Below are 143566 nucleotides of genomic sequence, written 5' to 3'. Positions count from 1 at the left end.
CTATTTTTCCTACTTTATCATTTTTATTAATTTTTTAAAGTTCTTTGTATATCAAGGAAATTAATCCTTTTGAAATTTTATTTAGCTCTTGCCTTTTAAAAAACGTTTTATACAAAAATTTTTGCTTCCTATTTGGTTAGCTTAATTTTTTAACATTTTCATTTTGGCCTCTAGATTTTTCTGTGTTGCCTGAAAGATTCCTCCCATTTTAAAGATATTCTTTAAAATATGTTTTCTTCTAGAATGTTCATGATTTCTTTTCCTTTTAATTCACTATTTGACCAATCTGTAATTATTTTGTCAAAAGGGCAAAGACCACCTATAGAGTTAATCAAGGGCTGTTTATTCAAATCTTACTATTGTAAGGGGGTCACTACCATCACTTTCATTCCAGTAGAGATTGGAAGGGGGTTAAAGGAGAGTGAATTTTATAGGCTGAAAGGAGGAAGTCCTACGACAGTCTTTGGCGAGTGTTCTTTTAAGATGGGATTTTCTAATTCTAGCAGGGTGGGATTTTTTGAAAGTGTGGGAAGCTTTCTGATTGGCTTTCAAGTACATTTGGCAGTCTTCAATTGGTCCACTATCTACCTGTACATAAATGGGGGCTTTCCAGGCTGGGTAGGGTCATATGGGTTATTCTGCTTCACCTGAAAGAAAATCTGGTCCCTGGCTTTGGAGTCTTACATTAGCAATTCATGTTTTAAAAAATAAGATAAAATCCATTTTTTTCTGTATTCTTACTGAACCCAGTACCCATTTTAATACATATTTATCTTTTAAATTCTAATTTTAAATGTCTTTTTCATATACTTTTCAAATGCATGGGGGGGCAGTCTATTTCAGGATTCTCTACCCTGTTCATTGTGTGTGTTTATTCCTCATCAGGAGTAAGTATCCTCTTGGCAAACGAAAGCAGCATGATGCAAAGCTCTAAGATATAAGTATTAAAGTCATATCTGAAAGTTTATCCATTTATAAGGCTTGATACAAGAGTAAATATGTAATTGGGAGACTGTATTTAATAAAATTTTCCAACGTCGTACTCTGACATGGAGCCTGGCATACAGGAGGTCTTCATATATGTTGGCTGAGTCCAGAAATGCTAGTGTGGCAATGAGGACTCTGGGCCAGGAGTTGGAAGACCTAGATTCCAGTCTCTGCTTCACTGCAGGCTGGTTGGGTGACCATGCTACACATTAATGGCCTGGTAGCTGGGAAATGGCCTCCAATGTTGGGGACTATAATTCCCATCACTCCTTAAAGCTAGGAGTTACCACATGACAAAGTTTTCACCTATAAAATATGAGAGACTCAGCTATTCCAGGCTGAGTCTTAAAATATTACACATGTGATCTTTCAAGTTCTTCCCTGTGAACAGGAGTGCAGATATGCCTGTGACCCAGTTTTTTGGGGGAAGCGTTTTTCTTTTTAAGAACTTTTTAAGAACATATTACTTTTTTCCCCAAGTTTATTGAGGCATTATTGAAAAACATAATTGTATATATTTAAAGTATACAATGTGCTGATGTGATATATGTATATGTATACATTGTGAAATGATTACCAAGATCAAGATAATTAACACCTCTATCACCAGACATAGTTAACTCTTTGTGTGTGTATGTGTGTGTGTGTGGTGAGAATGTTTAAGATCTACGCTCAGTAACTTCCAAGTACACAATACATATTATTAACTATAGGCCTGTGACCCAGTTTTGATCATACAAAGATGATGTTCCAGAGGACGGTGGAAAAACCAGAGGAAAGAAACCTGGGAGTCCTGAATGGCTGTGTGGAACAGAGTAGTCTTCCAACCTGCCCTGGACTGTTACTTGAGATAGAAATAAGTCTATCAAGTCATTATATTGTTGGGTCTTTGTTGCAACAGCTTACTATTCTACTTGGCACAGGTATCCCACAAAGGAAACAGTTCTGCAAAGAGTCTGGGAAATAAAGGGTGTACTAAAAGTCTGCAGGTTCTCTTCCTATAGGACTTCTCTGCACCTGTATAAGTGTTTCCTTTTCTCATATATGTCACAGCTTGAGGGAGAAAATTGCTGATCTCTTGTATTCTCTTACTGTTTCTGAAAAGCACATCTGGAAAATGCTGATTTAGATGATTTCTATTTTCTCTAAATATTGCATAATGCATGGCCAGTGTTAGTATGCATTCAGAACACCACCAAATTTTACAGAATCAAGGCTGCCTTTAGTCCAACTACTTCAGTCAGAGCATGTTATCTCTAGGCACAACAGGCAATATTATAAAACCATAGAGAATATGAATAATTCTTCCAAAAGTTTTAGGAAAAAATGTTTTAGGAGATTTTGATCTCATTGTTTTGTATTCTTTCTCATCTAATCAAATGGAAAGATGACAAATGTTTTACCCACAGAGGAGTTTGGGTTTTTTTTGTTTTTTTTCTTGGTTTTTTTGGTCTTACTTTCAAAGGGCTTGCAAAAGGTACTGCAACCACAGTTTGTGGCTACTGTGTGTAAGGCCCTGGAAAAGCAGGCACAGTGCCCACGGGGAACAGTGGAAGGACAGAATGGACCTGTCCCAGAACACCTGGGGACAGCATCCTCGAACATCGGCAGTGATGACTGGTATTGAAATGGCTCCTCTGGCAGCCCAGGAGATTTGTGGAGAGGTTCTTCCAGGGAGGCCTCGGAGGTTTGAGCACTTCGCATTCTGCCAGCACCATCAAGTGTGGCCATTTCTGTAGATTCATAAAATGACTGAGGTGCAAAAGATTGAGGAAGTTTGGGGCTATTTCTGTAATGGGCAACTGGCCAGTCAATGATCAAGAGTATTTGAGGGGATCCAAGTGATGTGTTTCCTAAGGCTACTAGTCAGAATCCTGAAGATTCTTCTGTCCAGATGTAGTTCTTACATATTCTCATTGAGAAATGTATTATTGTGATTGATAAGATAACTGGAGAGACCAAAGGAGAGAAGTCCACTGGGAAATCTATACATTCAAGACTGACTATCTGAATGTGTATTATAAAAAGTGTGAAAACATGCCATCCTAGATTATGCAGGACTAACCTTCTTTTGACCTGGTAGATTGACTTAGTAGATTAGACATGTCCAATGCTGTTAATGCAGCAAAGGGCTCTGCGTCCTTAGAAAATCCCAATCTGTTGATCCACAAGCTTGGATTGGATCTAAAACAGGTTCCCCCCTTTGGGAAAGGACTCCACACAACCTTTCAAGGGTTTCTGAATGCAGGTGGAGGATGTTAGGATTGGTTCACCAAGAGTCCACTCCCACCATCTTGGTCTGCAGAACTCCCCTGAGAGATCCCGCTGCAGGTCCCTCTGCTCTGCTCTGCCTCTTCTGCAGCTGCACTTCACAGCTGACTGGTCTCAACCCTCCTCCTTCCCCGCAGATGTTTAAGACGCAGCAACCGAAAGATGGAGGGGGAGGGACTCACCCCCCAAGAGTGAGTGGGAAGGAGTGAATGGACCAAGGAATGAGCTGGAGAATTCCAGACATGGCAAGTCAGAGGGTCTTGTAAACTGTGGTTGGAACAGTAAGGTCAGGAAGAGCACTGGCTGTGGGGTTGCCTCCTAGCCTCTTGCAGACTGGCTATGAGGACCAAAGGAGGCCATATCTGTCAAGCACTGGGGCCAGCCCTTAATGTTAATGCCTTTCTGAACCCCGTGGCCCAGCAGCCTCTGCCAATGCCTCCTCCCTGCTGTGCATCACTTCTCTGTGCCTGTGCACAGGATGTCCTTCTCCTTCCTCTCCACCTGGAGAAAATGCTTGCTCCAGGAGACCGAGCTCAGACATCACCCCTTCCTTGACTACATCAGGAAGATCAGTGGCACGGTGCTATGTCCCTATAGTATATGTCATACCATGTTATCTGATGATCTGTTTCCACATTTGTCTCCCGCAATTGGACTGAGAGCTTCTCACTCATCTTTGTACCTCCCTGGTCTCTCCTGGTGCCAGCACCTTCCTTAAGATGGGGGTGCCCAGGAAATAGATGTTGAATTAAATGAGTGAATACGTATGTAAATAAATAAATATTCTTATGGTCAAAATGGAACAATGTGGATTGGAAAATAATGTGGGTAGAAGGAAATAAAATTTCCCAAAGACTTGGGGAGAACTTTATTTTAGTGTGCAAATAATAAATATTTTATCCTACCAATTTGAAACACTCTACCAAGACAGATACTTTGTTGTTAGGAAAGGGAGCATGAGGGCGTGGAACCACCACATAGCTTAGCTTTCTGAATAATTTCGAAGAAGAACACTCTGCTGGACAGTCGTGCCAAGGAGCCCCTCCCTGACGGTGTGTCCCTCAGTCTCTGCCCTTTTTTGGCCACACAAAGGGCTTCTTTGTGGACACACTATTTTGGTTTTCTTGAATTCTACAATTATGGTCCTGAGTCTCATGGGAGACACTCCCCAGGTGCCTGCTGACCCACTCCATCCCAGGAACGAATCAGGGGACAGAAGACTCAGCCAGATCCCTTGTCCAGTGAAAAGTTAAAATCAAATCATCTTAACAATTCCCAAACTAAGTAAATCCAAAACTACCTCTAAAACTAAACAACTCCAGAGTTCAGGGTGCTGGTTATTAGCCATGATCGCTCAGCTCCCTGCCCACCCTTCTGCTCTCTGCTTTGTGGTTGGGGCCATTCGCCTCCTTTGCCAGCTGCTCCCTGTCAGCCTGGGCCAACAGGGCAGAGGAGCAGAGGTTGGCAGAGGGAGAGGGCTTTGCTCCTCCCTGTGTGCCTGGGTTCCTCTCAGCATTGCCCTAGCAACTGGCCTTCACCTCAAGAGCCCCAGTGGGTTCCAGGAGCTGCAATTTACCATTTTCCCAACACTTTCACAACCAGCCTCATCATGCCCCTTCCTCTAGCACCAGCTGGCAGCGCACCCTCCCCAGAGTTCTGTATCCAGTTCCCGGGCTCGTCTTTGAGTTCCTGGGGCACCTGTCCCATTGGGCAGTGCCACCCACTCAGAGGGCTACCCCCAGCCATATGGGGCCACCAACCTCTTCCCTTTGTTCCCTCAGCCCTTGGGCTGGTAGCTGCTTCTTGCAGTTAAAATTTCCATTATACTCCAATATTTGGGGGTGGGTTTTTTGTGTTTTTTTGCCTTTTTCGTCCTCCAATAGCCAAGTAACAATTCTTTATTTAAAATTTTTTTTCTTTATTATCAGTATTGTGTCTCTATCAGTGTTTGGACCCTGACAGTAACTCTAAAACTAAGCAATTTTAAAAATAAATAAACTTGGGCTTCCCTGGTGGCGCAGTGGTTGAGAGTCCGCCTGCCAATGCAGGGGATGCGGGGTCGTGCCCCGGTCCGGGAAGATCCCACATGCCGCGGAGCGGCTGGGCCCGTGAGCCATGGCCGCTGAGCCTGCGCGTCCGGAGCCTGTGCCCCGCAACGGGAGAGGCCACAACAGTGAGAGGCCCGCGTACCGCAAAAAAAAAATTAAAAAAATAAATAAACCTTAAAACTAATAAGTAAAAATAAAGAACAGAAAAAAATTTCATTAAAAAAGTTAAGAAATTGACAATAAATAGCTCTGAAGATAACTTAAAACTAAATATGACCAAATTTTGAGGAAATAAAAAAACGTAAATAAGTCTGAAAATAATTCAAAAATAACTAAAAACGAAATCATTCAAATCTAAATAAATGTAAAACTATATAGCTAAAATTACAGTAACTAAACAAGTCACACTGAAAACAAATAACAAAATTAAATAAGTCAAAAGTTAAATAACACAAATAGATAAAAACAAAACTAAAAATAAATAACTCAAAATTACAACTGAAGAGTAACTGAAAAACTCACACACCAAGTCTAAAAATAAATAACATTAAGTAAATAATTCTCAAAGCTAATTCGAAAATAACTGAAGATAAATAAAAACAAACTTTGAAAAAAAATAACTTTGAAAATAAACTGAAAAGTCAAATAACTGGAATACTAAACAGCCAAATAGAAATGAAAAAACAGTCCGGCGGGATCGATTGCCTGCTGCCGCCGGGAGCCACTTCGGGCTCCTCCCGGGCGCGGCCTCCGCGGAGTCTGCACCCACGTCGCGTGCCCTGCGCAGGAGCGCGTCAATAGTTCCGGGTTCCGCGCGACGTCTGCGCCGAGTCCCTGCGCTCGCGCTTGCGCAGGTAGGACAGCGCGAGGTTCGCCGCGGGGCTGTACCGGGAGGCGTGGGCTCCGCGGCGGACGTGGACCGAGCCTCAGGCCCCACTAGGACGGCCTAATCGCCCCCGGGCAGGGCAGCGGTTCCCCAGGCTCCAAGGCCCCTTTGCTGCTTCTGCTTAAGGGCGGGCCGGCCTCCGCATGCACAGCAGCGGCTCCCCGGAATGCAGGCGAGTATCAGTTCTCTGCGCAGGGCAGCCTCAGGCCACCTTCCCGCGCCCGCACTGCCGCTCGAAAACCGGTCTCCCCACTGGGGGCGAGCAAGCCAGCGGACATCCCAAGGCTCTCCTCAGTTTTGTTTGTGGCCCTGAAATTCCAAGAAGAAAGAGGAGCAATGGCTAAAAGTTCGCTTACTTTTCTTTCCGCTTCTAACTCACGTGTCTTTCTCTTCACTTCCCTCTTTCTCTCCCTGGATGCTCCCATAGGCCTAGTCTTTATGGGTGAGAATCATGAAAAGGAGGGAGAGGGAAGGAGGAGAGGAGGAGAGGACAGGAGAAGCTGATGAACAGAAATGAGGGAAAATATGAAAAGAGGTAAGAAGGATTCATTGCAGCACTACTTAACAATAGGCAGGACATGGAAGCAACCTAATTGACCATCTATGGATGAATGGATAAAGAAGATGTGGTACATATATGCAAGGACTATTAGCCATAAAAAAGAATGAAATTATGACATTTGCAGCGACATGGATGGACCTAGAGATTGTCACACTGAGTGAAGGAAGTCAGACAAAGACAAATATATGATATTGCTTATATGTGGAATCTAAAAAAAAATGGTAGAAATGAACTTATTTACAAAACAGAAATAGAATCACAGATGTAGAAAACAAACTTATGGTTACCGGGGGGAAAAGGGGGAGGGATAAATTGGGAGATTGGGATTGACATATACACCCTACTATATATAAAATAGATAACTAATAATAACCTACCGTATAGCACAGGGAACTCAGTACTCTGTAATGACCTATATGAGAAAAGAATCTAAGAAAGAGTGTATATATGTGTATGTATAACTGATTCAGTTTGCTGTACAGCAGAAACTAACAGAACATTGTAAATCAACTATACTCCAATAAAAATTAATTTAAAAAAAAGAAGGAAATAAATTTACACTCAGAGCACTGTTCTCCTTTTCCATATCTTCTGCACCTTCACTATCATCAAAGGTTTCCATGGAGATAAACTCCCTACTGGAGCAACCTTAGGGAAAGAAAGGGAAGAATTTGGCCGGCCGTGGGGGAGAGGGTGTGGGAGGACAGGCCACGCAGCCTATGGCAGGACGGAATGGGCAGCACCGGTCTCCAGGAACCCATTCTCGCCATCTCTCCCTCCTCTCCCAGGACTGCACTGCTTCACCTTGGCCGGGAGGAGGGGGCCTGTGATCTCCACGTTCCCTTTTCCAGCTCAAAATTCTGTAACTGTGAGAAGACATGTCCACATGGTGTTCACAGTCCTACCTCCTTGTCCTCCAAGAAAACAGTCATTGTCTTTTTGTGCTTGACGACCTTCCTGCCTTCCCTCCTTCCCGCCCTCCTTTCTTCCTTACCCCCTTCTCTCCCCTGATTACTGCCCATTTCCCATTTCCTTGGCAGCCTCTGCCAAAAGTCACTGCTCTCCCCGTGGGAAAATCAGAGGGATGAATACATCATGCCTCTCTCGCCACTGAACTGATTAATTAACCAGTCAGCCACACCATTGTGCACCTGTCACGTGCCAGGGCTGTTAAAGACACTGGGGCGGGGGGGAACAGCAACGCCCACCAAATTCCGACCCTGCTCTGTGCCTGCTAGGATGTCAGTTATTTGTCAAAAGTTAAGTCTCACACAACTGTGTAAGGACCTTAGCCCCATTTTACAGATGAGAAACTCACATGAGGGAGGATTAATCACTTGGCCAAGTTCCCTTGGCCTGTAAACACCGCAGCTGGAATCTACCCCACACTAAAGGCGTGGTCTCCCAAATCAGGTAAGGGAGGCGAGCATCTGCAGAAAGATTTTGATCTGAGGGAGCCCCAGGTTGAGCGGCAGCTGAGTCCAATCCATCCCGCAGGAATCTGAGCACAGGAGAGTTTCAGTTCCGCTGAGAATTCAGGGGGAGGGGCCTTGTGGGGGCACAGGAGCGGAGCGGAAGTAGCCTGAAGTTGGGGTGGGTGGGGCACAGTATCTCCGGGAGCAGGCATCCAGGAAGAGCGAGCTCCCGACCTGCCGCCCAGAGCCCCCCCACCCCCAGCTGCGTTCGGGGCCCGGGGTCCTCCCCGGAGCAGGGCCGTGAGGGCTGTGCGAGCACGACGGGGAGCAGCCAGGCAGCCGCTTCCTGGAGGCCTCCAGAGACGCCGCGGGACGACGCAGGGGCAACGCCTGGTTTAACTCCTGCTCCTGGGACGTGGTGGGGCGAGTGGAGGGAGCGCGGAGGCGAAAGTGGCTCTGGGAGGCCCCTCCCACCGCCCTCCTCCAGGTGTAACTGCGGGGCACCCGCGGTAACCCCCAGAGACGCCTCTTTAGGGCCGCCATCCCGCGTGGGTCCCCTTGGACCAGGAGCAGACAGTGAGGACGGAGGGATGGCCGTCTTGCTGGAAAGCTCTTAGGGAGGGACAGAGCAGGAGCTGTTGCGCCCTTGACCAGCCCCTGCGTGGATAGAAGAACTGTGTCTCCTGGGGCCGTGGCCTCAGTGCCTCAGGCAATGCCGGGTGCCAGGGGCCCCAGAGCCGCCCGCTGGGAAGAGCCTGGGGTGGTAGCGGGGCTGGGCGGTAACCTGGGAACTGAAAGACGTGAGGACGAGGTCCAGCCATTCCTCGAGGTAAGGGGCTGCTTTCCCCTCTCTCCGGTGGACCCTGCGGGCTGGGGAGTGTGCGGGGGCCTCAGCCGGGCACAGGGCTGGCACAGAGTGGCCCTCGCACACTTGGCCACGCGTTGACTGCATTATTTCAGGGTCATCCAGGCCATCATACCCTGCCTCCAGGTACGGATTTGCCTGGGCTGGCAAGAGGACCAATCCTCCGAGCACAGTCAAGACCCAGACGCCACCTCCCTGCTGGGGCCGGCGGTGCACATGGGCTCCTCACTGGAGAGGCCACAGCTGGGGGTGGGGCCCCCATTTTAGTCTAGAGCAGGGTTTTCCTAATGTGGTAAAATAAGATGTAAAGTTTACATCTTGATACAGTGTACATGCACGCGCAGACACGTTAAAACAAGTTTTATGCACTATTACCCTGTGATTGATACTCTTTAACAGTTTGTATTGTGTCCATTCATTTTTATTAATGCTGGTCCAGACGCACTGAGTTGATTTTATGATCCACTAATGAGTTAAAACCCACAGTGAGAAAAGCACCTTTCTAGGGCAAAGCGGAGGGAGAAAGAAAGAGGAGCAGAAGGGAAATGGAAGGGACAAGGGAAAGGAAGAACAGAGAAAGAAGACAGGACAGAATGAAGAGGGGGGGGTGTGAGAGGTGGTGGGAGGTCACACAGCTGCCTGCCATGATGTCCTTTTGAAGTCATCTGCTCTTACACAACATCCCACTCTGTGTGTGCCCTCAGCGTTTCATTGGACCCTGGGCTGCTTGGTGGCAGGGACAAAATCTTTTCACTTCTGAAAACCCCACAGCTCCTGGCAGAGGAATTCTTTAGAATCAGGCAAAACCTGAGAGAACGCCTCTTAGTCAAATCTTCTCATTTTCCAGGGGAGGAAACTGACCTGGAAGGGTCAGCCAGCCAGTCAGTGATTATTCACTACAGTCAGGCCCTGGGCACAGTCAGGATTTGCTCCTGGTGGGTCACAAGCATCAGTTTTTCATCCAAAGTGAAGATAACAATATTTACTTTAGAGGTTTAGTGGGAGGATTAACATTATGTATATCCATCAAGAATGGTGCCTGACACATCATAGAAGCTTAATAAATAGCACCTGCTATTATTGTTAGTAGTAACAGGAGTGAAAAACTGTCTCGGAACAGCATTGGCCACTTCAGGTATGCTGCTGTCACTAAATTTGGGGGGGCAGTTTGGCTGCCAACGTCTTCATCCCAGACAAAATAGAAATCCTCATAGACACCTAAGGAAATGACTTTAGAAATAAAAACAGGAAATTTGCATACATACACCAGCAAAAAACTAATTCAAACACACGGGCCTTAACAAATATTCATCTTGGTTACACCAACGTTTTATGTTAGTGTACATTTTTTATGTGAATGGAACTATTTTATTTCCCCACTGATTTCACCCAGTATTTTGGGGAAGACATAAACCTCAGAGGCTCTGGGCTACTCCCAGTCTGTGTGCCAAAATAAATGCAGAGTGCTTTGCAGAAATGGGTCTGATAAATGGGAACGGTGGCCAGAAAAATTCACGATGATAAGAACTTGAGAGCATTCTCTTCCTTCCACAGACAATAGTTGAAACTCACACTTTGTAAATATAAACATTTGGGGGAACTTAGTTTTAATTCTTAATGTTTGGAATACTGGGTTGTTGTTTTGCTTTTAAAAAGTTAAATGAATCTATTAATAAGTGAACTCAGATGAGAGTTTAGGGCTTCCCTGATGGTGCAGTGGTTGAGAGTCCGCCTGCCGATGTAGGGGACACGGGTTCGTGCCCCGGTCCGGGAGGATCCCACATGCCGCGGAGCGGCTGGGCCCGTGAGCCATGGCTGCTGAGCCTGCGCGTCCAGAGCCTGTGCTCCACAACGGGAGAGGCCACAACAGTGAGAGGCCCACGTACCGCAAAAAAAAATAATAAAAATTAAAAAAAAAAAAAAGAGTTTAAGTTACACTATTCAGGAAACACTTTTTTATTCTTCCACTTCTTACCTGTATAATATGGGGCAAGTTCCTTCACCTCTCTGTTCCTCTCTTACCTAACTTCCAAAATAGGAATTAAATATGGGACCTATCAATATTTCATGGGGTTAATGTAGTGATAAGGGAAATACCTATAAAGATTTCAGCATGCCTCTGGCAGACTGTACGCCTTTAAAAAATGCTAACTATTATGTTTTATAGTTAAAAAAAGAAGAAAGAAAATACTTTTTTGGTAAATTACGGATGTTGACAACAAAAATCTAAGAGCAATTATTTTGTTTGAAATTTCTCTTTAACCTTCCTGTCCTCTAGATGGCAGAACGAAACCACTCTGGATCCTGCTGGTTGGGAGGCAGCTCTTCCTGCACAGATTTTAAATGGTTAAACTATGTTTTGGTTCCTTCCAGATTTTTCTTTCGTCTAATGGAAAAGAAAGGTAAGCATTGTATATGCAAAATTTAGGACCGTTTCTAGCATATCAACAGAGTCATTTTGACTAGGGGGCTGGAGTTGCCTTAAAGAAGCCTGGGACTTCTTTGCCTTTGGAGAAATATTGGACAGTACCATTGTGATAATGTGAAGGTAAGTCCTACCTGAGCCAGGTGCTGTGCTAAGAGCTCCATCTACCTGAATCTTCATAGGGAGACTACGAGCTGTCACCCCCATTTTGTAAAGTTAAAGATTAAGAATTTAAGGCACATTGAGATTAGTTAACTTGACCAAAGGAACAGGGCTGGCTTGAGCACTTGCACTTAACCCTGTGCTACTGCCACCTAAGTGACTGCTGCCTGGTGGGTGTTAAATCACAGGGCTAATTTCTGCCTAATCTGCCCTAATAGTAACCTAGATCTCAGGAAAGCAGGAGTCTCAGGATTAGTGTAGGTTACTAGGCTAGATTAGGACCTTTTGCAAAGTTTTGCTCTGCAAACCAGAGTTTAAGCTTGTACATTTAGACCAGTATATCTCTGAAGTGTGTATTTCCTTTTCAAACCAGTCTAGAACCAAGAGGAATCAGTTACTAGTAAACACTGAGAGGGCATTGGTATCGTTCTTATAAACATCAAAAATTCCTTGCAGTAAGCTAAGAAAATCAGTAATCAACATGAACTCTCCAAATATCATGCTTCTTTTAAAGATAAAAATAGTATTTACCCAAGCCAGCAATTTTTTGCATGCTTCATACAGAAGCTGATTTTAGGCTGAAAGAAAAAAAAAATCGGCACTCAAATTGAAGCCAGTTTTTGGGTTTTTTTTTTTAACATCTTTATTGGAGTATAATTGCTTTACAATGGTGTGTTAGTTTCTGCTTTATAACAAAGTGAATCAACTATACATATACATATATCCCCATATCTCCTCCCTCTTGCGTCTCCCTCTCACCCCCTCTATCCCACCCCTCTAGGTGGTCACAAAGCACTGAGCTGATCTCCCTGTGCTATGCGGTGAAGCCAGTTTTCATTTATTTTACACACACACACACACACACACACACACACACACACGGGTAAGCAAGTATTAAAGGAACAAGGCCACCACACACAAAAAACATTATAACCACATACTTAAATGTATATGAATGCATGCATTTGATCTTTTCTTCCTCTCATACATTCAGAAGACATTTCTACAGTCCTGGCTCACTTGGTCCTGGCATCCTCTCCCACCTCTCAGCCCATCGTGCTGTGTTCCCTGCACGCCTTGATTCTCGGCCCATCCAAGTTGTGGTAGTTAGTTCTGTTAATAAGGAATAAATAATAGCAGCGCTCCCACCGTTCTCCATTCTTCCCTGTGTGTACCAAAAGAGAATAGAGATGAGCCCAAACTGTATAAGTCGGTGGGGTAAACGTACACATCCCTGGGTCAGTGATCACATTCTCTGTTCAGGTGTTGTCCACCTCAGCCTGATGCTCGAGGCTTACCTCCTTTTCTCTCAACCTCATTTCCTTCCACTCTACCCACGAACCTCTCAAGCCAGGCTCCAAGTCGTCACTGAACATGCTCCCTTGGCGGCAGCTCGGCGATTTCAAAGGTTCATGGGTCCACCTTTATTACCCATGTGACGGCACGAGTTGCCCAGTTGCTAGGATGGGCCTGCGGCCTGGAGCACGATGCCTTGTACCACAAAGGGGCTTTGCCTTGTACCACGCACCGTGCTGCCCCTGCGAAGCCACCTGCTACCAGAGCCCCTGCCCGGTGAGCCTGATCTCCCAGTGTCCCTAGGCCTCCCTGTCACACGGGGTCAGGCCACACGGGAGGAGGTTGTCCCAGGCCCCCCACAGGGCCAGCCGCCCTCCTTGACTTGCACCGCCACGTCCCACGCGTCGGGTTACGCTCTTCTCTTCCCAGCCCAGAGCCTCTCTGACTCTGTAACTCCCTCTGGGCACAGGCCCCTTCTGCCTGGCTGTCTCCAGAGGCCCTATCTCCACACCCTCAGCGGCTCCCAGGGCCCGTCCTGTCGCCTTAGAGGCCCTCGTCGCTGGGGGCCCGGAGGCCTTGCCCAGAGGGCACAGAGTTATCATGCCCAGCAGTCCCGGTGGTTGAAGGTGGGGTCGGGCGGTGTAGGAATGAACTGGGGTGATGATGCATAGGTGTCAGAGCTGTGTGAGTGCTGGGCAGGGGTGAGGTCCTGATGTTCCTGATCTGGCAGCCTCTGAAACCTCCCTCCCCTGTTGCCTGATGCCCCTGAGTCTGTGTTCGGCCCTGGAGTCTCATCTCTCGGGGACCAGCCCAAGGCCCCACTCCTGCTCACTCACCCACAGGGCGCGGAGGCCCCTCTGAATTCCTAGAGCCCTTGCTGGGGGCATCACTCGCAGTGACATTTCATCAGACCCTGCTTGGTAAGCCAGGCTCAGGAGACCTGGTCCTGCTGCAGGAAAGCTGTGTGAAATTGACCCTCAGTTGGCCTGCCTGTGAAAGGAAGGGGCTGGGACCACACCTCTGGGGCTGTCCTCCAGTTCTGAGGCTTTATGTGTGTAGACGTTTTCCTTCTTATCTGAACTTTATGCTCTTCGTTCCCACCACAACCTAGAGCACAGTTCCAGGCTCACAGGGACCCTATAAATGTGTTTCTAAATTGGTGACTGAATAACGGGTTTGTCCTACTAATATGGTGATTTTTCAATTTGACACTCCTAAGTTTGTATTTTCTTTCCCCATCTCATAACAACTGGATTGTTTTCTGGGAGAAATTTAGCTAGGATACTGAATTGTAGTCAAAGGCCACTGACTAAACCCTCCATATTCCACAAATGCAGATTCCCAGGCACCCAATCTAGAGATTCTGTTTCAGTAGGTTGGGTGGGGTCTGGAAATCCACAGTATTGACAAGCCCAAGTAATTCTGAAGCTATGGGCCTGAGAAACATTACTCTAGGGAGAAAGGATCTCTAGGACAATCTAAAGAGTAGAAATTTGTTTCTGTGATGTTTTCTTTCTTTATGAGGAACAGGGTGGTAGGTCTCCTTGAGAGCTGGTGCTTGAGGGGAGAGGAGTGCGCGTTGGTTTCTGTAAACGGCAGGCTGGCCTTTAAGCAGTGCAGAAGCTAGAACAGCCCATGCTGTTGGACTCATGCATAGCCTCCATCTCTGCCACCGTGTCCTCTCTGTTCATGAAATTATTGTGCCAACACTAGGGTGGCCAAGGGCAGAGGCTGGCTCAGGACCCCTGGAAGTCACTCTGTTTGGTTGATTAGTGCCTCTCCCATGGGAGATGCTCCCTGCTGGGTGTTAACATATATTACATAGATGTTCACATTCCAAGCCCACTGCTTTGGTCCGCATGCCACACACCTCTTCCCCAGACACCTTCATCCCCAGTCTTCCCGTCTTTCTCCTTTCAAGTCTCTGGCCAACCAGCCAGCATGACCACTGCCCATGAGTCTCTGGGCATCCTTGCCCCAGGCATCTTCTCTTTCTCCACCAAGTGGATGACCAGATGTACTGCCTGTAGCTGTCGTTAGGAGGAAACTCTCTCCTGCAGGCCAAAGGAGCCACCCCAAGTGAGGCTGCAGAGCAGCTGCGGTCCATTTTTGTCTTGCACCCACATAACAACTGACCCGTCCATGAACCAAGCTTAGCTTTTCCTTCTCTGTCAGCTTGTCTTCAGAACCCTTCACGCAGTCTGAGGCAGGCAGATTCTAGAGCGGCCCCCAGGACCCCTGCCTCCTGGTGTTCACTCTCTTAGGTAATCCCCTCCTCTTCAGTGTGGGAAAGTTCTCGGACTTGCTTCTCATCAGTGGGATATGGCAAAGGTGATGGGATGAGCATTAGAATGTGTACATGATACATGACATAAGATGGTAAGGCCTATCTCACGAGGGCACTCCCCGTGACGTGTTTGCTTTGAAGGAGCAAGTGACTGTGTTATGAGCTGCCATGTGGAAAGGAACCGGGAACCAGGAGCTGAAGGGGGCATCTCTCCAACAGCCAACAAGAAATGAAACCCCTCATTGTGGCCACGGGCAAGGAACTGGATTCCGACTCTAAGCACGTGAGGCTGGGAGTGAATAGCTCCCCAGCCGATCCTCAGATAATATCACAGCCCCAGTCAATGTCTCAATTGCAGCTTTGTGAGAACCTGAAGAAGAGGAGACAACTAAGTCATGCCCGAGTCCTGACCCACAAAAACGGGGAAGTAGTAAATATGTACTAATGTAAGCTGCTAAGTTTATAAAGTTGCTATGCAGCAATAGAAAACCAATACACAATCATAAATACGAGCTGAGAGAGAGGCACTGGTACAAAGTGTAGGTGACACGGGAGCCTGGGTCACCTGCTCATGCAGCCTGCTTGTATCCGGTCCTATGCATGGCTGTTCCCAGGCCTCCACCTCCACCTTATGATGGAATGCTGCAGACTCCTCCCGGGCCCTAAAGCTTGGTGAAGGTGACAGAACCCAGCTCCTGATGGCAAATCTGGACACTCGGTCCCTTCGTGTCCCATGGTTAGGTGCATAATCTCTACCAGGGCCCATCAGCAGAGGAGCATCTCTTTCCTGAATGATTCTCCGCCGCAGGTGGCATAGATTTGCGTCAGGACCCCAGGGCCTTATGCTGTGGTTCTGCTCTCCTCCACATGGCATCTTTTCTCACCCCAGATAACTCTAATCCCGTAGCGTCTACCTGGTTGTGTAGCCCACTGGTTGTATTCCCCAGGAGCAGGGGTGCTTGTACCTCAGCCTAGATCTGCTACACAACCCGTTCCTGTTGGCAGTTTTCCTTGTCACTAAGGAAATAAGTGAGAGCAGTATTTCTAAATATGGAACATGCTGCCTCCAGAATCCAGAAGGCCTGCCAGGCATCGTGCTTTCTTCTTAGTTGTGTGAGATATGAGATAACGATTTGTCCTAATGCAGTGGAGATGGGAGGATATGTTCCAGCTTGCCCCAAACCACTGGATCTCTAAAAACTTCACTGAAGTAGTGACCCCCTGAATCTTCATCTAGTCTTTATTCTGCCCTCCGGAATGCATGTGTCTTATCCAGTCTTCCAATGCCTTTACCACTTCTTACTCATTTGACCGTTTAATATAGTAAACAATGTGATCTTCTGCAGAGTGTCCAGATGGCCCAGGTCCTTAAAACTATATTAGGGCAAAGGGCAGATTTAGCTTCCAGGCAACACTGTGAGTTGATACTGTGTCCTGTCCTATCAGGATGTGAGCTGCTTCGGTCCTCTGATAAGGATGGAAAATAATACATTTTTCAGATTGATGGCCATATGCTATATATATAAGGCCATTTTAACCTGATCTAGCAAAGATACCATATCTAGCTCACAGCTGTAATTGGGAGTCTACTACTTGGTTGAGTTTATGGTAACCCACTGCTGTCCTCCAGGATATATCTAGTTTTTATAGCGGCCATACTGATGAATAGAAAAGGCGTGTGATGAGAACCACCATTCCTGCCGACTCTGGTGTTTAAGTGGGAGTGGGGTGGCGCTTATATTAGCCATATACTTCATATGGTATTGTTTTTGATTTACCATCTTGGCTGGGGAGGGTAAGGGGGTTTCAAAGGCTTCTACTTGGTTTTTGCTACTAGCCCGTACTGCACAGGACAAGGAGCCAATGTGGTTATTGCCAGTACCTAAGTATGGCTAGTCCAGTTATTCCTTTGAGAACCGAGGAAATGATCAGTGAGTGAGTCTGTGGAGCCCGTGACCTACCATGAGCCAGACCTGAGTCCAAACTCCATTTACTACCTGACCCCTTATCCACCCATTCCAACAAGGGAGTTATGAGGATGCTTTGGGTCCCTGGATTCCTCAACTCACACCTTGTATCCAACTGTCCTTGAAAGAATTTTGTATCCTTCTTTCCCCCCAGTGTATAGTCTCATGAATAAATGGCTTTGGGCAAGGACTGAAGAAATCTCTACTCAGGTTGCCGAAATTCGGCCTCCGTACACAAGTGGTGGATCAAATCTTGGAGACAGAGTTTTGGGTGAAGTAGAAAGAAATAGCTTTATTGCTTTGCCAGGCAAAGGGGGCCACAATGGACGAATGCCCTCAGAACTGTGTGTCCCACCCTGGAGGGGATAGTGAGGAGTCTCATAGTGTTCACGAAGCAGGGCGTGATCAGCTCGTGGACATTCTGCTGATTGGTTGGAGGTGAAGTATTTGGGAGTCAGCGTCAACCTCTTTCCAACCGGTCTGGGGTCTACATGCTTGTGGGCAGCAGACAGTTAACTTCTTCCACCTGGTGGGGGTTTCAGTATCTGCAAAACAGCTCCAAGGACATGGCTCAGAATATTATCTGTAGTCCTTAAGGAAGAACTAAAGGTCCTTGACTTTGTTTAATGGCTAAAGTATTATTATTTTGTCTTGCTTGACTGTTTTCCTTTCTGCATTTCCTCACTTCTCTGATTAAATTTATTCTTTAAAGTTTTTCTGCAGGCAAAATGCAGGCGGAGGACACGAGTGGGGGTCTATTCTGGGAAGGCCTCATACGGTCCTGCTCAGTTACATGCATGCCATGATTCATAAGGACCTAGTTTCTCCATCAGTCAGTGGAATTTGGGTCAGAGAACTGGCTCAGGTCTGGAAACTTAGAAAGTGATCATGACTTTTTACTCTTGTGGCTGCGTTCAGCCTCCTTGCTTCGGTTGTATAGACTGAGCAATAGTCTCATTTGCTGCCCATCTGTCATGTCCTTTGGGATGTGGTGCTGTATCAACCACCTCCCGAGTTCTCTGTGAGTCAGACCTCCCTGACTGCCTCTGACCTCGCCACTCATGATGACAATTGCACCTATCTTGTTTTTGAGAGTTAAGCATTGCCATCTGGCCTCTGTTATTTTGGAAGTCTGTTGTCTCCATTGCTATCAGAAAATCCTGCTCTGTCCCAGCATCTGCTACCAGCAGCCTTGGCCTACAGAGGACAGCCCACCACTGAGCTGGAGGCCTCCTCATCAGCACGATCCTTATCGCTTTGGACAAGAACACTGTATCCCAGGAACTGAGTTGGCTAGTGGTTTTTTGGCCTTACATAGTATATCCTACTTCTGTGAGTCTTTTGACTTCTTCTGCCAGTGTTTACCACTGTAGTTCTGGCATTTCTACCTATTTAGTGTGGGCTATTTCTTTTTCCAAGCTTCCAAGGGCCCACCAAATACTATTACCTGGGGTCTTTGCCAAGCTATTAAATCCTGTGTTGTAGGTTTATCTCCCTTTTCCAACTGTGTATTCTGTTCCTCTTCATCCAGCGCAGTCCCATATATGCTCTCCTGCTTTGCCAGTTCACGCTGCAGTCCTGCAGCTCTTCCATATAGTCCTCTTCTACCTTGAGCCATCACAGCATTTCCCCAGGTGGGCTACATTGTGACTTAATCCTGGCTATCATTCTGGTGGTTGTGAGTGGAAAGTGGAATAGATGGTTGGGGGTGAGGGCAGACGTGTACAAGGCAGAAGCCTCTACATCATCAAGCATATACATACATCCCCAAGAGACTAGCATCAACCTCTAACAGGGAAGAATGAGCTACTTCTATAGATCGAAAACATTCAGGGAAATTTAAGATTTTCAAATACATCAACCCAGGTGACTTCATTTCAGGTATCAGCATCCCATTTTTCTCCCAGTCAAGGCCTTGACCTTAGTGTGGCAGACTTGGTGAGGCTGAGAATTTAAACTTCTCTGGAACTCTGATACTCCTAACATTTAGTTTTTTGGTCCAGCCCCAGATTTTTTTGCCCTCTGGCTGCAGGATATGTGAATCATTTTATAAGCTGTCAAATAGATCCTCTGGCTTTCACACTTGGGCTGAAATAGGCAATTAATCACTGTCATTTAATAAATTAATTTAATAATTTATTAAATTATTAGATTAATTTAATAAATTAACGAGCCCCGCCTCCCCCAGTGGCCATCCAACTCCAATGTTCTTATAATCGATTTTCCCTAAAACATCTGGGATTTTGCATCTGTTGGTACATTCCCTTCCACTGGCATCCCATTCCAGTCTTCCACTGGTGAAAATTTTAACAATTGCCATACCATTCCAGGGGCTATCAGTCCCCACTGTCACCGGAGATGGGGTTCTCATTACCAGAAGGCTGGTAGGTAATCCAACTTCAAAATTTCGTCTTAGAATCTTTTTCTAGGACTACTTTTTGTAGCAACCATATGGGTTGAATTCCTTAGGAAAACAGATTCTGAGATTTTGAGATTCGCATGTAGGTTTTTAATTAAGTGGTACTCTAGGGACCAACACCTGAGAGGGGTCAGGGAAGCAGGACTGGGCAGAGGTTGTACTGCAAGTGCACAGAGATCTGGGGCTGGGACAATCCATGAGTTGTGCCACATAAGCCGAAATGGCTTAGCCTTTATAACTCTCCTAGATTTGTCCTTGGAGGTGGACTGCCCCAAGGAAGGAGAGTGACTTTGGGCAAAGTGGCTGTGTTTGGCTGAGGACAGTTGCTAGAGAGGACTCAGCTGAGAGCTATCAGCTGTTGACACTCAAAGCAGCTACGGGAGTGAGTGTCTCAGTCCTGAAAGGTGGCACACCATAGCATCCACTACACCTGCATTTCCTGATTTTAAAAATGACACGGCCATCCACTGTCTAGTTCTTCCCACTCCTGACAGCAATCTTAATTTCCATCCACGTCTTTTCCTTTTCTAATGGACCCATAAATCATAATCCAGGTACAGTACTGTCTTGGCAACATACTAAGTAGAGTTGTACTCAACTTTTGAAAGCCCTCTTTTAACATTGAAAAACGTCACAAATTTCCACATTATAGTACCATAATAGTAACTAAATGAATATCCATTAAAAAATAATAAAAGCTATTATAAATTTAGTAACTGGTTTAATCACATGAGCACCCATGTATAATACAAAAAAATGTTATGTATTTATATAATGACATTTCTTGTTCTGGTGACAGAGACAGTACTTGGTGCACACATAAACTCACGAAATACCTGGATTAGGAGGCTACCTATACTTGTGTTCAAGAATGGAACGGCCAGCTGAATGGAACAGCAGGTGGAGGCCAAAATCCAGCCCAACCTCTAATCACCAAGACTTTCACCCCATCATAGGGCTGACTGTACTGAAGGAACGTGGGACTTTTTCTAAACCAGTTGCCCTAACAGGCTACCATTCAGGTCTCTTTTTTTCTACTTAGGATAAAGGCACCTCTATGCCAGCCTTGGACCTGCCTCGTGACTAAGTACAAGCCTCAACTCCAGAGCCAGACAGTCCTAGATGTGGATTCTGGCTTTGCTGCTTACTTGCTGTTAACCTTATCCATCTAAGGCTGAGTCTCCTTTGTAAAATGGGATTATATCTCCCTCTGTGTGGTTGTGGTGTTCAGGTAGCAAATGAATGCCACCTACCTTCACAGATCTTTGTTTTTATCAACCTTATTTAGGTATAATTTACATAAAATGTACAAACATTAAATGTACGTTGTGATGAGTTTTGACAATGTAAACCAGTGACCAGATAGGTAAACTGTGTGCTTTTTATACTGTCCAGAGATTGTACCAGGCCCTGCCTGTGCGAGTTACAAAGTAAAACAAAGCACCCTTAATCTGGTTAACCCCTGGATTAGGTTAGGCCTGGGATGTATATATTCAGAGCCCCTACTTCCTCTGCATAACAAATCACACTGTCACTCTCCTGAGGGCAAGACCTTCCAGCTTGTTCTCTGCCGTATCCCCAGCACCTCGCAGTGTAGGTATGGGCACTCCATAAGCATTTGTTGAAAGACAAATGAACATGTAAAGTTAACAGTGAGTGTCATGATGAGTATGTGCGAAATAAAAGTCATTCATCCGGAGAAGACCCAGATCAACCCTGTGGGTTAGGGTAATTAGTAAAGGTCTGCAGCGAAGGCAGCATTTCAAAAGGCTCAGATTTCAATAATATTTAGGAAAACTCCAGAGTTAAGACAAGCAGGGGGTAAAGATTAAAAGGGTGGCCTCAAACACTTGCCTAGAGCACACATTGAATGTACCCTGGTGGCGTTAACATTATCAATCTTGTAACCTTTATTGAGCGTCTGCACCACCAGATTTCTGGGCAGGGCCCTGGGATTAGCTGACCATAGCTGCGCGGCAAGGCCCTCCCTCTCACCAACGGGCAGACACTAATAGAGATATAAGCCACATGCACCCAAAAGGGCAAGGAAAGGCATCTTCTTCCGACGTCTCCGCCCTTAAAGCACACACGGTTTACTCCGCGACGACCAAGCCGGAGGGAGAGGGCGGGGATCTTTACGGCGCCCTCTTCTGGCGAAGGATAGACTCCACCCTCCCCAATCCCCGTCCTTCTTTGGGATGAAGCAGGTTGCCCGCCGAATTGTGTCGCCGCAGAAATGTCAGTGACATGTCCATGACTGCCAATGAATTACAGGTTCTGCAGGCTCGTACCTACAAAAGAGAGTGGACCTCCACGATTCGAGGCCCACAAGCCCCTCCTCAACCGCCCTAGCGGGTCAGGGCTCCCGGAGCCCTCCCCGCCCCCGTCCGCTGAGCAGGCGGGTCCTCGGCCCCAGCCTCTCCTGCAGACGGCAGCTGTCAAGTTCCCTTGCCCCGCAGCCTCTAGTTGGAGGGCTACGTCGGGACAGGATGGAGATTTATTTACACCTCTGGACTCATTCCCATCCAGCCCCAGCATCCCCGAGAGTCCGCGTGTCTCAGCTTAAACACCACAGAATAGGAGGATACGGCTCCCTTAAGGCGGGGCGCGCGCAGCAGGCCGGAAGTGACGTTTGACGTGCGGCGTGTTCCCGCCCTGCCTTTCGCCGCTGTTCGGTGGCGGGAACTTGGGCTGCTTGCAGACGGCGGCTACCGTAAGGGTTTCCCCCCGCCATTCTGGCGGCTCGGGACTTCCTGGGCCTGAGAGTCTCCGCTTGGGGAACGGGGCTAAGACTTCGCGACCACCTCGCCTTTTCCCTGCTGCGGAAACCTCAGGAACGAGCCGGTGGCGTCCTAGCTCTCAAGACGTGCAGCTAAAAGGCCCAGGCAGTGCCCGGGGACACACGCGGGGAGCCGGGGAGAACAGGTGACCAGCCGGAGAAATTGCGAGGACTGCCTTCGCTTTCCTTTACTCCTGTGCCCTCGATACCCCTGTGATGTCTTCCACCTCTTGCGCATTCCTTGGTCTACGGGTGGCTCAATCCAGCATCCTTCAGAGCCCTGCTTTGGGCGGTATTACTGTTTGGCAGCCTGTGGCAGGGACTGAGTAATCCAATAACGTTAAAAACCGTAGTTGTTTACAGATGTTAACAATTTATTTTATTTATTGATTATACCCATATGCCAAGCACAGAGCTGTGTGTTTGCACGATTCTTTTATTTGACCCAGTTGCCTTATGAAATGGGCCTTAGCTCATTTACAGAAGGCGAAACTGAGTCTGATAAGTGGTAATTCAGTCACCAAATCTTATGGAGCATCTATTCTGTACCAGGCACTGGAGACACAGCAGTGAAAAAAATAGAATTGCCATTAATGCTGGGGATTTTCAGACAAACTATCCCTAAAAACAGCCTTTTGCTGCCTGGAGAACGTTTACCTGAATGTTAATAGTGCTTATCTTCTGGGTGAGATTTTGAATTTTTAAAACTCCTCATGCTTTTCCAAATTGTTTTGGTTTCTTCAAATGACCATGCTGTGAGAAAAACAGCTGTTTCCATTTTAACAACAGTGTCTCGCCTCCCCCCCCCCGCCCTCCCCCCACCTTCCCCTCCCCACAAAAGCTTCTGTCTGAAGGCAGGCACGGGCTCTGCCCATAAAATAGGCTCTCCAGTGGCGCTTTAGGCCCAAGAGAAGTGGAGGTTCTCATTTTTGGTCGCAGTACTACTCCTAATTGCTGAGTTCATTCCAGGGTCTGAGCTAGAGTTAGGCCCATGACGGAAGAGACTGTTGAGACCCATGTACAGTTTAGCCATTAATGCCATCATAGTTATCAAAAAGTTTGTTAAAGTTATAGAACTTTGTTCTATAAGTCCCTCACTATAAGTAGATTTGTAAAAAATATTTTATAGATTTTGGTTGTGCCGGGTCTTAGTTGCGGCATACAGGATCTTCGTTGCAGCACACAGGATCTTTAGCTTGTGGCATGCATGTGGGATCGAATTCCCCGACCAGGGTTCAAACCCGGGCCCCCTGCATTGAGAGCCCTGAGTCTTACCCACTGTGCCATCAGGGAAGTCCCTATAAGTAGATTTTAAGTTCCTTCAGCACTTTGGCCTTTTTTCTGTCCCTGTAGTCCTCAGTAGAATGCATTCAAAGGATGCTAGATCATGGGGTGATGTCCTTCATTTAATATTTTTTGAATGTCTTTGCACAAGGTTAAGTGTGCTTTCAGGCTGTACTTCCTCATGATGGTTTCAAAAGAGCTTTTCCTTTTCTGTCTTGCACCTGGTCAGGGTGAAGTAACCATGCAGGCATTTCTAAAAGGCACATCTATCAGCAGTAAACCACCATTGACTAAGGATCGAGGAGTAGCTGCCACTGCCAGAAGTAGTGGAGAGAACAAGAAAGCTAAACCTGTTCCGTGGGTGGAAAAATAGTAAGAACGCTTTTGTTTTTGTTGAAATAGTTAATAAATTATCTCTCTGACCAGTTTTGATCACTTTTTTTTTTTAATTTAAGAGGAGGATGATTTGCCTTGTTTAAATGTTGCCTTAAAAGTCACCCAATTAAATAAGTCATAGAACCTTGGAACTGAAATGTACCTTAGAATAATCTAGTTGAATTCACGTATTTTCTGAATGAACTACAGCCTTCTCTGTAACTCAGGTCTACGGTTTTTGGGGCTGGGATACAGCAGTGAAGAAAACAGTTTCTATACGCTCTTAGGAGTTCGACTTAAGTCCAAATAATCTGTTCCTCTTTTCATTACTGATAGCTGAAAATTGTTGAGTTTTTGTTTATACATTTTTGGCAAAAACAGCACCTGAAGTGGCTCTTTTTTTTTTTTTTTTTTTTCGGTACGCGGGGCTCTCACTGCTGTGTCTTCTCCCGTTGTGGAGCACAGGCTCCGGACACGCAGGCTCAGCGGCCATGGCTCACGGGCCCAGCCGCTCTGTGGCACGTGGGATCTTCCCGGACCAGGGCACGAACCCACGTCCCCTGCATTGGCAGGCGGACTCCGAACCACTGCGCCACCAGGGAAGCCCCTGAAGTGGCTCTTAAATTTCAGTCAGCTAAGTGATATTATAACAGGTAGTTGGAACCCCTGGTGTACCCTCAGTTATTACCAAAGGATTACAGATTACTTATAAGGCAAGTAAGGCCCTCATAAGTTTTGTTTGGCACCAACAATGCTTTTAAAAATGGGAAATTTCACATAAAAGTCTAGAAACTTTTCATTAAATAAATTAGACAAGGGGAAAAAAATCTAGATTTTCAGACTCAGGAGACTAGGCAGCACTAGATGCAAGTTATCACCTGAAAACACTTAGATGGATGTGTGTACTACTCATTTTGGAAAGGTCATATATTCCTCACTTCACCATAGTCCCTACTAGTGTCTCTTGTCTTACACTCGAATTCTTCACTCTTGTTATCTGCCTGGACTCTGCAGGTATTTGAATATGAAACCCTGGTTTATAATATACACTGGTTTTCCAAGATAACATTATCTGACATAAAATATCTGCCCAGCGTTGGCCTGATTAGTTAGAAAAGTATAAATCAAAGAAAAACTTTTGTTTAGTTAGCTAAGCACAGAGCCTGACTTAGGGTTGGGAGTATAACTTCGTTTAACATCATTAGTTAACAATGTAAGACAAAAATTACCCTCCATATTGGTTAAGCTGGTTATTTTGTTAACCCTCAATGAAGTGAATAGGTATGCATTTTTTGTGCAGTTAGGTGATAGGAGAAATTGGTATTAACCCATTAACAACATAGTAACATATATGTAACTTTGTTACCTATCTTTAGGTTGCTAAATAGGTCTCCCTTTTCAGTTTAGGGGCATGTTGTCAAAACATAATATTACTTTCTAGGCAAATGTTCATTTTACATTTTGAACCAGTTTGCATTTGTGATGTTATAAAATCCTTTTGCATAGTTTTTATAAGCACAACAGATATAAGCAATGCATCTGGAAAAGTGAAAAATTACTTCATTCCTCAGTATATATTTGCATAAAGTAAATATAGATGGGGTTTCCACATCCAATTATGAAAGTTTCTCATTTCATACTGATATGAGAGAGTTATCATTGATATTTTAGCAAAAGGAGAGACTTCTGTGGCTACTGTAATACACTGAATAACTTCTCTCTCTTTTTTCTCCAGTCGCCCAAAATATGTGGATGAAGTTGCTTTCCAGGAAGAAGTGGTTGCAGTGCTAAAAAAGTCTTTAGAAGGAGCTGATGTAAGTAGCAGATGCTGTCTAAAGTCATTGGGAGATTTAATTTATTCACCCTCTTCCTTTATAGCCTCCGGCCCCCTTTAAATACTATCCTGTATATACAGTAGGCCCTTGATTACTATTTGTACAATGGATGATTAGTTCAACAAATATTTGTTGAGCATCTCCTTTCTGTTCTATGGCATTGTTATATGGTACTCAAGTGGAGATCATTGAGCAAGACAGACTAGGTCCCTTTGCTCGTGAGCTTTTATTTTGGTGGGGAGAGACACAGAAGAATAAACACGTAAGCAAAATAAATTATAGAATTATAGATAATGATATAGGCACTATAAGGGAGAGTCAAAGATTCTTTGACCGTATGATTGCTCACCTAATTTTAGGATTTGGTTTGAACTACAATACAAAAAAAATTGAGTCTTTAGTTCTGCTTATGGCATCATGTCCCCTGCTGTGATATGTGGGATAAAATGTCATTGAGTGACTTGCATTTTAGATTAATTCAGAGACAAACCATATGAAGAATTAGCAATTTAAAATTGTATATGATAAAGTGTTTTCAGAACTTAGTGGAAGAAGGGAAACAGTTGCAGGTGAAAGTGGGATGTGGTTTTTACTTTTTTCCCAAGATTTTCTTCCCTCCTCTCAACCTGGCTGCTTTGAATTAGAGGTTCCTTGGTTTTTGCTGCCATTGGTCTCTTCCTGGAATTACACTGCAACAGTATATATTTTGAAAGAAGTTATATTTATAAAACTGTTGAAAATCTTTTTCTTTACCAGTGTTTTTTTGATTTGATCCAAATATCTTTAGCTTTTAATTTTATAATAGTATATAATTTAAATTGCATGGTAATATTTACACAGATTGCAGGACATGATGTTTTTTTTTTTTTTTTTCGGTATGCGTGCCTCTCACTGTTGTGGCCTCTCCCGTTGCGGAGCACAGGCTCCGGACGCGCAGGCTCAGCGGCCATGGCTCACGGGCCCAGCCGCTCCGCGGCATGTGGGATCTTCCCGGACCGGGGTACGAACCCGTGTCCCCCGCATCGGCAGGCGGACTCTCAACCACTGCGCCACCAGGGAAGCCCCATGATTTATTTTAATTGCTGGGATTCTCAGCTCTTTTGGCAAATGTAGTGGGATTATGATCCAGTTCTTTATACCATCTAATTTATGAGGCTGAACTAAGAACTTTCTTCTTTATCCACTTGTTTAATGATTTGTTTCTTTTCAGACTTAAGTTTTTTGAAACTTAAAGTTGAAGTAATTTTTTTAACTCTAAAGAGTAAAGGAAAAAATTCAATCCTTCATTTATATTAAAGGGTTTTACAGTAGAATTATAAGAGATTTTTCAGAAATCAATTTTTAGAACTGCTAGTCCATGTACAGTTCTTAAATGCATATATATATATATATATACACACACATCAGACTGTTACATAATGTAGGGTTTAGTAATTTAACCATGTTTTAAAGGATTTAAATTATTTTAATAGTTGACTGGATGAATCATTACAACTACTGAGGTAGTTGGATCAAAATAACAGTTACAACCTTAAAAATGAAGACGCCTAGGAGGTTTTGCTTTTGCTTTTGTTTTTAAATAGTGAATCTCATAGTTTGTATCTTAAGCTGTATGTTACCAGTGTAACAGTAATAGTCTTTTAACTAATACATTTATATGTTGGTTTATTTACTTGGTGCATACTGAGTACTGTAGGAGATGCTGAGAATATAGATGTGAATAGAACAAATAAGGTTCTTGACCTTCTCGAGCTTCTCATATAGTGAGGTGAATGGGTATTTTACAATTAAACCTAACAGTTACATAAATAACAATAAATAATTGCAAATTACATCAAGTGCAACAAAGACCAGTGAGAGAATAACAGAGGAAACCCTCTTTAGACTGGGAGGTCAGGGAAGGCTTCTGACTTGTAATGCAGTAGGAGTTGCCAGACAGAAGAATGGAGTCAGACCCCAGCTCATGGGGGACAGCATATGTGCAGGCCAGAAAGTGCTTAGCTGTTGGAGGCCATTGTAAGTTGGAACTTAGAAAGTGTGAGAGGTGGTGAGCAGATCATGGACATCCTTGTAGGTTATGGTAAGCAGGGTGATTTTTTTGTCTGTTTTGTTTTTCTAAGTGGAGTATGAATAGGGTGAATAGCTTTAAGTAGCAAGCAGAGTGGCATCTGATTTGGGTGAAGAATGAATGGCTGGGAGGGGGGAAGGTTAGGCAAGAGTGGAAGCAAATAAACTATACTGCTTAGTTTCCTATGTGCAGTGATTTCCGTACATGAAAGAAATGTATAGTTTCATGGAGAAAGACAAATATATGTCACTTATATTCGGAATCTAAAAGAAAATGATACAAATGAACTTATTTACAAAACAGAAACAGAATTAATGAACAAACTTAATGGTTACCAGGGCGGAAGCGGTGGTGGGGGGATAGATTGGGAGTTTAGGGTTGACATGTACACATTGCTATATTTAAAATAGATAATCAACAAGGACCTGCTATATAGCATAGGGAACTCTGCTCAATACTCTGTAATAACCTAAATGGGAAAAGAATTTGAAAAAGAATAGATATATGTATAACTGAATCACTCTGCTGTACACCTGAAACACACAACATTGTATATCAGCTGTACTCCAATATGAAATAAAATTAAAAGAAAAAAAGAATGTCCAGTTTAATTACAGTGCTCATTAGAATTTAGTACATTTGTTAATCTGTACCACAGATCAGTCGCCTATTTGATAGGCGCCAAGCCAGCTAGGCTTAAGGTATAAAAGAAGATAACTAGTTATTTAATCTTATCCTGTCTTCCACTGATGAAATCTCCCTGATACATGCGGGTATCCGTACAGGCAGGGTATGTAATCATGATGTGGACCACGGCCTGGCACTTAAAAGATGCTTGGTTTTTTTAAATATTTCTGTTCTTGGAACTTTAGCTCATGCAAAGCCCCAGTATGCCATTTTCATTCCTTTTTCCTCAGTATTGGCCAAATCCAATTTGGTCTGTGTTCCTTTTGAAGCAACTGACATCTTTATAAAATATAAAATCTTGCCCAGTCCTGAGCCTAGGTGTGGGACAGGGAACTGACAGAAGCCTAGTATTCCCTTCAGAAATAAGAGGTTTTTAATTCCAGCTTTGAAAATCCCACCTAAGTATTAGATTAGGTGTAGAACAATCATAAATATTGATTCAGCTTAAGATATTAGAAAGATCTCTTAGGGAAAAATGATGGTGTTTGTGAAAAAGCAGGATTTAGTACTGTTGTTACTATGATACCAGTTATATTAAGAAATCCTTGTATTCAGATATATGTGCCCTATTAGGGAAGTCATTGCACTGTTCCATAGACATTTTCAGTCACTTTCACCTATTTGTGCCAGAATACAATTTTAAAAAAAATAAAATTTAACTTCTACAGCTCCCTAATCTCTTGTTTTATGGCCCACCTGGAACTGGAAAAACATCCACTATTTTGGCAGCAGCTAGGGAACTCTTTGGGTAAGTTGAAATCTCTCTCTCTCTCTTTTTTGAAGACTTGATGCTAAGAATCTCTGGTACTGCTTTTCATTCTCTAAAACTTTGCATTTGGTTTTTCTGTGAGGTTGTTGGGTTTATTTCTGTTCTGAATTTTTTAATAATCCAGCTGGCCCATTTCCAGTTCCTCCTCTCCAATAAATTAGCTTGCCTGTATCTTATGTAACCTTTATTCTGAACCGTGTTCAAATGTTTGAGTGTACTACAAGGAGCCTTGTGATTTTTTTCATCACTTTAACTCTTTCATTATGATTTTGGAAACCAGAAGAGCCTATCTCCAGTCATGCTGATAGTTTCATGACTTTTAGTGGTCGTGTTCACATCTGTCGTGGAATTTGCTATTTGATGCTACTGATGCGCACCACCCCTTCTTGAGTTCCTTCTTGCTCTGGACTTGCCAGGGCCTGCCTCTCGAGTGGCTGGGCCAGCTCCTTGCCCTCAAGTATCCTGAGTATAAGCAGAGTGTGTGGTAGTCCAGGCACAGCAGAAAATCTCTATGAGCCACCTTCTTATTCAGTCCTAGACTGACTGTCTCGGCTTAGCCAACTGTTGTAGTAGAGGAGCCCTTTACCTAAGGTTAAAAGACACGTATCAGCCATGTCTGATATCTATGCAACATGCACCAACATAACAAAGCCTATCTTTAATTAATCCAGAATTTTAATATCAGGCATATGGCCTAAGGGTACATCTGAAATCCTACACATGAAGATAATTAGATGCCTCTGAAACCACCAAATATATAAGGATAATCAGTTCTGTTGAAATGTGAAGGAGGACAAAAGGGGGAAGCTGCTCTGAACTGAGGATTTTATTTGACAGCAACTTTCATTTTCCCAAGGAAATTTTAAGAGAGGTTTTTTGATTATTCTACAACTCAATCAGTTAGATCCAGTCTGAATCATCCTTAGCGATGTAGTCATCATGAAACTGTTAAGTATAGTTTATTATTGGTTGTTCTACAGTAGGTTAGTCCAAATTATATAACTTGTAAAATATTTTTTTTTAATGTTTGTCTTGATAGACCTAAAAGGCCTTAACTATAAATTCCACATTTAATAGTATATGTGGTTTTAAAATAGAAAATACATGCACAGAGCTTTCTAGATGTTTATGCCCATAGAAAAATGCGTAGGATATCATGCTATTTAGGAAAAATAAAGACGAAATCCCAGCTCTTTTTTGTCTATTAAAAAAAATATACACATATATATAGAAAAATAACTAGAAGGAAGTCTTCAAAACAGGGTTTGGCAGTGTGTGCCAGGTATTTTTATTTTCTTTTGAGTTCTCAGATTTTCCTACAGTAACTTTTAATAGTTTTTTTTTAAAAAACTCAAAAATTAACTGTTCATTTTTGATCCAGTAATTTTCCTTACAGCAAACTACTTTATGGAAATAATTCAAAATATGCTACATTGCAGCATTATTTAAAATTGTAACATTTAAAACTATCTAAATGTCTAATAACAGAAGGCTGTTAAGTAAATGATGGTACAATCTTAGGTTAGAAAGTCATACAGCTATTAAAATGGTTTTTACAGTGTTTATCATGACATGGCAAGACGCTTATGATACAGTCCAAAGTAGAAAATTGACTTAAAATTTAGTACATTATCATCTATTTTTTTAAATGCATGGAAAAAAGCCAGAATGTTAACTGTATGCCTTTGCAAAAGAGAAAATACATAATGAATTGTATACCTTCTATTCATATTGTTTACTAGGTGTATTTTAAACTACTGAAAAACGTATAAATGTTAAAATATGGTATAAACCTGGGTTACTTATATGCTCTATGATGTTTCATAATTTTTTTTCATTTTGACATAGGCCTGAACTTTTTCGATTAAGAGTTCTTGAGTTAAATGCATCTGATGAACGTGGAATACAAGTAGTTAGAGAGAAAGTGAAGAATTTTGCCCAATTAACTGTGACAGGAAGCCGTTCAGAGTAAGTAAGCTCACCTTCCCTTCTCTATACCATGTCATTGTATTTGTTTAAAAAACATGTTTCTGCCAGATTTTCAACTTCTTTTTCATGTTAGATTGTATTTTTATCTAAATTATTTAAACCTAGAAATGACATTTCCATTATAGTAACTAATTTTAAGTTATTTAGCTGTCAAGGGGTTTTAATCGATATTTGTCTAAGGAGTATTTATTAATCAAATGTGATGGTTTGGTTGTACACTCATAATAAAAATCCTGTGATGTTTGCCATTATGTTATTTTTTAAAAGTCCTATCATATATCTTAAACTTCAGTGTATATTTCATAGTTGGTGACAGTGTAAAACCTTGTCCAAACTGGGACACATTTGAGTGAAAAAGGAGTTGTTACTAATAATAATTCAATAGGGGTGTTTACGCAACTGTGTATACTCCTTAGGTTGCAAAGTTCCAAGGTTAAATTTTTGGTACCTGGCATATATTTAAATTTGTATCAGAGCACACTTAGGAATTTGTAGAAAGTGAATAACACAATTTTTGATATCCACCTTGGATTGACAATGTATATAAATCACATACATGATAAGGGACTTAGATCAAGAATAAAGAACCCTTACGGGGCTTCCCTGGTGGCGCAGTGGTTGAGAGTCCGCCTGCTGATGCAGGGGACACGGGTTCGTGCCCCGGTCCGGGAGGATCCCACATGCCGCGGAGCGGCTGGGACCGTGAGCCATGGCTGCTGAGCCTGCGCGTGCGGAGCACAAAGACAACCCAATTTAAAAATGGGCAAAGGATCTGAATAGACATTACTCTAAGGAAAATACACAAATGGTCAATAAGCATATCAAAACATGCTCATCAACATCATGAGCCATTAGAGAAATGCAAATCAAACCCATGATGAAATACCACTTTACACCCACTAGGATGGCTGTAATCAAAAAGACAGAAAATAACAAGTATCAGCAAGGATGTGGAGAAATTGGAACCCTTATACATTGCTGGTTGGAATGTAAAATGGTGCAGCCATCTTGAAAACAGTTTGGCAGTTCTCCTATGAGTTACCATATGACCCAGCAATTCCAGTCCTAGAATATATACTGACAAGAAATGAAAACATATACACATGTACACAAATGTTCATATCAGCATTATTCACAGTAGTCAAAACATGGAAACCCAGTATCCATCAACTAAAGAATGAATGAAACGTAGTATATCCATCCATTTGCCATAGTATTTGACAATAAAAAGAAATGAAGTAATGATATACAACAACATAACAACATGGATGAACCTCGAAAACATTAAGCGAAAGAAGCCAATCACAAGACAATGTATTAAGTTGACAACATGTGGTTCCATTTATATGAAGTGTCCAGAACAGACAAATCTGTGGAAACAAAGTAGAGATTCCTGATTGCCTATGGCTGGGACAGTTGGGAGAGAAAAAAATGACTCCTAAGGGTCACAGGGTTTCCTTTTGGGGTGATGAGAATGTTCTAAAATTAGATTGTGATAATGATGTGTGAATTATAACTCCTTTGTGTTTCTCTGAATCAGTGGGAAGCCATGTCCTCCTTTTAAAATTGTGATCCTGGATGAAGCAGATTCTATGACCTCAGCTGCTCAGGCAGCTTTAAGACGTACCATGGAGAAAGAGTCTAAAACCACCCGATTCTGTCTCATCTGTAACTATGTCAGTCGGTATGTGTAATGCCCTCAAGGTGGATGCACGGCAGCCTTATTTTGATAGCCCCAAATAGGGAGAGAAAAAATTTAAATGTTTCAAGGCTACATTAGTTTCTCCATCACATCTTGTTTTTTTTTTAACATCTTTATTGGGGTAAAATTGCTTTACAAAGGTGTGTTAGTTTCTGCTTTGTAACAAAGTGAGTCAGTTATCTCCATCAAATCTTGATTTGTTCTTGACAAAAATGAGTTCTTCTGGGGAGTTTCTTCTTTAGACGCTGAGTTGTTTTTTCCAATATTTTACAGAATAATTGAACCTCTGACCTCTAGATGTTCTAAGTTCCGCTTCAAACCTCTGTCAGATAAAATTCAACAGCAGCGATTACTAGACATCGCTGATAAAGAACATATCAAAATTAGCAATGAGGTAATCACTGTTATTACTATTGTAAATTACTAATTCCTTTGATGAATGCCTATGAAGAGGCACTTCCTGAAAGTCAAATTTGTGTTGCTTTAATTTCTGATGCCGATTCTTCAGGCAAAGTTAAGCTAAATAAACAATGTCTAGGAATTACTGGTTCAGCCTTTCTGTTGCTACTAGAAGTTTATTATCTGTCAGTACTTCAGAGACCCAAAGCTGAGGCAGATCTCATGTTAGGATGCAAATTCTGCGACAGCCAATCTCTGCATGACAGCGTACTCCACTTGTCATTACCCATACTCCACTGCAAGGACTAATTTGGTATGATGAAGTTCTGGCAGTAATAGAATGTATAGGCCCTTATTCATTATAACAGAACTTAACTGTAATTTGAATTCTCCTTGATGTATGTAATCATGGCTGTCTCCATGAATTCTGCCACTATAGAACTGACGTTCCTTCAAAAATGGAAATAGATTTTGTTTTTCCCCCAATACATCCTTAATTGGCCATTAACAGGTTAAAGAACTTTTTTCTCTTCAGGGACTAGCTCATCTTGTTAAAGTGTCAGAAGGAGACTTAAGGAAAGCCATTACATTTCTTCAAAGTGCTACTCGATTAACAGGTGGAAAGGAGGTCACAGAAAAGGTGATCACAGACATTGCTGGGGTAAGAGCACTGGATATTCTGAAATTTTTAATTTGCTTTTTTGTGGCTTTTAGAAAAGTTTTAATTCTTATATATATATGGAGTGATTATGTGCTTAGTCCCATTCAGGCTGCTGTAACAAATGCCATAGGCTGAGTGGCTTATAAACAAAAATCAGTTCCAGAGGCTGGGAATCCAAGATCAAGGTGCCCACAGATTGAGTGCCTGAGGACACACTTCCTAGTTGAGTAGACTCCTAGTTCACGCATGGCCTTTACCTCCCTGCACCGTCCTGTGGCAAAAAGCAGCTTTCTGAGCCTTTTTTAGGAGCACTAATCCCATTCATGAGGGTTCCACTCTCCTATCACCTGCCCAAGGTGCCACCTCCAAATACATTAGGGATTTTTAACATGAATTTTGAGGGAATATAAACATTTGTACCATTCTGGGAGTTAGCAGAATGCTTCAGGCAGGCAGGGATGTGGCAGATGTATCTAACAGATGTCAGATGTTAACAGATACCCCTTTTCTTATAAAGGAAAAAGGGTCATATCCAACTTATAATTAAATCATTAAAGGAATTCTCTTGTGCCACACCCTTGTCTTCAGGTTTCATTTTGTATTGTAATGAAACATAAACCAACCCATCTCTGCATTTTGTTAGTGGCATCTTAGAAACAGGATGTTTCCAGAGTTTGTTTCAGGTCCAGTAGCTTTCTCCATCACCTATCTGAAGACCAGATGAAGCATAAGGGTTAAAGCTGACCCTTTGTCAGTTCTTTGCCCACCCAGCTCCGTATTTATGGATTCAGTATCAGGTAACAGTTCCATGCTTGAAGTGGCACATGTCCTAGCACAGAACACCAGGGAGTTTGCACAGGCTTGGCAGAGAAACAAGTCAACTGTCTTCACCCAGAAACTTTATGCTTTATTTTTAATTAATTCATTCTTTAATTATTTTAGGTAATACCAGCTGAAACAATTGATGGAGTATTTGCTGCATGTCAGAGTGGCTCTTTTGACAAACTAGAAGCTGTGGTAAAGGTAAAGACACTTTACTAACCTGGCGGGGAGGGATGGAAATCATACCAAAATCATTTTCTTTTCTGCTACAGGACTTAATAGATGAGGGTCATGCAGCAACTCAGCTTGTAAATCAACTTCATGATGGGGTTGTAGAAAATGATAACCTTTCTGATAAACAGAAATCTGTCATTACAGAAAAACTCGCTGTAAGTAGGCATCTTCTACATTTCAGCACAGCATACACACCTGAGAGGGAAATTACTAATCTTTCATTTTCTTGTAGGAAGTTGATAAATGTTTAGCAGATGGTGCTGATGAACATCTACAGCTGATCGGCCTCTGCGCAACTGTCATGCAGCAGTTAACTCAGAATTGTTAAAACATATTCAGCATGTATTTTTGTGAACAATTTAAAATAAAATGACTAAAGCACCTTTAAAGTGAATATACAATTTATTTAACATTCAAACTTCATTAAGACATGTGCAATATGGCAATTTTACTGGGGTAAACGTTTAACCCTATCTAGGATGATTGCTTGCTGGGGCTTAGCAACAGGGTCCAGAGTTCACACTTAGCACTAATTAAATACTTTATTGAATAAATATAATACCAAACAAAATGCATTCAAATGCTTTCTAAAAAAAATCAATTTTAAGGGCCTTTCTATTCAGGCTAATGACAAACACAATAAAGGTAGATATGCTAGTTTAACATAATTGGCTGACTTTATACAGCACTTATATCTTTTAGTCCACAAGTATATTATTAAATGATAGAGAACATCTAATACAACCATTTCTACAGAACTAGGAAATAAATTTCTAAGGAAGAAAGATTTTACAGACCCCATCTTTTATACCCACCCCAACAGTCTAACTCTAAAGAGGATAAAGCCAATGACTTTCCTCACAAGAGCTCACGACTAATGTCGCTTTGCTATCAAAATCTGTATTTCTGATCCGTTATGAGCATTGAGACAAGATTCAAATATTTCCAAAGAAAGAAGCACAATGCACGTTGTGATCGCCTATTCAGCAACAGCGAGCACTGCATTCCAAACTATCTCATCCCAGGAATTAAATAAGGTCAGCCACATTCATTGGCATTTCCTCCACTGTAGTATTGTAGAAAGTCTCAATGTCACGAAGAATCCTCTTGTCTTCTTCAGTAACAAAGTTTATAGCCACACCTTTCCTCCCAAATCGACCCCCTCTGCCAATTCTGTGTAAGAAAAAGAAATCAGCAATTAGAATATACTACTTCACATGCTGCATGAACTACTGAACATGATGATCCACTTGTTAACCAGCAGCTGCTGTTTACTTATCAAGGTTATAGTTCGTGCTTCTAATTGGAGCACTAGCTGCTAATCAATATCTAGAGAAAAAAATCTTCCTTTGCAGTTAGTGCCAAAAGGATTCAAGGCTTGTCTGGCTGCAAAATGAGATTTTATCAAGTATCTTGAGCATTGTTATTATTATTATTATTTTAAAGCAGATGACAGTATTGTGTTTGGGGTAGTGAATTTAAAGCCCATACCAAAGTGGGCCAGCCAAGAGCAGATGTCAGCCTGGGACAGATGTAAAACACCAGGGATAAAACAAAAAGAACAGTTATGTAATCCATTTCGACGCACTTCTGGAACTGTAAACTGCAAATACAAATGCTGCAAGGTTAACTACTGTCTAAAACTTACAACTTTTTCCAGTGGGAAAACAAATATTTGGTATGGTGACCCAAACTTATCACTGCTTTTTTGCTCAGTTTCACACGTTATAACTGAAATTACTCAAACGTGTTTACCTCCAAAAACAGCTTTCTAACCTTCCTGATAGAAACCAGACAATACAAACCACCTAATAGGCTAGTATACAAAATGCCTTGGCTGGAGCATCTTAAAATATCAAATAATCATGACAAAAGAAAAACAAATATAAATACCGACTCGCTCTTTATTCAAACAGTGTGCTGTTTCGCTTATGATTCCACGTCCTAAATTACGTCAACGCCGTTTCTGAGCGCCATCTCGTCATCAACTGCTGCTATCGACCCCTGTATTTTTTAAAAAGTCTTTTTTTACATCATATAACAAAGTACAATTCAATTTACTTAGGGATAAAGCCACTATAACTAAACCAGGGAGTGCTCAAATTGCTACCAGATGACACCAAGAAAATCCCAACTATAGAGGAATCACCAAGAAAGCACATGGACACAGACACGAGCATCACTAAAAAATACAGCTCAAAAATAAGCTAAGACCAACTGATCTAAAACAACCTTATCTGTATGTATAGAGTCCACAATTTGGGCAACATTCACAACTGTTTTCCCACTGTGTATGACCAATCTTCCCAAGTACAATTTTAATTACACCCTACCAAGTTACTATGTCATATTACTCAATTCCCTGATTTGAGGTTACCTTTCAGACAAATCAGTCAGTAGAAAAGCAAAGTATGAATTTTACCAGTACAGTAAAGTCAAGATGCCATCTACTTACCTGTGAATATAGTTTTCACGATTGGTAGGTAGATCATAGTTTATAACCAATGACACTTGTTGCACATCAATCCCACGAGCCTGAAATACAATGACGATGTTCAAATTCTAACTGAAATACTAGACACCTATGTAATGTAGGCCACAAAATAGTAATGAACTATACTAAGTGGTATAGCTCACTGTGGAGTGTGGTCTTTTCTTTATTCTCCCAAATAGCACAGAATTGGTAAAGGTTATTAAAAAACCTTCCCCCCAAACAAACTTTTGGTGAATTAAAAAGAGCAGTGAAAGACTTACCAACAAGTCAGTAGTGATCAGAACACGGCTTGACCCTGATCGGAATTCCCTCATGATAACATCTCTTTCCTTCTGGTCCATGTCACCATGCTGCAAAGGAACAAACCTATTAATTCAAGAATCACCAATCAAATCAACATTTAATCTTATCAACATGTATGAGACCAAGCGTCCCTGGCTGCTACAGGGGTACAGCAGACAGGTATAGTTAAGAAACAACTTTATTTTGAGCAGGGGGAACGACAACACAGCACTTAGCAGCTATATTGTAGTCTAAATCCTGCTTTAATGAAGGTAGACTTAAGTTACCATTACTAGGTTAGAATACCTCTTACCAGAGCAGAAACTGTGAAATCCCTGGCATGCATTTTCTCAGTGAGCCAGTCCACCTTACGCCTTGTATTGAGAAAAATAACAGCCTGTGTAATCGTCAGTGTCTCATACAAGTCACAAAGTGTATCCAACTTCCATTCCTACAGTATTTCAAAGAGAAAGTTAACAGTAATGAACATGATTGTTTCCAACTTACATTCATTAGAAACTCATTATTAGATTGGTCTAAAGACATATTGCACCAAATCTTAAGACAAAGGACATTGGACATTAAGAAAGAGGTCCACCCCAGTCTTTTACAACCTAGTGCAGTTACTCTTCTTCTTGTGTGTACTCTGCTAGCATTATTACAAAAACCAAGATGTGATCCTAGTTTCTGTAATTTTAGCACAGTGCTTATTCAAGAAGGTAAAAAAAAAAACGGGGCTACATTTTTATGTTTGACAATTAGACAAATTACCTCTCTTTCAACATTAATATAAAACTGTTTAATTCCTTCAAGGGTCAATTCTTCCTTTTTCACCAGAATTCGAATGGGATCTCTCATGAATTTTTTGGTCACTTCCAACACATCCGTTGGCATTGTGGCAGAAAGCAACACCACCTTAAAAAAAAAAATTCATCATGCTGTCACACGTCACGCAAGTAGTTAGCACAACTTGGCACAATACTCGACGAAAAAAAATCTTTTGAGACCAAGCATCTCTGAGCATGGAATTGTGACAGTTATGCATCAGTTGCTTTTGCTTTCAGGGGGAACGACAACAGAACACTTCAGTTATGTTGTAATAATACCTGCATTAAACCTAACCTCCAGCTATTTTAAGAGTGTGAGTGAAATAAAGCTCACCTGAATACTTGTATTTAATTTTTGGAAAATCTCATAGATTTGATCCTTAAACCCTCGGCTCAGCATTTCATCTGCTTCATCCAAAACAAACATTTTGATCCATTTTGGAGCTGTTTAAAATAAAGTCATACTATCATCTCTAGGTTTTCAGGCATGCTATTTACTTTATTTATAATAGTAAAACCAAACTATATTCGACAAGCAATACTTACAAAGGTATCTTCTGTTTAACATATCAAACACTCTCCCTGGTGTACCAACAACAATATGTGGTGCTTCAGCCTGAAGTTTCTGCATTTCATTTCGAACATTGGTTCCACCAATGCAGGCATGACAAGTTGCTCCCATATAGTCTCCAAGTGCCAGAATTACCTTTTGGATCTGAAAGCCAAAAGCCTGATTATTATCCAGCAGAATTACTAGTTCTGTGACTTAACTTCCAAAGCATAATGGCAAATATCTGGTCTACAAACAGCTTTAATGCATGCAGAGCATTTAACTACTTCCGAGCTTAAAATGCAGACCAATCTAAATGCCTCAAGATAAACTTCCCTGAAAACATCTTGTGCCCTGTCAAACTTGAGATCCTGTTGCCCCAGGTACCAGCTACGTAACTAAAAACATTTCCTACTGTTATTCTTCATTGTGTATTAAAGTGTAAACCACGGTAAAACAATTTTTCCCGTAGCACTGCGACGTAATCTTGGCTTTAATAAACCCTACAGATGTATTAGCAAGGTTTTACTTCAAACCAATATGGCAGTGAGCTCTGAAAACATAGCATGCAACAGATACATCACAAACTACTAAGACAGTCAAATAACATGTCACTGTAGTTTTCATGTTGCACAACTGCATTCAAACTTGAAAATGAGAACAGGTCCAGTCCACCCTGAACAAAAACTTGTTTCTCAATCTGTTACACAACCCTGCAAACCATACCTGCACACCCAGTTCCCGTCTGACTGTTTAGCTTTCAACAAACTCCCTGCATGCACAGTTAAAAGGAGGGCTCTGCAGGACAAATTTATACTAAGCTTTAAATTCTTCACAATTGTGAAACCTGAAACCTGTACAACACACAAGCAGTTTTTTTGAACTACACTATCAATACCTGTTGAGCCAGTTCTCTGGTGGGGGCCAATACTAGTGCTTGGGTCTCCTTGAACTCAATCTCCAACTGTTGCAGGATGGAAATAGCAAATGTGGCTGTCTTGCCAGTACCTGACTGAGCTTGAGCAATCACATCATACCCTAAAAAAAGTAGGATACACATTTACCGATCCCACATCAAACCGCCACTTCTAGTTTACACCACGTATTCCATTTGGAACATGAATTATGCCCAAATAATCAAGTGATCAGCAATGAGTATTCTCTTCATTTCAGGTCAGTCCCGAAAGATGATTGCCATCATTTCACTTTAAGGAATACAAATAGGTGCTAGTCCCCCAGAAGGTAATTTTCCCATATTAAAGAGAAAAAGGTGCACATCCTATGCAGAACAGAGAATTCATTTTTAAGAAGCACCAACGAGTCTTTTACCTTTAATACACGGGATAATAGCTCTCTGCTGAATAGCTGATGGCTTCTCAAAACCATAAGCATAGATGCCTCGAAGAAGAGACTCCTTTAAATTCATATCATCAAAGTTATCAACAATTTCATTCCAGTTACTCTGAAAAGTTAAAAAAAAACAAAAAAGGAATAAACGGATGAACAAACTCACCTTTCCAAAGTTCCAAATTCCACACCCATTTCTTACCTCGATGACACCATCGGGCTCCATTCCCTCGGGGCCGCCATGTTCTCTGCTGACAAAAATACTGCTGTTAGAACGTCCCTTCCCCAAACCCCTGCAACTGCACACTGAGGGGAAGAGAAGCTCTTTCTCATCCGGTCGCTCTCCCCCGCACGTGTACACTTCCCAAACGAGCCAAGGCAGCTGGTGCCGCGGGGCACACGATATACTGCGCGGCCGCTCAAAGGTTAGGAACCGGGGACGCCCGGAAAGGCCCCACGGACGCCGGCCCTTCCCCCCAGGCCTGAGCGCCAGGCGCTCCCCTCTCGGCAATGCACCGTCTCGCGAGAGCTCCACGCGCCGAGCTCCGCCCCTAACAATGCGCAAGCCGTAGTGATTGACGCGGGCCTAGGCCCGGCTAGGCCTTGCCAACGGCTCGCCGGGGCCCCTTTGCCGGCCCGGCCCCATCCGGCCTCCGGCCGCCGCTGCCGTCCTGCCCCCACCCAACCTACTGCCTAGCGCTCCCAAACCGCGCCGCTGGCCGCCAATAGAGCTTTACACAGCCCAGTTACACCGTACCGACTGCGGACTGCGCCACGGCTGCCAATAAATGCCGGGCTCCGTATGGGCAGGGGAAACGGCCGCGATTTCAAGGCGTCTTCGGGAAAACACACTCTTTCACCACCTCGTTTTCTTATCCGTCTCCCCACAATCTGGGCCCTACCTATCATGGAAGCTTCTCGACAAAACACAGGAGTACTGTACCCCAAAGCCACGCCTATGAACCCGGGGTTCCCTGCCTCCTCTCCATCTATTACAACCTCCTCCAGCGCCTTAGGACCTGTGCCACAGAGCACCACCACCACCACCGAGGAACCGGCATACCTGTTATAATCCGCGGAGCTACCAGACATGATCCGAGGAACCACTCAGTGCCTGACTGGAAAGGCAGAAGGGCCGCACCACCCGTTTTTTATAGGCTCGCGGCCGGGACCCGTTTTCTGCGGAGGAATTTTCCCGTCGTTCTTCGACCAGCCACAAAATTGTGATCCTGGGGTGCTTATCTCAGAAAATATCCTAAGCAAATCGGTGGGAAAACCCAAATTTAGTTATTTGTCGATCTTACGGCGTTGCTGAACATCCCAAGACCCTGGCGGGGGATGTTGGGACTCTTTGCTCTGCGGCGGAAGAATATTGCAGCAAGCGATAGGAAGAACCGCTTTCCCCGCCCGCCCTGCTCCTACGGGGTTTCCGCGTCCCCGAAGCAGAGGCGGCCGGGCCGCCGGGCTAGACCGGGAGGCGGAAGGCTGGGGCGCGCCGGACGGTTGGCAGTCCGGCTTTCCCGCCGGACAGTGGGACCAGGCTCGCCGGTTCCTCAGTGCTCGGTACCGGAGGGGCAGGCACGTCCACACTCTGCACTGGAGGGGAATCGGGCTGTTGCGCTCGTTCCCACCGCTAGTTAACTTGACGGTAAAGAGCCGCCTGGCCTTTGGCCCGAGCGTTTAACATCCTTCAGACCTTGACAGTGAAACTCCTGCTACGGAAAATGTCGGCTGCCCAGCAAGCCCCAGAAGATCCGGTTTACCGTCCAGCGTGCCGGGCGAGAAGAAATATGTAGTGTCCTCTGCAGATGTCTCTGGAGCAGCCAACTCCATTCTTCTTATGTTGCCTCTGCTCTTCTCTCGCTCTCTTTTTAAAATAATGCTTATAATTTTAACAAGTGTGGGAAATGCCTGATAAAATCACTGTAAACTTTTGCTTATGTAGGGGTAATGTTCCTTGTAACTCAGGAATTTAAATGGATGCTTCCGGCCTGTACAGCTCCATGCTGCTTTGGGACTACACAGGTTTTGGTTATGGTCTTTCTTTTTTTTTTTAAGGCTTTTTGCGCTTTAATTGTTTATACATAATGAATGTTGATTTAGTGAAATTGAGAGCAATACAACCCTTGCTGCTTAAATAAACTGCATGATTTGTAAAGCTCCAGAGGTTTTCAACTGTAGCCCTAATCCAGGCTCGTTAATAAAAACCAAAAATAGTATTTTTAGTCGTTTAACTTTAAAATACAGTCCTACCCACCCTGCAAGATAACACAAATACTCAAGAAAATATTTTCTCATTAATTCAGAAGGCCAACCTAAAGTCTGATAACGGGGAAAAAAATGACTTAATTTTCTATATTTGTGTATTCAACATGATACCTGGTTGTAAATACATTTTTTTCCAAAAATCATTTATTTGAAAATTATCATGCTAGGAACTGTGACAAAAACGAATACCAAGATGACAACGTGTACTTGACCCTCAGTCTAGTGATGATGCCCCCTATCCACCCTCTGTAATGTTCAAATCCAGATTTGAGGTGATGCCAGACATTTTCTGAGAATGGAGGTCAGAAATCCTTGTTGGCTCATCCAAAACCTACTAAAAATCTCCTGGGATCCAGGAAACTGAAGAAAATACTAAATGAGAAAAATGGCAAACAATTTAGTCTCACTTGAGTCTACAGGGTGAAATCAATCAACCATAGGGTGAAATCAATCAACACCTAATTGTTGAGTGTTTTCTTTAGGTTTAGCACTACTGTTACATGCGGTGGAGGATTTCCAGAGTCCCTTAACAGGAAATAATCAAGGGCTAAACTCTGGTTTAAGTCACAATTGCTCAAGGGGTTTCAAGGTAAGAAAGTTTCCTAATCCAAAATTCAGCAAAAATCCAGACCCACATTGCCAGCAACTCTACCATGTATTTCTAATAAATGCTGTGCTTGCCACATTCTCAAGTGCTTACTAAATAGCATTAGTAAGTAAAAAATGAGATAAAGATCCAAACAAAACATACACATTAACAAAGTTTTGCATATCAACACAGAGTATACTGTGAAACTTTTCCACTTACCTGAGATCTAAAATTGGATGGCTATCTCTAAGTCAACTACAATGCTTCTTTGCTAACCTGGAACATGTGAGGCCATTTATATGGCAAGTGATGCTAAAACTCGGCTTCTTTCCCTGTGTGACCACCTAGTTTAGTTTTACTCTCCAGTAGCCTCTGCTGACAATTGTAAAGCCCTCTAGCGATTGTAAGCCAACCTATTTGGGGGGAACATTATTCTGCCTGCCACAGCAACCAACTTTGCTGAATAGTGTATAAAATAAGAACCAAGAAGAGACAGTAAAGGCATTGTTAGCATAGAGTAGAGTTGATCCAGAATAGCTTCTAGGAAGTTGTGAATTTTAATCCAAAAATGGCAAAATAATGTTTTTGCTTCTTTTATTCTTAGGTCAAACAAACTGATGAGGAAAAGAATTTTTTCACTGCTGGCAGTAATTCCTTAGACATATAGTAAGCCCTTAAATGTTTTTGAATGAATGAGTGAATAACTAGAAGAATAAATAGTAGAACTACAAAGATGAAGGGATATTATCTATCTCCTACAGTGAGTTGTACTGTTGATATGCTGTTTTAATTTCTTTTAAAGAGTAAAACTACTCCTGCTATTCATATTCAAAAGAGGACACATCCTGATGTCCCCTTCAGCTTATGTGACCATTTTTATCCCTGAACTTGTAGGCCTGCATTTACTTACTGAAATGGTGATGATTTACATAAAGGTACTTTTAAGAAGAAGCTGTTTTAAACTGTCTGGACTGTAAAACAAAATGAGTTCTACTTGCAAGTTTTTATGTTTTTTGTTGCACAAACAATCCTTTAAGAACAACACAGAGCATTTTAAAAATAAAATTTCTCCTAACCCTACTACATTAAGGAAAAAAGCTCAGCATTTTCCTCCTCTTCACTGCTCAGTCAGTTGCTTTGGTATTGTTACTTCTGCTGATGCCGTCTGTGAATTTTGTATGGTGAATTTGCCCCCATTTGAAAGTGGGCCTGGAGCATAGGCTGGGTGGTGGTGGTCCTTAGGTCCACTCCTTGCATCTGAAACGGGTGCAGTAGACGTAGAAGTGAAGTGGCAGTAAATAGACCTCATTTCCTTGGAATAAATCCAGCCATTCTTCAACTATTCAGGCTTCATGATTCTTGCCATACTTGAGTACCACCTGAATTATTTACCTAATTTTTAAGTCAATTTGCATTTACTTCGCTTGAGTGAAATCATAAGTTTAATTTCTTGTATTTTCTAATACTGATTAATTACCCAAAAAAATCAAAATAAATACCGTGTGTCAATATAGCTCATCTGAACTTTTCTGTTTGGGATACACTGTTTCAGATGGATTGTAGGCCTACTAAATCTGTAGTCATTAGCCAGACCAGGGCAGAGGCAAATTAGATCTTGGTTTCCAGTTCTGAATTCTGAATGATAGGCCAACTAAAGTCTGAAAATAACCAACTAAATATTGTCAGTTGTTTCTGATGAAAACTTTTAAAAAATTATATTAATAGGACTTCGAAAAAATAAAGGGGGTGGGCACTCTGTCATCTTCCTGACTCCCGTAGAAAGGCTGAGGTGATGCGTGTAACTAGCTGGTATTCCCTGAGGCTGTCTCTGGGAAGGCCTTCGCCTCTGAAAAGAGAAGATGGTCAAGGCATAGTGCCTCTTTGCTTGCTAGAGGCTTCCATTTTTCTTTTCCTTTAAAATTCCTTTGAAAAGTAACTTTAAAATTTTATACTCACAATTGACCCAAATAAAAGAAATTATATGCGCCATAATGTCATGTTTTGGCTGGGGGTGGTGGTCAAGAAACCTATTACGTTAAATACTTGAAATTTTCGAAGTATTAGGCTGATCGTTATCCTCCACAGTAAGCTCAGAAGTCAAGAGCCAGCCTGGGGGCTTCCCTGGTGGCGCATTGGTTGAGAGTCCGCCTACCGATGCAGGAGACACGGGTTCATGCCCCGGTCCGCGAAGTTCCCACATGCCGCAGAGCGGCTGGGCCTGTGAGCCATGGCCGCTGAGCCTGCGCGTCCGGAGCCTGTGCTCCGCAACGGGAGAGGCCACAACAGCTGGAGGCCCGGGTACCGCAAAAAAAAAAAAAAAAAAAAAAAAAAGAAGTCAAGAGCCAGGAATATGTACACTCTGGTGATATCAGGAATAAGCAGCCCAGACCAGTGGAGGAGAAGTCTTATGTAATTATAATTTGTAAGGCTGTCTCTTGCGATGTTCAGTAGAAACACCGAAAATTTTCCTGAGATGTCCACTGCTACTAGCTGTTTTCTCTGAGCTGATCATTCATGTTTAAACTCCCTTCTACTACAAAGCAAATATAACTTTGCAGTGTTTCTTTAATCTGCAGAATGAGTTTGCAGTAGAAAATGTAATTTGTTCACTTAAATTGTAGTTGACTTTAATAGCCTTGACTTTATATGACCTATCTTTCTCTATAAGCTGATGTCTGTTAGTTGATGAAAAAAACCCAGACCCTGTGTTTAGCTGCCTTTCTGCTGGCTCTGCAAGTCAAAAAACAAAAACACCAAAGATGATTCTAATAGATTTAACTCTAAACACACCTCAAAACTTGGTTCCTGGACAAGGTGGTGCTGTGGTAAAGTCAGCTGGCAAACTCCTTCCAGCAGGCAAGGAGACACTTGGGACTGAACTCCCTGGCTTGCCAAGGTGGGGAAAGGCAGAAGATCCTTTGGGACCTTGAATGGGAAGCTTCTTGTTTTTCCTGCTCTCTCTAATTTGGAATTAGCTGTTCAATCTGTTAGACTCACTGAAGTAGACAAAGAAAGGAAAATCTATTAAACGAACTAAATGAAGTTCTGAGGCTAAAAAGTAGAGTCAGGGAGTGCATTTCTATGAGTTTAGATTAATCAGCCAGCTCAAAGGCTGTCTGATAAGATAGCCGATACTTGTGGACAGTGGGAATCACTGAGGGGATAGACTCTCAACAGAATACAGATTGAGGAATAGGTACTAAATTTTCCTTTGGGGTGCCTATTTTCCAATTTGGGTTGCCCTCCTTCTTTGCAGTGACCCTGGTTCCTAGAGGTAAAAAACTGTGGAGGGATTATACAGAGATTTGTACAGAGTGTACAGAGATTGTATAGAGATTAAATGATTTACTTCAAAATGCTTGCGTTTGAATGCATTCCTTGAGAGAACTGTGATGAGAATTCCCCCTGGGCTAACTAGTGTGAACTGAGGTTTCAAAGCTTCCCAGGCAACTCTGAATAGTTTGTGGATCTAGGTGGATTGTTAGGTTCCTAAGGGTATCAGGGGCCCCGCCTTTGCTCCATCCCACCCTCCTCCTTCAAATGGGGACCTTTGTCCCTATGTATTAAAGTCTTGATTTTGGTTAAAGTTAGAAGGTTGATATTTAACCTCTGCCGTCTCTTGAAAGCTCACCAAAATAATAGTAAAAAGTCTTGCTGAAAAGACTTAAACACCCAAGAAAATTGGAAAAGAGATAACAGCTCACAAAACTTAAATTGGAAAGCAAATGAGAAAATGATGAGAAAATTAGCAGATGGGAGAAAGCCCTAAATTCAGAGTATGGAAAGCTGATAAGCAACCTCATTTGTATTGCAGAACAACCAAAAGACTCAGAAATTGGTAGGACCATGTTTTTTTGCATATAGGGATGTGAGATTAAAATATGAACACTGGTTGAAAGTCTGTTGAAAAAGCAGTTAGAAACGGCCAGAGCAGAGAGGAGCAAACACATTTCTATACTTGGGCACGTCCAGGCTCTGCTGAATTCCAGTGTGCCAGAGTAAGTGCCTGTGCTGCCGAACCCGGGTTCGTGTGCACAATGCACAGTGAAGCCGCACAAACTGAAACATCGGGCTTTGGAGAAGAGAAAGGTTTACTGCAAGGGCCGAGCAAGGCGTACAGGCAGCGGCCCATGCTCAAAAGACCCTGGACACCAGCTCTTTGCTGCCCCTGGATTAGAACCCTGTGGCTGCAGAGAAAATAGACATTTTTATCAGGAATTAAAATAGACACTTCAGGCTGAAATCATTGGCAACCCCCCAGGAACTAAAGGAGGAAAAATAAACCCAGGGATCAGAAAAGCCAACAGGCCAGTTAATTAAACCTTAGAGTGACCAGGAAATCGGGAGTTTCCTACAAGAATGGGAATTCCTTGAATGTGAAGTGGTGAGAAGACTCATGTACAGCCAAAAGCGATTGCCCAGGGTGGCAAGCACAGGGGCATAAAGAAGAGTGGCAACAATGTCTCCAAGTGCTTATAAATTTGCATGACTCCACTATTCATGAGGCCAACCAGAGGTCAAGGAGCAAGCCCTGGCCTTGTCCTTATGGAGAGGCCCCTTCACAGGATCCTGGGATACAGATGGTTGGACAATGTCTTCTCAGATCCTCCCTGTGCACATGTGGCCAGCCTCCTACCTCCTGAATACCAGTCCCAGGCCTGTGCCAGTCATATTCTCTTTGGGGAGCTGCTGTGCCCACCGCCCCAACATGTGATCTACATGAAGGATCCTCAGGTACCTGGATGGGAGCCCTGGAACAGCAATTCTCCAAGGTCAAGTACATTCCTGTTCCCTGCCTTTTTCCTAGCAGCCCCCAGCCTCCAGCTGCAGTCAACCTCCTCTGACTCTGATTCAGATCCTGAACTCAAAGGAAGTTAGAACCTGGATCCCAATTCTGTCTGAAAGTGCAATAGTGCAATTCTATACACTCACAACTCCTTCCTTTCCCAGCCCAGAGCAATGAGAGTAAATGTGAAATTAAATGAGAAAAAAAGAAAAAAGAAAAAGCAGACTTCAGGAATTCCTCCCCTACTCCATGTAGTTAGGCAACTTTCTCTCCTTTACTCCGGCTAGTCTAGAAGTTTACTCTCCAAAGATAGTATTGATAAAATAGTAGATCTCTGGATTGAAGGCCCTCATGAAGGTATACTTGAAATTTGGTGGTCAATGTAGAGAACTGTGGTTTTACCATCTCACACTATTATTGGGGAAGGGCCATGTTCCCACTCAAAGGTCTACCTACTACTCCATAAAGAGGTTTTCTTTTTTGCGGCATGCGGGATCTTAGTTCCCTGACCAGGGATCGAACACATGCCCCTGCATTGGGAGCACGGAGTCTTAAACAGTGGACCGCCAGGGAAGTCCCCATAAAGAGGTTTTGCTATGCCACAGTGATTTAGTTTTCTATTTGCTGCTACATCGCCAGACCTGGTCAAGGCCTACCACAGGCATATACTGAACAACATATCTGTTATTTTTGGCGCCAGATGGAGAGTTCTGTTTGGGCTTTATTAAATTTGACATTAAGCAGGGATATTGAGTAGGCAGTTGTATAAATGAGTCTGGGGACCTGAAGCAGGGGGGCAGGGGTAGGAGAAAAAGTCAGGTCATCAGGTCCTAAGATCTCAATTTGGGAGTTGTGGCATATGAATATTTAAAATCACTGTACTGAATAATATCACCCATGGAATGAGTGCAGAATTATAAGAGACTGGGTGGAAGATTGAGTCCAGAGGCGCTCAACATCTGAAGGTCAGCAAAGGAGAGAGACCACAAAAAAGTCTGAGGAGAGGCCACTGAAGTACAAGAAATAAAAGGAAGGTCTGACAAACCAAGAGAATAAAGGGTTTCAAGGAAGGCATGCTCAACTGTTCAAATGCTAACAAAAGACTGAGTATCTGACTACTAAGAATTTACCACTGGGTTTGCAGGATGAATGTTATTGGTAAGGTTGACTGGACCAGTTTCACTGGTGGGGATAAAAGCCTGATTTGTGTGGATTAAAGAGAAAATAGGAAATTAAGTTCCATGTGTAGTGGACTGATATGATCTGAAAATCTACCTGTAATAACTCTCAGATGTGCTAGATGAATTACAACAAAATTTATTTTAAATTCATAGCTGAACTTGCAAGGCAAAAGGGATATTGCAGATATACAAAATGAAGATGTAAATGAACACAGGACCAGGATGCATGCAAGCTGACTCCATGGCTACCTAAGGGTCTAACCTAGGGGCTTCCCTTTTGAAAAATCACCTTTTTATTTTGGAATCATTTTAGGTTTGCAGAAAAGTTGTAAAGATAGTACACAGAGTTCCTCCATGTACCCCTTACCCAGTTTCCCCCATTGCTAACACCTTAGAGTCCAGTTTCTCATAGAGGTTTGGAGATTGAATTTCTTTTACCAATGAAGTCCCCCAACCCCAAGGTGGGAATTTAATATAAAAATGTGTCCAAGTCCAAGTGACATCCCAAGACTCCTGTTGGAAGTCAACAGGGAATGGATCTGCCAGGACTCTTCTTCACCCAGGGCACAATGGGTTCTCTCAGGAAAAAGCAAGCCCTGCTACAGATCATACGTTTTGATCATAATCAAAACATACGTGGAAACAACTCACCCTGTTAAGAGTCAGCACTTACAACAAGCAGTAGGACTCAGTGGCCATGAACTTCTGGTATTTGAAAGACTATCTGAAAGAGAACACAAAATAGAACAATTTAAAATGACTAAGACATTGAATAACTGAATACCTAAGAAAAAGATAAAATACCATAAAAGAATAATCTGGAAGGGGGATGGATGGGTGGGTGAACAGAGCACCTCTTCTTCTCCAGTTTCCCCCTCTCTCCCTTCCCTTGTCCTCTCCTTTTTCTCCTCCCCTTCCTTCTTTTTAACCACCATAAATGTGGGAGAAGAGCCCAAAATCCTATTCTAGCTTACTAAAGAAAATTCACAAATAGGTATATATTTCAGAAAAAAAGACAATAATTTAATTATTACCAGACCAGTAACTTACTGAGAATGACAACCAGAAAGAAATCAAACTTTAGATGATAAAGGTGATGAGGAAAAATCACAAATTTTCTATGACAAGACAATCAAACTAAGATGGAAACAAAAAAGAAAAACATCCCTCTTTGTGGTGGGCCTTTCCCAACGCGCAATGTGTATCAGCATGATACATTAGCCAGACCTCCTCAAAGTAGGACGATATAATCAACTGTTGAGAAAAACGGTCCCTTTCTTCAGACACCAGCCTGGTAATTTTAAGATTAATATTTCTTTTTCATCCCATACAGGCGGTCACATTGACCAAAGGCTTACTCTGTACACACATAACTGACCAAAACATCTCTGATGAACTTGATGTACAATGCTAACCTGCAAATGTCATACATAAATTCTGTCTCAGGAATGTATAAAACTGCACCTCTAACTCTTGACCGGTGGAACAGTTGTCAGAGCTTCTGAGAATCTGTGTCCCGGGTTATAATCCTCTTCTTAGCTTGATTGTGACTTGGTTTTCTGTCAGCAAAGGTAACGTACGAGATACAACAACAATCTCTGAACTAAACTATTTCCAACTTACTACACAATTTTTCAGCTCCTAATTCCCTGAAAGTCCACCAATCCACTTATATAGCTCCCCCCCTCTCAGGGGAGTACAATTTGACAACTTATTTTTGCTTCCAAGATTTTATCTTTTGTGATTTCTATGTTACGAAATCTCTGAAGATTCTTCAACATGAAGGATTTTGTAGACATCACTTCCACTGGCACACCTTCATCCTTGGTGTCACAACCACTTTCCTCATTTATGTCGCTAAGTTCACCTTTACAAAGTTCCCCTGGCTGCATGCCTGGAGTCTCAAGAATGGCAGCGGTGTCAACATTCCCCTGGCGGTATCTTCTAATCACTTTCAATTTCACTTCACTTCTAGCGATATCACTTTTCCTTTTTTGGGGGGTGGGGTGCTGCACTTTAATCTTTCTTGGACAATTCTTTCAGTCATTCACTTTTGTAAAATGTCAGGTGGGCTTTATCACTGGAAGACAAAGCAGCAACTGTATACTGAATAACAAATGCACGGTGACTAGTCATCAACAGACTTTGAAAGAATTGATGTGATTGGCTACAGATCATGATACACATCTCTTATTTCCCTAGTGCTTTGAGGATAGTGAAGTTTTTCCTATGTCATTACTTACAGGTATTGGGGGACTGGTCTTAATTTAGACCGCTGTGACTGAAATGTGTGCATATCAGAACTGTGCAAAGTGAGGAGTTATTATACTCATTTCCCAATGAGAAAGTGATCAAATCGGTTTCTGGCAGAAGAGGTTATCAATGCAGAGGTTCTACATTAATCATTTTGTAGTCTTTGGAACCAGTTCACTCAGGTCAAAGGTGAAACCTTGATGTATAGAAAAGGTAAGTCTGTATTTAAGAGAAATGAAGTACAATCTATTTCTTGGAAACAAACAAGTAAAGTTTGAACCAAGACCTTCCTGTTAACAAGCAGGCAGGTTGAATGTTCCATTGAGAATTTCCTGTTCTCTATTAGTTCCTCCCTTCTCCTTCTCCCCTCCTTTTAGTCATTGAAACACTTATAATCAGAGATTTTTAAAGTTTAGCCTTCAGAATCACCCAGGGCTTGCTAAAACACAGATGACTGGAAATTCACGTTCTGACAAGCTCCCAGCTGATACTGATGCTGCTGGTCTGGGGACCACACTTTGAGAACCACTGAGTTTGTTGGTAGACTCAGGAATGGAATTGAAATCTCTTCAATTAAGTGGCTAATTCACAAATTTTTTGACTAGCAAAAGCTTGTGATCAATTGATGAAACATGAATACTTCTCTCAGGCCATAATTTAAGTCCCTTAAGCCAAATCCACAATTCTACAGATGCCACTTTTTCCAACATGAATTCAGTTTGCCTTATTGTACACCTATACAAACATTTAAAAATCTTCAGAATACTATCTAGCTATTTTGAACATTTACAAAAAATATTTGTGACAAAAATTAAAATCTAAAGACCAAAAATACAATTTGTTTTGCTGTGTAACAAAGAAATAATGTTTATGTTCTTAATGGCTTGCTTTTTGAATCAAGTAGGTTTATTTTTATTTATTTTTTTATTTTTGACTGCGTCGGGTCTTTGTTGCTGTGCGCGGGCTTTCTCTAGTTGAGGCGAGCAGGGGCTGCTCTTTGTTGTGGTGCACAGGCTTCTCATTGCGGTGGCTTCTCTTGTGGAGCACAGGCTCTCGGCGCGTGGACTTCAGTAGTTGCAGCATGCAGGCTCAGTAGTTGCAGCATGTAGGCTCAGTAGTTGTGGCAGGCGGGCCCTAGAGGGCGCGGGCTTCAGTAGTTGTGGCTCGCAGGTTCTAGAGCACAGGCTCAGTAGTGGTGGCTCACGGGCTTAGTTGCTCCATGGCATGTGGGATCTTCCCAGACCAGGGTTCGAATCCATGTCCCCTGCATTAGCAGGCAGATTCTTAACCACTGCTCCACCAGGGAAGTCCGCCTGAATCAAGTAGGTTTTGAAACATAATTTAAAATCTCACAGGAAGTTGGAATGAAGTCTGTGGTGTAGTAATGCACCAATGCTAATTTCTTATCTTTGATAATTGTAATATGATTATGCAAGATGTTAACATTAGGGGAAGCTGGGTGAAAGGTGGTGTACAAGAACTATCTGTATTATTCTTGCAATTCTTCTGTAAGTCTAAAATTATATCACAATTTTAAAAGTTTTAAAAAACTCATAGCAAGAAGAGCACTCTGATATATGTATACTTATATATCGAAAAAAGTTTTCATCTGCAGAAAATTACTTGGGTTTCCTCATTTATCTCTACAGAATAATTCAGTTGCCATGTTCTTTCTATTTCTTATAGTCTCAGGATAATTTCAGAGATCGCCTAAATGGATTTTATTGGGATACCAATTGAACTTTGGTGGAGGTGTAGAAAATGCCTATGGATGAGGCTTTCTGAAATTGGTAACATTTACTATTATCCCCTTCAAAAAATGCTTATTTTATTTTTTGAATAGGTAATATATTTATAAGATCTAAAGTTTAAAAGGTACAAAAGTGTATATAGTGAAGAGCCATCCTCTTACTCTTGTCTTACTGCCACCTAATTTTCTCCCCAGATTCAACCAATAATATTATTCCTCTGTATCCTTTACGTATAGTTGTTAATACATAAGCAAGGAAATGCATGTCTATTTTACAGAGAGTGATAGCATAGTTTACTTCTGTATCTTTTTCTTTTATTAATTTATTTTTTTACTTAATATATTTTGGAGATACAGATTCTGTATCAGTGCATAATAGGCTTCTTGATCCTTTCTTGGGTCTGCATTTTATCCTGTTGTATGGATGTACACAGTTCCTTTCACTCATCCCCTTCATGGATATTTAGATACCTCCCATCTTTTCTATTACACATGATGCTGCCATGAACAGGTTTCCCCCATCATTATTTGCACATGTGCAGTTATATCTGCAAGAAATGTAATTCAAGGGTCATGTATGTGACATTGTAATTTGGAAGAGTGTTATTATATGAACTTTTTGATAAGCAATTATAAACTTTGTACAAAATGCAAAAGAACAAAAGGGTAAATGGTGAAAAAGAAGTCTTCCTCATACCCTTTCCCTCTAGCTCCTCTCCCCAGAGGTAACCTCTGCTACTTGCTTCTTGGCTATAGACAATATTTCTGGCCACTTTAATCCAGTTTTTCAAAATCTTTAGCCAGTGGGGTGGTCCTTCCTTCTTCCCTGCCTTCTCCTTCTCCTTCTCCGCCTTCTCCTTCTCCTTCTCCTTCTCCTTTTTCTTCTTCTTTAAGATTTCTATTTTAACATTACCCTTGATTAATTTAAGATGGAAAAATCAATGAAGGCATTGCTATATACGTGTAGGGCCTTAAAACAAAATTCTTTTACAATCTCTCCTGCGAAGTGTATCCAACTATTGTTACCAGACAAGGGTATTCCAAACCTGGGAATAAACTGTCCCTTAGAAGTCTTTTGCGGATAGTCATTGTGTCTACCTCTCTTTGTGGCTGTTTCCACTCACCCTAAATAGATGCTTGCAATCACGAGAGCATACTCATAACAACTCTTCAACATTGAGGGGCTGGCAAAAAAAAAAGGGCAGCTTTTACAAGACTCCAGGGCAAGTCTGGAAAAAAACTGCAGCATACAGATCATGCCCATTCACTCCTGGACTCTCTTCCTTGTTGGCAAGTGCTGAACTGGACAAGGCGAGGGAGCAAATCTTTGTTAGTCTGGGGAGCAGCAAAGACAGTTTAGGTGAAAATGACATCCTGTGAGTGTCCAAAGCTTCTGAATTTTGGGTCAAGTTGTAGAAATGGGTAATATATGAAAAAGTAGCCCTAAGAGACTGGAGAGTTGATACAAATAATAGCAAAGGTGACTAAAAATTAGAAGTGGATATTTTATAACAGCCATAGAGAGATAACAGTGGAAATCATAATAATTCTTTTAGCAGTCAGGAACTTGGGTACAATCATGGAGCACTCAAAAGCATCACAAGGATCAGTATAAATATTGGCACACTTGCAAAACAGGAGAGGGCACACACAGAGGTTTGACAATCTCTGCTCCCATGTCAGAATATAATTTAGGCAAAGAACTTTTACCTGCTTCATGTTGACAATAGATGACATACCCAGAGACCAATTTTCTTTTCCCAAACTGCAAGTCATCTCTCCTCTCTTATATATAATTTTTTTAAATTATTAACCTTAATATAACTTTGATATGCACTCACACACATATATAGTCCTGTAAGTTTAAATGACAATACTTAAATCTTTAAAACTCCAGCTCTTAAAACAACTTTATCAAGTATATCATAATTTGATGTTTATATGCTTTTTAATCTTAATTTGAGTATTCTGAAGGAAAAAAGTGTTCACACATAAATAAGAATACATATATAAAACCATGCATAGGTGTTGTGTAGGAGCTATGCATTTTATTTTTTATTTCTCTCTGTGTTGGGAGACCATTCTCCATGGGTTTCTCATGATTCTGCACATCATAAGAGCAGAAGCAATGATTAACTTTGCTCTGGACTCTCTTTCAAAGATGTTTGTACAGTGAGCAACCAGGAGATAGAGATTGTGTCTTCCTCCAGAGCAAAGGATGTTTTTATTTATTGCCCATCGTAGTGATGTCTCCCTCCAGTACAAAGTTCAGGTGGGCTTACTGCTCATTATAAAATATTTGTGTTCTTCAAATTCAGGGTTCCTCTCCTATAATGCAATCCACTGTGTGGGCAATACGGGTACCCCCTGACCCTCTCTGTGTCACTCTGTGGGAAATGGCACTTAGGGGACTGGTGAAATGCTGGGATTGCTGGGAGTAATACTATCTCTGACCCAGGTGTCCTGTGTCTTCTGCCACCGTCCATGAAACTGTGGAAGGCTAGCTTGTTGGCTGAAATTAGAGTAAAATCTTAGATTCTTCACAGTTCTTGGCACTCTGAATTTTATTTTATTTTATTATTTTATTTGTTTGGCCACGCTGCAGGGCATGTAGGATCTTAGTTCCTGGAACCAGGGATCGAACCCAGGCCCCCTGCAGTGGAAGCACAGAGTCTTAACCACTGGACCTCCAGGGAAGTCCATTGGCACTCTGAATTTTAATGTTTTTCAAAGTCCCAGGTAAATATTGATTCTTAACTAGGTTTCTCAATAAACTATTAGTCTGTTTCCACAGACAATTTAAGATTTTAGAAAAATATATTAAGTTGGCATTAAAGTTCACTAAATACTATTTAAAAACTTTTATTAGAAAGATATCACATCTTATAAGTTTACACATAAAGGGAAGTGGAGAAGCTCTCCAGGTTCTCATAAATTTCAATATCATCTGAGGTTTTCAAGACCAGTTTCTAAGGACACCAATCATTCAGATAAAAACACAACTCAGTTGTACACCCATATTCATGTTTATATACTTTAAGCAATAGTAATTTATAAGGCAAGTGTTTAGAATTTTGGAATTTTCATTTAATTTAGCACTTTGTAAAATGCTGTATTTCTCACATTTGCTCTGTTTGCATTTTTATTTCTCATATAGCAAAACCAGGAGAAGATATGTAGCTATCTTTCACATCCAGAATACATAAAACATTTATTAAAGTATTTGAGTAGTATCACATAAACTTAGCTTATATTTTACTTTTTATTCATGCATTTAAAAAGTAATATGGAAACTCTAATCTTCATTAAACGGATTTTTTAAAGTCTTTTCAGTTGGAAGCTGTGTCCCTTTTTTTCTTATAACTTAGAAAAATTTTATTATTAACGACTAGCACCCAGACAAAACTGAGATCTTGTGTTTTGAATAAGAAACTGTATTTTCTTTTTCTAACCTAATCAGGTGTTTTCATAAACTTTGGGTATATACATAGAAAAAAAGAGTTACTCAAAAGATCATTGTTCATGGACTCATGAATATTTAGGATCAAGGTCAGTGATGCTTTAATGGCACCAGGTAAAAACGTATATTCCAGTCTAGAGGATCATATATATTTCGACTATAAACCACGAAGTTTCTTTTCTTTTCTTTTTTTAGCAGCAAGAGGTAATAGTCAATAATTTAAGGTTTTTAGTTTTTCTTTAGTCTTAACAATTCTTTTTTTTCCCCAAATAGATTTGAGTCATAGATCAACATTTTATAGACTCTCCTCTACTTCTACATTATTGCTCACATTGCGTAAAAACTATCCTAACTGCTTTTAATATGACATTTGGCAATGTCTTAAAATATTTTGGAGCAAGGACAATTTATCACTGTCATATGGGTATTTTGTAAACAATCTCAGTTGGGTTAAGAATATAGCCTTAGGGCTTCCCTGGTGGCGCAGTGGTTGAGAGTCCGCCTGCCGATGCAGGGGACATGGGTTCGTACCCCGGTCCGGGCAGATCCCACATGCCGCGGAGCGGCTGGGCCCGTGAGCCATGGCTGCTGAGCCTGCGCGTCCGGAGCCTGTGCTCCGCAACGGGAGAGGCCACAACAGTGAGAGGCCCACGTACCACAAAAAAAAAAAAAAAAAAAAAAAAAGAATATAGCCTTAACAGAGAATTCTTTATTTTGTCCAAAACAGCAGAATAAAAACATCCTCAACAATACACAAACCTATGTATAAAATATAGAACATCTCCAGTATATCTCCTTTTCATGGGATCATGCCAAGTATAGGCAAGAGAAAACTGATTTAGGCAATGACCCAATTAGCCAGGCATTAACATTCAAAGACCAGGTAAACAATAATTTTATCCAGAAAAGCTGTATGAAAGAGTTCCTATGAAGCCGATTCACACACTATATTCTCTGTTCCTGGTCATTTCACGCACAAGTTGACTATCCTTAACCATGCTTCTTTGCCTTCTTTCACAGAAGAAAGATTATTTGGAGGAGTGGTACTATAAAGGTACAGGGAATACCTATCCCAATACCAAATTTTCACCATGAAAAATTATAGTGACAAAGCTTAAAAAAAAACCACACAAAACACGTGGGATTTCAGAAGTATATACCCTAATAATTTTTAAGAAAGCTCACCATAAATACTTCCAAAAACAACAGGCTTTACAAAAGACTGTACAATATCCTGTGTGTAGGATATAGGATATTCAGGCCATTTGCCAGATTCACTCAGTAATATGTTTCTGGTGTACGCTTTCATTTCAGGAAGGTCAATAATCACCTGATTTCTTCTTGACCTAATGATCTGTTGTTAACCTACTCCTGATAATGGAAGAGGAAACTGATACCAGTTTTAAGTCAGCTGGTTCTCCTTAAGCCTCAAGGTTTCTATTATATTTCAACACCATGTTATTGTGCACTTACAGAAGCAATCTCTCAGTCATGAAAAATAAAACATCAGTTGCAGACCTTACAAAGTAAAAAGGGAAATTCTTTCCCAAACGCTTTTTTGCTTATAAAGTTAAATTAAATTCAAATGTACAAGACCAAGCACAGGCACTTTCCAAAAATCGAAAATGAAGCCAAACCATGAAATTACTCAATAGTTACAGAAGACAGCTCTGATTTTGGGGGGTCCTCTCTGGTTGCCTCGGCACAAGCACTGGTCTTTGGCTGCCCTGGCATTTCCTCCTCTTTTTCTGTCAGCCCACCAAGAAACCCCAAGGGAAAAGTGCTTTCACAATTCTGGGTCGAGGAGACCTGTGAAATCACAGGCATCTGGACAGAGGAGTTGTCTTCAAAACTGTGTTCTCCAAGATCATACTGAACAAGGGTCTCTTCTTGCTCCTGGTTTAAGTAGGCCGGTACTAGGAAATCACTGCTCTGGAAGTAGTTTGCTAGCTCTGACGTTTCATGGTTCAGACTCCTCAGGTGCACGATTAAATTTCCAGAGTTGGTGAACATGGCGCCACATGTTTTGCACTCGTAAATCCGAGGCTTGCGGATAATGTGCCGGGAAACCCTCGTGTGGTGTTTATATTCCCCGAAGGAAGTGAAAGTGGCACTACATATCTGGCACCGGAAACAGCGTTTACCTTCATGCTTTAGGCGATGCATCTTTAGCGAGTGAGCCCTGGTGAACTTTTTCCCACAGCGGTCATACTGAAATGGTTTAATTCCTGAGTGGGTGAGCATGTGCTGTTTCAGGTTCTGAATCGCACCCCACATGTTGGACACTGAAAAGGTCTATCTGGACCATTTGGACTTGGCCGTTCTGTCCTGTGATCATCATCATCTGCGTGAGCACTGGTGCTAGAAGTGCTCTGAAGTGTAGGTAACCCTTCAGTGACGCCTTCATCTGCTGAACCTGCGGGCGGCGGTGCCAGGGCCCGGAGGCCTGCTGCTCCCCCCCCCCGCCCCGCCAGGGTGAGGCGGCGAGGAGGTGGTGGCGGCGGTGGCGGCGGCAGCCCCGGGGGAGGGGACGGAGCGCGCGGCCTCGCTCCCTCTCTCCTCCCCCGGGGGGCGCAGCTGTGTCTTTTTTAAAAATCATTCTCTCTCTCTCTCTCTCTCTCTCTCTCTCTCTGTATATATATATATTTTTTTCTTTTGGTTGCACCGGGTCTTAGTTGTGGCAGGCAGGCTCCTTAGTTGCGGATCGTGAGCTCCTTAGTTGCAGCTCACGGGCTCCTCAGTTGTGGCTTGCAGGCTCCTTTGTTGTGGCATGCAAACTCTTAACTGCGGCATGCATGTGGGATCTAGTTCCCTGACCGGAGATCGAACCCACATCCCCTGCATTGGGAGGCAGATTCTTAACCACTGCGCCACCAGGGAAGTCCCAGGAAGCTGTGTCTTTATAATTCATCATCTTACAAATGGAAAGGGTCTCCTGTATTTGCTTTTTTTTTTCCCTTTTTGTAACTACTCATTGTTGGCTTGTCGTCAATTTTCCTACCTCTATTTTTTATGTTATAAATAAGAGAGACAAGAGGTCATTCAATGAACGTTAAATTTTCCTTTTTCTCATCTAAAAATGTTTTTGAGAGTGTTTATATTAGAAAACAATAGACATACTCTTTAAATTTTCATTAATAACTTAGTTATCTTTATATCATAATTTATATGTTTTAAGTTTTATTTTGCTCAGAGTTTTAACTCTCATCTAAAACTTAAACTTTTCCACTTGGAAGGCACCTTTTCCTAGGAAAAAGACTTTTTAAGTTTCAATTTCCTGAAGACTACACGTTAACCTACTTGATGCCTTTCTATAGGCCATAGAGTATAAGTTTACCGCTGGGCACTTGAGTGACAGCCCAGTATCTATCTTTCCTCACAGCCTGGAGATTTTTTCCTCAGGCGTAATGTCTCATTTTTTTTGATAATCTTTATGATCCCTTCCCCTAGACTCATAAAGTCTTAGTGGTATTTTGTCACCAATTATAGGAGTCCCATTAAATTTGAGATATTTTACTGGACTTTATTTTCTAATTTCCTCCATGGGTGAGTCATCCTATATAATGCAAAGGCACCAAGGGAGGCTCTTGTCCTCTGTCTTTAGTGGCATATCTACACTGGTCTGCCAGAACAGAAAGCTTTTACTGCCAAAGGCTTCAGAAAAGCTAGAGTCCCTTTTGGGGTCCTACATCCTCCTGGGTACATATGGACTTTCACATAGAAAAGTAACCACGGCCATGTAACAAAAGGAATCAGTAAGCTCTTAGGCAAAGTGAAATAATACAGCAGCCCTGTAAGAAAAAGGAAAAGAAAGGATGCAAATGTATTCATTAAAAAGAGAAAGCCCTTTTTCCCAGTGGCCTTGAGTTTCCTATAAAGACCTTCACTTCTTTTTTTTTCAATCTTTAATTTTTTAAATTGGGGTATAGTTGTTTTACAATGTTGTGTTAGTTTCTATTGTACAGTGAAGTGGAGCTCCCTGTGCTATACAGCAGGTTTTCATTAGTTATCTATTTTATACATATTAGTGTATATATGTCAATCCCCATCTCCCAATTCATACCACCCTCCCTTCCCCCCTTGGTGTCCATACGTTTGTTCTCTACATCTGTGTCTCTATTTCTGCCTTGCAAACCAGTTCATCTGTACCATTTTTCTAACTACACATATATGGGTTAATATACGATATTTGTTTTTCTCTTTCTGACTTACTTCACTCTGTATGACAGTTTCTAGGTCCATCCACATCTCTACACATGACCCAGTTTTGTTCCTTTTCATGGCTGAGAAATATTCCATTGTATATATGTACCACATCTTCTTTATCCCTTCATCTGTCAATGGACATTTAGGTTGCTTCCATGACCTGGCTATTGTAAATAGTGTTGCAATGAACATTGGGGTGCATGTGTCTTTTTGAATTATAGTTTTCTCTGGGTATATGCCCAGTAGTGGGATTGCTGTGTCATATGGTAGTTCTTTTTTTAGTTTTTTAAGAAACCTCCATACTGTTCTCCATAGTGGCTGTATCAATTTACATTCCCACCAACAGTACAAGAGGATTCCCTTTTCTCACACCCTCTCCAGCATTTGTTGTGTGTAGATTTTCTGATGATGCCCATTCTAACTGGTGTGAGGTGATACCTCATTGTAGTTTTGATTTGCATTTCTCTAATAATTAGTGATGTTGAGCATCTTTTCATGTGTTTGTTGGCCATCTGTATGTCTTCTTTGGAGAAATGTCTATTTATGTCTTCCACCCATTTTTTGATTGGGTTGTTTGGTCTTTTGATATTGAGCTGCATGAGCTGTTTATATATTTTGGAGATTAATCCTTTGTCCGTTGATTCATTTGCAAATATTTTCTCCCATTCTGAGAGTTTTTTCATCTTGTTTATGGTTTCCTTTGCTGCGCAAAAGCTTTTAGGTTTCATCAGGTCCCGTTTATTTATTTTTGTTTTTATTTCCATTTCTCTAGGAGGTGGGTCAAAAAAGATCTTGCTGTGATTTATTGTCAAACTGTGTTCTGCCTATGTTTTCCTCTAAGAGCTTTATGGTGTCCGGTAAAGACTTTCACTTCTGCATTTATCCTCTGGGGGTCAGCAGTTCCCTGTAAAGGAGGAAAGATACCCTTGGGAAGGGTGAGGGCCACTGGCAGTCATTCATTTCGTTTCTCATTTTTCCTGGCGGTGAGGGAAAACTTGCTTCTTACTGGGGCTGGACACTCACAAAAAAATCCTCACTCACCTGAATAAGACTTAAGCTGAATCACCTCTCAAATGTAGAAACACTTATTCAGAAAGGACTATTTTGAGTCAGCTACTCACAGATGGGTCTCCACCTATCGTATGGATCCACCTTTTGTAATATCAGTACAGTAACAGCAACAACAAATACCATACTTACTGAATTTTCTTACTAAGATTTTCAGCAGTGTATCATTATTAAAAGTTATTCATATGTTTATCACAATTATGAAGGAACTTATGAAAATCAAGTCTAAGGGCATAAAAAATGGTCATACTTGTTGAATAAAAAAATAGAGATTATATGTTATATTTACAGCATGATTTCCTTTCTGGAATACACATACCTACAGGCATTTTGAGAAAATATTTCTGGAAAGTCATAACCAAAATTTCAACAGTAGTTTCCTTTGGCTGGTGAGATTACAGGAGTTTTTACTTCCGGCTTTAACTTCTTCTGTGTTTTCTAAATTTTCCATACTAAGCATTAAAGTATGTACTATAAAATAGTATATAAAATAAAGAATAGAGATATCATCAACCTTAGAGAAAAATAATAGTGAAATTCAACATTTAAATGAATATTTAAATGTGAATAGTCTCCATGTTAGTCCTACATTTTCCTGTTACATGTCCTGGCTTTTATTTATTAATATTTACCTATCATATAGAACTAGCATAAAGTTGTTTGGGGGTAAATAAGATTTTGGCACTGAGTGGTAGTAGATGTTCAAAACAGAGAGAAAAAATGCAGGAGAGAGGCATCTGCTCATTATTACTCTTGCAGGGCACCTGGGCAAATGTCACTGCCCACGTCTTTTTCCTTCTACTCTTGGTCCATCAGTTCTAGATTTCCTCATTATAGGATTCTAGAATCTTGGAGGAGGATGGGCCACCCCTGTCATCCTGTCCTGCCCTCCTACCCAGCTCAGAGACTCTTCCCAGAATACCTCTAACTTCCTGGCCTCTCCTTCAGCACCTCCAGAAATGTGGAGCTCAGTACTTTTGCCTGAAATGCTTTCCCCCTTTCTCTGCCTGCAGCACTTCTACTCATCATTCAATATTCAAATCAGGTGCTCAGTTTCTCAGGCCCATGTGGCACAGTCATTGGTGCTTCTGAGTGTGGACTCTGGGGTCACAAAGACCTGGGTTCAATCCTGCCTCTTCTCCTAACACTTGCTGTGTGATCTTAGCCAGTTTATCTCGCCTCTCTGAGTCTCGGTTTTCTTACCTGTAAAATGGGGTTCGCAGATGTGGTCATGTGTATGGGCTCTTCATGGGGTGTCCAGTACATAGCAAGCAAGTAATAAATGGTAACTGCTACCACTAACATCAGTGGTTTCAACGCTGACCTGCAGATTAAAATCACCTGCAGAGCTTTTAAAACATGATTTAACAGGTCTGGGCTGATGCTCCTGGCAAAGTTTGCATTGTTTGAAAGTTGCCTAAGTGATTCTAATGTGTAGCCTGCCAGGTGGGGAACGGTTACACCAGCAGTTTTGAAAGTATGGTACCTGGACCAACAGCACCAGGGAAACTGTTAGAAACTCAAATTCCAGGGCCCCCTAGCAGACCTACCAAATGAGAAACTCTGGAAGTGAGCCCCAGCAATCTGGGTTTTAACAAGCCTCCCAGGAGATTCTGAGGCATGCTAACATTTGTGAACCACTGCACTAGATTGTAAGCTAAGTAAAGGCAAGAACTGTTTGTCTTGTTCAATGCCGTACATATTCTTAGGGCTTGACACTGTGCCATACACAAATTCAGTTTAGTTCAACCAAGAAATGTTGGGACTTCCCTGGAGGTCCAGTGGTTACGACTCCATGCTTCCACAGAAGGGGCCTGGGTTCAATCTCTGGTTGGGGAATTAAGATCCTGCAAGCTGCATGGTGTGGGCAAAAAAAAAAGAAAGGAAAAAAAAAGAGAGCTTCCCTGTTGGCGCAGTGGTTAAGAATCCACCTGCCAATGCAGGAGACACGGGTTCGAGCCCTGGTACGGGAAAATCCCACATGCCGCAGAGCAACTAAGCCCGTGTGCCACAACTATTGAGCCTGTGCTCTAGAGCCCGTGAGCCACAATTACTGAGGCCACGTGCCACAACTACTGAAGCCCGCACACCTAGAGCCTGTGCTCCATGACAAGAGAAGCCATCGCAATGAGAAGCCCATGCACTGCAATGAAGAGTAGCCCCTGCTCGCCACAACTAGAGAAAGCCAGTGCGCAGCAATGAAGACCAAACGCGGCCAAAATTAAAAATAAATAAATAATTTTTTTTTAAAAGAAAGAAAGAAATGAAGAACTGTCGATTGAGTGCTAGTTTTCTTCAAGGCATTGTGCCTGGTCCTGGGGATACGATGCTGTACGAGACAGGTGCTTGTCCTCAGGTTGCTTGCAGCCTCTCAGACTCAACTCTTCCTTCCTGCTCTCACTGCTCCTTAAGCACCTACCGTTGTAAACTTTATGCTGATTTATATATATATTTTTATATGTCTGTGTCCCCCACGAAACTGATCTCCTCAGAGCAGGAACAGACTGTACTCATTTCCTAAGAGATGCTCAAAAGCAGTTGCATTGCTGGGCCTGGCTCTGCATTTAAGACCAATGGAATGTGTTCCCCTAATGAAAAATGATGGAGGGAAAAGGCTGGTGTCAGTCAAGGTTTGATCAGGGAAGCAGAACCACTGTGAGGATTACGATACAAAAGATTTACCTTAGGGCTTCCCTGGTGGCGCAGTGGTTGAGAGTCCGCCTGCCGATGCAGGGGACACGGGTTCGTGTCCCGGTCCGGGAAGATCCCACATGCCGCGGAGCGGCTGGGCCCGTGAGCCATGGCCGCTGAGCCTGCGCTTCCGGAGCCTGTGCTCCGCAACGGGAGAGGCCACAACAGGGAGAGGCCCGCGTACCGCAAAAAAAAAAAAAAAGAAGCACAAATGGATGAAGCTGTGTGGTTCCAGAGCCAAGGTCATGAACATGGGTGTGCCTTTGGCTTGGGAGTAGGCAGAGGGTGTAGATACTTCAGAAGAGTGAAAGGTAGGTGCTGGGTCTCAGGAAATTCATGATTATTTTATCTAACAAGGGTCTGAGGTGGAAATACTTCCTGTTGTCGAGTAAAGTGAGACCTGTAGACTTTGTATACCAGCCCTGAGAGTGGTCATTCTTCTGCTGAGATGTGATGGTCTGGAGATACCCAGAACACTGCCTTGAGTCCAGTCTTGTCTCATCTAATCAGTGCTCTCCAGAATCTTCAGCATACTGGGTCTTAAATGCTCTTTTAGCCTGTCTTAGCTCAGGACATGTAAAAGGTGCTCTACTGCCTACTTCAATATAAACTCCCACTTGGTAGAACAGGAAACTATACTCAATATCTTGTAATAACCTATAATGGAAAAGAATCTAAAAAAGAATATATATATATGTATATATACACACATACACACACACATATATCAATTATTTGCTGTATACTTGAAACTAACACATTATAAATCAACTGTATTTCAATAAAATTTTTTTTAAAAGCCGTCCCACTTGGGCTTCATTTTATCTTTTCCAAGTTGGTCCCTCCATCTCTTCAGCATCTTCCTGTCACATTAGTTGGGTTCACTGCTCCACAAAGATCCTACTTGGATTAAATGTCTGTTTCATATGCTTTCGTCTAGGCTTCCCAAAGTGATTGTAAGCTCTTCAAGGGAAAGCATTTATGTCTTTTAAATTTTATTTCTCTTCTTTTGCCTTGAGGCTCCCATAGACTGAATATGTGAACACAAGTCAACTAAAGATGAGTAGAAGCACCCAATCACCACACTCGTGCTCTGAGGACCCAGGGAACCCCCAAAATGTGATGAGCCGGCAGGTATTTAAACTAAGACTGACAAAAAAGAAGGCTTACGTCAATTTCTGTCATCTTACTGATGGCATCTTCATCTTACTCCGTAATTCTTCTTTTTTTAAAAATACATAATGACTTTTTTATATATAAATTTATTATTATTTTTTTTTCTGCATTGGCTCTTTGTTGCGGTGCACAGGCTTCTCATTGTGGTGGCTTCTCTTGTTTCGAAGCACAGGCGCTAGGCGCATGGGCTCAGTAGTTGTGGCTCGTGGGCTCTAGAGCTCAGGTTCAGTAGTTGTGGCGCACGGGCTTATTTGCTCCATGGCATGTGGGATCTTCCTGGACTAGGGCTTGAACCCGTGTCCCCTGCATTGGCAGGTGGATTCTTAAACACTGCGCCACCAGGGAAGTCCCTTACTCAGTAATTCTTTAAAATGATTGCACAGGTTTCTCTTTGTTGACTTTCTCTTCAATCTGGATAGTACAATGGAGTGGGATGTTTTAAATAAAAATTCAATATTAAAAAAAATAATAAGTATTTCTCTTTTTCTCAGGACTGACTATGGTAAATAGCCAATGCCTGTGCTTGACTCCATTCTAGTTTACCATGAGCAGGACTCAGAACAGTACCAGCCACAATGAGATATTTCATAAAGGTTTTGGAGCGAAATAATAATCATCTCAGAATCAGAAATTATCTTGATGTGTTTTTTGTAATGACAACATTGATGATAAAGCCTCGTGATAATATGGTGTAAAGGTGTTCAAGGACTGAGTTTGAATGCCAGCTCTGTCACATATTAACTTTGTGACCCTGGGCAGGGCTCCGTGAGCTAGTTTCCTCATTGTAAAAGAAAGGTGATCACGGGGACCTCAGGGTGGTTGTGAGGACTAAGTTACACACGAAAAGGAGCATTCAATAAATGTGTTTTGCTACAGAAAATTTTAAATCTTTTATTTTTTATTCTACTGGTTTTCTATTTTTTCCTTTACCTGGATCAGAAAGATAATTTTACATTTTCCTTCAACTTTTTTGAAACTTAATATTTTCTGATAATGAGAAGTTGGTAGACATCATATTAACAAAAGATTTTTTTCCTTTTTTGGTAATTACCTGGATCATAACAAATAATAATAAAACAAGACGAATTTCTCTCAGCTTTGGGCTGGGAATCAGGAGGAGGAGGAAGGGAAGGGAGAAAGAGAGTCCTTAGACTGGTGGCAGAAACATAACCCACTAACCCTTGATTGGGCACCTGTGACGAGGTCTCTGTGGTGGGGAAGCCCCACCAAAGGGATCCTTTCTCGGTGAGTAAGAATGCTTCGGGGCTGGGCTGTGAGCTCCCAGGGCAGAGCCCTACTGCCCGCTCTCTGATCAGCTTGACTTTGCTGCAGGTTGGTTGTGACTGAAAGGAGACCACTGAATTAACTAGGAGGGAGAACATCAAGTTGGAACTTTATTTTACCCAGCCACAGAGGGATAAAACGGCATTCTTCTCTATTTAAATTCTATCCCATCTTGTCCTTCCACGCAGGGCTGCTGACAGAGGTTGTCGGGGCAATTGTGCCAGGTGTGGAGATTCTGCCCACCGGTCAATTGACCTCACTCTCAGATGCTGGTTCTGCCCCTGTCTCTTGAGGTCGGCCCTTGTACTCGCAAGACTTTATGTGCCTCTGTAAGTATAGTAAAACTCCATTAATCTGATGTTATCATGCAAGAAGAGAAAAGTGAAGCCACCAGTTGACAAGATGAGACTTTTTCCTGACATCATAGGTTCTTTATTTGCAAGTACAGATAATATTTGAAATGAAATAAAAACTCAGACGCTCAAATGCATCCAGTAAATTGAAGGAGCAGTGACACACGCATCCACAAGTGAGTGTAGCTGTATGAAGCCCTACCTGTTTCCCTAGGCAAAAGCACAGCAAGGGTTATAAAATATATGCCTCCCTCACATTATCAGGCAACTAAAGATAATCATATTATTCTCTTTTGCAAAGTCCGTACACTTCAATGTTGTAGCAAAAAAAAAAAATGCAGTTATAACGTGAGGCTAGAGAGGAGTTTCTCATAAAATTCCTGTAAGTATAGTAAACAAAATTTACATCACGTCGCATGATATTCCCTTATCAATCATTAAAAAAAGATTTCCTTAAGCAGGCCTGCCTTTGTATTACTTCTTCTGCTTTGCATCCTTATCATTAAACTCAGAGCTACTAAACACTAAGGATTACTCAATCTAGCCCTGGCAACATATAAACAAACAGAAAACTCCTATTTGAAAGCCCTGTTGCAAAGCACAGTTAATGAGTAAACAGAAATTACTGACTTATAAGAAACACTGTCACCCAGAAGGAGAATTATCAGAATAGCTTTGTCAAGTGGGAGTAACTGTTTAATATAACTAGCCCATTTTGGAAACAGAAAGTCAATTAATTTACTTTTTCTCTCCTGCCTGTGGCCAGTCTGTCTTTCTCTCTTGTCCCTCTTTGACCTCTGGAGGTTTTTATTATTGTTTTTTCCCCATTAAGAAGTTCAGCATTCAGTCTCTTGACTTCCCTTATTTTCACATGTGTTCAGGGCCCAGATGTCACAGTTTATTCAAAATGTCAAGAATCTTTGTATGAAAATTGATGACGTACGTTTTAAGGTACACATTCGTTATCAGAAAAGCAAACTGCAGTAGGCCACGAGTCACATTAGTTTGTCCATTTTCTGTGCTAGTTGAGAAAACTTGTGAGGAAGACTCAGAAAGGAGTTTGAATTCTGCGCACAGCTTTATGTCGTCCATAGAGATTGAGGGTGTCCCCATTAGGAGTCTCACCATTTCTCTCTAGGCTGCTCTGAACGTTCATGGTCTTAGTTGTATTATATCAGGATATTTGGACAATGGGGAGAGGGGATGATGAGATGTTAAGGAAATACCTGTAGCTGCATAAATTAATAAAGAGCATCAGAGAGACTGAAATCATGAAACTCTTTCATTTCTACAGTTGGATTCACTCCATTAACTGGCTTCCAGGGGCGTCCAGGACATTTGGGGGAAGTTGTTTCTGGAAAATCTGGAAGCAATTTAAATGCAAGGCTATTTGGCTCTATCTGGATGTCAGGGATCCAATCATCATCACTCTCTGTGGGAGGTGGTAGTGTATTAGGCATCACAGTTGCAACGAGATCTGAGTCCTGAAAGTTAGGAAAGATATTGGCTACACTTGGCTGGGCTAGGGAAGGGAGGGGTGTTGGCCCTTCTGTCTTCTTTTGTACCTGTGAAGAAGAGGTAGTACTATCTTCATAAAAATTTGCCAAATACTCTGTTCTTTGACCATCGTGCTTTCCATTGTTTTTTCCTCTATTTTTATGTTTTCCGTGGCCATGACCATGCTTATGTCCATGGGCTAGGCCATGTCCCCTTTGATGTCCATGACCCCTTTGGTGCCCATGGCCAAGATCATGACCCCTTTGGTGTCCATGGCCTTGGTCATGCTCATGTTTATGGCCATGGCCAAGGCCATGTTTTATTTGCTTTCCATAGCCCCAGCCATGCCTATGAGTGGGTCCTTGTTCTATTCCTGAATCCCGCTCTTCATCTTGAACAGGTGCCAGGAAAGTGTGGGGTGGACTTACGATTGTTCCTTCTTTAGTTTTCTCCACTGGTACTGATCGGAAAGGTGAAAAACCTGGAGGCCTTTTCATCAGTGTGGTCTAAACAGGAGATATTAAGATGAATGCATTACTGTGAAAACCACACTGTCAAAGAAGAAAGAAGGGACAGGGACCTGGCAATGCTATCTCAGTTTACAGTGGGTCGTGTCTTTGCCAGATTTTAAGTACTATATTATAATAATAATCCAAAAAGGATGAAAATGAATAATATTTTTCCTTTTTTGATTGATTTTATAATTTGTAGATACTGATTCTTTTTCTTAATAATACTCTAAACTAGAGAATTTTTTATTTATCTGGAAAAACTGGATGGTTAACTATATAATCTCTAGGGTACTTTCTAAGGCTATAATTCTGTAAAGCCACGGCATATTACTTATTAGTTGATGCTATTTCTATTAGCACAATCACTGCTTTTATCCAAAAGGGCCCTACCTGGCTTTAAGAATGGAATATATAGGCAGCATATACCACAATCATTCTGCTGAACTGAAACACATTAGAATATATATGTTCATAAGCTTGAAACACAGCCTTTGTATAATGTTTGTATTAGAGTATATACATACCTACACATGGCGAAAACCTAAATGAGAACAAAGGGAGCGGAGGCAACTTGTATTGAAGATATGGATTTGTGGATTGTTTCTACCTACACTTTCACTACCTATGAGGACGTGGCAGTCGGAGGCACTCTTTGGTGATGCAAAGAGCATGGTCCTTGAAGTCAAACAAGCCAGACCCTACTAGTTACCGGCATCTTGGTGAACAGAGTGGGCTCTGATTTGACCTAGATTTGAATCCGAGCACCACTAGCTTCACTTTCCTCATGTGTAAAATAGGCATGATAAAAGCACCTGCCTCATAGAGTTGTCAGGAGGAACATATGTGTCAGGTCCTCAGTACAGTGCCTGGGAGGGAGGAAGCACTTGAGAAAGTTATTATTCACTTTAGGACTTTAGCATCTTCATAATTTTTAGTGTCTCAACCTTGACAGTGGGGAAAGTATTACTTACCTCCCAGGGTTCTTTTAAGAATTAAAAAAATGATGCAAACTAATGCTTCTCAAACTTGAATATGGGTATGACTCCCTTGGGGACTGTGTTAAAATGCAGCTTTTGATTCAGGAAATGTGGAGTGGAGTATGAGACCTGCGTTTCTCCCAAGCTCCTTGGATGTGTTTCACTAAGAGAGCCTGTGGACCCATGGGGCACTGACAGTGTCTGAGAAGTGATTAAGAGGACCGCTGCTCTCCTTTCTAGTCATAAAAAAAAAGAGATCAGCACAGAAATGTGAGAGCTCTCCGCATTTTAAAAAGATAGTCCCCCAATTCACTTAAATAGTGGTTCATTTTCAACCCCAAAATATGATTTTTTGGAATGAGCATAACTAACCCAAACCAACTGTAATTAGAATCATACCTGTCCAAGTGATTGACAGTTGACAGTAGGGTAAATTTTTTTCTCCCAAGGTACCACGTAAACATCAGCTTTACAGTTTAGAATTAACTATCCACGAAAACAGAAGCCAAAAGAGAGAACAGTGTTATTCATGAGATACATAAACAAGCATAAAACATCATATAGGTTTCCAGGGAATGAGTAAGATGGTTGCGTTACTACTCACACTATGTTTATTGATCTCACAACTTTTGGTCAACTCTTCATTACTTTCCTTAGAACATGTGGTTTCCCTGGCCGTGAACACAATAGAATATTTTTTTCCAGCTACCACCTGGAAAATGAATTAGTACAACATAGGAGCTTAATTAACACTGTGTAATAAATCATATATTTTACCATAAGGGCTTTTAGGGGAGAATATTGACATTTTAATTATACATTGACCAAGTGAGAGCTACACTCAAAAAGCACAAATATTTAACAACAAAACTTTGTTTGTACGCATGTTAAAATATTTGGCTATTGGTTTGGCTCATTTCCTTTTCTAAATGGGAAAAGAAAACCAGGCTATAATTTTTATTTTTATATTTTTCTCAGTTTTATTGTTTAGCAGCTGCAAAATTCACTAGTAATTCTAAGCCTCAAGTCATAATATATAGACTCTAGGAAGAGTAGGAAGTAAAACTTAAACATTTCCTTTAAACACAATCTTATTGGCCTGCCAAACCTTGAATCAGAGAAATACTGAGTTAGTACCACTATAGAAGTTATGTGGATTAAATTATGTGAATAGGAAAATTATCTGGATTTCTAGCTCGCTTCTCTGAGTTTTTTAATATTAAGAAATTATTTTAAGCTCTAGCACTCTAGCAATATTTTCAATCATTACACAATGCTGTCTTCTGTTAACATTTGTGGCCCAATTTTTTCCTTTTTTTTTTTTTTTTGGTCTAGAAGAGGCACACTTTATTTACTTAAAAAGTAAAAATCATTGTGTGTGTCTTTTTTTTTTAATACACTGACTTCAACAAAATCCCAAGCACAGTTTTTTTTAAAGCCTTACAGCCTTTATATACTTGAAAAACACAGTTTATAAAATGTTTTTAAATTATATATATAAATTTAAAAGTTAGGGACTTCCCTGGTGGCGCAGTGGTTAAGAATCTGCCTGCCAGGGCAGGGGACATGGGTTCGATCCCTGATCTGGGAAGATTCCCACATGCTGTGGAGCAACTAAGCCCACGTGCCACAACTACTGAAGCCCATGTGCCTACAGCCTGTGCTCTTCAACAAGAGAAGCCACCGCAATGAGAAGCCCACGCACTGCAACGAAGACCCAACACAATCCAAAAGAAAAAAAAAAAAACAGTTAGTTGATGTGGCTCAATTTTCAGGCTAAGTTATTCAGTATTTCATTCTAGGATTTAAATGTGTGTGTGTGTGTGTGTGTGTGTGTGTGTGTGTGTGTTACGGACTGAATGTATCCCTCCCAAATGCATATATTGAAGGCTTAACCTCTAAGGTGATGGTATTAGGAGGTGGAGCCTTTGGTAGGCAGCTAGGTTTAGATAAAGTCATGATGGTGGGGCCCCCATGATGGGATTAGTGACCTTATAAGAGAGAGACTAGACCCCGTTCTCTCTCTGAAATGTGAGGACACAGTGAGAAGGCAGCCATCTGCAAGCCAAGAAGACAGTCCTTACCAGGGAAACAAACTGGCTGGTTTTTGGACTTTCCAGCTTCCGGAACTGTAAGAAATAAACTGCTGTTGTTTGTCACCTAGTCTATGGTATTCGTTATGGCCGCCTAAGCAGACTAACACTGTGTGTGTGTGTGTGTGTGTGTGTGTGTGTGTGTGTGTTTAATATTAAGTAGCTATCAAAAAGAATATATCACATATATATGTTGACCTGGAGGGTTGACTGTTATTGAAAAAATAAAGTTATAGGGTGATAGTATAATCCCATTTTTGTAAAAGCAAATCATAACAGTCTTTCCGCTCTCTTTATGTTTTTTAAAAGCATGGAGAAATTATGGTGGGAGGAGGATGAGGAGAGCAAAGAATCCCAGGAAGAACTAAACTCCTCCTCTACATTTTCTGGCATCATTTTGCTAGGTAAGCACAGCTAAATTTTTAGGACAAATTTGGTAATTAACTTTTAAAACTCCAGATATGTATAAGTTGGGCAGGAAGGTTTGAAAAGCGTTTCTGAGTCTATACTTTGGTGATTGTGAACTTTGTTGCTTATTTCAGAGTATACTTTAATCCAGCTTGTTTGACATTACAGTTGATCTATGTGATGTTGCCTAAGAAAGCTGACAGTATATGACACAAACTGCAGCTGCTGGCTCGACACTATTCCGGGTCCAGAGGGGAGGAATAAAGTAGACCTAATAACATCTTCTGTTCGAGGGCCTCGAGATCGCATCCATATTGCCATGCTTATCAGGTGCCATTCTTATCAGAAGTCTTCCCTGTTTAAGCCCATCCTGCCCAAGTTTTGTTTTTAAGGTAGAGAACACTATGTAGCAATATAAGTTCCAAATGCATTAAAACATTTAAATTAAAGAAATAAGCTGGAAGGATATAAAAAACATTCATCAGTTCTCAGGATGATGAAGGCTTTTTGTAGGTGAAAAGCAGAGGAAGGAACCAGGAGGAAGGGAAAAATGTCTAAATTTGACTAGACAAATATAAAAACTGATTCTCAAAAGTCACCATAAATAAAGTAAAAAGGGTAAACTGGGAAGAATATGATGTAGGGTCAATATGACCAATATTTAGTGTTGGCCATAGAAAGCCCAACACTAAAAAACTGGACAAAGGACATGACCAGATCTTTTGGAGAAGTTAAAATGGTCATTAATCCTGAAAAAAGTTTACCTTCATTAATAACCAAGGATACGTACGTTAAAAAACAATGCATCATTTTTAACCTTGTGTGTTGGAAAAGATGAGAAACAGCGATGACACCTGGTGTCGGCCAGGTGTGGGAAACATGCAGCTTCAATCACTGATGGTAGGAATATAATTCAGATCAAGACCATCAACCAGTGTCTAACACCCAGGTGGTGTGAATGTAAATTGGCATAATTGCAGATCACTTGGAGATTTGTCAATTTGCATCATAAGTCTTAGACATCCACGTATTCCTTGACATTTCTAGGACTTTGTCAAAGGAAAAATTCTAATGTGCACACACAGATCCTTGAAGTGTATTCATCTGTGCAGAGGCAGGGAGGGACACTGACAGCAGCGGGGACAGAGGCAGTAGGGACACAGCAAAATGAACGGTATATAACAGAAATCGCAACCATTCACATGTGCAAACGAAGGATTTAAGAGATGTTTGGTATCTGAAATGTGAAACCAACCTGGAATGGACATGCACCCAAATAGGACTAAACGTGCGAAGCCAAGGCAAGACTAAAATTGTAAAACAAATCTAGCAATTTGGCAAATTGGTCATTTGGAGATTGGCTATTGCAAATTCATTATGGTAAGTTGATTTCCAATAATAATAAATTGGCTGCTTCCACTAAGGCTGCCTCGAGTAACCAAATTGCTCTCTTTACATGCAAAAATCAGTAAAGAGTCACCTCTTAAAAGTAAATTTGAAATTCTCACAATATTCCAGATTAATTTAGCAAATGAAGGGATGTCATTCCCTTTCAATTCGTAGCATAATCTATTGTGGTTCCCCTTGCACCCTTAGCGTAAACAAACACACACCCATTCTAGTGTGTTGACTCATTTACAGAAAGAACTGTGACTACCAAGACTAGTAGTTCATGCTTGAGAATGAATGCTTCTCTCCTGACAGTAACTCTCTGACATGCAATATATGGTGGAGTACAAGATTGTTCCTGCATCCTTAGGAAGAAAGGAATTTCACAGAAAAGCAGAAATATAGAGTGAGAAGAAAAGCTGACAAAGACAGGAGTAGTAGGGATTGGTAACTCCTTCAAGTAAGCCTAATGTGGGTCACATGTCAGTGAAATCAGGGAAAGGAGTTAGCGACCGGGACAGGAGTAAGTGCCTGAGTAGGAGAGAGATCAAGTTTTATTTTGATCTGTATTTATTTTAATACAGATAATAAATAAATAAATAAACTGTATTTATTTTAATACAGTTTGTTTAGGTCCTTTTTTTCCCCCCAGTTATAAAACTACTACAGGAAACAAGAAAGATGAAAATAAACAGCCCATTGTGCCATTACCTAAAAGCTACCACTATGAATAATATGAGGTATTTGTTTCTTTTCAGTATTGTTTCCTGTACTGTTTTATTTTTGGTTTTTATTTATTTATTTTCTTTAGGCTGTACAGTGTGGCATGCAGGACCTTAGTTCCCTGACCAGGGATTGAACGCGTGCCATCTGCAGTGGAAGTGCAGAGTCTTAACCACTGGACCACCAGGGAAGTCCCTAAACTTTTTAAAATAACACAACTGAGTACAGAATGTTTATTCAATTTTATGGCCTCTTTTTTTTTTTTTTACTGAAGTATAGCTGATTTACAATGTTGTGTTAATTTCTGCTGTACAGCAAAATGATTCAGTTATACATATATATACATTCTTTCTCATATTCTTTCCCATTATGCTTTATCACAGGATATTGTATATAGTTCCCCGTGTATGGCCTGTTTTTTTCGCTGCATATTATAACATAAGCATTTTCCACATCAAGAACTCCTCACAAAGATGATTTAAAATTGCTGGTTAATATTCCATTGTACAAATATACCAGACATTTTCTGATCATGTCTATATTACTGATCATTTTTATGGTTTACTTTTTTTGCTTTTGTAGTTAGAGCTGTAATGAACATCATTGTATTTAAAGACTCTTTCTATTTTAGATTTCTAGAAATTCAATTACTTAGCCAGAATTATAAACTTATTTTTAGTGAGATTTTCTTTGCATTGATAGATTATAAAAACCATCTTGGTTTGCTATAGGAGTTTGGTTCTACTTTGATTACTTTTTTTAGCTTGTATTTAGGGAAGCCCGTTTTGAGGTTCCATAAAAGGAATTGTCCATGAATACATTGGTCATAGGCTATTGGAGTTAGAAGGGATTTGGGCTCTTCTAATCCAGCCACTCATTTTACAGATGATGTGTGAGTCTGAATGACTGCCCAGGATCACCTGGGATGCAAGTGGTGGATGCTGTGGCAGAGCTGAGTCTCCTGACCTCCAGACCAGGATACTCCTTATCCTCTATTGACAAGCATGGACAAGAGAGATGAATCCCCAGAGGGTACATTTGTAGGAGAGAATGACACCCCAGGCAGGGAACAAATGACATGAAGATGAATGTGTGAAGAGAGCCTGGGGGACGATTGGCTGATGTGGCTGAGCGCAAGGCATGAAGTGATGTTATAATGAGAGATGAGTCTAGACAGGCAGAGGATAAGTCTCGCTTTTCCTAGCCCTGAATTTTATTAATTATATATATAATCATTGTTAATATTTATATAGCACTTTAGATTTTGAAAAGTGATTGACATACATTATCTTTTTTAACCCTCACTGTAGTCCTTTACGGATAAAAGAGACAATATTTTAAATGACTTGTCCAAGATCACACACCAAGCATGCAGCGAGGTTGGGACTCGAAATTCAAGTCTACCAAATCCCATTCACCAGATATACTGTTTCCCAATCCAGAGCCAAGATCAGCGGCAAAATTAGTAAGCAATTTGCAATAGATAATCACTATTTTTGTAGCATAATTTACAGACCTGCACTGTTGCTTTTTCCACAGTGTCAATCTTGAAATAGAAGGTTCCATTATTCTCTACATTAAGCTTTGCGATGGAATGATCCAGAGGCTCCTCCAGCTCTGGGCTGTTGACAGGTATAGATATGGGACAGCCAGCACAAATCCTGGTGGGTGGTTGTACAAAATCCTCCCCTGAAAGAGGCAGGTTTTATATCAGCATGTGCACTGAAGGAGCCGTCTAGCCTAGTATTGTACCTTTCCCACATGTGATCCAGCATCCATTTAGAGAGGGCCACGTGGCAGTCCAAGGCCCAGCAGTGAGTGGGTGGAGGTTGCCTGTCAGACCTCCAACTTACTGTCTCTCCTCTCTTCCTCTCCTAAGAGCCAAGTGTGCTTAAGGAAACTTTCAATCAGAAGGTGTTAGTTAGTGACAGTCAATAGGCCGCACTTTTCTTAAGTTTTTGCATTTTTAATGGAAACTGTAAAAAGCAATGCTTAACGTAAAAGAATGATTTTCTAGTGGGAAAATTCTGGTGAGCAGGCAACTTCCATAATGCTTTATATTGTACAACATATACAACTATCTTCCAAATATGAGAAAAGCCAACTCTTGGTATAAGAAATGCTGACATGACCTTAAACTTGCACTATCGCCCTTTCCCCACATTATAACATGTAAGGGAAAAAAATCTTTAATTGAAAGGATTTTATTCTGAGTAGTTAAAAATGAGATACAGCTTCCCCAATTCACAATATCCGATGCAGGGACAGCTTGTATATAAGAAAGACCAGCTGACGTATCTGAAGGCTAGCTTTGCCCAGAAAACATAAACTTTCCCTTCTGTCACCATATTCCCTTCTGCCACTTGCCAAGCAATCTCAGCTTCACCTGCTGCAGCACAGCAGGGCAGAGATGGGGCACAGTGTTCCTAGTAAGGTCTGTGGGTCATGTAGATTTTGTGGCATATCATGGGAACCAAAGCACAATATCTATGGAAAGATTTAGCCAGTTGTCTGAGACCAACATGAGCACCAATATGTATCATCCTGTACCTGGATAAAGGTCACATTTCTGCGAGAAGGAAGCAATTCTTAGCTGGATATCCACGTATGCTTTATCTGTACATTCACCGATATTCTGGTTTTTAAAAAGCATATAAGAGCATAAATTAAAAACGTTTTTAAGAATCTTTAAACGACTAGTAAAATTAAAAATAAGATGTTGACTTTACAAATCATCACGTGGAAAAAAACAAAACATAGTCTATTTTCAAAAGATAGAATAATAAACAATGAAAAAGCACCAACACCAACAGCAAATACATACACACAAACACACAGAAACATGAAAAAACATGACAAGAATATCTAATGTAGAAATAATAGCCATACAAGTGAATGGGTAACATTTTGTTTTAGCAAGACAAGGACTTTCAGATTAGGTTAAAACCAAAATCAATGTACTACATCTTCAAGAATAATAGCATATAATATAAAAGATAAAGAAAGATTAAATATAATGGATGAGCAAAGCCACAAGAAGCAAATATGAACAAAAAAGGAGCTAGAGCATTATTAATACTGGACAAAGTAAAATTCAAGGTAACAACTCATAAAGGTAAAAGAAAGATAATTTTATTTTTATCTAAAAGCATGGAATCAAAATGCATAAAGCAAAAAACATATAGAAATAGAAATGGATAAAAATAATTGTGCTGGGAAACTCCAATATATAACTATTATACAACAGGCAAAATGTATAAAAAATAAATAAGGTCATAGAGGACTTGAATAACATAATAAAGATTTGTTGAAATGGTATTCTCATATGATACACACGATTTAAAATGATACTCTCATAAGTATGATGCAAATAATATTTCTAATTGCTTTTACACTAGGTTACAAGAAAGTCTCAATAAATTTTGCAAATTGAAAACAATACAGGCATGTTCTTTGACCTCAGCACCACAATGAAACAAAAAACTTCCGTAAAACTTAATAACATAAGTTTAAACAAATAAACAACCAAAAAGTACTTGGAAAAATAAACACACTTTCCTAACTAAAATCTTCATTGATAAGGAAAATAATAAAAAACAAACTGAGAAAAACGAGAATTCCACATGTTGCCAGGGCAGCACTCAGAGTTAACTCCTGGCTTTATACACTTCCACAATTTAAAAAGAGGCAAAAATAATCAAAACACCCCCAATCTCAGTGTTTATCTCAAGAAGTTAGAACAAGAAGAACAATAAACAGCCTTAAGGAAAACAAGAAGGAGGAAACAATAAAAATAAAAGCAAAGCTGGTGAATTAGAAAACAGAAAGCACTAGCATTAATAAATAAATCCAAATAATCATTCATGGGGTAAGGAAAAAAAATCAAATGCATAAAAATGGAAACCTAACAAAGTATACATAGAAATGTAAAAATATAAGAGAATATTATGAACAAGTGTATGCTAATTTAAATCTCAAAGAAAGACAATTTTCTGGAAAACTATAAATAACCAACACTGACTTAAGAACAAGAAGAAAACTTGAATGGACCAATGACTAAAGAAGAAATGGAGAATGCTATTACTACGCTCAATTTACATCCCATTTTCCACCTCCAAACAGCATAGATGTTTTATAGATGAATAATTTTAAAAATTAAAGAAATATATACTGTATTTCCATGCTATATAAACCATTTCTGAATACAGAAAAACTACCCAATCATTCTATAAAAGTATATTCTGGATACCAAAACCTTAAAAAATAGAATGCACACACAAACACATACCCAGAAAACTGTTACACCACTTTCACTTATAAATGTATACATAGACTGCTTAACTAAACTAGAAATAGAATCCAAATGCATATTTAAAGAAAAATTAACACTAAACAAGTAGAGTTTAGTTTAGGAATCTAAAGATTACTATTAGGAAAGTTGTCAAAACAGCATAGATTAAATTAGAAAAATATGATATTTCAATACATATTCTAAAGCACTTGCTAAATTCAACACCAATTCCTTATTTAAAAACAAAACAAAACTCTTTAAAGAGGAGGAATGTAAGGATGTTTCCTTAACATGAGGAAGAATATCTACCGGGATCCCACAGCAATATTATACGTAACAACAAAATTCTAGAGCCTTTCTCAATAAAATCAGGAATAAAACATGAATTTTTGTGATCACCACTATTTCAAAAAATATCTCTGAAAATTTGGGTCAATTCATTGAGACATGAAACAAAAAAATAAACATTGGAAAAGAGGAGATAGTATTATTTGCATAAGGTATTATTATAGATCTAGAACAATCAAAAGAATCAATGAAAAGACATTAATCAGAGAGTTCAATAAAGTTTCTGGATACAAGGTAAGCTAATCAAAATGTATACATTTGTAGGGCTTCCCTGGTGGCGCAGTGGTTGAGAATCCGCCTGCCAATGCGGGGACACGGGTTCATGCCCCAGTCCGGGAAGATCCCACATGCCACGGAGTGGCTTAGCCCGTGAGCCATGGCCACTGGGCCTGCTCGTCCAGAGCCTGTGCTCCGCGACGGGAGAGGCCACAACAGTGAGAGGCCCGCGTACCACAAAAAAAAAAATAAAAAAAAATAAAAAGTATACATTTGTATATAACAATAACTTGTTTAAAAGAGAATGAAAGGAAAAGGGGAAAAAAAGGATTTAATTCCTAATAACAATTACCAAAAACAAAACCTAGTAATAACTTTAGTGAGCATTGTTCTGAATATATTTAAGAAAATCACACAACTTTAGAAATATAAAATAAAACTTGACTACATAGAGATGTATACCAAGTTCTTGATTAAAAAGACTAAATATAGTACATATGCCAATACCTCAAATCAATTTAGAAATGTAATGCAATTCCAATCTATGTGACAGTGTAAGTTTTTCTTCCAAACCTCTTCTAAGATTGGTTTTAAAAATACAAACACTAGAATAATAAAACATGTATTCAAACTTACTATGAAGCTATGGCTGTTAAAATACGGTAGTGTTGGTACAAAAACAGAGAACAGATTTTTTGTAAGAAATTATTACGGGATAAAGTTTGTTGCAAATTTTGTCGAAGGAAAGACTGTTAAGGTATCTGGTTATTCTCTTGAAAAAATCAAGTTAGATACCTCACAAGATACATCAAAATTAATTCCATAAAGTTTCAAAAGCTATATTTAGAAATACTGACCATAGACAAACTAGAAAAAAAAAACATATAGTGACTGCTGAGCAAGTTGTAGAAAGATTCAAAAGGAAAATATTGATAGATTTACTCACCTATAAACAAAAACTATCTGTAAGTCAGAAATACCATAATGAAAACTAAAAAGTAAATAAATGAGAAAATGTGACAAAACACTGATACCTTTAATATATAAATACTATTTCTAAGTCATTAAGATTTATCCCAAAAAGAAATGGGCAAAGGATATAGAAGAATTCATAAATTCAACCCATAAATTTCTAATGAATGTATGAAAATATAATGCTTAAATAAATGCATACTAACTATGTTGTTGATTGAGAAAATAAAAACTAAAAATGTTTTTGTCTATGAATTTAGCTGAGTTAAAAAAATACTGAATTCTATCAAGGGTAAACATTGCTGATGGAATGTAAATTGGTGCATTTAGCAGTTAACCTATATATATATCAAGAGTTTTAAGAGCTTTCATACAATTTTACACTATGTGTAAAGCCAGGACTTTATTCTGAGAAAAACAATGCCAAACAGAAATAGCTTTATTCTAAAAGATGTTTGGTGAGTTATTAATTATAATAAAAATGGAAACAACCCATTTTCTTGGTGGGTTTTCAACAAATGACCAAAAATAGGAAAGTAATTTAAAAAATAATCTATGGTATCTTCACTAGGATATTAAAAGTTATTTTAAAAGTTTATCAAGAGTTCTAATGACGTAGAAGAATTCTTAGGTGAAAAAAATATAGCATGTAAAATAATTACAACTACAAAAAGACAAAAAAGAAAATCACTCAAAATTGCCCATATTCCCCACCAAAAAAGACAAGAGGGAAATACATTCAGATAACTTTGGGTGTTTGGGTATGTGGTGCAACATTATTATTTTTTCTTTGTATCTGCATTGTCTTGAAGCTTTCTATAAATGTATATTCCCAATAAAGGAACACACATATAAGAAATGTACTCCAATAAAGATGTTAAAAAAAAGTCATGTTTTTTAAAGATACAGGGAATACCACACTTATAGTACCTTAATTTTGGATGGGGAGAAGGATGCTGGAGATAGCTCAGAAGTTCTCAGTATTATTAGCACATTTGGTTTACCTGAGAAATTTTTAGATCATCTGACTCCAGGGACTCACCCCAGACCAATTAAATCAGAATGTCTGGTATGGTACTGGCACAAAAACAGAAATATAGATCAATGGAACAGGATAGAAAGCCCAGAGATAAACCCACGCACATATGGTCACCTTATCTTTAATAAAGGAGGCAAGAATATACAATGGAGAAAACACAGCCTCTTCAATAAGTGGTGCTGGAAAAACTGGACAGCTACATGTAAAAGAATGAAATTAGAACACGCTCTAACACCATACACAAAAATAAACTCAAAATGGATTAAAGACCTAAATGTAAGGCCAGACACTATCAAACTCTTAGAGGAAAACATAGGCAGAACACTCTATGACATACATCACAGCAAGATCCTTTTTGACCCACCTTCTAGAGAAATGGCAATAAAAACAAAAATAAACAAATGGGACCTAATGAAACTTAAAAGCTTTTGCACAGCAAAGGAAACCATAAACAAGATGAAAAAACAACCCTCAGAATGGGAGAAAATATTTGCAAATGAAGCAAATGACAAAGGATTAATCTCTAAAATTTACAAGCAGCTCATGCAGCTCAATATCAAAAAAACCAAACAACCCAATCCAAAAACGGGCAGAAGACCTAAACAGACATTTCTCCAAAGAAGATATACAGATTGCCAACAAGCACACAAAAGAATACTCAACATCATTAATCATTAGAGAAATGCAAATCAAAACTACAATGTGATATCATCTCACACCAGTCAGAATGGCCATCATCAAAAAATCTAGAAACAATAAATGCTGGAGAGGGTGTGGAGAAAAGGGAACCCTCATACACTGTTGGTGGGAATGTAAATTGATACAGCCACTATGGAGAACAGTATGGAGGTTTCTTAAAAAACTAAAAATAGAACTACCATATGACCCAGCAATCCCACAACTGGGCATATACCCTGAGAAAACCATAATGCAAAAAGAGTCATGTACCACAATGTTCACTGCAGCTCTATTTACAATAGCCAGGACATGGAAGCAACATAAGTGTCCACTGACAGATGAATGGATAAAGAAGATGTGGCACATATATACGATGGAATATTACTCAGCCATAAAAAGAAATGAAATTGAGTTATCTGTAGTGAGGTGGATGGACCTAGAGTCTGTCATACAGAGTGAAGTAAGTCAGAAAGAGAAAAACAAACACCGTATGCGAACACATATATATGGAATCTAAGGGGAAAAAAAGGTCATGAAGAACCTAGGGGCAGTACAGGAATAAAGACGCTGACCTACTAGAGAATGGACTTGAGGACATAGGGAAGGGGAAAGGTAAGCTGGGACAAAGTGAGAGTGTGGCATGGACTTATATACACTACCAAATGTAAAATAGATAGCTAGTGGGAAGCAGCCGTATAGCACAGGGAGATCAGCTCGGTGCTTTGTGACCACCTAGAGGGGTGGGATAGGGAGGGTGGGAGGGAGGGAGCCGCAAGAGGGAAGAGATATGGGAACATATGTATATGTATAACTGATTCATTTTGTTATAAAGCAGAAACTAACACACCATTGTAAAGCAATTATACTCCAATAAAGATGTTTTAAAAAAAGACTTAAATGTTCAGTATGTACACTGTTGGATGCTGCAACTTTTAGTTGGGACAACTAAAAGTCCCAACTAAAAAAAAAAATCAGAATGTCTGGGGGAGTGATCTGGGAATAGGTGTTTTTTAAATCGAGGCTAGTGCTTCTAAGGTGCAACATGCCCTGAGAACTATGCAGGAAAACCCTTAAATCAGTGCTTTCCAAACTTTAATGTGCAGAGGAATCACCTGAGAACCTTGTTAACATGCAGATTCTGATTCGGTAGCTATGGGTGGAGTTGAGATTCTACTTTGCTAAGAAGCTCCCTGGTGATGCTAATGCTGCTGGTCCATGGACCACACTTTGAATAGCAAGGCCTTACATCTTACCAATTGTGGGCAAAATATTTCATTTATATTTCATGTCCTTTAATTACTGTAACAACTCTGTGATATAGGTGCTATTATTCTTCACAATTTTACAAATGAGGAAGTGAAGGCTCAGAAAAGTTATACCAAATCTGATTGGCTTTGTGACTCCAACCAGCCTTTGCAACTCTGTGTTGCAAAGAGAAAACTTAACTTATAAACAGATGCAGCAAGATTAAAGCTAGATAACATAGGCCTAGATACCATTTAGGCCTATATAACCTCAAATGGCTAAGCATAAAAACAGAAGATGTTAATAGATGCTTAAAAGGCCAGACTCAACTCAACCTGACAAAATTAAATAGTGGCTAGAACCTATGTGTTTAGAGGGTTCCTCTCTCTTTCTCTTTCTCTTTTATACTATTTTTTTAAATTCTGGTAAAATATATATAATATAAAATTTGCCATCATAACCATTTTTAAATGTATAATTCAGGGCCATTTATTACATTCACAGTGCTGTGCAACCATCTCTACTATCTATTTCCAATAGTTTTCATCACCCCAAACACAAATTCTGCGACTATTAAGCAAAAACTCCCCGTTCTCCCTCTTCCCAGCCCCTGGTAAACTCTAACCTACTTTTTGTCTCTATGAATTTGTGTATGTTGGATAATTCATATAAGTGAAATCATATACTGGTTGTCCTTTTGTGTCTGGCTTATTTCACTTAACATTTTCAAGGTTCATACATGTTGTAGCATATATCAGAATTCCATTCCTTTCTATGGCTAAAGAAGTGTTATATACATGTCACATTGTGTTTATGCATTCCTCTATCGATGAACATTTGGGTTGTTTTCCACCTTTGGCTATTGTGAGTAATGCTGCAATGAATATTGGCATATAAGTATCTTTTTGAGTCCCTGTTTTAAATTATTTGGGGTATATATCTAGGAGTATAATTGCTAGGTCATATGGTAATTCTACATTTAACTTTTTGAGGAACTGCCATACTGTTCTCCACAATGGCTGCATGATTTTACATTTCCATCAGCAATGTACAAAAGTTCCAATTTTTCCACATTCTCCCCAATACTTGGTATTTTACAATTTTTTAAAATTACAGCCATCCTCTAGGTGTGAAGTAGCATCTCATTTGTGGTCTATATTTACATTCCCCCTGATGGCTAATGATGTTGAGTATTTTTCACGAGCTTTTTGACCATTCGTATGACTTCTTTAGAGAAATGTCTAAGTTGTTTGCTCATTTAAAAATTTTGTTGTTGCACTGTGAAAGTTTTTTATATATTCTACATATTAAGCCCTTTTCAGATATATGATTTGCATATATTTTCTCCCATTCTGTGGATTGTCTTTTCACTCTCTTAATAGTGTCCTTTTTACTCCCCCCCCCATTTATGAAACAAACACATGCTTGATTAGAAACATTGGGAAGTATTGAAGAGTTTCAAAAAATATAAAAAATCAGAAAAAACAGCCATAGTTCCAACTAAAAGTTAACCATATTTTATATTTTGGCATATTTGCTTTTCATCACTTTTTATGTTTACATCTACTTTATGTACCTGAGTAAATCTGTACGTGTAATTTTGTACCATGCTTTTTTTTTTGTTTTTTACTTAACATACTGTAACCACTTTACTAGGTCACTAAAATCTCTGCAAACATAATTTTAATCGCTGCACATATTCTACTGTATGGATATACTGTAATTTGCTTAACCATTCCATATGTTGAAAATATGTTATTTTAAATATTTTCCTTTTAATAAAAAGTCAAAATTAACATCTTGCTGCCTGGATTTCTCATTTTCTTCCCATATAATGGACGTTGAGAAGTAGAATGACTAGGTCAGTGGTCCTCAACCTTTCTGGCACTAGGGACTGATTTCGTGGAAGACAATTTTTCCACAGATGGTAGGGAGTGGTGGGGTGGGGGAGATGGTTCAGGCAGTAACGCGAGCGATGGGGACTGATGGGGAGCAATGGGGAGTGGTGGCGAGGAGCGATGGGGAGTGATGGGGAGCGATGGGGAGCCGTGGGGAGCCGTGGGGAGCCATGGGGAGTGGTGGGGAGTGGTGGGGAGCGATGGGGAGCCATGCGGAGCCATGGGGAGCCATGGGGAGTGGTGGGGAGCTGTGGGGAGCGATGGGGAGCCATGGGAGCCATGGGGAGCAGTGGGGAGCCATGGGGAACGGTGGGGAGCCATGGGGAGCGGTGGGGAGTGTCAGATGAAGCTTCGCTCACTCGCCCGCAGCTCCCCTCCTGCTGTGTGGCCCGGTTCCTAACAGGCATCAAACCAGTACCGGTCCATGGCCCGGGGGTTGGAGACCCCTGGACTAGATGAAGGGACTTGCAGCCACCCCTTGCTTAAAGAACAGCCTTCTGCTAAAATGCAAATAGCCCTGGGAAGGTCATCATGCCTTATCATCTTAACTTGCACTAACTCCTGCCACCTTGAGATGCTCTCTTTTAACATAATTTTGGTTCAGGTAATAAGATATCGTCCTGGAAAGGGCCACTAAGGGAGAGAGATGCAGGATGTACTTATTAAAGGTAAAAGTAGGGGAGGGAAGGTGAAAGAACAAGCAGAGACAAGTTGGAAGTGAAGGATTGTCCTGGGTAGAGCTCGGGAGCCTTGTAAGGACATTGAGCACACGGGGAGGAAAGGAGACAGGAAAGTGTGAAGACATGAAAAGACAAACTTGACCGTGGCATCATTTTGTCTCAGGCTATTCCTAGCCTCTGGTTATATCTGTAAGTGCTTATTGCCAGATGTACAGACTCTGACCAGCTGGGTAAGCAGCTTGACCAATGACGTGAACTGTAGAGTCTCAAATGAAAGTGAATGTGAGCTGCATATGTCATCAAAAATTTTAGTGACTGAGACTTCCTCCACAGCTAAGAGTTCCCACACCTGTAAATACTGGACACAAAAGGCTAAGAACTTTATGATTAGATTTTTGCCTACTTACACCATTTGAAAGGAACTTGCAGTCTGGAGTTAAGAATAGAAAATTCTCCTTGGAACAATTAGTCTGCACAATTGAGTAAGTAATTTCATAGTTCCATCCAGCCACCACCTGAAACGATTTTGGATTGCATATTTAAAGGGCAGTTTAAACATAATTCACAATGTTAGGAGGAGCTTAGAATACTGCCTGACATTTCATAAGTGCTCAAAAATACGAACTATTATTATTACTAGGCAAAAGTCAGTACTGAATAAATATTGAGCACATTATGACTCTCACACCCTTCAACACAACACACACACACACACACAGCTACACATCTGAAAATGAAAAGCAATTTATAGATGGAGTTACTGTATTTCCTTAAGAAAGACCTAGCAATATTTCCTCTGCCAGGCAACAGGGAAAAAATGATCTGTTGAATTTTGTAAAATATTAATAATGCTTTTCTAGATGGATAAAAAAAACTTTGGAGTTGGAATGGCCTTGACCAGTAGGTCCTTAGGTCCCCAGACTGCCAGACAGTAAGATTTCTCCTGCTTTATCTAGGGTGGGTTCCACCCTGATAGCTGGATATGGACAGAACTGAGGAGAGCATGCATCTTGCATGAAGGCAAGTCGGAAGGTCAATTAAAAGCAGGAAATGCTACTGACCAAAGTGGGTCCCTCATAATTAGAGGCTGAAATCCAAGGGGCCCAGTCAGCTGTCAGTAAAGTCTTCATGAACTGAGGCAACAGAAAGACCAGATTTACAAGTATTTGCTTTTTTCTCTGCTGAAATGGAAACCATAATTTAGAGGGTACCCAGCAAGCTTTGCCAACTTTTTTAGGTACAATTTAATATTGGGGGGCCATGTTTGCCTCATAATAGTTAGGTGATGAGAGAGTCTTCTTAAAACCCTAAGGCCAGAATGACTTTTCCATTTTACCATCTCTAGGAGAACATGCAATGCTGACCACCCATTCATTAAAAACAAATCTCCCAGGAAGGGGGACTGATTAGGTTCCCTTTCCCCATTTACATACTGCAGTACCCAAATCATTGTGCCTGAAGAGGAAGCCTTTGCCTCCTGAGCTAGTCGTATGAGAACGTGAAAGAGTTCCTCACCACCACCTGTGGAATCATATGTCTTCCTCGGCCAAAGGTTTATTTTAGGCAATGAAACCCTAAACCATAACGATCTAACACATTCTAACAATACTATGACATGGGAAAAATTAAAGAACAAACCTGTCTCTGGGCCCTTTTTATTTCTTTAAGATCAAAGAGGTGGGAGTGATCAGTGTTGTTGTTAAAGTGTTGAATGGCATGTCTCAGTACAGGTTCCAAGTCGGGGCTTTCGGTTGATATGGGGTGCAGGCAGCCAAGGCAGTCGTACTGGGCTGTCACCATGGGGCCCTCGGCTTGACAAACAGCAAGCAAAAGGGCAGCGTTAACAAGCAAAACCTGCATTCACATACATTGCCCTAAATAAGTCAGATAATTTGGAAGGCCCTGATAAGCAAACTTTCCAGTAAGTCCTAGTATGCACTGGAAAAAGAGAACACAAGACTGAAGATAGGGAAGACCTATCATTCACTTAGGGGCATCTTATATGCATCCTATTGTGCATAATTATTTTAAAGTCATTTTAAATTACGGAAGTGATACACGAATTTATCCTCATAAAATTAAAACATGACAGATGCATTTTTATTTCTTTTTCAGTGTTAACCAAAGCTCCTTGAAGGTGGGAGCAGGATGTAATATATTTTCTATCAGTTCAATCCAACAAACATGTATTTCGCACCTGCTATAACATGCCCTGTGTTGAGCATGGCTGCGTGGATGCATTAATTCGTTAGTAATGGCCACTGCCATGAAGGAGTTGGGGAAAGTCAAGGGGGAGAGACCGAACTGGAGATGGATGATTTCAATATAATTCAGCAAGAAATTGGAAAGGCAGGAGCCCAGAGTGAGCCCAGGGAAGCCTTTCCTGAGGAGAACAGGCTGAGCTAAGAAGGGTGAAGAGCAGTCAAGGTCAACCTCTCAGAACAAGGTGTGAGGCCTGAGGAGAAGGGAGGGACGGCTCCTGAGGAAGAAGGATGAAGCAGGGACCGTGTTGTACACACATCTTAACCAGAGCTTATAGCAGGAGGCAGGGAGGGGTGGTTTGAAGTGTGAGCAGTCTGAAGAGAGGCCTCCGCTGTGGAGTCTGGGCTGTGCTCTGTAGGCAGGGATTCTTAACTATTTTCCTGGGTCATAGGCTCCCTTGATGACCCTAATGTAAGCTATGGCGCCCTCTCCTGGAAGATGCACATACTCACAACCTTCTCCACTTCTGGGCATTCCTAGACCCTCTGAGGTGAATTGAGAATGGTCCCCTGTAAGAATGGGGAGCCGCCGAATGGGTTTTAATAAAATGATGTAAAATATTTTAAAAAGGAGAGAGTCTGGGGCTTCCCTGGTGGCGCAGTGGTTGAGAGTCCGCCTGCCGATGCAGGGGACAAGGGTTCGTGCCCTGGTTCGGGACGATCCCACATGCCGCGGAGCGGCTGCGCCCGTGAGCCATGGCCGCTGAGCCTGCTGCTCCGCAACGGGAGAGGCCACAACAGCGGGAGGCCCGCGTACCGCAAAAAAAAAAAAAAAAAAAAAAAAAAGGAGAGAGTCTGTGTTAAATCACCACTGTTCATGACACACAGCCCTGACTCCCTGGTCAGTAGCAGTATATGTGGCAAAAAGGGGAAGAAATGAAGGAGTCCTGCGCCCCTTGGCCCCGGGGCTCTCACAGCCCGAGGATGTAAGATCCCCCAGTCAGCAGTTCAACGCAACCCCCCTTGCAACTGTTTCTCGGCATTCTCTCCATAAGTCTGTGTCAGGAAATGGCATATTGTGTGAATATTCATAGCTTTCCCCCCTCCTTTCCTTGTAGAAGTTAGGTTGAATCAGGGTAATGGGCAAAGTTAAAAAACTAGAGGGAAATAAATAAATAAATACTGTTGAAATAATATTTACATTTTTTCCGAGAAAAATATACAGACCCTTTGAATAAAATTCTTTCTAAGATGGTTTCTGTTAAAAAAAAAAAAAAAAACTAGAGGGGATGATGACATGGGAAAGATGAGAGAATTACTGATGGGAAAACAAAACAAAAAACGATGAACACAGGAGGTGAAAGGGAGAGATGGAGAAAAGCCCAGAGGCTGGTTTGCCTGACCTCAAGGGCAGCTCCCACTGGTGTAGGGGAAGCAATGGAGCAGCCTTTGAGGGTGAGATGAGCAGGGAAAGATGCAAACTCAGTTTTTCTGGGTGACAATGATTTTCCACCCTGCCTCAACGTTTCCAGAGAGATTTTTAAATTAAAATGTTTCAAATTTTGAATTCTGAAACATATCTGGCCAAAAAGTTTTCAGATAAGAGATTGTGGACCTAGCACTAATTTCTGAAGGTGTGGCAAAGAGTTTTTTCTCTCATGGTACATAACGTGCTCTGCTCTGGATAATGTTAAAATGTGCTTACGAGATAGAGCTCTTAAACCAAATAATAAAAAGCTACCCCTATCAAAAGATTTTAATTACTTGTGATTTCTGTTTTGGACTATTTTTCTTTGAATGCAACTTCTTGCAGGAACGGAAACTCAAGGGATATAGTTTTTGTGGGTACCATATAGGGGATTAAGGCTGGAATAGAAGGACCACTACTACAGTGGGCTTCAATAGCATGGCTGAGGATGCTGTTCTGGAGCTTAGGTACAAAAACGCTATCTTGCAGAAGGCCAGTTCCAGGATGGCTTTTGTGACTGACTTCACCTAGACGTGCCCATCCTTCTGTATGTGGCACCTCTGCCACAAGAGGGAAGGAGCTAACAGTGGTCATCTGTTGATAAGTTTCTCCATACTTAGATTCTAAAGGAATATCATTCATGGAGGGTCTATTCCACCAACTCTGCTAACTGCTAGCTGTGGGGTCTTGGGCAAGATATTTGACTGCTGTGGGCCTGTTTCCTCATCTGTGAACTGGGGATATTAACATTTGCCTCATAGAGTTGTTCTGAGGAATAGATATGTTAATACACATGAAGTGATTAGAACTGTGGCTAGTAATAAGGGCTCAATAAATGTTAGCTATTATTACCTTTTCCTTGATTATCATTAATACATTATTATGATTACATCTTCAGGTGTATCATCTAGTTTCATTCTAAACAATTGTGCAAAGTGGGAATTACTGTGATCTCCTCTTATAGGTAAGGAAAAGGAAAGCCAAGAAGGTGAGAGCTTTGAAAGATTCCAGGCCAGATCTGACCTCAAAGCCTGTGCTACTCTCTAGGACGCTGCCTACAGTTGAAGCCAGTTCTGTGTCTTCTCATCCTTTTGCACACACCTAATACAATGCTGCTCTTGAGGAAGAGAATCAGGATAGCGCTGAGGGGTGTGAGCCCGGCCCCACCTCAGGACTCTGCCGCTCCACCCCCTCCAGCGCCCCCGCAAGGCTGCAAGCGGTATTGCCACTGCTGCCCTCCGGGAAAGAGGGGTCTTTGGTGCCACACAGAAGAGGTTCATTTTTCCCCAGGGCAGCACCACCAGGCACAGCAGCTACCTGGAGTAATCTGGCAGGTCTGGGTAGCCACGGAGAACTTCATATTCCCCCTCTTTGCCACCGTCGCTGTGCATTCCCCTGTAGCCTAAGAAGAAAAAGAAAAAAGGATTAAAAGATTTAATCTTTCAGATGAAAGCCACCTAGTACTATTACTAAATACGGCTTTCCTTTGTAAAGCCTTGTCAAGGGCTTCCCTGGTGGCACAGTGGTTGAGAGTCCGCCTGCCAGTGCAGGGGACGTGGGTTCGTGCTGCGGTAAAGGAAGATCCCACATTCTGCGGAGCGGCTGGGCCCGTGAGCCATGGCCGCTGAGCCTGCGCGTCCGGAGCCTGTGCTCCGCAACGGGAGAGGCCCGCGTACCGCAAAACAAACAAAAAACAACCTTGTCAAGATTTTTTATGCTTTCTAGCAGAGTTTTGAGACACAAGAATGAATGTTTTGCAGCCTAATCATTATTTTATACAAGCCACTGATATTCGTGAAATATTGGAGGAAAGGCAGTTTAAATGGCGAGGTTTTAGAGTATGAACCTTTGTGTTTTTTTTTTTTTTTTTTGTGGTACGTGGGCCTCTTACTGTTGTGGCCTCTCCTGTTGCGGAGCACAGGCTCCGGACGCACAGGCTCAGCGGCCATGGCTCACAGGCCCAGCCACTCCACGGCATGTGGGATCTTCGCGGACCGGGGCACGAACCCGTGAACCCTGCATCGGCAGGCGGACTCTCAACCACTGCGCCACCAGGGAAGCCCTGAATCTTTGTTTTGAGCCCCAGAGATATTTCTATTTCATCAAGATGCACACAGTGCCTGAGAACCAGCTTGCTAAACTGTCCTCTTGATTTACCTTTCAATTTCAGTGTTCAAACTGCATACAGGAAGCCAGGGTTTTGACATTGAAGAGGTGGCTCCCTGGACTGGGAGGAGAGTGGCTTGCTTCTCCCTCAATTACGGCCCAGCAAGAAGCTGTGCTGTGCCAGGGCAGGGTAGGCGTTAGGTTAAGACAGCCCTTGGTAAACTTGGCCGAGAAAACTGGAGGCTCAGAAACTGTCAACACACTCACAGCTTGTGCAGAGTCATTGTAGTCACAATCCTGCCAGGTTTTGTCACTTTGAACAGGACAGTTGCCCTCCTTGACTTGGTACTTGAAGGAATAAAACGTGTCAGGATCATCCTGAAAAACAGCAACCAAAGATACGTACGGTTCATCTAACTGACCCCACGGCAAATCATTTGAGTGGGATCTGGTGCAGTTATATTTGATCTTGATTTGATTCAATGAAGGCAAAAACATTTATTAAAAATATTGAAAGTTTATAAATATTTACTTGGAGGAATGTTCATAATATACTATTTACAAATTATATATATATATTTAAATTTCAAAGTAGATCCATAGTTTTAGCCCATTTTTGTAGAAACCAATTTATATGTAAATATATATAAAATTTTTTTTTAAGTCTGGAAAAGTACGCAGCAAAGCTGTTAAAATGTGTGTCTTTCAGTGGTGGGAGTATGGTTCTCTTTCACTTTCTTCTTTCAACAAACATTCCTGAATTGTCTATTTTTTTTGAACAAACATATTATTTTTACAGTTAGAAAACAAACCAGAAACCTTTTTTTCATTAAAAAAAAAGTAACAGTTATCTGGATAGTGGGAATAATTATGGGTAATTTTAGTATTTTTATTGGCATTGTTTTGTTTTCTATTTAGTATAGCATGACGTGAAATGACAAATTAAACTTTTAAAGTATAAAGGTGCTGATTTAGATGAGCCTTCATATGCAACGTCCTGGTGTGTCAGAAGAGCAAGGGACTTCAGAGGGGATGTTGTCCATCTTCTCAGTTTGCACATGAGAGAAAGGAGGCCCCAGGTAGATAGCGTATGCCTTAGGCAGCCTCCCCACCTTGGAAAGGCAGAGCCAGCTCCGGATGGCAGGTCTCCTGACTCACCAGGCAGTGCTCTCTCCACAGTGTTTGCATTTGGGAGATGATGGAATCAGACAAGATAGACTCTTCTAGTTCCTTCTAGGTCTCAGATTTTAATAAAATCTAAGTGGTCATGGTACAGGCAGTCCCCACACAACAAGGTAGAGATAAAGAGTGATTCTATGGACATTTTAGAATAAAAAACCACATTTGCCATGGATGTCTGCCAATAAAGACTACAACCATACTAGAGAACACTAGGACTCACAGGACTACACAGATTTGTGAAACAGAAAGGCCGGACTTTCAGAAGACAAACAAACAAAAACATATCTACTGGGCCTTTTCCTTTCTCCTTATCATATCAAATACCTGCGGTTTTTTTCCACCAAAGTAATCAGTTGCTTAACTATCACAGAAACACAATGTTTTGTAGTGAAATTCACTTAAACAAACTATTGAAAAGATTTGTAATTCTTGAAGTCACATACGCTGTTAGGGTTTGTCTCCATCCTGAGTGCATCGATCATGGATTTTAAAAAAGTGCTAAAAATCAAGTAGAACATGGCTGTTACCTTGATGCATTCAGCCATATGGACTTCATGGTAGGTATTTTGTCCAATGCAGTTGAACCAACTTAGTCTCATTTCTGACTCCTCTTAGACAAACCTTCCCTTTCCCCTAGCTTAATTGAGGTATAATTGACAAATAAAAATTGTATATATTTAAGGGGTACAATCTGATGAACTGAAACACATGTATATTGTGCAATGATTACCACAAACAAGCTAATTAACACACCTATCACCTCACATACTTATATTTTTGTGGTGAGAATACTTAAGATCTAGGCTTTCAACAAATTTCAAGTGTACAATAAAGTATTATTAGCTATAATCACCACACTCTACATTAGATCCCCCAGGACCTATTCATCGCATAACTGAAAGTTTGCATCCTTTGACCAGCGTCTCCCCATCTCCCCCACCTCCCAGTCCCTGGCAATCGCCATTCTACTTTCTGTGTCTGTGAGTTTGAACTTTTAGACTCCACACATAAGTGAGATCATATCATACTTATTAGACATACCCCTTTAAGAACCCATTTCCCACCTGAGGTCTGGAGGTCTTCATATTTTTGTCTAGGACTGGTCACCCAGTAAATCCTCCTCCTGCGGCCTGACCGAGTTCCTGGATTCTCTCACTCTGCACAGTCCCTTTAAAATTTCTCCATCTACCTTTGTTTCATTTCACCCTAGGATATGCTGCTCTGATCACCCAGGAGGAGTCATACCTTTCCCTTCACCCACAGGCCAGAGAATGGTGTTGGTCTTTTCTAAGAGCTGTAAGCTTCCCTTCGATTATCAGTTCTTTGGTGATTGGGGTGCGTGTGTGGCGTGAGACCAGGGCTCCAAGTGACAGCACAAATCCCCAATGACCTCAAGGTTAAACACAGCTCACTCACCGTCTTGATGACCTCAGTTATGCGGTACAATACAAATTGGTTGCCATTTTTGTTTCCACTGTTATATTTCTTCAGAGCAGTGTCCACAGCTTGAAATACATCCTGGTCGTTGCAGTCGATTTCTTGTGAGGACTCCTGGGTTAAACTTGGTAGCAGCCTGGAGCACAGAAAAAGGATGGTGATTAATTTCATGATTAAAGTCTCCCTCTGGGAGTTTCACCAAGAATTGGGAGCCAATTAAGATGCTGATTTTAACTATCTTCAGCCTCTGTCTCCTCGGGGCTCTCCTCTCGCTGCTGCCTCAGTGCTCTGGGGGCCTGGCTAATTCCTGCTGCTATGCACTATTTGCTTATTCCAAAAGGACAAATGGCCCTGCTGGGTAATCCAAGCAGATTTCAGGCTGAAACATTACAACACTGGGGTTGTTGACCTGCTTGTTTGCATTTGGGGAGCATGTGGGAGCACAGAACACATTTCCTGGTGATTGCACAAATTTGTCTAGCAAATCAAAGCAGACTCTAATAAAGGAAGAGAAAAAAACACCAACTACCTCTGTTATTCCCTTGTGACTTTCCCAAAGCCATTTATGAAGGTCACTGCACAGGACAACAATGCAACTGTAGATACAATGTGCAGACACCTTTCAATAAAATTGCTCTGCATGTTAACTTCTCTAGCTGCAGAGAAGCAAGCTGCCAGCAATCATATTGTGTGCCTGGGGAGCCCATGCACAGTGATGTAGTAAGTGCTGGGGGTCCTACACCAGGATATTGGTGCAACTAAAAATAAAATATGGACATCCTTTCTGGTCTGTGTTCAACCCAGCCTCTCTCCACTCACTTGCATTAGTTCTAGAAAGGAAAATGCTCCCCAGGGTGGAGGAGAGAGAGGAGAAGCATAAGAAGAGAGGGGTTGGGTGAAGCCCTGCATCCCCAGGCCTTGCTTCTGGCTTGGTGTCTTTCACTACCAAGCCTCCGCCACCTGTCTGAGAAAGATGGACTATTCGGGGAGAGGTGGTCTAAGTCAAGGGCTAGCCCCTAGCAGAAGTTTGCCCTCAAGTCTTGTCCCCTCCCTCACAAAAAAGGTGTTTGACTTCTTTGTTGTTGATAGGGTCTCTAGCTTGGCAATTCAGTCTCCCTGAGAGCCCTTGGAAAAGAGGGGTCAATGTGGGCTGAATGGCAGCCTTGTAGTGGAGTGGCAGGAACATTTCACTTGACAGTAATCCAACCTTGATTCCAATCTAGCTCTGCTCCTTAATTGCTCTGTGTTCCTGAGCAAGCCAGGGTCATATAACCTTTCTGAGCTTCAGTTTCCTCCTCTGTTAAATGTAGAATAGTATCTTCATGGAGTTTTTTTTGTTTTTTTTTTGTTTTTGAGGAGTGAATGAATTAAGATATGTACAGGGCCTGGTAATTAGTTCTTATAAATTATAAACACACTTAGAGTGGGATGGTTAAGAATCCCTCATTTACTGAAGTGGTTTCATGTGCATGGTGATAGCAGAAGGTAGATTCCAGTATGTGTGTGTATTGAGGCGGGGTCGGGGGTGGTGTAGGAAAAAAAAAAAAGCTAGAGGTGAAAGAGACTTAGGTAAGTTCTTAGGCTGGGAAGAAGGAGAGATGTGCAAAGATGGAGATGCTGAAGCTGGGAGAGTGAGCTGAAGCTGGGAGAGTGAGTGGCTGAAGGTGCACGGTCCAGGAGGACTCGGAAAGGAATACAAGGCTGATCATGGTGATGTCTCAAGTGAAGACTCAAAAACCGGACTTGGAGGAAGGTGCTCAACAGACACAAACTTTCAGTTATGAGATAAATAAGCACTAGGGCTATAATGCACATCGTGGTGACTATATAGTTGACACTCCTGTGTGATATATAGGAAAGTCGTCAAGAGTAGATCCTAAGGGTTCTCGTCCTAAGAAGAATTTTTTTCTTTTTTTATTAATTGTATCTATATGAGATGATGGACGTTAACTAAACCTACCGTGATCATTTCACAATCATATATATCAAAGCATCATGCAGAACACAAACTTACACAGTGATGTATGTCAATTATTTCTCAATAAAACTGACAAAAAATTTAAAAACACAGGACTTGGCAGTGTATACAGGAAATATAATAAGTAGCAAAGAATGTGACTTTGGAGGAGGCTGATCTGGGTTGTAATCCCAGACCCACAATTTACTGACTGTAAGACCCTAAGAAAGGAATTAAACGTCTTTGGGCCTCATCTTTCTTTAAAAAATAGTAATGGTGGCAACCCATTTTTCTTTCCTCCTTGGAATACAGCTAGACTTCATTTCCTGGAGCCACAGTGTTGATACTCTAAGTATTCAATAACTAATATGACGAAAGCACTGACCAATCAGACCAGATACAACAACCAGTCAGAAGAGTCACCAGCCATAGACAACTAGGGTGGCACCTGCGGAATGCCAGCCCTGCAGAATCACATTCCTCCATGAAGGCACGGACACAGGGAGTGGAAAAGGGTGAAATCCAGGAAGACCAAAAAAACATAGCTTAATAACCCACAGAAGCATTTGAGCAGTGTTTTAAAATTTTTATTAAGTCCTTTCACAAATATTGCTTGAGTTCTTAAAATTATTTCCTGGAAAACAGAGGATTGAATGCTCTCAATTTATTTCAATTAAATGCATTCATAATATGCAATTAGTTGCTACAGGTGAATAATGGGGTAAGAAAGGATTCCTACTTACTTTAGGGATCTTACATTGTTCTAGAGGTTTAGACAATATACCACTGATTGCTCCTTTTCTAGATTTTTGTTGTTGTTGTCATATGATAGCTAAAAAGTATACGAATGCTTTTTTAATGTTTGATATAATTAGTAAATTGTGGGACTGGGATTAGAACTCAGATCAGTGTCCTTCAAAGTCACTCTTTCCTATCAGTTATACACCTGTATACACTGCCAAGTCCAGTTGTAACTGAACAGGACCCTTTGGGGCCTTCCCAGAACCAGACCCCCACCGCATATCCTCTGCCTGCCTCTTGTTTGTAAAAAGGTTTTAGTCTCCTAGACCTTCCCTGAGTTCCAAAGACAGATTCAAACAGTTACTAACTAGGGAAGTGAGGAAATGCAGAGGAAGAAAAATTAAGTCCAACATAATCTTATCCATGACTGTTAGTTTAAACTAATGCCTTGATTTATGACCCCAAACTGTCCTGTGGCTTTAACCAGCTGGCTCCAAGCGGGCTTAAAATTGATGACCCTGGGAGGGTCAATTAAGAATTGAAACTCCTGAACCATCACGAAGGCTCTAAGAAATAATAAAATGCCTCAACCATCGCTGTTGCTGTCTCCTAGAAAGAAGTTAAGGGATCACAAGACCACCATTGACTAATTTGCTTTGCAGGAACACATAGATCAATCACAATCACCAAGAACACATCGAGTCACAAGATGGCGCCAGGATGTCTGCAACTGAGGTCTTATCAGGAAGCGAAAATCACAAAGATCCCCTCCCCTTTACTTTTTTGCCTTTCAGAACCTTTTCCCCCGGCCAGCCAGGAAGATAAATTTGAGAAAAGTCCCATCTTCCACGCTGGCACCTCCTCAACTAATAAACCTTTCTCTGATCCAAACTCTGACATTTTTTTTTGGCTTCACAGTGTGTCAGGCACACAAACTTAGGTTCAAAAACACTGTTTTTGAGTTTTCACTTGAAACACCACCGTGATCGGCTGTGTATTCCTTTCCAACTCGTGGACCGTGCACCTTCAGCCATCCCCTCACTCTCCCAGCTTCAGCTTCTCCATCTTTGCGCATTTCTCCTTCTTCCCAGTCTAAGAACTTAGTTGCTTTCACCCTTGGCTTTTTTTCCTACCCCACCCCGCAGCCCTGCTGTTAGAATCTACCTTCTGCCAACACCACACACCTGAAACTGCTTCACTAAGTCAGGTAGAGAGAATCTAAAGTCTTAGTAGCCTGTGTCCATGCTTGAGACTTGATTTGGGAAGAAGGAGAAAGAAAGAGGATTCAAGTGTGAGAAAGGAGTCTTTTGAGCAAAAACGAATAAAGAGAAGTTATCTGAGACTAGAGTGTCCCTAGCCTGGGGAGAAGAGAAGAGAAGAACAGAGGACTTGTGAAGCAGAGGACACCTCTCTCCTGCTTTCTGGGGCTGTAGCTTGGAGGCAGCAAGATCTCAGGGAGAGACCAGCAATATGGTGTCTCTTAGCAGTCATGTCCATTAGCATCTTACGGAGACTCCTATATCCCAGTTTGGTACAGAAGAAGCAGATAAACGAGACCTAAAGAGAGATGTGAACAGGGTATTAAGCATCCCTCAGCCGGGGCACCTGGTGGATTAGTGATGAAGAATCAGACCTCCGGGCTTCCCTGGTGGCGCAGTGGTTGAGAGTCCACCTGCCAATGCAGGGGACATGGGTTCGTGCCCCGGTCTGGGAAGATCCCACATGCCGCGGAGCGGCTGGGCCCGTGAGCCATGGCCGCTGAGCCTGCGCGTCCGGAGCCTGTGCTCCGCAGCGGGAGAGGCCACAACAGTGAGAGGCCCGCGTACCGCAAAAAAAAAAAAAAAAGAATCAGACCTCCTTCTCATGCCCACCACGCAAACACTTTGGCACTATGAGAGTAAAACTCTGGCACCACTTCATGTGGGAAGTAGCAGGAACTCCAAGAAGGACTGAGGTTAAATTTCCCATTAGCTCAGTTAGGACATCAACCTGAAATCGAAATTAATTTGTTCCAAAAAAACAAATGGGCTGGAAAAAACAAGTGGAAGAGAGTTTGGGTCCCTTTTATAAGAATAATCCTTTAAGTGAGAAAACATTCCTTCTTGGTAGGCCCAGCCTCAGCATAAGTACTAATAGAGGAAAGACCTAGAATTAAAGGAGTTAAGTTCAGGAAGAAAGAAATTCTGAGGATCAGAGATTTGCCTCAAGTGATGTAATAGCCAGTGATGGACTTGACTTCTAATCTGTAGAGCTGAGATCTTTCCTCTCCTTTCCAGTTGCCTCCCTCTTCTCATGCCATTTCCACCCCCACTCACATTTTGCCCTATGCTGAGTATGAATATAAGGCTAAAATAACTTGTCTTTTTGCATTTAATACTGGTCACATTTTATTTATGTTTCTAATCTAGGACATGATTCATTTTTCCCAACAAGGAAATCAGATTTTACTTATTTTTTTATTATTACTTTTTTTAAAATTTATTTTTGGCTGCGTCGGGTCTTCGTTGCTGCATGCGGGCTTTCTCTAGTTGAGGCAAGCGGGGGCTTCTCATTGTGGTGGCTTCTCTTGTTGTGGAGCACAGCCTCTAGGCACGTGGGCTTCAGTACTTGTGGCCTGCGCGCTAAGTAGTTGTGGTAAACAGGCTTAGTTGCTCCATGGCATGTGGGATCTTCCCGGACCAGGGATCGAACCCGTGTCCCCTGCATTGGCAGGTAGATTCTTAACCACTGTGCCACCAGGGAAGTTTGGAAGTCAGATTTTATTTTAGAACTGTATATGCAAAAAAACTTTGAGATTTGTAGAAACTCATTCTTGAATTCTCCTGGACATGATTCAGAGGCTGATTGGGGGAAGGCCTGAATCTCTGGCTGTATGAGATTATTGTGGTTTGGCAATGAGAAGCTGGGAAAATTGGCTTCGGGAAGAGGGAGAACTTCACCTTTCTTTAGTGGAGGGAGTCAGTGAACATATTCAATTTGTCTCCAATGGAAGGTCCTTTACCTGGACCTCTTTCTTCTGAGTGCCTAGGTGGTGGGCCATGGCCTTGGCGATGGTGGTCTTGGGGACCTTGGCTATGGGGTGGTGGGTCACAGGGTCCATGGTCATAGAAATCATGGCCATGGGGTTGGTGTCCATGGGGATGGTGACTGTGAGGACGATGTGTGCGTGGATAGCGCTCACCTGAACTATGATTATGAGGGGGCCCATGGGTCCCACTGGTGTCAAAATGAGGGTGATGGCATCTTGACCCTGGAGGGGGCAATGGTAGAGGAACTCCTACTCAAAATGGTGGACTGTCTGAGTAGTTTTTGTCTTCTAGAGGAGGTGGGCATCTAAAGTTATGTGACTCGTGGGGATTATGGTGATCTCTAGATCCATTGGGCTTAAATGGAGTCCTGCCGGCAGGAGAATGCTCACCAGAGTGGAGGGCATGGCCCAAACGATGCTTCACACCACTGATGTTTGTGTGTTCCTGGTGAAGGACACAGAAGAGCGAATATCATCCTGTAACACAAAAGAAGTTAGATGTTTAATTTAATTTACACCAGTGGTTTCCAGACTTTTGGATTTCACAACTAATTTTAAAAATAGGAGACCCAAAATAATGGTTCCTCGAATTCTTATCTAGCCAACTTGGCATTTAAAATATGAACAAAACTATCATCTACCACCATTATTATTTCACAATAGGAATAATACTTTGATAACACGAGTCAGAAAGTTAATCTCAGAGTAAAGGATACTCCTTTAGGCGGAATAAATGTTGTATTATGAAAACTTTCCTTATTATTATTCTTCTCATTTCAACATAATCTGGTGAAATTATATTATAAAATGATACTCATCTATAGATCAACCTTTGGGAAACTAGTGCTTTGTAATTTATATTCTCAAGAGTTGAGGCTTTATGGTACAAACATCTCCTACTCCTAAAGGATGAGCACTTACCTCTTTGCCCTTGTGGAGCCATGTTCATGGTGACAAGCCTGCCCCCTCCATTTTGGGGGTGAGGGTTGGTACACGGACATTTGGATTATACTCAGGTTTTTTTTGGTTTTTTGTGGATTGTTTTGCTGATGTAAAAAATACTGTGAAGAATATCTTGGTATAGAACAAAACTTTCTGGGACATATGTAAAATATTGTTTTGAATCTTATTTCATATACCTTTATATAGTAAATTTTAGGTTAATTCATAGGTTCTACGCCTAATAATAAAAGCTAGGAATTATTAAGTGTCAGCACTGGAATCCTGACTACAAGGGCCACTGTCAAATTCATTAGAGGTTGATTGCATTGATCATGATTTTACTTTTCTGGCAAATCTTACCCTCAATTCTTGGGAAAAAATTCATGCTTTTTGTGTCATATCAGCAATTGTAGTTTCCCAGGGGCCTATTCTCTCTGTATTTCTCCTCCCCCCATCTCTCATCCATCATCTCTCTCTTTCCCTCTACCTATTCTCTCTCTCTCTGTCTCTGTCTCTGTCTCTCCCTCTCTCACACACACACACAGAATACACACCAACAGCCATAAGAACAAAATACACTATATCTGTGAAAATATCACTTAGTTTGGCACTGCTCATGACAAAGGCTACTTAAGCAACCCACCTTAAGATTGAAAACGTCATAGTTTATGACAATGTCTTTTGGGGTTTCCAAGTCAGAGTCGTCTACATCATAGGACAAATCTGCTCTGCAGAATCCAAAGATCTATAAAGAAGAGATAAACCTGTTAGTGTCTATGTGTATTTGAGTGTGTGTGTGCAGGTGGTATGAAGGTGCCCAGCTCTTGTTGTGAACTTCCAGACATTTGGGAAAGGAAAACAGGCTTTCGAAAAATCAGAGTAATATTATCAAATATCTCCATCAGCTATTTAACCATTTTTCCTAGTCAACACTTTGGGGAAAGTGTAGGTTCTGAAGGGTTTCACTCCAAGCTGCAGTGGTTCCCTTCCATGAGTGGTCCCCCGTGCTGGGCTTCCCCATGGGCTGTAGGAGGAACTCTGCATCACTGATACCTTGCCTTTAGCCCAACCTTCTGCATGAAGACCTGAGTTGCCTGTGTCTAGAGAGAGTGAAGAGTGGTGTAGAAGAGGAATTTATACAACCTAAACCGGGCCCTTGGAGGAAAGTGTTGGGAAGAAAGGAGCCAGTATAAAAGTGGGTTTGCACAGACCCCGTCAAAGTGACTGTCTGCTGGCCCTACCCTAGGTACCGAGGCTACAACTGGCTGGCACCGCTATGCCCCAGAGGCCTCAATACCCAGCTGTCAAGGTTAGACTAGGACAAGAAGAAAACTCTTTTTTTAGAAGAGACTGTTAAGCATTGAGGCTCTGAGTACAGTTTTGGAGTCAAACAGACCTATGTTAATCTTGGCTTTGCCATTTACTGGTTGTGAGTTTAAGCAAGTTACATAAAATTTCTGGATTTGTCTTTGTAAAGTGAGTACAATGCTAACTATGCACAGGTTGTGGGAAGGCTTAATTAAATGAGATAATATGCTGGAAAACACTTAGCACTGAGCTCCTCTTCTCCAGCTGCCATGTTTCTCTACTGGGTTTGCATTACCTACACCAAGATAGGGGTTTGTTGGGGATGGGAATGGAGGAGGTGGGGTGTCTTTCCTGGTAGCTATTAAGCAGGATTCTAGAACTGCTTGAGGTTGAAAAGTTGAACAATGAGAGAAGGAACGAATGAATGCCTCCTTTCTTTCCGTCCTGGAGAATGTGTTATTAAACCTCAGAAAATTCCTGGACTTGAAATCAAAAGGCCACCATTAACATCCTGTGTCCTAACACTTTCTAGCTAAGTGCCCTTAGGCAAGTGTTTAAACTTCTAGACCATCTTGTTCCAGGGAAATGGAGGCAAACACTTGCTTCTCCTCAGAGGGCTTGTCACAGGGCTCCAACGAGGCAATAACATGGGTGCTTTGTAAACTGTAAGTCACCATACAAACACTGAGTGGTATTAAGGAGATCTTCCTGCAGGTACCTGAGTATCAAAGTATAAGTGACTAGGGGAGCAATCCCATCGATTGAGCAACTGGAGGACTGGACTCTAATCTCAGCTCAGTTGTGAACATCAGGCAGGGAGGGAGACGCAAGAGGGAAGAGATATGGGAACATATGTATATGTATAACTGATTCACTTTGTTATAAAGCAGAAACTAACACACCTCCCTCTGTTGAGCCTCAGTTACCTCCTTGTTTGTCAAATGGGGTCACTGAGTGGAGTAAACAAGGTGAAGTGAGTGAAAGCACCCTTGGGTGTCAGTTCTTAATACAAGCAAGTTATTAGTTTTAGCTAAGTCTTTAATCCTACTGGGTAAAGAGCCTGGTGTTAAGTTGAGGTATATAGCATATATAATTCTATAATATACATGATACTCTCATGATTCACTTAACTTCTCTGTGCCTCAGTTTCCCCATCTGTAAATCGGGAATAAAAATAGTACCTACTTCATAGGGTGGTGGTGGGCTAATAAGGTCACATACGTAAAGCACTTAGAAAGTTGCCTGGCCCATAGTAAGTGGTCTCTAAATGTTACCTAGTATTTCACAGAGGCTGGGAAAGTGGTGACTGGAGCAGTTCCTCACAGAGAAGTCCAGGTAGTAATTGGTTCTTTCCCCTCCTCTCTAGAACAAGTTGAATCCAAGCAGTTTCGGGACATAAAAAGTAAAAAAGGCAGTGGATACCTGCGATCCAATATTCAATATAGCACTATGAGGATTCAAAATCCCCAATATGTGCCATTTTTCTGACGGTCTCTGCCTTTAAAATATTTATCACATAAGTGATAAGGTGAATACTATTTCATTGAAATGTTCAACTAACACAGACATAATCAAGCACAGTGTGAAAAATCACCCTTCCTGCACCCCAGCCTCCCCTTCTCAGAGGTACCATTATCATCCACTTGATGAGTTTTTCCTTCAAGCCTTTTCCTAAATATGTTGCCCATATACACATATATCTAATTATTTAACATAAATAGGATCATATTCTAAGTATTGTTCTGTAACCTGTTTTCTCCATTAGCAATGTATCTTGAAACACTTTCCAGGGCATTTACCTCCAAAACATTGTTTTTAGCAATTACGTTGTATTCACTCCATTGCTTGGATGCATTGTAATATATTTCCCTTTGCATTTTCAAAATGCACAATGGACATCAACTAGCTGCTCTACAAGACCCCTCTGGGTGGGAAGCGCTTAGGTCCCTGGACCGGGAGGCAGAACTGCCCCACTGAGCCACACCACTGGGTGCGGTGAGATAGGCAGTCTGAGCCTCAGTCTTCCATTGTAATAGAAGGAGGTTAGGACCCGATGATTTTAATGACTCGCATCATCTTATCACGCTCTTCCTTCTGTCTTCCCCTCTTCCTTGTTTGGGTTTTCCCTTTTCTCTGTTAGATATTCAGATACACACACCCCAACTCCAAAGACTAAAGAACTGAAGGAGGGCAGTTCTATGGTATCTGCTGCCTCTCTGCTAAAAGGCAGCTGGCCGAGTGAGGCCAGCGGAGAGGGACAGTGCTGCCCCGTGTCCCCTGCATCGGCAGGCAGACTCTCAACCACTGCGCCACCAGGGAAGCCCTAGCGCTAATATTTTGATGACCTCTTCCTGTCTCTGCCAACGAGAGAGAGGCATCGTTAACAGAGAGAGGAGAAGGTACAGCTCAATCTTTCTTTAAGGCAACCTCCTGAGGGAGTTGCTTGACTGTTGAATTTTTATATGTTGAAACATGTTAAGATTAATTATTTTAAAAGAAGTTCTGTGATAATTCTTTTTGAAAAAGTGAATTAAAAGAGCATGGAATTTAGAGTCAACACCGGTGGTACAGGGTCATGACTTTGCCACACTTTGGCTGTGTTCACCCGGCCAGGTCATTGAATCTCTTTGAGGCTCAGTTATTTGATCTCTAAAATAGAAAGGATCATAATCTTTACTCCATAGTCTTGTTGTGAGATGAAAGGAGATAATATATCCTTTGTATAACTGCTTTGTGAACATACGTAACCTTCAGATGTTGATGGCAATACTCGAGTGCTAAGTACTTTGCAAAGTGTACTACACAGACGATTTTATTTAATTCTGAGAAGGAACCAAAGGGATAACGTTGTTATCCTCATTTTACAAAGGAGGAAAGCTTGAAGAGGTTAAGTAACTTGCCCTCAAGACCACACAAGTGGTAAGTGATAAGGCTGGGATTTAAACTCAAACAAATCTGACCCCAGAGCTTATGTTCTCTACAATGATGCCATACAGCCTCTTGTAAATTTCTATTTTCATATGTTGAATTTATTTAAAAGAAGGTGTGCCAGTAATAGGAAAAACCCTCTCTCTTCTCTTCTCAGGAGAGCAAGTAATAATACGTCCACAAGGGCAGGAACCATTTCTGATATGTACTTCATAGTCTTATATGATGATACCACTGTAAGACTGAATTTTGTATTAATTAGAATTAATTAGCATTTTAACAGATGATCATACCAGAACTTGTGGTGCAGTTAAAGTCATTCACTCTAAGATTCTGAGACCCATCCAAAAGTGTTATAGCTATTACCTTACATTGTCCAATCACCTGCAAGAAAGAGGGGTTTATATTATTGCCTACTGCTTTCCTCAGGTTGACACGAGGGAACAAAAAAGTGAGGCAACATACTCCTACTAACCATTTGAAATTTGTCTGTGCTTTCTCTCACCAAACCCTCTCTCAAAAACCTGTATTTTCTTAGCATATTTCTGTGATCTGGATGCTATAAGCATCCAAAACCCTCATGAGAACCACGGAGAAAGTGTTGAAACAGATCATGGCCATACCCCAAATATTTGCAAGGGAAAAAAATGCTAAAACTCCTGGGCATGTAAACATCTTATTTTCTGGAGTTGAAATCTTATATCTGTGCTCTCTCATCTTTGTGTCCTCCTCCTGTGGCAGGGAGCCTGGGCTCTGAGTACCCGCGTGCAACGTGCAGAACAAGACCCTATTCTTCACGGTGACTGCAACTAATTCCTTTGGCCATTTCTGTTAGTGGGACCAGTATTCATAGGACACGGTTACAAGTTCATAGGTTCTTAGACGTTAGGTGATTTGCTCAAGGCCTTACAGCTGGTCATGCTATCACATGGGACCACAAGCCCCACTGACTTTTCTTGAACTGGGTTCCAGGGTGTAGATCTCAAGAAAATATTACTCAAGGTCAACACAGTCTTCATGAGGCAAGAGGCAGAAGCTGCTCTTACTCTTTTACAGTGTTAGCCCAGGTATGCAGCCACCCTGGGCAAGCACAACAGACAGAAGTCAAGAACGCTAAGAGGAGAGGAATGGAACCGTGCTTACTTACGATTTCAGATGGACGAATAGAAACAGCTTGGCTCACAGTCAGCCCAGTGTTTCCTGGATAGGACTGAACAGTCAGATTCTTTCACATCCAAGACTAAATAATAGACAGCTGTGGATCCCTGGGGAATACCAAGAAAGCGATGGGTAAGTAGCATGTGGCAGCCCAGAGTTTTCTTCAAAAAAACCCCAATCTTTTTATTTCCTAAACAGAATTCCTGCTCCTCTCCAAGTCATTGCAGATGTCCTACCTTTGCGTCATTTGATCTATTTATTTAATAGAACGCTTCAGAGAGTTACTTCTGAATGCTCTTTTTAACTGGTCACAATGTTGCTTCTGCCCTTGAACTTTCAAAAGCAATCACTAAAAAGCAGTGTTGGTTTGGATGGAGGTGTTGCAGGTACAAGCCTAGAATATAAGTGCTGACAGTCACATCACGGCCTCCAATCTGTATATGCAGTCGGGTCCTCTCATCCAGCTCTATTCCTGAAATTGGATTTCTTGTCTTTTTAAAAAAATATAGATTGACTCTTTTCCCTTTTGGCTGCACCACGTGGCTTGCAGGATCCTAGTTCCCCGACCAGGGAATCAAACCCGTGCCCCCTGCAGTGGAAGCGCAGAGTCTTAACCACTGGACCGCCAGGGAAGTCTCAGATTTCTTGTCTTGATTTCAACTTGCCCAAAGCTAAATTCAGTCTCTTCTCTTACAAACCAGCTCCCTCTCTCCACTTCTTTTGTCTGGTCAGTGGCACCATTAATCATTTATTGCCTTAGTCTTTGTCTTAAAGAATGTCCTGTCCTCAAGCCTTGAATGGTCTTTCTTTGAAACGTCTCATGTCTTTTCTTTACTCTCATTGCCCTAATTCCCACTGCCTGGGGCTGCTCCTCATGTTGTCATTTCTGAACGAGCTCCTAGTTGTGTCCCTGCTCCGGCCCCTATCTTCCCAGGCACAGGGAGATCCGCGCCCCCCCCCCACCCCTTCCCCACTGCCACTCAGAGGTCGCACTGTGCTGATTCATCCTGTGTCCTATGATTCATCCTGTGTCCTACACATGTGGCAGAGAGCCTGGAAGGGGGAGACTGGTCATCAGATTGCTAGTGGAATCCTAAATCCCTCCACTCTCGTTCTCTGTAACCTTTAGGGCCTTGGTTTCTGACACTGTAACAAGTATAAATATCTCTGCTTGTCCTCTTTGGTGCCCCATGGTCTCGCCTCCCTGATTTCAGTGGTTCCACCAAAGGGTAGGTTATTTCTGGGGTGGTGGTGGAGAAGCAGGACTCCCTCTGTAATCTCTATCAAGCCCTCAAATGCACTCCGAATAAACATATAACCTAAATGAAAACAGTAGGCTTGCTTTCTTCAAGCCTACAGTCTCTCTTCCAAGGTGATGGCTGCTCCAAAGCCCACGGAGAACTGCTGGAACCCCTCTGCTTTTGTTCCGCTTCTCCCTAACACCTTCCTTCCTGATTCCCTACCCACATAGAGGTGGTATGGCTGGCGTTCTCCTGGAAGGCCATTACACAAGCCACCGTCCTATTCAAATCCTGCTCACCCTTCAGGATGCAAAGGAAGCCTTCTCCCATCCCATCGAAATAGTCCTTTTATGAGATCACTCCTGCATCTATACCACTCACTTGGTCACTTGAATATATCCCATCTTATGCAGTTCACACATGTGTGCATGTGAGCTGATTATTATTTCCTTGAGAGCAAGTCCCACAGTTTAATCTTTCTCTTATAGTACTGAGCCTTTGACTGGGCTCTGCATAAGTGTTTACAAGTACTTACAGGCTGATTCATAGTTAAGGACATACTAGTAACAAACATTCATCTGAAGGAAAAAAGAAGAGTCACAGCAGCCCACAGATGAAACAGACAACCCTGCCCAAAGCCAATCCACTGTGCAAAGCAGCAGGCTTAGGGGCTAGAGTCTCAGTTGCCCCTGGTACATCTCCCCACTCAGCTCTGCCATGGGCAGCGCCACAGCATTTTGTCCAAGTGGACATCAGCGACCCACAGCAACTGGAAAAGGTAGCCATCCCACCGTCCCTTATTGATCAGGTCTAGAGCTTTCCCAGCCACGGGCTCAGCAGCATCACAGCCTGTGGGACTCACAGCACAGCAACGCTGCAGTGGGATCAAAAGGATGAAAAACAGTGCTGCAGTGAGTAACTTCATTTTGTTAAAATGTGAAAACCATTCTTTGCTCTGGGATACCACAGCAGAGAAGTTTATACAGATTTTCTAAAACACACACACATACACACACAATTGATTCAACGAAGTCTTTATCTGTTTTTGTTATGTAACTGGGTATGTTCACCTTGACCCCTGGTTCACATATCAGTCAACACGCTGTAAATGATTAGTGGGTCCTGGGGACAGAAAGTTGAAACATGCCACCAGTGAGTGGGTAAAACTGTGATCTGCACAAATCTGGTTATTACTAGTAGGTAGCAGATCCAAAGTATGTTTTTGGCCGTAAGCACTGCCTGCATTGGTATACGAGGTGGAGTCAGAAATAATTTTCCTCCATCTGCCAGCCAGAAATCTCCGCCATCAGTCCCTTCTTTGGATTGTGGCACTGAAAGTCCTCAGTAGAATGTAGCTGCATTATTGAAGGGAGGAGACATGTTAAATGGTTAACACCATAAAAGGAAGACAGTTCAGGTAGAGGAGAAGGATTAAGAGGCTATCGCTTTGAAGTCAGATCTGAATTTCAACCCTGGGTCTGTTACTCTCTTACTGTGTGATGCTGGGTAAACTATAAAACTTCTCTGATTCTTAGTTTCCTCGTTTATAAAATAGGGTTTAAAAATCTCTTGGCAGGCTTGTGTGATGATTAAATAAGAAAACATGCATAAAAAGTCACCAATACAATTCTTAGCACAGATCCAGGTGCTAAATACATAATGCTATTTTATTATTATAATTAGTGTGACTGACAAGAAGTTGGGGGCACACTCATGTCATTCCAGTTCTTTGTGACCCTTAAAGTATGCTAAAGAGAATTAGTTCATGTGGAAGAGGATGGTGGTGAGGGTAGAAGTCAAGCCATTCTATGCCCATTCCAGAGAAGGGGATAGAGGGACTAGACCATTGGGGGAGGGGCTCAGCACTGGAGGACAGGGCTGGGATTAAGCTGCTTCCCCCCACCCTCACTCCTAAAAAGTCAATATTGGCTTCCCTGGTGGCGCAGTGGTTGAGAATCTGCCTGCCAAAGCAGGGGACACGGGTTCGAGCCCTGGTCTGGGAGGATGCCACATGCCGCGGAGTAACTAGGCTCGTGAGCCACAACTACTGAGCCTACGCGTCTGGAGCCTGTGCTCCGCAAAAAGAGAGGCCGCTATAGTGAGAGGTCCGCGCACCGTGATGAAGAGTGGCCCCCACTTTCCGCAACTAGAGAAAGCCCTTGCACAGAACCGAAGACCCAACACAGCCAAAAATAAATAAATGAATAAAATAGTTATCTATCAAAAAAAAATAAGTCAATATACCTGCAGGGATCCCTCATGCCAGCAGAGACCAGCGGCATCAGAAAGGACCAGAGAGGGCTTCCCTGGTGGCGCAGTGGTTGAGAGTCTGCCTGTCGATGCAGGGGACACGGGTTCGTGCCCCGGTCCTGGAAGATTCCACATGCCGCGGAGCGGCTGGGCCTGTGAGCCATGGCCGCTGAGCCTGCACATCCGGAGCCTGTGCTCTGCAACGGGAGAGGCCACAGCAGTAAGAGGCCCGCCTACCGCAAAAAAAAAAAAAAAAAGAACCAGAGGGAGTCAGCCCAGCTTGCTTCCCCACTACCGGGGACTTAAACGGCATCTGCCTTCCTCCCCACTCTCTTCTCTGCGGTGAGTCACCCGAGATGCTTTTCAGAATCCTTACTTCCAGGCCTCCCCCAGAGCAATTAAATCAGGATCTCTGGAGATGGGTCCAGGTGTTGGGAGTTCTTCCAATGTGCAGCCAAGGCCGGGAACTGGTGAAGCTCTAGACAGAACCTGAACGGAGGGAAAGAGTTTGAAGAGAGAAGCAATGGGGACGGGGGTATGGAAAGCAGACCTCACTTCCCAGAGTCACAGGTTGGTTTAGCAAGTGTTAAAAGGGGAAGAAACCCATTTCGGATTATATTTGAGATTGAACTTTTAATATTAGTAACACTGGCTTTTAAATATCCAAACAGGACAGCTTCATTGTAGTTTAGAATGACAGGATTAGTATGGAATCTGGCCAAGATGTTACTAAGCGGCTCCAACCCAGGGTTGGAGGTAGAGAAAGCCATTAATTAGAACAAAACCGTTTTATGTTTCAATAAGTTGAGCTCCTTAATGAGGCCTTTCTATTATTGCTACACTGGTCACACCCAATATGGAGCGCCCTGGGTGAGCTAAATGCTGGTGGAGGGAAAGAGATGGGAACGCTGAGCGGATGGGAAAGGGCACCGAGGGTGAGGATCAGCTTTTCCTACATACTCTTGTGCTGAGACCTAGGGGTCGTCACTAGAGCCATGAATTCCCTTCCGCTCACTTTATTGAACCTGAAAGACAAATACAATGCTGGTGATGCGTTGTGTTTCTTGCTAGACCCTGATTGAAATAGGGCCATAGCCACCACATAATACCCCCACTTAGTCATTTTTCCTTCTTAAAGGAGGCAGATAAGAGTAATAGAGTGTGAATATTGTCTATTGCTCTTAAACAAATTATGCCAAGACCTATGTGCCTCTTCTGAGAAGCAGCTGCCAGGAGAGAGGACAAGAGTTACATCTGTACATTCCCTGCTGTATGAATTTGCTAGGGCTTCCAGAACACAGTACCACAAACTGGGTGGCTTAAACAACAAGTTAATTTCTCACGATTCTAGAGGCTAGAAGTCCAAGATCAAGGTGTCAGAGGAGTGGTTTCTACTGAGGCCTCTTTCCTTGGCTTGTAGATGGCCGTCATCTCTCTCTGTCCCCATGCGGTCTTCCCTCTGTACTCATCTGTATCCTAATCTCCTCTTCTTATAAGGACACCTGTCATAGTGAATTAGGGCCCACCCTAATGCCTTCATTTTAACCTAATTACCTCTTTAAAGACCCTATCTCCAAATACAGTCACATTCTGAGGTACTGGGGGTTAGGACTTCAGTATATGAATTTTGAGGGGACACGATGCAGCCCACAACACCTGTCCAACTTCAAAAGATATGTGTATATGTAAATGTCTGCAGACATATATGTGCATGTGTCTATATATTATACATATACACACATATAATATTATATTTTATATTATGTAATTTTTTAAGTGAAAAAATTGGGAATAAATATAATCTGGGCCCTTAACTTCTCCTCTGGGAAACAACTTTTAAAGGAATCAGAAAGTTCCCCAACTTGGACCAATGTTTGGTTCTCTCCAGGATTAACCACAGGCCACAGGTAAATGTCACTTCCACCTAACCCACTGCTAAGTGAGTCTATCAGCTCACCTGGGATTTGGAGACTATTCAGACAGGTTAAAAAAAAAAATCCACCTTCAGTCTGGATATATCTGACCGATACTTGGTGTTGAAATAATTATGGAATAAGGGGAGAGTGAAACTCTGATGAATCCCAGTCTCTTGATATCCCTCAATTTTCATCTTATTTGATCAAAAGAATCACAGTATACTTTTGCCCAGTGTAAATAATTAACAGAAACCTCAATTACATAGAAGTTGGGAGACCAGAAGGGGGAGCACTCATGCCCTGTGACAGTAGCAGAGCTCAATAGGAAGAAGAGAGACTTTCTTTCGTGGCAACAGCTCAGCCAATGGAAAGCCATGGGCTCTGTTTACTACAGCCCTCCCAACTTCCTCTTCCTCTTTATAAGAGTTTTCCTTCCCTTGTTGTTGTTTCCTTCCCAGAGCCAATGGAAAGCCATGGGCTCTGTTTACTACAGCCCTCCCAACTTCCTCTTCCTCTTTATAAGAGTTTTCCTTCCCTTGTTGTTTGGGGACTTCGCTGTGGCTCACCATGGTTGCAGGCCCCAAATTGCAATTCTCTGCTGATCCCAAATAAACCCATCTCTGCGGTAGAAATATCTGGCAATCTATTTGTTTCGGGTCAACATTTTGGTGGCCTGTACAGGGACCAGAGAAGACACCCAACAGCTCCGGGGTTGGTGAGCAAACAGGTGTGGTATCCACAGTTGAGCCCATTGTTCCTCATTGCTTTTCCAACCCCGGAGTTTGAAGGTGTAGCTTTCTCCTGGATCCGAGCTCACACCCTCTTTGCTTTTGAAGCTCCAGCTTTATTCAGTATCTATTTGAAGGTTTCCTCTTTCTCATTAAGGCCTTGTTCTGTATGTGAAATTGGCACTTCTGTCTGATTTGAGATCAGACTATTTCACTGAAACTGGCTAACCTTCAGCCTATTCCCTTTGGAACAAAGGCTGCTTCTCCTGAAGCTGGATACCCTTTGACTCATTCCTTCGGGAACAGGGGAACTTTTTTCTGAATCAGTGCCAAGTTTTTCAGCCTTTTGCCTATTCCTTTGGAATGGCTATCTTCTGGAGACTGGCTTTAAAAAGCCTTTGGTCTAGATCCTTCAGGACAAAGCTGTCTCCTTAAGACTGGCTGGGATTGGCTTGCAAGCTATTTGAATTGAGCCGTTTGTTCTGTAAGCTATTTGAGCTGTTTGAAAATTGTTCTTTACCCTAGAGAAAAACCTCTAAGAAATGGGCTCCCAGTTATCTAAGTATTTTGAGGGTGCCCTCACTACAGGGACTCCAGATGATTTTATGTCTAAACACCAGGGTCCTTCCTCATGTTCATTTCTAACTAAATAAACGGACTTGACCAAACTCAATTTAGAGTACCAATGGCCATTGTGGGGAACTTTTGAAATTCACAAAATTTAATTTCCTTAAAACTGAACTGGTCTTCCCTGGTGGCACAGTGGTTAAGAATCCACCTGCCAATGCTGGGAACATGGGTTCGAGCCCTGGTCCGGGAAGATCCCACATGCCGCGGAGCAACTAAGCCCGTGCACCACAACTACTGATCCCGCGTGCCACAGCTGCTGAAGCCCACAAGCCTAGAGCCCATGCTCCGCGTGGAGAGAAGCCACAACAATGAGAAGCCCTCATATCGCAACAAAGAGTAGCCCCCACTTGCCTCAACTAGAGAAAGCCCGTGCACAGCAACAAAGACACAACGCGGCCAAAAACAAAAACCAAAAAAAACCAAACTGGACTACAATAGGTCAAAAATTTCCAGAACTGAGTGGAATGCTTATTTCAGTTGGTATTTTGAGGCTTCCCAACTATTATCAGGAGTCTGAAATTACCTCTGCAAAAGATTAACTGAGGCAGACAAATGATTGAAGAAAGATAAAATGGCTCCTGAAGCCTGAGGCTCTTCTTCCTTGGCTTCTTTGTCTCAGGCTCTGCCTTTGGCACCATCTTCTTCTTTCTTTTCTAGGATGCCTATGCCTCCACTATACCTTCAAATCCCTCACAATAATTCTTCCACCAAACTTTCCCTTTTCTCTGAAACTCTCCCCGCTCCCTTTTCCTCTGCACTTGTCAGAACCTGTCTTTTTAAAATTAAGACTTCTGAGGATCCAGAGGCTAAGCCCTTAATTTCTTACACTACCTGGGCTAAAGCTGAAATGCAAGCCATAGTCAAAGACCTTCCCGAAGAAACTGAAGATCTCAATGATCCGCTGAGGAATCTAATATAGTCATTCAGACTTTTCAACCTGGTTTCTGTGACTTTTCTCAGCTAGTTCATACGCTCATTGGTGAAGGCCAGGCCCAGCACTGGATGAAAACCGCCAATTAGGAAAGTCCTGAAAGGTCTCTAGAGTTACAACTGGGAATCCAGCCTACTAACGTACTATGTGATCAAGCTCGGGCAATTGCTAGGCAACTTTATGAAGCAATTCCTAGGGCTTTTCCAAAGCCTGTTGATGGGAACAAAATTCAGGCTTGCACACAAAACTCTGACGAACCTGTTCATGAATATTACAGTAGGCTTCAGATTCTGGTCTTCCTTCAGATGTAGATTCCACCCGGGTAGCCTTTAACTCTATGTTTATTAATGGGCTGAACCAGGACCTTTCCCTTCTAGTAAAACGGACCAGGATAGAAGGGAAAGTATGTCCACTCCAGATTTAGAGAATCTGGCAAACCAGCTCTCTCGTACTCTAGATGAGTCACCTCTAAGGAAGACAGCCAGAATCTTAATCTTCCCACATGTAAGGGTATATCCATTCGGGGCACATAGAATCCCAGACAGGTTACAAAGGTTCAAAGAGTGGTTAATAGGTAAGAAAGCAAGAATAGATGCCTTGGAGTACTAAAACAGTTCAAATAGTGGGTACCTCCAATGAACCTCAAGAGGTTCCTGCCTCTGAACTCATTCCCTTTTGTTTAGGCCTTTTGAGAGATACCCACACTTTTCTCCTTAGTCCCTCTGCTGTTATTCATTTATTAGGCTGAGACTTCTTAGAGAAGTAGCATGCCTGAATGTCTTTGTCCAAAAAAGAGGAAATAATTCTAGAAAATGGACAGTCGTCATCAAAGTTATCCACCGGGTGAATTAAACGATCCTTTGACATCTTTTTTTTGTTCCATCTCTGATAATAGTAGAGCAGATTCTGGAAACACTGATCATTTGTCCCTATTGAATCAGCTACCATTTTCCTTATGGGCACAATCCACAGTGTACTTCCCATCAAGATTCAAATAGATCCCTCAAGACCTCTTCCCAGAATTAATACCCTATTTGTAAAGAAGCCCTTCAAGGCATAAAGCCCATAATAGAAGATTACAAGGCTCATGGTTTCATTGTCCCTTGTACTAGCTCCTGTCATACTCCCATTTTACCAGTGGGAATAACCTAAGGACCAAGCGTGGAGATTTGTCCAGGACCTCCAAGCAATAAACAGCATTGTTATCCCTCATACCTTACTAACATCCATTCCCACCGGAAGTAAACTTTTTACTATAGTAGATTTACGCAGTGCATTCTTTAGAATTCCAGTTGACAAAGCTGGCCAATACCTTTTTGTCTTTACTTGGGAAGAAAAACAGTTCACCTGGACAGTAATGCCTCAGGGTTATACTGAGAGTCCTTGTTTCTTACAAATCCTGAAGGCTTATCTGGATGATGTAAAGTTCCCCAGGGGTTCTACTTTATTGTAACAGGTGGATGATTTGCTTCTTTGCTCTCCTTCTCAAGCCTCCTCACAGGAAGACATCATCCACTTGCTAAAGCTTTTAGCCTTAAAGGGACATAAGGTTGCCAAAGAAAAATTGCAGCCTGTCCAAACCCAGGTTTGATATTTAGAGCCTCTGATATCAGAACAAGGACTACACCTAGATCCAGATAAGATTTCATAGTGTCCTAAGTCCCCTTAGACCTAAAACTAAGTGCCAACTGCAAGGTTTTCTCGGGCTAGTCGGTTATTACTGAAATTGGATTCCAAATTTCTCTCTTAAGGCCAAACCTCTATGTTTTGCTCAACAATAACCCAGTTCAATTTTATGGGAAGAACTGGATGACACAGCCTTCAAGGCCTTAAAGAAGAGTTTGATGAACTCTCAGCTGACTTTGGGCATCCCAATTATCAGATTCCCTTTTCCCTTTCTATATACGAAGAGGAAGGGCACGCCTTGGGGTACTCACCAAAAACACAGGGGCCGTGATAAACTCACGGGGTATTATAGCCAGCAACTGGATTCTGTGGCACAGGGATACCCCCTCGCCTTAGAGCTATTACGGCTACTGCCTTTTTGGTTAACACTACTGAGAAAATCATTGTGGGATCCCCTTTAACCATTTTTGTACCTCATGCAGCAGAAGCCTCTGGAATTCTCATCACACTCATTTCTCAGCCAGTCACCTCACCTCTTATGAAGTCCTCTTGTTAACTGTTGGCTTACACAACTCTTTTACATTGTAATAACCTTAACCTGGCTACTCTTCTCTCCTCCGTCACTGACGAAGTCCCTCGCAACTGCTTAACGCTGACCAACCACCTGACCCCTCTCACGATCTGTAGGAAATTCCATTGGGTAACGCTAATTTCTCATGGTTCAACAATGGGTTGGTTGTATTTAAAGGCGACAATGGTGGATATTGTGCTGGGTATACCATTACAACTCCTTTTGATGGTATTGAGGCAGCATCTTTACCTGTGGCTACTTTGGCCCAATAGGCTGAATTATACGCTCTTAGAGAGGCTTGTCCTTTAGCCAAGGACAAAACCACCATACTGATAGTAGATATGCTTTCAGAGGAGCTCATGATTTTAGAGAGTTGTGGGGAAAATGTGGCTTCCTTACTAACATGGAAATAAAATTTAAGAATGGCCCCTACATTTGGGAATTATTAAATGAAATACTTTAACCTGCTGCTTTAGCTATTATTAAGATCCCGGGGCATTCTAAACTGGACTCTCTGGAAAGTAAGGGAGATTTACCTTGCTCAGATTTCTGCAAGCAATGCTGCCCTTAAAGGGACCAACAGTAGCCAAACCTCTGTCATGGTCCAAAGGGATATTTCCCCAAACAATAATTTAGAAAAGCTGGCTAGAGAGGCCCTAAAACTGGGCTCAGAAAAACAAGATTTTCAGCAACTGTTGATTTTATAAAAAGAGAAAGCTCGACATATGGGAACATATGTATATGTATAACTGATTCACTTTGTTATAAAGCAGAATCTAATACACCATTGTAAAGCAATTACACTCCAATAAAGATGTTAAAAAAAAAAAAGAGAAAGCTCTGGTTTGGACCAAATAACAACACAGTCCAACCAGAGATTCTAAAATTCCCACTCCTTACCACTGCATGTGCATTAAACCATTGGTCTCCTGACAAAATGAGAGCCTTCATGATCCAATATTGGTGGGAAAACAATAAGGTCGGAAAAAGTGCCTACCTCACTTGTCCCACTTGTCCAAAGTGCAACCCAGGGAAGCCTGTTTGTATCATTCCCAGACATTTTAAACTGCCAGATGGACAGTTCAAGGCCTGGCAAATGGATTTGATGCAACTTCTCCATCTAATGGATATAAATATATTTCAGTCATGGTCTGTATGTTTTCACACCAAACTGAAGCCTTCCTTTGCAGACAGACTACTGCCTCTTCTGTAGCTAAAGTCCTCCTGGAAAAGATTCTCCCTGTTTGGGGAACTCCTCTCAAACTTCATAATGATCAAGGAACACATTTTATTTGCCAGGTATTTCGACAAACATGTGCTGTTTGGTCGCTTTTACAACACTTTCATTGGGCTCACCACCCTCAATCCTCTGGTTTGACAGCATCATGAAGACTCAATGGGAAAAATCTGTAGAGGCCCTCCAACTACCCTGACCAAAAGCATTGCTATTGGTCCCGCTAAATCTCAGATCTGCTTATCTTGGAGCTCATAAACTCTCACCCTTTGTGATGGTCACAGGACACCCAATGAACCTGGCTCCTGCTTCTTTTGCCCCACAACTGATAAAGGAGAACTATTCCAATATCGCCAAGGCCCTAATTGTTTCTATTAAAAATAACCATGTTTTGGTAAGGTAATCTTTTCACGGTGTGCCCTCGGGAGAAAAAGACCTTAAGCATCACACCTTGCAACCTGGAGATTTTATCTATTTTGAAAAGACGTCTCCAGAAGAACTCTCCTTCAACCTCATGGAAAGGCCTCTATCAGGTACTGCTAGCCAGCTCTTGTGCCACCAAACTCCAAGGAATAGACTCTTGGATTCATGTGACCCACCTAAAGAAAGTGCCAAACCCTAATTGGACCTGCCCATCATCTGGTGACCTGAAAGTAAAGATTTCCCAGAACTGAAGCAGATGACAGCAGATGAGACAGCTTTCCCAGGATAACCAGAACAGGCCTGTTGGAAGCTTGTTGCCAAAATTTTGATTATAGAATGCTTCAGATGATCTCCAATGTCTAGGATCTTGATAAAATATGAACTTTAGATAAAAAGGGCCTGAGAGTTCTCCCTCTTACCCCTTCTTATCATTTAAAGGTGACCTTAATAAGTTTCTAATCTTCGTACTTTCCCTTCGATTTGAGACACTACACCAAGGAAAGGTCCTTCCTGACACCGAATGACAAAAAGCCATTGAAACTAGAATACCTGACTCTTGATCAGTGATGCTTTCAGAGAAAGATCTTGATTAAAAGGGGAGAAAGGTTAAAAATTAATAAACAGAAACCTCAGTTCATAGAGTTGGGAGACCAGAAGGGAGAGCTCTCACCTGTGACGATAGTACAGTCCTATAGGAAGAAGAAAGACGTTTCTTTCCTGGCGCCATAGACTTTTTGTTTAGTATGGCCCTTCCAACTTCCTTTTCCTCTCCATGAAGGCCTTCTCCTTCGCTTGCTGTTTGGGGGCTTGCATGTGGCTCTCCACAGTTGCAGACCCCGAATCACCACCCTCTGCTGATCCTGAATAAACCCATCTTTGCTGGAGAAATGCCTTCAGTCTATTTGTTTTAGGGTAACCTCAGAAAGATGAGGACATTCTTAAGTAAGGCCCTATATCAGAAACAATTAGCTAAAAGTAAGAAGTCATTACAAAGAGAGAGGCAGACGATATGAGAGGCATCTATCCATGGCATGGGGCCTTGGGTGATTTAGGAGGGATGCAGTCCAGTGTGCAAGGGAACAGTTAAGTCTTATTTCCATTTCCGGGCAACATGATGAGACCAAGAGGAGTCAAAAAGACATACTTTATTAGCCTTCTCTATGTTTGAACTGTTTCTCCGTCCCCCTTTTCCCAGCGCCTCTCATCTCCTGTAGGGCAGTATGTCGCCCAGGATCCTCCACGTGGTTCTCAAGGTGGGAGAATAAGAGGGTTGTCCTTTTGAGCTGGTCCTGGGCACTCAGCAGGGTGTTGTTCTTTTGCGGGGAAAGGCAGGACAACCAGCTTCTCCTCCATAGGCTCCAGGAAGAGGAAGGAGACATCCAGTGGTTCTCCTTGGGGATCTGTGGCTAGATCCAGCTGCACAGGGAAGGCCTCAACAGGGTCCGTTCCCTGGGAACCTTTAGGCTTGTTATCCAAGTCAGGAAGGTACTGGACAGTTCCTTTGGGCACAGCTTTGGCTGATGAGTTGGTGGGAGCTGTGTTTGTCTGCTGGGGCTCTTCCACCTTGAACAGGTTCACAGGTCTCGGGTTAACAGTAGAGTTTTCACCTCTAGGGGTGGGATCCTGAAATAAGAATGCTTTCAAATAAGGGAATGTCCTCCAAGAAAATCCCTGCCATGCCTGGTACTAGATTATGCTGTTCTGTGCCTTTCTGATGGAATTTTCAAAGGGAGACTAGCTAGATGGGCCTCTGATTAAAGGGCTTAAAGGAAATTCCCTGGCATCTAGTAGTTAAGACTCCAGGCTTTCACTGCCATGGGCTGTGGTTAAACCCCTCGTTGGGGACCTAAGATCCCATAAGCCAAAAAAAATTTTAAATAAATAAATGGTTAAAAAGCAAAACAGATAAGGGCCAGGGGGAACCAAACCTTTAGAAGCTTGACTGTAGGCTTCACAAATTCCACAGCTGAACAATGATCCAGAGAGGTAAGATGGCTTGTTCAAAGTCCCTAGTAAGGTGTCTCCCCACTCCTAGTAGTGGCAGAAGAAGCCACCTCTGGTGACTGTTTATTCTGTGCCAGGCCCAGGGCAGTGCCCTTCAACCAGATCCTCTGACCTGTTACTCATGGGGATCTGAAGGAGATAGGTATTGCAATCCAATTCTATAGATGAGGCAACCAAGACTCAGAGAGGTAGGAAATTGTCCATGTTCATACAACTTGTAGGTGGCAGAACAGGACTGGAACCCAGGTGGCCTGTCTCAACCACCCTTTCAACTACACCAGGCTGCCTTATGGTAAGTGCTCAATAAATACTTCTGAAAAAGGATTCAGTATTTCCATGGAAACAACTTCTACCTATGGTTCAGAGTAAGAGTCTTTGGGACACTGAATTTAATACCTCAGATGCCTGAGACACTCAAGCTACAGGGGTCTTACTTATGCCATATGGACCATGTTGTAACTAAAAGAAAGGGTGACAGGTTTTTCTTTTAGCTACCCTGTGGATGTGGCCTTAGGACACCCTGAATAAAGTGGTGATCATGGATTTTAGGAAAATAAAAGGAGAGGGTAGGGTAGGGGCAACTAAAATAATCTGCTCTTTTATTCACAGAAAGACAACCAATTAGACTAAAAAATACCTCTGATTTAAAGAAGTCACAAGTCACGGAGACCGACTTTTCTGAAGCTCGTTCACTAAGAGAACCGTGGCAAATACCAACAGGCTAAAAAAAGGAAAATACAATGTCACATGTGTATTATGATTATCAATGATCATAAATGGAAATCAACTTGCTTTCTGATTACATAGACACACAGCCAATCAACACTTTGATGCTCCTACCATGTAATAGGTAGGCTCTGAGCCAATTCTTTAGCTCATCCCTACCAAATAATCACCCAAACTAGGCTAAATTACCTCCAATGAGAGAAACTCAGGATTTCTTGAGGAACAAACTCTATTAGAAAATTCTTTGTATTGAGCAGAAATCTGTGTCTATAGAACAGACACAGAAATCTGGGTCTATCTCTTGGCCACACTTCTACCCTTGGGTCAACTAGAAAACTTGTTTTCATCTCTCATATAGCAGCTCTTTATGTATGTTCCACCTGAGTTTTTGCTTCTCAGACAAGACTACTCTCATCTCCTTAAACTTTTCTTTATTTAAAAATAAAATAAGTTTATTTTCTTATTAGAAATGTAATAAACAGTTATTTAGAATATGGATAAACAAATAGAAAATAAAAAGACCTGTAACTACATGAAAGGTACCCGTTTCCTGCAGTGATTTGATTTCTTTCCTTCTAACATTGCTTCCTATGCATACATAATTTTTCTTCTAGAAAAATAGAATTATACTCTTCATAATATTTTATAACTCTCTTTTGTCATTTAACAATATATAGTAAAAATCCGTCTATGACACTGAATAGTTTTCTATGATTTTCTTTATAATGGCTACCTAATATTCCTCTGTGTTATTTAACAAGTTCTCTTTTGTTAGAAGCTGGATTGAACCTAATTTTTTTTTTTTTTTTTTTTGGCGGTACACAGGCCTCTCACTGTTGTGGCCTCTCCCATTGCGGAGCACAGGCTCCGGACGCGCAGGCTCAGCGGCCATGGCTCATGGACCTAGCCACTCTGCGGCATGTGGGATCTTCCCGGACCGGGGCATGAACCCGTGTCCCCTGAATTGGCAGGCGGACTCTCAACCACTGCGCCACCAGGGAAGCCCTGAATCTATTTTTTTATGTTTAAACATTGAAGCTATTTTCATATATCCTTAGGGTAAATTCCTAGAAGAGAAATTTTAGAGTCATAGAGTATACATTTTTTTCAGGTGTAAACAGAGGGCCAGTGTAGACCAAGAGAAAATTACAACTGCAGGTCCAGTTATGTAAAAGACTTTAAACTCTTTTCTCTAATTCCTCTCTCATTCTTCCTGGAACTTGGAAGAGCCACAGTTAAATAAATGATTGCAGGAGGGGGAGAAAGAGTGAAAGGACAGACCTTGACTCCTTCCTCACAGCAGGTTCTAAGCTCTAGGTCAGGCTTGAGCTACAGGGAGGAGAAAGCTTTGAATTGGATGTGAGATAGAAGTTTTGATTCAGAATTGACTAAAAGGGATTTTTAATACCTGAAAGTGAATCTTAATAATCTAAGTGAAATTGTTCTTATTACCGAATATAACCAGAAAGCTATGTGATCTGTCCAAGATGGCATTGAGAAGTGAGAAAGGGAGATTCTACAGAAGATGATGAAGACATTTTCCCAATTATTCCTTAATATTCAATTGACTGGTTATGAAAGACTTTTGAGAGACATAGCTCAGATTCAAAGACACACATGGGTTGAAAATTAAAAGATGGAAAAAATTTACAATGCAAACAGTAACAAAAAAGAGCTGGGAATGGCTATACAAATATCAGACAAAATTTACTTTAAGACAAAAATCGTTACTAGTGACAAGGAAAAACATTTTATAATGATAAAAGGCTCAATTTATTAGAAAGACACAACAACTATAAATATAATGCCCCTAATAATAGAGCCCCAAGGTACATAGGCAAAACCTGACAGAATTCAAGGAAGACATAGATAATTCAACAATAATAGTTGGAAACCTCATTTTCAATAATGGATAGAACAAGTTTGCAGAACATCAACAAAGAAACAAGTCTTGAACAACACTATAAACAAATTAAACCTAATAGACAATTACAGAATGCTTTATCTAACAACAGCAGAATACACATTCTTCTCAAGTGTACATGGAACTTTCTCTAGGATATACCTTATGTTAAACCATAAAACAAGCTTCAATACATTTAAAAGAATTGAGATCACACAGAGTACATTCCCCAACCACAATGGGATGAAATTAGATGTGAATAACAGAAGGAAATTGGAATTTTCACAAATATGTGGACATTAAATAACACTCTTAAATAACCAATTGGCCAAAGAAGAGATCACAAGGAAAATTAGAAAATATTTGGAGATGAATGGAAACAAAAACAACATGTATAACTTGTGAGATGCACCTCAATCATTTCTTAGAAGGAAATCTGTAGATGTAAATGCTTATGTTATAAGCAAATAAAGATTGTAAATCAATAACCTAAACTTCTACCTTAAAAAGCTAGAAAAAGAAAAGTAAACTAAGCCCAAAGCAAACAAAAAGAAGGTTACAATAAAGAGTAGGCAGGAAATAAATGGACTAGATAATAAAAAAAGAACGGAGAAAAAAAATGAAACTGAAAGTTGATTCTTTTTTGAAAAACTTAATAAAATTGGCAAAGCTTTAGATAGACTAAGAAAAAAATGACTCAAACTACTAAAATTGGAATTAAATAGGGTACATCACTTCTAATCTTTCAGAAATAAAAATGGAATACTATGAACAATTGTATGCTGGAAAATTGGATAACTTAGATGAAATGGACAAATTCCTAGGAAGATATGAACTACCAAAACTTACTCAAGAAGAAATATAAAACCTGAATAGACTTACAAAAAGTAAAGAGATTGAATTATTAATCAAATAATCTTCCCACAAAGTAAGCTCAGGCCCAGATGGCTTCACTGGGGAATTCTACCAAATATTTAAAGAAGAATGAACATCAACCTTTCACAAATTCTTCCAAAATAAAACAGAAGAGGAGGGAAAATTTCCCAATTCATTATATGAAGCCAATATTAAACTCATATGAAAATCAGGCAGATATGACACAGAAAAACTACAGACCAATGTCTCTTATAAATATGAGATTAAAAATCTTTAAAAGAAATAAACAACCACTGGCGAACTGAATTCAGGACTTCCCTGGTGGCACAGTGGTTAAGAATCCACCTGCCAGTGCAGGGGACATGGGCTCAAGCCCTGGTCTGGGAAGATCCCACATGCTACGGAGCAACTAAGCCCGTGCACCACAACTACTGACCCTGCGCTCTAGAGCCCATGAGCCACAACTACTGAAGCCTATGTGCCTAGAGCCCATGCTTCACAACAAGAGAAGCCACCACAATGAGAAGTCCGTGCACTGCAATGAAGAGTATTCACCGCTTGCTGCAGCTAGAGAAAGCCCGCATGCAGCAACAAAGACCCAACACAACCAAAAATAAATAAATAAACTTTTTTAAAACTCTGAATTCAGAAACATATAAAAGGGGTTATACACCATGATCAACTGTGATTCATCCCCAAAGCACAAGTCTGTTTTAATATAAAAAAATCATTGTTATGTACAATACTAATAGATAAAAGGAGAAAAAGAAAACGAAACGATTATCTCATTAACACAGAAAAGGCATGAGACAAACTCTAACACTGTTTTTTGATAAAAGCATTCAATAAACTAGTAGGACTAGATGGGAACTTTCTCAACTTGATAAAAAAGCAGCTATAAAAAGCCTACAGTTACCATCACATTAAACGATGAAATACTGAATGATTTCCTCCTAAAATCAAATTAAGATAAGGATGTCTGCTCTCCCCATTTCTATTCAGCATTGTACTGGAAGTTCTAGTCAAGAAAATTAGGTAAGAATTAAAAGTCATTTAGATTGGAAAGGAAGAACTAAAACTATTTGTAGAAGACATGATCTTGTATACAGAAAATCCTAAGGACTCTACCAGAAAACTATTAGAACTATAAAAACGAGTTCAACATGGTTACAGGATACAAGATCAAAATATGAAAATCAATTATACTTCTACATATTTGCAATGAACCATCCAAAAATAAAATTGAGAAGACAAATACATTATATCAGCATCAAAGAGGACAAAATACTTAGCTATACAAAAAAGTGAAAGTTTTGGACACTGAAGACTACAAAACATTGTTGAAAGAAATTAAATAAGTCCTAAACAGGGCTTCCCTGGTGGCGCAGTGGTTGAGAGTCCACCTGCCGATGCAGGGGACGCGGGTTCGTGCCCCGGTCCGGGAAGATCTCACATGCCGGGCAGTGGCCGGGCCCGTGAGCCATGGTCGCTGAGCCTGCGCATCCGGAGCCTGTGCTCTGCAACGGGAGAGGCCACAACAGTGAGAGGCCCACGTACCGCGAAAAAGAAAAAAAAAAAAAGAATTAAAAAAAAAAAAAAAAAGAATTAAAAAAAAAAAAAGTCCTAAACAAATGGAAAGACATCCCATGTTCATGGGCTGGAAGAATTACTAATTTTAAGATGACAGTACTTACTATATACATTGGTCTACAGAGTCAATGAAATCCCTATCAAATTTCCTGCTTTTTAAAGATAGAAACTGACAAGTTGATTCTAAAGTTGATTTATTATGAAAATGCAAAGAATCCAAAATACCCAAAACAATCTTAAATAGGAAAAACAAAATAGGAGGGCTCAGACTTCTCAATTCAAAATTTACTACAAAACTATAATATTGGAGATAGTGTGGTACTGGTATAAGAATAGATATGCAGATCAATGGAGTAAAACTGAAGGTATAAAAATAAACCCTTACAGAGAGAGCAGATAGCAGAAGCAAGAAGAATTACATTCTTGCAGCCTGTGGAACAAAAACCACATTCACAGAAAGATAGATAAGATGAAAAGGCTATGTACCAGATGAAAGAACAAGATAAAACCCCAGAAAAGCAACTAAATGAGGTGGAGATAGGCAACCTTCCAGAAAAAGAATTCAGCATAATGATAGTGAAGATGATCCAGGACCTCAGAAAAAGAATGGAGGCAAAGATCGAGAATATGCAAGAAATGCTTAACAAAGACCTAGAAGAATTAAAGAACAAACAAATAGAGATGAACAATAAAATAACTGAAATGAAAACTACACTAGAAGGAATCAATAGCAGAATAACTGAGGCAGAAGAACGGATAAGTGACCTGGAAGACAGAATGATGGAATTCACTGCTGCGGAACAGAATAAAGAAAAAAGAAATGCAAAGAAATGAAGACAGCCTAAGAGACCTCTGGGACAGCATTAAATGCAACAACATTCGCATTATAGGGGTCCCAGAAGGAGAAGAGAGAGAGAAAGGACCAGAGAAAATATTTGAAGAGATTGTAGTCAAAAACTTCCCTAACATGGGAAAGGAGATAACCACCCAAGTCCAGGAAGTGCAGAGAGTCCCATACAGGATAAACCCAAGGAGAAACACACCAAGACACATAATAATCAAATTGGCAAAAATTAAAGACAAAGAGAAATTATTGAAAGCAGCAAGGGAAAAATGACAAATAACATACAAGGGAACTCCCATAAGGATAACAGCTGATTTCTCAGCAGAAACTCTACAAGCCAGAAGGGAGTAGAATGATATACTTAAAGTGATAAAACGGAAGAAGCTACAACCAACATTACTCTACCCAGCAAGGATCTCATTCAGATTCGATGGAGAAATGAAAAGCTTTACAGACAAGTAAAAGCTAAGAGAATTCAGCACCACCAAACCAGCTCTACAACAAATGCTAAAGGAACTTCTCTAAGTGGGAAACACGAGAGAAGAAAAGGACCTACAAAATCAAACCCAAAACAACTAAGAAAATGGTCATAGGAACATACATATCGATAATTACCTTAAATGTGAATGGATTAAATGCTCCAACCAAAAGACACAGGCTTGCTGAATGGATACAAAAACAAGACCTATATATATGCTGTCTACAAGAGACCCACTTCAGACCTAGGGACACATACAGACTGAAAGTGAGGGGTTGGAAAAAGATATTCCATGCAAATGGAAATCAAAAGAAAGCTGGAGTAGCAATACTCATATCAGATAAAATAGACTTTAAGATAAAGAATGTTACAAGAGACAAGAAGGACACTACATAATGATCAAGGGATCAATCCAAGAGGAAGATATAACAATTATTAATATATATGCACCCAACATAGGAGCACATCAATCCATAAGGCAACTGCTAACAGCTGTAAAAGAGGAAATCGACAGTAACACAATAATAGTGGGGAACTTTAATGCCTCAGTTACACCAATGGACAGATCATCCAAACACAGAATTAAGGAAACACAAGGTTTAAATGACACAATAGACCAGATAGATTTAATTGATATTTATAAGACATTCCATCCAAAAACCGCAGATTACACTTTCTTCTCAAGTGTGCATGGAATATTCTCCAGGATACATCACATCTTGGGTCACAAATCAAGCCTCAGTAAATTTAAGACAATTGAACCTGGAAGAAATGGACAAATTCTTAGAAAGGTATAGCCTTCCAAGACTGAACCAAGAAGAAATAGAAAATATGAACAGACCAATCATAAGTAATGAAATTGAAACTGTGATTAAAAATCTTCCAACAAACAAAAGCCCAGTACCAGATGGCTTCACAGGTGAATTCTATCAAATATTTAGAGAAGAGCTAACACCCATCCTTCTCAAACTCTTGCAAAAAATTGCAGAGGAAGGAACACTCCCAAACTCATTCTACGAGGCCACCATCACCCTGACACCAAACCCGGACAAAGATACTACAAGAAAAGAAAATTACAGACCAATATCACTGATGAATATAGATGCAAAAATCCTCAACAAAATACTAGCAAACAGAATCCAACAACACATTAAAAGGATCATACATCATGATCAAGTGGGATTCATCCCAGGGATGCAAGGATCCTTCAATATATGCAAATCAATCGATGTGATACACCATATTAACAAACTGAAGAATAAAAACCATATGATCATCTCAATAGATGCAGAAAACGCTTTTGACAAAATTCAACACCCATTTATGATAAAAACTCTCCAGAAAGTGGGCATAGAGGGAACCTACCTCAACATAATAAAGGCCATATATGACAAACCCACAGCAAACATCATTCTCAATGCTGAAAAACTGAAAGCATTTCCTCTAAAATCAGGAACAAGACAAGGATGTCCACTCTCACCACTATTATTCAACATAGTTTTGGAAGTCCTAGCCATGGCAATCGAGAAGAAAAAGAAATAAAAGGAATACAAATTGAAAAGAAGGAGTAAAACTGTCACTGTTTGCAGATGACATGATACTGTACATAGAGGATCCTAAGGATGCCACCAGAAAACTACTAGAGCTAATCAATGAATTTGATAAAGTTGCAGGATACAAAAATACAGAAATCTCTTGCATTCCTATACACTAATGATGAAAAATCTGAAAGAGAAATTAAGGAAATACTCCCATTTACCATTGCAACAAAAAGCATAAAATACCTATGAATAAACCTAACTAGGGAGACAAAAGGCAAAAGTTTCCTACCTAGGCAGAAAACTATGTCTACTGATGAAAGAAATTAAAGATCATACCAACAGATGGAGAGATATACCATGTTCTTGGATTGGAAGAATCAATATTGTGAAATTGACTATACTACCCAAAGCAATCTACAGATTCAATGCAAGCCCTATCAAATTACCAATGGCATAATTTAAAGAATTAGAACAAAAAAATCTTAAAATTTGTATGGAGACACAAAAAACCCCGAATAGCCAAAGCAGTCTTGAGTGAAAAAAGTGGAGCTGGAGGAATCAGACCCCCTGACTTCAGACTACACTACAAAGCTACAGTAATCAAGACAATATGGTACTGGCACAAAAACAGAAATATAGATCAATGGAACAAGATAGAAAGCCCAGAGATAAACCCATACACCTATGGTCAGCTAATCTATGACAAAGGAGACAAGGATATACAATGGAGAAAAGACAGTCTTTTCAATAAGTGGTGCTGGGAAAACTGGACAGCTATATGTAAAAGAATGAAATTAGAACACTCCCTAACACCATACAGTGAAATAAACTCAAAATGGATTACAGACCTAAATGTAAGACCGGACACTATAAAACTCTTAGAGGAAAACATAGGAAGAACACTCTTTGACGTAAATCACAGCAAGGTCTTTTTTGATCACATCCTAGAGTAATGGAAAGAAAAACAAAAATAAACAAATGGGACCTAATGAAACTTAAAAGCTTTTGCACAGCAAAGGAAACCATAAAAAAGACAAAAAGACAACCCTCAGAATGGGAGAAAATATTTGCAAACGAATCAACAGACAAAGGATTAATCTCCAAAATATATAAACAGCTCATGCAGCTCAATATTAAAAAAAACAAACAACCCAATCCAAAAATGGGCAGAGGGCCTAAATAGACATTTCTCCAAAGAAGACATACAGATGGTCAAGAAGCACATGAAAAGCTGCTCAACATCACTAATTATTAGAGAAATGCAAATCAAAACTACAGTGAGGTATCACCTCACACCAGTTAGCATGGGCATCATCAGAAAATGTACAAACAACAAATGCTGGAGAGGGTGTGGAGAAAAGGGAACCCTCTTGCACTGTTGGTGGGAATGTAAATTGATACAGCCACTATGGAGAACAGTATGGAGGTTCCTTAAAAAACTAAAAATAGAATTACTATATGACCCAGCAATCCCACTACTGGGCATATACCCAGAGAAAACCATAATTCAAAAAGACACATGCATCCCAATGTTCATTGCAGCACTACTTACAATAGCCAGGTCATGGAAGCAACCTAAATGCCCATCGACAGACAAATGGATAAAGAAGATGTGATACATATATACAATGGAATATTAGCCATAAAAAGGAACGAAATTGGGTTTTTTGTTGAGACGTGGATGGATCTAGAGACTGTCATACAGAGTGAAGTAAGAGAAAAACAGAAAGAGAAAAACAAATATCGTATATTAATGCATATATATGGAGTTAGAAAAATGGTACAGATGAACTGGTTTGCAGGGCAGAAATTGAGACACAGATGTAGAGAACAAATGTATGGACACCAAGGGGGGGACGTGGCAGGGGGTGTGGTAGTGGTGTGATGAATTGGGAGATTGGGATCAACATGTATACACTGATGTGTATAAAACTGATGACTAATAACAACCTGCTGTATAAAAAAATAAATAAAATAAAATTCAGAAAAAAGCGCTTCCCTGGTGGCGCAGTGGTTGGGAGTCCACCTGCTGATGCAGGGGACATGGGTTCGTGCCCCAGTCCAGGAAGATCCCACATGCCACAGAACGGCTTGGCCGCTGAGCCTGCACGTCCAGAGCCTGTGCTCCGCAACGGGAGAGGCCACAACAGTGAGAGGCCCGCGTACCGCAAAAAACAAAATTCAAAAACAAAAAAATCTCTTACATTTATAGTCAGTTGATCTTCAAAAATATGTCAATACAATTAAATGGGGGAAATCATAGCCTTTTCAACCAACGGTCCTGGGACAACTGGAGATCCACAAGCAGAAGAATGAAGTTGAACCTCCTACCGCATATCATATATAAAAATTAACTCAAAAATGGGTCAGAGGGGACTTCCCTGGCTGTCCAGTGGATAAGACTCTGTGCTTCCAATGCAGGGACAGGGGTTTGATCCCTGGTCGGGGAACTAAGATCCCGCATGCAACTAAGATCCCACATGCCATGCAGTGTGGCCAAAAAAAAAAAAGGGTCAGAGACCTACAGCTAAAACTATAAAACTCTTAGAGGAATACAGAGGAGTAAATCTTAATGATCCTGGATTAAGTAATGGATTCTTAGATATGACACAAAAAGCACATTCAACAAAAGAAAAAATATAAAGAAGATTTCATTAAAATTAAAAAATTTTTGTACTTCGAAGAACATCATCAAGAAAATGAATAGACAAATCAGAGAATGGGAGAAAATATTTGAAAATCATATATCTGATAAGGGGATTATATCCAGAATATGTAAAGAATTCTTACAATTCAACAATAAAAAGATAAATAATCTAAGTTTTAAATGACAAAGGATTTGAATAGACTTTCCTCCAAAGAATACATACAAATGGCCAAAAGCACATTAAAAGATACTCAATCATTAGCCATTCAGAAAATTCAAATATAACCAAAATGAGAGACTACTTCATACTCAGTAAGATAGCTATAATAAAAAGGACAGATAATAATAATAAGCATTGGCAAAAGCATGAAGAAATTGAAACCCTCACCTGTTGCTGATGGGATTATGAAACTGGTGCCATCACTTTGGAAAACAGTTTGCAGTTAGTTAAAAGGTTAAACACAGAATTCTCATATGACCCAGCAGTCCCACTCCAAGGTGTGTACTCAAAAGAAATGAAAACATATCTATACATAAAAACTTATACACAGGGAATTCCCTGGCCGTCCAGTGGTTAGGACTCGGTGCTTTCACTGCCATGGGCCTAGGTTCAACCCTTGGTTGGGGAACTAAAATCCCGCAAGCCAAAAGAAAAAAACTTATACACAAATGTTCATAGTAGTACTATTCATAACATCTCAAATGAGGAAACAACTCAAATATCAATCAACTGTTGAATGGATAAACAATACATGGTATATCCATGCAATGAAATATTATTTGGCCATTAAAAGAAATGAAGCACTGATATATCAATGCTGAACAAGGATAACCCTTGAAAACATTTTGCTAAGTGAAAGAAGCCAGACACAAAAGGCCACATACAGTGTGGTTCCATTATATAAAATGTTCAAAAAATGTAGTCATAGAGTCAGTAAGTAGACTAGTGGCTTCCCGGGGCATAGGTGAGAGGGCAAAGGGAATGACTGCTAATGGATGTGGAGTTTCTTTTTGGGCTGATGAAAATATTCTAAGATTAGATAGTGGTGATGACAGCACAACTCTATGAATAGACTAAAAAACACTGACTTGTATACCTGAAAACGGTGCATTTTATGGTGTGTGAATTATATCTTAATAAAATTTTATTATAACTAAGTGAATAAGGGGGAAAAATGCTTGCATTTTTCCTAATTGTGCTACAATACATTTTGCCAATTGACATTCCTACTAGGTGTGCTTCAGATAGTTTCAGGGCACCCTCCCCATCTTGGCTGCATTCTTTGAAAGAAGCCCTGTTTCACATTGTCCTTCTTAAAGAGTGGTCCAAGGAATGGAACACCATGCTGTATTCCAAATGTAACTGGGTCTGTTTGGATAAAAGCAGGACTACCACCAACCACTGAGGAGATTTGTTTATATTTTTATAACCTCCTATGATCATTTTTGGCAAAGGCATCACATTGCTGATGAAAACTGCATTTACAATCAAATACTATTGCATCTGGGCCATCTCTAACTAGTCAGTTGCTCCTTAAGCGGAAGAAAAGTGTCTCATGCATTACAACATTTCATGTATAATTTATGCTCAATAAACATATATAGATGATCTGTGAGCACAAAGCTTAAATTATGAAGACAGTCAACAATACTCACCACAGAGTTAGGGGGCTGAAGTGCACAGCTGCTAGCCTGGGACTGGGTACATGACTCTTTGATTAAATATTCTACAAAGTAGGCAGGGCCAAACACCCACTGGTAGGAGACAAGAGGTGAGAAATAAAAATCAAACCTTCTCAAGTGGAGAAATGAGTCAGATTTGGCAACATTATATTTACAGAAACCATACATTCCCAGAGTCATTGTCAACACAGGTCTCTTTTTGTCCCTGTAATCCCCACCATGATCAAACCACGTATTATGATTTTGTTGTTTAGAAAACATAATCACCATACCTTTCTTCCCTTCTTAAGGATTTAACTGGGCTCTAAAAACCTTCCCCTGGGTGAGCTTATTTTTCCTCATGTAAATTTGTTTTTAAATTAGCTTTTCTCCATATGATAGATATCAACATAATTTAGGTACAAATGAACATTTCCCCTAACCCATAAAACTCAACATCCACTCCTGTACTTAAAACGCAGAGTAGAACTTGACTTGCTAAGTGGTCCAAGGTCAACCAGATATGGGAATGTGGTAGTAAATAGTGAACCTAAGTAGAATAGCCCGAGGAGACTGTGAGTCCATTTCCCTTCTTGCCTTCAGGGCAATGAAGTAAAATCATACCACACAACTCTAACGGAAATCCCATGGAATGACTCAAAAACTAAAACATGATTGAATGTGCATCAGGGTTACCAAAGGTAGGGAATGAAGCAAAGGCTTTTAGGGTTCTAATCAAAAAGAGGGCCTCGATAGCGATAGCAACAGTTATGAGACATATTGTTGTAACTGGCCTTTCAGCCTCACCTGCTTAGAAGTCTTGGTGATTTTGACAAGAGAATACTGCTTCGAGGGTCTCTCATTGTTGTATTTTGCAAGAGACTCAGTAGCAGTTTCCAGGAACTTGGGGTTTGACAAATCATAGGGGCTGGAGCTGGGGCAGTCAGGGCACATCGTGGTAATCTTACTTCGAGAAACTGTTGATGCCAAAGGGAGCAAGTTTAAAAATAAAACTCCTTAATGATACATAATTCTATAAATCATATGATCACAACAGAAGCAGAGATTGAAAGAAAAAAAGATAATGCTCAGCTTTGTCAAGGATGGAGTGGAAAAGCATTATTTAGAAAGAAAGTTAGCTTACTGCAGAGTTTTCTGCAATGAGCGTGTATTACTTTCATAATTTAAAAGGAAAAAAAGCAATATTTTTTCACCTTACACAAATTTTTTTACCCTAGGCATTTAGTTAAAAAATACATAATATAGTACAGTTGACCCTTGAACAACACGGCGGTTAGGGGTGCTGACCCTCCAGACAGCCAAAAATCCCAGTTTAACTTTACATTCAGCCCTCCGTATCCACAGTTCTGCATCCATGGATTCAACCAACTGCATATAGTGTAATATTACAGTATGTATTTAGTGAAAAAAAAATCCATGTATGAGTGGACCATGATAGTTAGTTCAAACCCATGTTGTTCAAGGGTCAACTGTATATTGGTATAAGAACATTTTCCTAATTAGCTCAATATCTTCCACCATTATTGCCTCTGTAAAGCAGACTGAGTTGGGATTTCATTACCGTCACGTTTTATTTACCTTTTAGTTGCCAACACCTAACATAATGTCTAATGCATGGTTGGTGCTTAGTAAACACCTGCTGAATGAATGAGTGAGTGAATGACATATGGAAGGTGGAAGCACACCCTCTTTGGTTAGAAAATGCAAGTAAGCTGGAAAATAAAAGTTGATCAAACCACTGTATGACTGGATAGGATAATCACACTAATGGTACAGCTAGAATGTCTGATCGGGAGGAGCTGGGGGTGGCAAAACTTGTATAAAAGTCAGCCTAGGAAACTTGTCTAGAAGTTGTTTTGACAAAGCAAGCACATGGTTTTGATCAACTGTGTGTTTATTTGGATGTATTCGGGCATTTTGTGGGGAAGTTACACCCACAGCTGTCACTCCCGGCACCATCCCCACATGTCATTTCCTGACCTCCCATACCTCAGGTACCTAGGACTTCCATTTAAGACCTGATCCGTTTTACTGGCTGTTGTCCTCTAATTTAGGCGAGTCTCATCTTCACAACCAGGAAGGTTTAGATCTGCTGCCCTCTCAAAGGAACCAACAGCATTATTATCACCTAGAGCTTGTTAGAAATGCAGAACCTCAGGCCCTGCCCCATACCTATGGAATCAGAATCTGTACTTGAACAAGATCTCCCAGGGGAGTCACACACACATAATAGTTTGATGAGTAGCCATATCCTATTTTCCCATGCCATGGATGCTTGCTGTTCAAAGAGAGACCCAGAATGAATGTATGTATTTATTAATTTATTCAATGATATTACAGACTCCTTACACTTGATAGGAACTGGGGGAGAGTTGTAGCAGAGAGGAAGAAGGGATAAAACGTTCTACACAATATAAGACAGAAGACCCCAAATCAAGGCAGTGCATGGTCTGTACTCCATGAATGGTTAGGTTAAAGTTGTATAGGGCTGTAGAATAGGAAAGCACCACTTTTTGTTTGTCTTTTGAGGGGAGGGGGAGCTTCTTGAATAGAGGACGTGGTGGAGGAAGCAGCATTGACAATGATCTTTAAAGAACGCTTATGAGTTCCAAGGGCAGAGGTTATCGGTGGAGGGCATCCTCAGCAGAGGGAGAAGAACAAACAAGATGCAGAGATTGGAAAGTGTGATGTGTATTCAGAAAATAGTGAGCGATCCAGTTGAATGGAGGGCAGAGTTGGTATAGTCAAGGAAATAAGGCAGAAATAGCTAGAAAGGAAGCCTGGGGACCAGTCAAAGAGGTTATGCCATTTATGTCTGACTGAAAATTTAGGATTTGATGTAGGACACAATGTAGATTAATTGTGGGAAGAGGAGCAGTGCAAGTGTTGGATATATGAAGAACTTGGCTTTGGAATGAATAGGAAGTAAGGATGGGAGAAACCCTATACACTATAGCATAGTATAGCTAAATACTCTTTTTCCATCTATTATTAAAATGCACAAAATCGAAGTGATCTCTTACCTGGGCGAAGAGTACAATTATAAGCAGGTAAATAGAAAATTCTTCTTGCCTTATTAATGTAAAATATTGCTTTGCATTGACCATAAACCTGGAACCAACAAATACATTTTATGACGCAGTGGAATGAACTAAGACTTTTAAATACCCCCAGAATGAAATTGGACATTTCTTTTTTTTTTTTTTTTTTTTTTTTTTTGCGGTACGCGGGCCTCTCACTGCTGTGGCCTCTCCCGTTGCGGAGCACAGGCTCCGGACGCGCAGGCTCAGCGGCCACGGCCCACGGCCCCAGCCACTCCGTGGCATGTGGGATCTGCCCGGACCGGGGCACGAACCCGTGTCCCCTGCATCGGCAGGCAGGCTCTCAACCACTGCGCCACCAGGGAAGCCTTGGACATTTCATTTTTAAAGAACAAGAAACTTAAGGTCAATTTTAGTAGTTTGGGGTGGGGAAACGGCCAGCTGATCATTAGACAGTTTAACCTTCTCCTGAGACACAGCTTGCCTTCTTCCCAGCCTCCTTCCTGCTTAGGTGAGACTGTGTGTAACTGAGTTCTAACCACAGCATGGTGAGCAGAAGTGATGTGTAAGCACTTCCAGGTCTAGCCCATAAAGCTCTCCCACGTGCTGTCTGTCCTCCGTGCTCTTTCCCTTTCCATATCTCGATGCAGATGAGCATGGGGACCACAGAAGCCATGAGCTGAAGGCAGCAGAGTCTAGGGCCACAACATGGAAGGTACCTGGGTCTCCAAATCACTCCTGGAGGAAGGCCCCTTCCTGATCAAGAATTTCTATTTTGAACTTTATGTGAATGGGGATCAACTTCTATCATTTTGCAATCAGTATACGCTTTTTAGTGTATGTGTTATAGCAGCTAGTGTCACCTTAACAAATGTAATTCACAATACAGTAAATAGACTATTTGCTTTTCAAAACCAGGTAGGTGCAGTTTGACAAATTTGGTTAAATGATTAGAAAAAGATATCTTGGTCAAATAGTTCACTTCTAAACACTTATATCACACTCCTGTACTCATAAAATTTCATATAAATTAATGAAAATAATCTCAGGATAATTGAGAACCAAATGAAAACTGACTATGTTATTTTCAAGCCTCTTCTATGGTCATCTTTAATAGGATCAATTCTGACTCCCTTTAGGTTCTATGATTCCAGGAAATCCTTCCATGGCACCTCTGAGAGCTCCCATACCATAGCCCTCCCTGTGTTCAGCCTCAAATCTCATATCAGTGTTCAGTGAAACAAACTAAAGCAAAATAAAACAAATTAAAAAGTTCCCCCTCCATTACTTCTACAGTTTTCCTTAGACATACTTCTAGAGCACTACACTTCAGATCTTTTTTTCTCAATTTAAACACTAGCTCAGAGCCTACAGAAAGGTCTTGGATGTAGGAAATAATTTGGGGGCAACTTTTCAATTCTGGTGTCATGACCCCAGTGGGAGCCTCAGACACCCCTCTGATTAAACTCTATTTTGTCTGTAGAATTGGAATAACCACATAGGCACCCCGCCAAAGAGATTTTAAAGAGGGACATTTAAAGATGGCACAATTGAACCATCTTCATGCTGTAGACAGAGAACACCTAGTTTTCCCCCTCGAGTTCCTGGACACAAGTACTTACCGATTCATGTAAGGTCCTCACCCCACAATTCTTCCACGACCTCCTGCTGAGCACATGGCAGCCAGTCTCTAACACGTCCAGCATGAAATAGAACAGAGACCCCAGACCAGCCTGTGGGAAGGGGAGGAGAAATGTACAACCCACATGAAGCAGAAACTCCTAAATACCAGCAAAAAAGGTCCCTGTTTTATGGCAAAGCCAAAGGCTATGACGTTTGTGAAGATTTCTTATAAACGGTGGGACACACATTTCTGAGCAGATACCGTTAGCACTTGTTTCTAATAACAGTAGGAACCTGTAGCACCCTGGCAGAGGAGAGCAACATGTACTAACAGGGTTCCTGATTTGGAAAACACCTGCCAACAGGTGTCTCTGGGTTCCCGTGCCCTGGCCAGCCTCCCCGAATTGTGCAAACACCTGCCCCAGAGGGTACTGCCACTTACCTCTTGTGTGTGTTCACGGGCATCGCTCACTCGGTTGAGGCTCAGCACGTAGCCGTCCTCTCGGTCCCTGTTGATGTCCTGCAGGATGAAGTTCGCGATATCCAGCACATATGAGCTGTTGCAGGCAAGGGAGAGGAGATGCGAGGGGCTGGGGGCTGGCTGGGGTGGAGATACAGCCCCACAGCAGGCGGCCAGGGTGCAGAGCGCCAGAGGTAGGAACAGACTCATCCTGTGGGGGGCAAGGCCCAGGAGGGGTCAGTATGCAGAGCTGCAGGCACCGGGCTGTTTATAGGGCTCTGAGGACAACTTGAGCAGCTTTGTGATTGCAAGCTAAACCAGTGATCAGGTTTTGAAGCACAATGTCCTATTTTATCTCTTTGAATTCTAAATGTGGATTTCCCTGAGTCAGTACTTTGGATGGGATTTGCCACTATCTGTAACCTTAGACCCCTGAGTAATCTCACATTCATGTTTACATGTAAACAGATGTCAGTTTCCTAACCGTTTCCCAAGAAATCAAAATAAACCCTTGGGTCAAGGCTCCCAAGAGGTCATGATTGAGTTCTGGTTTGTGTCCAGGGCTCCAGCTGAGTCAGAATATGCCCCTAGCACCTTGCTTCTAGCTGATGTCCTGGCCACACTGATTTTTATCTCCATCTTGGAGCCCGGAATCACGGTGCTAACGGGGCTCAGTGACTTCATGCTCCACCTCCCAGGATCACCACTCTTGTTATATCTGAAAAAGGGCTTTAACCCCATATCATCTACATAAAGGCCCACGTGAGATTCCTAAAGCATTTTGGGATCTGGCTAGAAACAGTTTTGTTTAGCATATATACAGATGGCCAATAGGCACATGAAAAAATGCTCAACATTGCTAATTATTAGAGAAATGCAAATCAAAACTACAATGAGGTATCACGTCACACCAGTCAGAATGGCCATTATTAAAAAGGCTACAAATAATAAATGCTGGAGAGGGTGTGTTGCACTGTTGGTGGGAATGTAAATTGGGGCAGCCACTATGGAGAACAGTATGGAGCTTCCTTAAAATACTAAAAATAGAGTTGTCATATGATCCAGCAATTTCACTCCTGGGCATATATCCAGAGGAAGCTCTTAATTCAAAAAGATATATGCACCCCAATGTTCTTAACAGCACTATTTACAATAGCCAAGTCATGGAAGCAATCTAAGTGTCCATTGACAGATGAATGGATAAAGAAGATGTGAGATTTTATATATATATATATCTCATGGAATGTTACTCAGCCATAAAAAAGAATGAAATAATGTCATTTGTGGCAACATGGATGGACCTAAAGATTATCATACTAAGTGAAGTAGGACAAAGACAAATATATGATATTGCTTATATGTGAAATCTAAAATATGACACAAATGAACTTATTTACAAAACAGAAACAGACTCACAGACATAGAAAACAAGCTTATGGTTAACAAAGGAGAAAGGGGTGAGGGGGGGATAAATTAAGAGTTTTGGATTAGCAGATACAAACTACTATATATAAAATAGATAAACAACAAGGTCCTACTGTATAGCACAGGGAACTATATTCAGTATCCTGTAATAAACCATAATGGAAAAGAATATGAAAGAGAATATGCATACATATGTATAACTGAATCACTTGGCTGTACATCCAGAAACCAACACAACTAATATAGTTTTAAATCAACTATATTTCAATAAAAAACAAAATTTTAAAACTTTTTAAAAAAGTGTTCTATTTAGCCTCATTTAGTTTTTTTAAAACAAGGACTTCATTTACATTAAAAAAAAGTGAGGGACTTCCCTGGCGGAGCAGTGGTTAAGAGTCCACCTACCAATGCAGGGGACATGGGTTCTATCCCTGGGCCAGGAAGATTCCACATGCCGTGGAGCAACTAAGCCCATGCGCCACAACTACTGAGCCTGCGCTCTAGAACCTGCGAGCCACAGCTACTGAGTCCATGTGCCACAACAAGAGAAGCCACCTCTATGAGAAGCCCACGCACTGCACCGAAGAGTAGCCTCCACTCTAGGCAACTAGAGAAAGCCAGTGAGCAGCGACAAAGACCCAGTGCAGCCAAAAATAAATTAATTAATTAATTTAAAAAGAAAAGTGAATGGCATGTCAATAGTTCTTGCATCACACTCCAATTCTACACTTTTTTCTATGGATCTGCGTGGAAGCAAACTTGTTCAGAGGCTAAAACCTAATACTATTGTTAAGAGAGAGATGATGATTGGAGGGTGGGCTGAAATACAGGAATACACTGGTTCGGACCCTGGCTTTTCTCTTTTAGCTTCTGCTTGGGGTTCCACTTGGAAGTTACTACTGACTGGAACTGTACAAAGCACAAACATCTTTTAAAACTTTCTATTTGAAAACACATACACACATCAGAAATAGCTTGTCACAAGAGAAGGGAAGCTTCTAGACTAGGCTACCATAGAAGGTATTCTATAGAACCCTATTCCGTGAGATATGCGCATTACTCACCCCTCTCTCCAGCCTTCCCACCCGCCGCCCTCAGTGTTCTGTGCTCAAAGAAGTTTAGGAACTGCTGCATCCATAGATGCGCAGTCTTATAGAGTCTGAACACACACGAGCATGTTAAAGGCTCTCTGAAGCTTTGAGGTGCAGAAATCTATTTATATCACAATTTCCTATACTAACTTGACTATAAGAGAGATTTTTGTGATACTTATTATTAACCTGCAAAATCCAGTTTTGGAATTGCTGCACTGGTAAATAAGGATAGCTATCTGTGAGATTTTTTGATAGGAAACTGCTCAGATGTATGAAGGTTTTTTACTGAAAGTGGAGACATTCCGAGTGGTTTGAAAGAAATGTCCCTCCCTGAACTGAAATGTGCAGTGTGGTAGTCACGGCTGATAACAGTGAACTAAACCTAAGCAAGTCATTTAATATTATCTGTTTATTTAAAACTTTAATTTCATACTAAACTTAAATATAATGATTTGTGTTGCTAATAAGGATTACTGTAATTAGCTATTGTGATAAAATTTAAATTTTTATTAAAAAGTTGAGTGGAAAATAGTTTTTTCTTCATCGATCACCATGTTCTTGGGGGTCACTGTAGATCTCTTGGTGGTAGCATACAGACTCACAGAAAAGTACTGTACCCTTAATGGTAATTTAGTGACTCTGACCAGCAGATTTCTGAGGTGAGAAAACTGAGGTATAGGAAGGGAGTACCTAACAAAAATCATAAATGAATTAGTGGCAGAACCAGTTACAGAAAACTTCTAGTTTAGAATCTTTTTCATCAGAGCAAATATTACAGCAATAGCCTAATTGTAACTCTTTTAATTACCAACTGAATGAACATGGAAAGTCAGGTGACCACCATAAACCTCAAAAGCCAGATCTGTAAAATGGGCTAATCACAGGGCCTGCCTCATAGGAGATTCTATACGAGGAGGGCTAGACCCACACTTGTTACCCAGGATAGCTAGTGTTATAGGTATAATCATGGCAGTTACTTGAAACCCCACATACACTGATTGAGGGTTAGGGTTATGCCAGGACTGTGTTAGGCTCTCGGTAATCAAGGGTTAATAAGACTAATTAGCTTAATATGATACAGCCCCTAACTAATTTCTGTGAGCAAACAATCGGTTTTCAGGGCTTGATTTATAAACTCAAATCTAATGATCCCAGCTCCTTAGAGATGGGCATGAAGCATTGTTTTCAACCAGAAGCAACAGTAGGAAAATGGGTATGAAAACCAGAAATGGGCATGGACGTCAGACGTTCAATTATTGGAGTACGACAAAGATTTACAGCCAGCGAGGGAACAAACATTCACAGGGCTCAGATGATGTACAGAAAGAGGCTGGGAAGGACGGAGGAGACAGGACTGAAGAGAAGCCGAAAGAGGAGGAGAGAGTTTGGGGCCTGAGGAAATGCATTGGACATGCAGGGGTAAAGGCCTTCACCGCAACTAAGAAGAAAGGCAAATAGATTAAAGGGCGATTAAACTCTGACTGACCGGGGAAGAAACTGGACTTTGAATCGAATGTCCTGGTTCAGCCCTTGGCTGTGTAGACCACGGCTGAGAGGCATCAGTTTCCTCAACTGTGAAATCGAGTGTAGGATCAGGTGACTGCTGAGAGCCCTCAGCCCTGCCTTGAAGGCATGCCTGCCCTTCTCTTTACCTGACACGGTTCCATTTTCCAGGAGACATCTCTCCTAGGATCTGGTAAGATGGAACTTGTTCTCCAGAGCCCAGGGAATCTGCGTTTCGAGCCAGTTTCAAACAACCTGGGCCCAGCCACCTGCTAGGTTGTGGAGTATGGAGCCCTGTGAGAGGCAGCAGGGAGAGGAGGCCGGTCTTTGGAGTCAGATAGACCTGGGTTTAAATTCTGCCTCTGCCATTTGCTTTGTAGATGGCCTGAGACACTGTGGGTGCCGTAACATTTAGCTTCCTTGCCCATAAAACACCAGCAGGCACAGGCTCACACACACACATACCTGCACCTACTTGTAGAAAGAGGGGAACACATTTGGTCTTTCCCCAGGAGCCCCACCCCAGGTACACTTCTGTTTTGTCCCCATCACGTATGTGGAGGACTTTAGAATCAGCAGTTCAGTTCGGCATAGGAACGTGAGAGCAAGGCTGTGGAGCCATCAACCCTGGTTTAAACCTTGGCTCTGGTTTAGGGTGATCATCTAATCCAGTGCTTTCCATAAAACACACTGCAAGTCACATGTTTTATTTTAAATTTCCTAGTAGCCACATTTAAAAAGTAAAGAAAGAAAAAAGCAGGTGAAATTAATTTTAACATTTGACTTAATCCAATAGATTCAAAATATCATCATTTCAATCTGTCATTAATAGAAAGATTTATGAATGAGATCGTTTCCACTCGTTTTACACTATGGCACGCCTCATTTAAGGTGCTAACAATCAGATGGGGCCACTGACTAGATGGCACAGGCTCTCCCGTCCAAGGAAGGTAGTGGGAACCGCCATGTTCTGAGGCCTCAGTGAAGACTGGTCACAGGGGAGGTAAGTGCAAGGTGCTTGGTACAGCCCTGGTGCGTAGGACACGTGGGACAACATCTGCTGTCACAGCCGTGACTGTCCTTGTGGTCCTCACCTTGTCTCACATAGCACAGACTCCAGGCGACTCTGCTGGCGACTTTTCCCAGCCCACCCGAACAGAGTCGCAGCTAAGAGGGCCAGGTTAGGAAAAACAGGGCTGATTATCCTTGAGCCAGGAGGGGGGCGGTACCTGGGCTCCCCTCCCTCCAGCCTCCTGACAATGGAGTGATTCAGAGCAGAGATAGCGGATTGTTGATTTTACAACAGGGAGAGGTCGACCAGGTGAGGCATTGTTTGCTGCAGCTGGGAGAGGCACAGCCCATAGGATTAGGTCCCTGGGGAGGTAGAAAAGTGGTAT

At 41.4% G+C, this 143566-nt stretch overlaps 6 protein-coding genes, 4 non-coding genes and 1 pseudogene across 15 annotated transcripts; 2 read left to right on the top strand and 9 right to left on the bottom strand.

The window, feature by feature from the left end:
- Positions 1-22214: 22214 nt before the first annotated feature.
- RFC4 (replication factor C subunit 4) lies at positions 22215-35583 on the top strand. The gene is made up of 11 exons (XM_065876954.1): positions 22215-22515; positions 23883-24025; positions 25764-25842; positions 29287-29366; positions 31236-31355; positions 32917-33060; positions 33352-33472; positions 34013-34138; positions 35081-35161; positions 35233-35349; positions 35427-35583. The coding sequence occupies exons 2-11, from the start codon at positions 23895-23897 to the stop codon at positions 35520-35522; spliced, it is 1095 nt and encodes a 364-aa protein (XP_065733026.1). The 5' UTR covers positions 22215-22515; positions 23883-23894; the 3' UTR covers positions 35523-35583.
- EIF4A2 (eukaryotic translation initiation factor 4A2) lies at positions 35578-41822 on the bottom strand. 2 transcript variants are annotated; one of them, XM_065876953.1, is made up of 11 exons: positions 41758-41822; positions 40897-40942; positions 40677-40809; positions 40246-40385; positions 39344-39512; positions 39132-39241; positions 38742-38885; positions 38284-38421; positions 37949-38038; positions 37650-37729; positions 35578-36367 (listed from the first exon to the last, which is right to left on the bottom strand). In XM_065876953.1, the coding sequence occupies exons 1-11, from the start codon at positions 41784-41786 to the stop codon at positions 36223-36225; spliced, it is 1224 nt and encodes a 407-aa protein (XP_065733025.1). In that variant the 5' UTR covers positions 41787-41822; the 3' UTR covers positions 35578-36222. The 2 variants fall into 2 exon arrangements, with proteins under 2 accessions (XP_065733025.1, XP_065733024.1); XM_065876952.1 differs by having other exon boundaries at positions 36223-36367; positions 40897-40945; positions 41758-41786.
- Positions 37783-37922, bottom strand: LOC136122973 (small nucleolar RNA SNORA4). The gene has a single exon (XR_010655862.1). It is a non-coding gene; the product is annotated as a small nucleolar RNA SNORA4 (small nucleolar RNA).
- Positions 38103-38234, bottom strand: LOC136122957 (small nucleolar RNA SNORA63). The gene has a single exon (XR_010655848.1). It is a non-coding gene; the product is annotated as a small nucleolar RNA SNORA63 (small nucleolar RNA).
- Positions 38513-38691, bottom strand: LOC136122985 (small nucleolar RNA SNORA81). The gene has a single exon (XR_010655872.1). It is a non-coding gene; the product is annotated as a small nucleolar RNA SNORA81 (small nucleolar RNA).
- LOC136122989 (small nucleolar RNA SNORD2) lies at positions 40487-40555 on the bottom strand. The gene has a single exon (XR_010655876.1). It is a non-coding gene; the product is annotated as a small nucleolar RNA SNORD2 (small nucleolar RNA).
- Positions 41823-42032: 210 nt separating the features above from the next.
- MSANTD5 (Myb/SANT DNA binding domain containing 5) lies at positions 42033-48429 on the top strand. Its single transcript, XM_065875828.1, is given in 5 exon segments — positions 42033-42257; positions 47813-47933; positions 47936-47998; positions 48001-48107; positions 48109-48429. Coding segments are annotated over 5 exon segments (837 nt in total).
- A 10196-nt stretch (positions 48430-58625) lies between these two features.
- Positions 58626-59225, bottom strand: LOC136122950 (zinc finger and BTB domain-containing protein 44 pseudogene; annotated as a pseudogene).
- An 8278-nt stretch (positions 59226-67503) lies between these two features.
- On the bottom strand, positions 67504-95465 carry KNG1 (kininogen 1). 3 transcript variants are annotated; one of them, XM_065875784.1, is made up of 11 exons: positions 95099-95465; positions 92768-92878; positions 91712-91796; positions 88364-88536; positions 87133-87240; positions 77909-77993; positions 76875-77047; positions 71350-71457; positions 71145-71231; positions 69685-69762; positions 67504-67733 (listed from the first exon to the last, which is right to left on the bottom strand). In XM_065875784.1, the coding sequence occupies exons 1-11, from the start codon at positions 95288-95290 to the stop codon at positions 67653-67655; spliced, it is 1281 nt and encodes a 426-aa protein (XP_065731856.1). In that variant the 5' UTR covers positions 95291-95465; the 3' UTR covers positions 67504-67652. The 3 variants fall into 3 exon arrangements, with proteins under 3 accessions (XP_065731856.1, XP_065731857.1, XP_065731855.1); XM_065875785.1 differs by lacking the exon at positions 87133-87240 and having other exon boundaries at positions 67653-67733; positions 95099-95290; XM_065875783.1 differs by lacking the exon at positions 67504-67733 and having other exon boundaries at positions 67816-69762; positions 95099-95446.
- A 2938-nt stretch (positions 95466-98403) lies between these two features.
- Positions 98404-109347, bottom strand: HRG (histidine rich glycoprotein). Its single transcript, XM_065875827.1, is given in 12 exon segments — positions 98404-98426; positions 100589-100813; positions 100816-101003; positions 101103-101290; positions 102431-102532; positions 104083-104093; positions 104388-104457; positions 105844-105917; positions 106317-106407; positions 107171-107197; positions 107199-107287; positions 109155-109347. Coding segments are annotated over 12 exon segments (1281 nt in total).
- A 10632-nt stretch (positions 109348-119979) lies between these two features.
- Positions 119980-138357, bottom strand: FETUB (fetuin B). 3 transcript variants are annotated; one of them, XM_065876633.1, is made up of 7 exons: positions 138130-138357; positions 137687-137797; positions 136047-136134; positions 133810-133979; positions 132997-133095; positions 121373-121456; positions 119980-120354 (listed from the first exon to the last, which is right to left on the bottom strand). In XM_065876633.1, the coding sequence occupies exons 1-7, from the start codon at positions 138355-138357 to the stop codon at positions 119980-119982; spliced, it is 1155 nt and encodes a 384-aa protein (XP_065732705.1). The 3 variants fall into 3 exon arrangements, with proteins under 3 accessions (XP_065732705.1, XP_065732706.1, XP_065732707.1); XM_065876634.1 differs by lacking the exon at positions 137687-137797; XM_065876635.1 differs by lacking the exons at positions 136047-136134; positions 137687-137797 and having other exon boundaries at positions 138126-138357.
- Between the last annotated feature and the right edge of the window lie 5209 nt (positions 138358-143566).

Source organism: Phocoena phocoena, chromosome 4, assembly GCF_963924675.1.
Source record: "Phocoena phocoena chromosome 4, mPhoPho1.1, whole genome shotgun sequence".
NCBI lineage: Eukaryota > Metazoa > Chordata > Mammalia > Artiodactyla > Phocoenidae > Phocoena > Phocoena phocoena.
The sequence above is the reverse complement of the archived record's forward strand: the minus strand, read 5'-3'. Positions and strand labels throughout refer to the sequence as shown.

Excerpts from the sequence above, each read along its gene's own strand:
- RFC4 (XM_065876954.1), top strand. The coding sequence starts at position 23,895 with ATGCAGGCATTTCTAAAAGGCACATCTATCAGCAGTAAACCACCATTG. Across the intron at positions 29,367-31,235 it reads GCAGCTAGGGAACTCTTTGG|GCCTGAACTTTTTCGATTAA; the intron begins GTAAGTTGAAAT and ends ATTTTGACATAG. Across the intron at positions 34,139-35,080 it reads TGATCACAGACATTGCTGGG|GTAATACCAGCTGAAACAAT; the intron begins GTAAGAGCACTG and ends TAATTATTTTAG.
- EIF4A2 (XM_065876952.1), bottom strand. The coding sequence starts at position 41,786 with ATGTCTGGTAGCTCCGCGGATTATAACAG. Across the intron at positions 40,386-40,676 it reads TATTATCCCGTGTATTAAAG|GGTATGATGTGATTGCTCAA; the intron begins GTAAAAGACTCG and ends TACTTTTTTTAG. Across the intron at positions 36,368-37,649 it reads CGTGAAAACTATATTCACAG|AATTGGCAGAGGGGGTCGAT; the intron begins GTAAGTAGATGG and ends TTTCTTACACAG.
- KNG1 (XM_065875783.1), bottom strand. The coding sequence starts at position 95,290 with ATGAAATTAATCACCATCCTTTTTCTGTGCTCCAGGCTGCTACCAAGT. Across the intron at positions 88,537-91,711 it reads GACCTGCCAGATTACTCCAG|CCGAGGGCCCCATGGTGACA; the intron begins GTAGCTGCTGTG and ends CTGTTTGTCAAG. Across the intron at positions 87,241-88,363 it reads TAAAAAGGGCCCAGAGACAG|GTGGTGGCTGGATGGAACTA; the intron begins GTTTGTTCTTTA and ends AAATCGTTTCAG.
- FETUB (XM_065876633.1), bottom strand. The coding sequence starts at position 138,357 with ATGAGTCTGTTCCTACCTCTGGCGCTCTGCACCCTGGCCGCCTGCTGT. Across the intron at positions 136,135-137,686 it reads TGAGGACCTTACATGAATCG|GTTTATGGTCAATGCAAAGC; the intron begins GTAAGTACTTGT and ends TGTTGGTTCCAG. Across the intron at positions 120,355-121,372 it reads GTGACTTCTTTAAATCAGAG|GATCCCACCCCTAGAGGTGA; the intron begins GTATTTTTTAGT and ends TTCTTATTTCAG.